At 48.1% G+C, this 144,179-nt stretch overlaps 1 protein-coding gene and 1 long non-coding RNA gene across 9 annotated transcripts in view; both read left to right on the top strand.

The window, feature by feature from the left end:
* The window catches only part of LOC140391693 (protocadherin Fat 3-like), a 1,133,162-nt gene extending 1,060,501 nt beyond the window's left edge, over positions 1–72,661 (top strand). For 5 of the 8 annotated variants that reach the window (XM_072476450.1, XM_072476451.1, XM_072476453.1 and 2 more), the window contains 7 exons: positions 13,357–13,819; positions 24,281–24,434; positions 25,120–25,772; positions 28,375–28,485; positions 63,198–63,257; positions 67,341–67,376; positions 68,889–72,661. In XM_072476450.1, the coding sequence (XP_072332551.1) occupies positions 13,357–13,819; positions 24,281–24,434; positions 25,120–25,772; positions 28,375–28,485; positions 63,198–63,257; positions 67,341–67,376; positions 68,889–69,508 (2,097 nt within the window). In that variant the 3' untranslated portion in view covers positions 69,509–72,661. The remainder of the gene's footprint in view (positions 1–13,356; positions 13,820–24,280; positions 24,435–25,119; positions 25,773–28,374; positions 28,486–63,197; positions 63,258–67,340; positions 67,377–68,888) is intronic. The other 3 variants (XM_072476455.1, XM_072476454.1, XM_072476452.1) reach the window with 2 other exon arrangements.
* A 4,213-nt stretch (positions 72,662–76,874) lies between these two features.
* LOC140391419 (uncharacterized) lies at positions 76,875–140,911 on the top strand. Its single transcript, XR_011935058.1, has 3 exons — positions 76,875–77,159; positions 133,210–133,341; positions 140,483–140,911. It is a non-coding gene; the product is annotated as an uncharacterized lncRNA (long non-coding RNA).
* Positions 140,912–144,179: the final 3,268 nt, after the last annotated feature.

Below are 144,179 nucleotides of genomic sequence, written 5' to 3'. Positions count from 1 at the left end.
ATGCCACTCTAGTTCATCTCACATGTTTTTATTCTTTCCTCCTTCATGCATTTATCTATTCCCCCAATGCACCAATGATATTCATCTCAGATACTCCATGAGGGAGTGAGTGCCAAATTTGCACCGTTGTCTGAGTAAATTGCAGATTTAGAGTCAGAGAAAAATCCTGAAATTCTTTCCCCTTGCTCATGGCCCAAACAACCATTCAGGATAAATCCCAAAAGCACCTGACCAACACCTCAGCCCTTGAGTAGATTCTCAAGCACTCAGGGAAACTGGTCAAAAGAAAACTAGCACCCTTCCCCCCACACTGTGAAGAGAAACAAACAGAAGGAAGGAGAATTAGGGGCGAGAGGGTTAGTTACAGGGAATATGAAACTGGACCAGAGAATTAGAATGATCCTCATCCCCTACCTCTTCTTCCTTCGAACTACCTTCTCTCCCCTGAAATGAAAGACAGACTTGAATTTATACGCTGCATTCATGACCTCAGAATGTCTTAATGCCAGCCAGTGAAGTACTGCTGAAGTGTAATCACACTTGAAATGTAGGAAATGCAAGAGTCAATTTATGCTTAGCAAACTCCGACAAGCAGCATTGCGATACTGACCATTTAATCTTTTATAGTAAGTGATAAATATATTATTTTGAGTGAGCGAAAAATATTGGCAAAGTCACTCGGGATAACTCATCTGCTGTCCTTTGAAATAGCGCAGTGGGAACTTTTACATCCACCTTAAAGAGTAGCTTGGACTTCAGTGTAGTGCTTTATCTGAAACAGCACCAACTCACAGTGCAGTACTCCTTCAGTACTGCACTGCAGTGTCAGCCGAAAACCCTATAATCAGATCCTGGAGCAGGACTTGAACTCTCAATATTCTGACTTCTATCTCTCCCTTTCCTTCTCTCTTTCCTTCTTGCCTCTTCCTCTTCTATTCCATTTCTCCTCTCCACCTTTGTTACCTTCCTCCATTTCCTTGCTTTTCTCTTCCACTCCTCCCTTTCCTCTTATTCCTCTGCTTCCTCTTCTTTCCATCATCTTTTTCCAGGGTTCTAAGGTAGGGGAGGAGGGTAAAATATCACGTTCAGAATTCCCTCCAGGACCACGTCCAGCCAAACCCAGACATGATTTTATGGTGGGGTGGACAGGGCCTCGGCAGGGAAGCCCATCCATGCACATCCAGTAGACTTTTTCCCACCCAACCTTAATTTGTAGGCTGGCGGATGCCTGATAACTGAGGGTGGGAAAATGAAAAGTTCTCACCCTTGATCTTGGGTGGGAAGGGAGGTGGGCCTCAGTCAGAAGGCCCTTTTCGATGGGGGGAGCTCCGGCCTTTCTTCCCCACCTGGCTTACCCCCTGACAGAGACCACCCCCCCCCCCCCCACTTCCCATCCCGATTCCCCAGGACAACCCCCACCCTGCTCTTACCAAAATTGTGTTTCCTTGGCTCAGGAAAAATGTTGTAGTCCCTCTTCCAACCACTGCAGCGCTGTGCCTTGATGGGTTGGAGCTGTCAGCTAATTTGTAACTAAACTGTAAGGTGAAAACCCACTTATTGTCATTGTGGTTTGGCAAATATCTTAATAAAATTCTAATGCTGGGCGACATGATGGCGCAGTGGTTAGCACTCACGTCGCCAAGGACCCGGGATCGATCCCGGCCCCGGGTAATTGTCCGTGTGGAGTTCGCACATTCACTCCATTCTGCGTGGGTCTCAGCCTCACAACCCAAAGATGTGCATGGTAGGTGAATTGGCCATGCTAAATTGTCCCTTAATTAGAAAAAAAAGAATTGGATACTCTAAATTTATCAAAAAAACATAAAAATCAAATTCTAATGCATAGTTTTTATCAATTTCCTATCAAATATGCTTTTTGGCAGAGTGCAGCCCAGTTAATTTTAACCATTTTTTTTGCAAATAAACCTTTCTGTTAGCCTTGTTAAAATTTTGCTTAGATCCACAGTGAAGCTTATAAGCTGAATCATTTTTGAAAAGAACTATTTGTCAATGATCTTAAACTGAAGTTGGACAGACATTTTTGTAGACCACACTGATTCTGCTAAATGCTAACTAACGTGAATTTGATGTTTAATCATTCACACCCTCCCAACTGCAAATGAAATACATGGGGCGAAATTCTCCCCCAACAGCGCGATGTCCGCCGACTGGCGCCAAAGCCGGCGCCAATCAGACGGGCATCGCGCCGGCCCAAAGGTGTGGAATGCTCCGCATCTTTGGCGGCCTAGCCCCAGCATTGAGGGGCTAGGCCAACGCCGGAGGGATTTCCGCACCGCCAGCTGGCGGAAATGGCGTTTGTTGCCCCGCCAGCTGGCGCGGAAATGCGGCGCATGCGCGGGAGCGTCAGCGGCCGCTGACAGTTTCCCGGCGCATGCGCGGGAGCGTCAGCGGCCGCTGAAAGTTTCCCGCGCATGCGCAGTGGGGAGAGTCTCTTCCGCCTCCGCCATGGTGGAGGCTGTAGCGGAGGCGGAAGGGAAAGAGTGCCCCCACGGCACAGGCCCGCCCGCGGATCGGTGGGCCCCGATCGCGGGCCAGGCCACCGTGGGGGCACCCCCCGGGGTCAGATCGCCCCACGCCCCCCCCCCAGGACCCCGGAGCCCGCCCACGCCGCCTGGTCCCGCCGGTAAATACCAGGTTTAATTTACGCCGGCGGGACAGGCAGTTTCTGGGCGGGACTTCGGCCCATCCGGGCCGGAGAATTGAACAGGGGGTCCCGCCAACCGGCGCGGCCCGATTCCTGCCCCCGCCCAATCTCCGGTACCGGAGACTTCGGCGGGGGCGGGATTCACGGCGGCCAACGGCCATTCTCCAACCCAGCGGGGGGTCGGAGAATGACGCCCCAGATCTGGGAAATAAAACTTCCATCTCATCCCAGTTTCTGTGTGACTTGCAACTCCACACTTACTTTTTTCATTCGATAGTGAAATCCTTTCTCTCTCTTGTTTCAGCTTGGCTTGCTGAATCGCGCCCATCGACATCTGGTGAATGCTTAAACATGATTTTAGCATAGAAATAAATATTTCATTTGAGAAATCTACACAGAACTATAATTTTGCAGACAAATACATACAAAGCTTTTAGCTTTGTCGGCTCCTTAATATGGAGGAGTGCATTTAGCACACTAAACAGCTGACAAATTTGATATGGAGTCTTGACATGCGGTTTTCACCCTGCTGAATGGCATTTCCATCGCATTATGTAAGCATGGTACTTTCTTATGACAGTGAAAAATTACACCTTTTTGCATTGGAGTTTGGCTCTTTGATCTTTATTTCTTTCCATGTTATATTAATCGTTCGGAACATTTCACTCATACGCAAGCAACTGCTTTTCTGCTGCCTCCCCCCACCCTCAACCTCCACCCAACCACAGATTATCAAGTGCTTCCAGGCATTTATTTTAGATTCCTGTGAAACTTGGGTGGCCGGCCAGCAATATGTTGATGTCATGCCTGCCATTCCTTGCATGCAGCGTCTCATGATGAGCCCTTCCTGCTAGGGACTCACTCCAATATCCAATCAAATTCTTTCATTACACTAATTTGTTCTTCACACCCCTAGCCTCCATGATAATCTCCCACTTCTGCCGCACAAATCTTCGGCTTCCACTGAATAATAGTTTCCAGGAATTAATCTACCATTAGCTTCAATTCGTTGAAGGGAATAATTTTTATGTAAATGAACAAGCTCAAATCAGTAGATCAGGAGGAAAAACATGTGTAGAAATATGGCTTATCGCTCATTAGAATGGGGAGAGAAAGATGCTGAATTGAATCTAGTGAGAATTGTGTTTTGGATTTGATAGTATCCCTGTGCAAACATCAGGAACTGAATTGTTAAGCATCCAGCTCCTTCCTAATAGTCATTTGCATTATTTGACTGTGGAGCTTGTGAATACAACTGTTTACATTTAGAAACATTAGCAGAAATAAAACCATTTTTCACATTTCTCAACGTTCAACAATATTGCATTTTGGTTCATATTCTTTGTTCTATTTTTTAGTTCCAGGACCATGAATTTAATTCCTGCTTGCATTATAGAAGATGTTTAGAGTTTCAGAACAGATCAGAAATTTCCACTCATTTGTTCAAGTGCAGGAGGATAATGTAAATGTTATATCCGATCTAAAGATGCCAAAAACACATTTTTGAAGCAGCTGTCATGCTCTCATGATGATTCCAGCAGCTTCTTTCATTTCATCTTAATTTTCCACAATCCTTCTATCGAAACCATGGACAGGATCCTGGCCTGAGCACCACAGTATCCTTGTGACCACAAAAGATAATGGCCGCGATTTAGCGGTCGAGTCCCGTCGGAATCACAATGGGACGTAGCCGATAGATCTTGCAAGAGGCCTCATCTGGGAGTCCCGATGGTCGTTAGCCTCCCTCCCTCCGAGATCGAACGAGATCTCGTGAGACGTCGCGATCTGGGATTGCATAGTTAAGTGAACTTAACAGCTCACTTAACCATGTCTACGCTTGATCTAACCGGCACCCGGATCTACCGATCTCGCTGAGGAGACCCCAACCAGGTGCGGTTAAGTACTGGTCCCAGGGGACCAGGCAGAAAGGCAGTTGGGGTGGGGGGGGTGGGGGGGGGGGTGTTGTCTCCCAAGCAATCGGAGGCCCCTGGGAGTTTGGCCTCTGGGCAGGGTGGCATCTTGCAAAGCTGATGCCACCTGGGCACCGTGGCACTGATAGGCTGGCAGGGGAACTGCCAGGCAGGAAATGCCAAGGGATCGGGCCCAGGGCTGCCCTGCTCGTATGAAGTGGGGAGCGAGGCGGCACATGGATCCACTCAATAAGTGAGTTGGGGGGTCTGGGAGTCGTATCACGGGGTCGGGAGATCGGGACATAATTTAAAATTGGTGTCCTGATCTCGTCCTGCACTGGCGAATGGAGCTCCTCAGTGCAGGAAGTGTGACTGACCTTGATGGATGCGAATGCTTACATATTTCAGTAAGCTCTTTTCGAGTCTATCATTTCGAGTCATTTTGAGTCTATCAAATCGATTTCTGTAGCAGACTAACATAACTTGCCAACTGCAGATATGATGTTATGACTGCCATTGGGCTTCAGCAACAAACTTACACATGCAGACAGAGTCCAATGTAGGGCGTGACCTAAAGAAAAAACAGCAAAGTCTCGTTCTGGGTGGGATTAGCAGGGTCGTTCCCACTGCTTCCCTGCTAATCCCGCCCAGAACGGGACTTTGTTACTTACGCCCTGGGAGGAAATAGTCACTACTCTGAACTTCATGGACTCATTACTGGTCACTGCACCGAGGATTCTGGAGTGGACCCAAATGGAGCTGGTTCTTTCTCAGGTTCAACATCTCGTGTTATATGGTGGACATCATCGACAGCTCCCAGATGAATTACGAGCTTACTCATCCAAGATGTCCGAATTTATTGTGGAGGATGGTGTCCTGCTTTGGAGTACACTTGTCGCCATCATGGAGAAGGGCCACAGTTTGATCCTGCAAATCCTCCACAAACAACATCCGGAGTGTCAGAAATGAAAATGTTAGCGTGCAGCTACGTCTGGTGGCTAGGCCTGGATGCTGGCATTGAGCAATTGACCCAACAATGTTCTGCCCGTCAAGAGCACCAGAAGCTGCCATCGACCATGCCCCTCCACCCCTGGGAATGGTCAGGGCGACCATGGGCGCACTTGCATTCCGATTTTGCCAGGCCGTTTCAGAGGCAGATATTCCTCCTTCTAATTGATGCCCTTTCCAAATGGCTGGAGGTCCACAAGGTGAGATGACTGCAATCGAAAAGCTGCGTTTGTCTTTTTGTAAATTAAATTAAGTTATTTTATTATATTTTTTCTTTTTAAAGCTGCAATTACTGTCTTTACAGAAAAGTAAAAATATCTTGCTTCTGGATCCTTCTGGTTGGTTGAAGGGACCTTCAGGCCCAACTTGACAATTTATCTTTTTAAACTCTGGTCTTCTTTAGATGTATTCGCTGGTGAGCTCGGTTGCTATGTCTTATCTTTCCCATGACCGAGCTGACTGTAAGCTGACTCTGCTTGCTTCTCTTGTTCCTCCTCTGCTTCTCTCCTCTCTCTGAGTTCTAGGAGTTCCTGCTCTGGTCTCTGGGTTTATATTCTCTTTCTAACAGTTATTAAGTTTTAATGACTTTATTGTGAAGTAACTTTTATTTCACTTTGATTGTAAAAGGTACCTTTAATCTGAACATTCTAATACAACTAAGTATTCATTTTGACATGACCTCACGTCTCAGGCCTCTGATTACATTGTTTCCTTCGTGATAGTCAAAGTTCCTTTGTGATATTCAAAAATGCTTTGGTTTCAATAGGGGTGTGAATTTTGGTTCCTGTCATTTCTATAGTTTTATTTTCCAATTGTGTCCTCAGCTCATAATTTTGACTTTGATTTTGGCTCTAAATTATGGGCGCGATTCTCCACTCCCACGCCGGTTGGGAGAATCGCCTGGGGCGCCAAGATTTCCGAGTACGCCGGTCCGACACTCTCCCGTGATTCTCCCAAGCGGCGGGAACGGCCCGGTCGAGTTTCGCGGGCCGCAGGCCGGAGAATTGCCGGAGATACCCAAAATGGCGATTCTCTGGCACCCCCGCGATTCTGAGGCCCGGATGGGCCGAGCGGCCAGGCCAAAACGGCAGGTTCCCCCCGGCGCCGTCCAGACCTGGTCGCTACAGTCGTGGGCGGTGCGTGAACGCTGGGGGGACGGCCTGTGGGGGGGCGAGGGGGGATCCTGCACCGGGGGGTACCTTAAATGTGGGGTGGCCCGCGACCGGTGCCCACCGATCGTCGCCCACCGATCGTCGGGCCGTCCTCTCTGAAGGAGCCGCCCCGCAAGATCCGTCTCCCATCTTCTTGCGGGGCGGATGTGGACAGGACGGCAACCACGCATGCGCGGGTGACGTCCGTTATGCGCCGCCGGCCGCGTCATCTAATCGGCGCCGCTTTTACGCGGGCGACAAGGCCTCGCGCGGGTAGATGACGCGGCCCCGATACTGGCCCATTGTCAGGGCCTGAATCGGTCGCGACCGGGGTCGTTCCGCGCCGCGTGAACCTCGACGGCGTTCACAACGGCGTGGCCACTTCGGCGTGGGGGTAGAGAATCGCACCCTATGTTTCTCGTAGACTGATAGTCTCCAATTTTCTTTAATTTACCTGGTATTAGCAAAATTTCACACCTAGAATTGTCACCAAAATCAACTGAACCTCATCCTTCCCTTTCCAGCTGCTTACTAAGATAGTTAATTTCAATGAAGGTGTGAAACATTGCTTTTAGCTGTATGCTAAAAATCCACTTGGTTATAACTTGAAAGGTTTACATTTATCACTTAACTCAACTGAAACCCTCATCCATGCGTTTCCAGATGCTTACTAAGGTAGTTAATTTCAATGAAGGTGTGAACCATTGTTTTTAGCTCCATACAAAAACCCTGTTTGGGAGAAGGAATCTGCATTTTATAATCCTTCTCTTTGCAGCTGCTGTTAACCCTTTGTGGGATCTTTCCCTACATTCAGTCATGTTTCTTAAATCAGGTATTGCCAGACTTCCATGTTTCAAATGACACATTGTTCCATATTTTCAATTACAAGCTTCGAATGGGCTAGTGGATAGGGAGGGCCAGACTGCCCTGGTTCCTTTTTATTCACAGATCCAACCCACACACCCTGACTGGGGTGGCCCCGGCTGAGATGCTGATGGGACGGAGACTTCGGACCTGCCTTCGCATGGTCTTCCATGACATCAGCAGGAAGGTGCGCCACAGCCAATACCTGCAAGGGCGTTGCCCCGATCGATGTCCGAAATTTTGCAGACCATGCCCAGTGGATCTCCGTGACTAGAATCTGCCAGACAGGTTTCCTACCAAGTACAAGTACAGAGGCAAGTAGTGCGTAAGCACGTGGATCACATTAGGTCCAGACTATCAATTCTTCGTAAACTTCCTCATGAGCAAAAAATTCTTGTCCAGCTGAACCTGATGCCTGCGGGGGCCAGGTCAGAATCCCAAGGAGGTCAAGACGCTGACATGAGAGCAGTCATCGACACAGATTCCGAGATGGAGGCCTAACCATAGATGGTCTCCGATGGAGAGTCCGCCATGCAGTAGCCGCCAGCAGTGATTCCGATTCGATGTTCCAATCGGAAGCCTTCCCGGTACACGTCACCCGACTCTACACCATGGGTGCATGTTACACAGCAGGAGACAAAGCAAGTCCATCGTCCTCCATCACCACAGTCATCAGAGGATTCTTTGAACTTTGGTGGGGGGGGGGGTCGGTTTATCATAACCCACACGGGACTTTGGTGGGTGGGGGGTCGGTTTATCATAACCCACACGGGACTTTGGTGGGTGGGGGGGGTTGGTTTATCATAACCCGCACGGGACTTACTAAGTGGAAATTATTAAACTCCCCGTGAGCCTCGCTGAAGACAAGCTCCCCCGTTAAAGGGGGCGGGGAACCCTAAGCCATGTATAGCTGAACTTCTAGAAAGTTTGGGTACAGACACAGATGAGAGACCTGGCTGGAATCTTTTGTGTCATGTAAATCATAGTTATTGTAACAAAAACTTTATTTCCTTCTGCAACTCAGTTTGGACTCCCTCCGTAGTTTACTAAAAAAACAAAACTGCAATGAGGTTTGGAGCCATGTTGTCGTTGCAGAACCGAAACTGAGTATTGCTGAGCAGGTTATTTCTGTGTAAGTGCCACTTGATGACACTGTCAATAATATCTTCATTATTTTGCTGCTGGACTGATTGGGTGGTAATTGGCCAGAGTGAATTTGTCATGTTCTGGTGGTCAGGACATACCTGGGAAATTTCCCATATTGTTAGTTGGATGTCAATGTTGTAATTGTATTGGAATAACTTGGCGAGGAATCAATGAATCCCTACAGTGCGGAAGGAGACCATTCAGCCCATCAAGTCTGCACTGACGCTCTCTGTACCTAGGCCCACTCCCCGCCCCATCCCCGTAACCCCACCCACCCTTTTGGACATTAAGGGGCAATTTAGCACGGCCAATCCACCTAAGCTGCACACCCGTAAGCACCTGGATGAAACTCACTCAGACACTGGGAGAACGTGCAAACTTCACACAGTTACCCAAGGCCGGAATTGAACACATATCCCTGGTGCTGTGAGGCAGCAGTGCTAACCTGCACTGGATAACGGCTATTTCTGGAGAAAGTGTGTTAAGCACTATAACCAGGATGTTTCGGTAGCCCATTGCTGTGCCCATGCACTCAACTGTTACCTGATAATCACCTTGAGTGAATGGAAACTGGCATCTGTGATGCTGGGACCTCAGGAGAAGGCTGAGATGAATCATCTGCTCGGCACTTCTGGATGAAGATTGTTACAAATGCTACAGCCTTGTCTTTTCACTGAGTTGCTGAGGTCTGCCATCATTTGGAATGTGGAATATCCTCCCCCGGTCAGATGTGATGGGTCCACCAATATTCACAACTGGATGTGGCAGGACTGCGGAGCTTCAATCTTATCTGGTCTGTTCGTTGTGAGATCGCATTGTTCCAACTAAAACACGTGGGCTCCGCTGTTTATCATGTGTGAAGTCTCATGTTATAGCTCCATCACATTGGCACTTCATTTTTAGGCATTCCACTGCTGCTCCTAGCATATTCGTCTATGCTACTCAGTGAAGCTGGGTTGATACATCAGCTTGACAATAATGGCTGAGTGAAGGATTTGCTGGGCTTTACGGTTACAAATTGTGGTGGAATACAGTTCTGTTACTGATGACACAGAGTCTCATGGATGACCAGTTTTTAGCTACTAAATTTGTTCCGAACCTACCTATTTAGCATGCTGATTGCCAAAAAACACCATTCAACAACGAGCCATATTGCAAGATTTCAAACTCGCCTTCCAAGATTCCCAAGTACGCACACAGACGTCAACTTAAAACCCAATTTCATCACTTTGGCTGAGCCAAACCGAATACTACTGCTCCAAAGGATTGTCCCAACAGCCCGCAGCATGGAGTCACCAACCTTTGATTGCCTTCTTAGATATTCGGGGATTCTCATGATTGAGACTCAGAAGGCATCAACAATGGCCCACCTCGTAGGATTCCAATCTCGTCTCCTGAGATCCCTATCCCCTGGATTCCCTATGTACCCAAACACCAAATTACAGGCACAACATCAGATCTTCAGCTGTGCAGAACCCGGCTTCCCCAAATGAGTATCTTTGACCTAATGGCCCGCTTAAGTTTAAGTCTGTTCCCTGCAACCCTTTCTCTAGCGGAGCAACTTTTCTGCTCCTCTCTTTCAACTGAACTTAGTGGGACCTGTTTCTGGCCCCTGTCTTTGTCTCTTATTTGGGATACCATGTTGGACCTCTCCCAGTCCCTCTTCCCTATTTGGAACCTCTTCTTATCCCCTTCCCTTGTCCCCCATCTGAGACACCTGCTGGCTACGGTGCACCATACCTGATCACCTGACCTGGGTTTCTGCCTTTTTACTTTTTTATGTGCTGGGCCTGTCCTGCACCTGAGAAATTTAAAGATGCAGAATTGCACATGTACAGCCCACATCCGCGGGAAGTCCGAAAACTGTCAGGACCTGGAGTTTCCGAGCTCAACACTAAGCAACTTTGGATTAATAATCACATTTTATTTTCTCAAGTCCCATTATCAGCCCTTCAGAATCAACTTTTCTCCAATCTATTAGCCTGATTTTCTATTATCATCATAAAGTGTATTATATTATGGTCATTATTCCCTAGATAGCTCCCTACATTTACTTTTCTTATCTACTCTGATTCTTTCCCTACTTCCAGGTTCAATTGCAAATCTTCTCGGTTTTTTTTACATATTGGGCTAGAAAGCAGATCTGTACACATAGTATGAACCCAATCCCCTCAGCCTCTTTGCCTATTTCCTCTGTCTAATTAAAGTGAGGTTGGTTGACATGCCCCATGATTATTCTGTTTTTTAACTAAATTCCACAATTTGCCTGTATATTCCTTCCTCCATCTCCCTTCCACTATTTGGTGACCTATAGACTAGACCAATGGTGTGATTGATCCTTATTTTTTAACTCTATTATTATGGATTATATTTTTGTCTTACTGATAGGTGCCTCCATCTTTCCTCCTACCTTAATTGTATTCTGTAAAAGTACAGCTATTCCACCTCCCCACTTTCTCTTTTCTAACTTTTCTAAATATGTTGGGCTGGATTCTCCGTTCCTGAGACTAAGTGTTGACGCTGGGACAGGATTTGTGGACTTTCGTGACAGCAAGACTGGTGCCAAACCTGGACCGATTCAGCAACCGTGGAGGGGCTAGCACCACGCCATCTGGAACACAATCGATTCCAATGAAAAAAGGTGTGGGATTCGCCGGGTCCCTGATTGATACACATTTCAATCCCCAAACACACTTATCCCAGCCAACAAGATGGTACTGGTTGCGCTGGAGCATGCCCATACAGCTGATGGGTCGGCTGGGGCCAGAGGACACCTAGGGGTGTGGCCTGGGGAGACACCCATATGACCCGTGGCCCTAAATTCACAGTGGGCTGGCAGCGGCGTGCGAAGTGCATGGCTGCCTTTCTGGCTGCGGCAATGGTGTTCCATGCCCGTCCACCCCCACCCCGTCCCTGGTAGAAGCCCCTGGCCAGCGGCACAACTGTCAGCACACTATGGCGATGTTGGACACTTTCCGTACCCCTCTCTCTCCCTCAGCAGCCACGCGCTGGTTTCCCGATTTTTAAAAGCAGAAGTGAACCGTGCCATCAGGAACCCGGCCCATCGTAGGCGGAGAAACGCGGAGGCCCCGGAGAATACCAGGTCAGGGCTGCTAATGGTATGCAAACGGTGTTTACTGTACATGTTCCAGACCACATTGACGCCACTGTTTAGTCACTGGAGAATTGTGATTAGCCGACAAATTTCTGCTTGCCGCGATTTTGATGGCGGAACCTATTCTCTGCCGAATCGCGTTTCCCAACTTCGGCGTCAGCCAATGAGAATCCAACCAATTATCTTCTCAAAAATTCAATTCCCACTCCTGAGTTTCTCTGTAGCCATGTCTCAGAAAACCCGACTGTGCCTGATCCTCCCTAATCCATATGTAACATCTTGCAAGTCAGGGACGCTGGAATAATTTAAGCTGTTGACAGTGGAGTTTAATTTTTAGAGAATGATTTAAATTTAAATACTTGCAGGTTTTGCACATCTCTTTGTGAATAACGAAGGGATAGTTGAACAGCATTCTTGCCTTCAAAATGTGCTCAGGTTTTAAGTCACAGGCATGACTGCCCTGAAACCTATATTAGGAAACTATCATTTGTAACACTAGTAAAAGACACAGGAAGTGCATGTAGCTCCATCTATAATTAATTAAAGGAAACAAATTGAGAAATGAAAAGATGATAAAACCCCATTAACAGCATCAAAGCTCATCGGCAGTACATTAAATCTTTTGTTGATTGCCGTTGAATGATTCTAATGTTTCTTTTTCTACGTTGCAGATTATTCTAAACATTCTGGATACAGATAATTTTCCTAATCCCCACATATATGTTTAAAAATGTCTTTTTCATTGTATGGTCTCTGATGCTACTGTTCCAGCTCAATTTGAAGAAATAAATCTGTCTTTATTTAATATTATATACACCCTCTCTGCGATCTCAATTGAGCCACCTCTCTGAGCCACCTCTCTACAACTGTAAAGCATGAGTTTCACTAATCTTTCCTCACAGCTTTGAAGAATGTAAACCTTTTAGCTGTTGCATTCGAGTTGTGTTAAATGAAATGCATAATGCAAATCCACAGAAATTACAACTCTGCTGAAGTGACTGCAATATGAGCAATGTCAGGAAGAATATTGGATTTGTTAAATAAGGCTATGGATATTTCACGCTTAACTGAATAGAGATTTGGGTTTATACCTTGTCTGGAAGGTAGCACCTTTAACACAGCAGTCGTCTCTAAAACAACACTGAAATGACAGCCTAAATTATGTGTTAAGTTTGTTGGGGGGATTGAACCTGCAACCTTCAGACTCATTGGGATTCTAGTGATTGAGCCAAGCTGACACGTAATATATTAAGGAGTTCTTTAAACTGTCTTGGTTTTTTTCTTCTCATTTTGTTTTATTTTACAATGTGTAATAAATCTTTACCACCATCGACAACAGATATTGATGTAATTTTATTATTTCACAATAGTCATACAGGAGATTAATTTTGAGTTATCTGACAAAGATAATGAATATTTTGATTTTTCAATGTTTTACTGACTTTTAATATCATCGCTAACACACTATCTTTCCCTCTTGTTTATTATTTTCATCAGATTGTGGATGGAAAACTCTGGTTTCAATTGGACTGTGGCAGTGGGCCTGGCATTGTGGGAATTTCTGGTAGAACAGTTAATGATGGGAACTGGCACACTGTCTTTCTGGATCTCAACAAGAATTTCACAAGCCTTGCGCTAGATGACAGCTACGTGGAGCGTCGATGGGCTCCTTTCAACTTCCATATCCTCAGCATTGACAGCTCCATCTATTTTGGTGCCCAGGTGCCAGCTGCGAGTGGCCTGTCAAGCCAAAAGAGTGCGCAAGTCCTTGGTGGGTTTCAAGGATGCCTGGACTCGGTTGTCCTTAACAACAATCAGTTGCCACTCCAAAACAAGCGCAGTCATTTTGCTGAAGTGGTTGGGCTGACAGAACTGAAACTCGGCTGTGTCTTGTATCCTGACACCTGTGCAAGAGAGCCATGCCAGAATGGAGGGAGTTGTATAAGCCAGCCATCTGGTGGTAAGTTATTGTAATTGCAGCTCTAGGTTCCACTCAAAGTTGCATGAAATAATAACAAATGTAAAAATCTGATGAATATCAACATTTTTGCAAGCATCCAGGTAAAATACTGAGTGCTGATTCTGTGTATGCTGCTAAACCTGCCTTTCTTTTGTTTCATGAGCCGAGACCACAAAAGCCATCTCTTATGTTCAGCACAATAGTATAGTACAGAAATAATCCGAATAATTTTAACACAGTAAATTGGTTTAGTGAAGTGCAAATTAAAATCATTGCATTTTTAAAAAGGTTTCAACTACCCCTCTTCAAATTTATTTTTAGTAAAACTGAAAATGTTGTTTTGTTGTCCATTTATGCTATGTGTATTATTCAGGTCTGAAAAACTATTAACAAAAAATGGAAAATTATATTTGTTAGATAGTGCTTGCATTATTGTAGCTTTAACCTTATAGTAATTGCACTTCTATGCATCTTCCCAACTTTGTTCTGATAAAACATAATCCAAATTAAGTTCTACCGTCCTAGCCACGCTGTATATTTATCTGGAAGGTCTTAAGCTCATTCCCAATTCACTCTAGATTATCTGACCTCAGAAGGATGATACAGGAGTGTTACATTTTGCCTCAATATCCCAGAACTCAAAGAATAAAAGAATCCAAGGATTTCTTTGCTCATTGCCAAGCGGTTCTCCTGCTGGAATATGTGTGTGTGCTTGTGTGCGATAAGAACGGGATCAGTCTCAGCTGTGATACTCCTCACAGTTGAAGAGTCAGCTGAAAGTCACTGTCAATACTCACACATGAATAAAGTTCGAAGCAAGGTAACAGGAAATGGTGAGGCTGAGTGAAAACATTGGATCCTTCAAGAAGGGAGAAAATAGGCAGAAAGCTAAACAAAAGGAAGAAAGGAACGTATTGGCTGATGTAGCAAAACCTAACTACTCATTTGAGACAGTCTTCACAAAGTGCATGTTGTGTTTTAAAGTATTGTAATATTTCAAGTGAAATCATTGTTTATGGATGCATCAATTCTGTTACATTTTCAGAGTTTCTGTTTATCTCTGGATATATAAATAGTATCCATTGTGAAAATGCCTATGTGCAGGAGTTGAGAGGAATCCACACAGAGCCTCCTTGTTCCCCTTAACTTGTTTTATTGGATATAGAATTCAAACATGTTGATTCCTAATATCCTCAGGAGTAGCCAATCATGCTGCTCAGTTGTAACAAACTGCTGTGAAGAATAAAACTGGAATGAGCTAGGCAATGGATTAGGACACAAATGAAGGTACATCTGACCCAGCCGACGCTGCAAATTCCTCCTCACCAACACCCAATAATAATTTTTATTAGTGTCACAAGTAGTCTTACATTAACACTGCAATGAAGTTACTGTGAAAATCTAGGGACTGATGTCAAGGTTGCAAGATCTGTCCCATAGATGAATCAGGTAACAGTCTCTGTAGACATGACCAGATTCTTCCATCATTATCCCTGGCAATGACCAGCAGATCAAACACACCAAGGATGGTGCCATGGCGATATAAATCAGAGGGATGGCCCAAAGCTTCTCCAACACTAATCCCTGGATGTCTATTGGTTGAGGGTCAAACACAGGCAAGAAAATCTCTGACTGATTACCATCTGCTACCTTTTCTATGTTGATGAATTAATATTCCTTAATGTTGAACATAAAGGACAGAAAGGACACTGAATCTACACTGGTTTGGGGACATTAATATCCATCATCAAGAGTGAGTCAATAGTGCTACCACTGACTGGGCAGGCTTAGTCCTAAAGAACATAGCTGTCAGACTAGGGTTGAAAAGATGGGACGGGATTCTCCGGTCTCCCAGCCGTATGTTTTTCGGCAGCGGGAGGCGGTGTGCCATTCCCTGATGGCAGAATTCTCTGTTTCCGCCGCTATCAATGGGAATTCCCATTGATGCCATCCCATGCCACCGGGAAGCCCATCGGCAGGGGTGCACTTTCAGCGGGACCAGACAATCCACCACCAGCAAGCGGCTGGAAAATTTCAGCCATAGTGAAAGAACTATCACAACTTAAGAACATTAGTGTCGATCTGTATTTGCTCACCACTAACCTGCATATAGAACCAGTTTGACATTTGCCAAAACAACTTGACATCAAACTTCTGACAGCCTTAATTGTGTGGATCAAGCTGAATTCCAGAGGAGATGTGAAAGTGACTCCCCTTAATATCAAGGCTGCATTTGGCCAAGTATGACACTGAAAGCTCAAAGTAAAACTCAAGGGGGTTCAGGAGGAAAATGTTCTGCTGCTTGGTGTTGTACATGGTGAAAGGAAAATGGCATTGGACGCCAATCATTTCCACCCCAGGGCATTTCTACCATGTTCCTCAGGGTAGTATCCTAAGATAAACTACCTTCAGCTGCTTCATGAAGGAAATTAGAGTGTGTGTTGATCATTGCCCAACTCCACCCTTGACTCCCCAGATTAAGTGAAGTTATACACTTCCGTGTGAAAAACAGCAAGGAAGAGTATTATTTAAATGGTGATAGATTGGGAAATGTGGATATATGTCCTTGTACACCAGTCAGTGAAAGTAGAGAAGCAGGTGCAGCAAGCAATTAGGAAGGTAAATGTTGGCCTTCATTGCAGGAGGATTTGAGTTCAGAACTAGGGATGCCTTATTACGCTTTTACAGCGTCTTTGTGAGACCTCATCCAGAGTATTGCATGCAGTTTTGGTCTTCCTACCTAAGAAGGGATACACTTGCCATAGAGGGAGTGCAACGGAGGTTCACTAGGCTGACCGGGATTGGTAAGACTGTTCAATAAAGAGAGATTAGTTCGAATGGGCCCATATTCATTGGGGTTCAGAAAGATGTGAGGAGATCTGGTTGAAACGTATAAAATTCTCACAGGGCTGGACAGACTAGATGCAAGGAGGATGTTTTCTCTGATTGGGGAATTTAGAACCAGAGGATGCAGTCTCAGGATATGGGGTAGACCATTTAGGACTGAGATGAGGAAAAACCTCTTCACTCGAAGGGTATTGAACCTCTGGAATTCTCTATCACAGAAGGCTGTATTCAAAAAAGAGATGAATAATTTTTACATTTTAATGGCATCAACGGGTATGGGGAAAAAGCAGGAATATGGCATTGAGATAGAGATTCAGCCATGATCTTATTGAATAGCGGAACAGTTTCAAAGGGCCGAATGACCCGACTCCTGCTTCTAATTTCTACGTTTCTACGAAGCAGTTTATGGCACACGCAGCAAGACCTAAACAATGGGCGCGATTCAGCTGACTCAAGTTAAAGTCCAGTTTCAGGTACGTGTGGTCACATTGGCGAGGTCACGTCCCATATTCAACAGCACCTAGTGCCAAAAATGAGTACCCAGGAGATTCTCGGCATTACTCGATGGGGAGGCAGTGGCGTAGTAGTATTGTCACTGGACTACTAATCCAGAGACTCGGGCTAATGCTCTGGGGACATGGGTTTAAATCCCACCAGGGCAGGTGGTGGAATTTGAATTCAATAAAAAAATTGGAAATTAAAAGTCTAATGACGATCATGAAGCCATTGCCAATTGTTGTAAAAACCCATCTGGTTCACTAATGTCTTTTAGGGAAGGAAATCTGTCATCCTTTCCTCATCTATGTCGGTACTAGGGAAGTAACGTCGGTAAATTGCTGAAATCCATTATCAAGGATGTCATAGCACAGCATTTGGAAAGCAGTGGTGTAATCAGACAAAGTCAGCATGGATTTACGGAAGGAAAATCATGCTTGGCAAATCTACTAGAATTCTTTGAAGATGTACCATATAGAGTTGACCAGGGTGAACCGGCGGACGTGGTTATTTAGACTTTCAGAAGGCTTTTGACAAGGTCTAACATAGCAGATTAATATGTAAAGTTAAAGCACATGGGATTAGGGGTACTGTTTTGAGATTGATAGAAAGCTAGTTAGCAGACAGGAAGCAAAAATTTGGAATAAATGGGTATTTTTCTGATTCACAGACAGTGACTAGTGGGGTACTGCAGGAATCTGTGTTAGGACCTCAACTGTTCACCATATATATATATATAGAAATAATTTGAACGAGGGAACTAAATGTATTATCTCCAAATTTTCAGATGATACAAAGTTGCGTGGGAGGGTGAGCTGTGAAGCGATTGCAGAGATGTTTCAGCAGGATTTGGACAGGCTGAGTGAGTGGGCACATGAATGACAGATGCAGTATAATGTGGATAAATGTGAGGATATCTGCTTCAGTAGCAAAAATATAAAAGCAGATTATTATTTGAATAAGTCTAAATTGAGACAGGTGGATACTCAGTGAGACCTTGATGTCCTTGTGCATCAGTCATTGAAAGTAAGCTCACAGGTACAGCAGGCATAAAGAAGGCAAATGGTATGCTGGCCTTCACAGCGATAGGATTTGAGTATATGAATAGCGGTGTTTTACTGCAATTGTATAGGGCATTGGTGAGGCCACACCTGGAGTATTGCGTCAAAGGCCACAGGGGCACAGAAAGCAGCAGGCTGCCTCCAACTCTGATGTAGCACTAGACCACAAATCTAGAGCACTAGATCAAGAAGAGTGAGGAGCACTGATGGTGGGAGGGTCACTATCTGTTTGTAGCTGGAATAGAAATCTGTCACAGTGAAATGTTCACTATTAAAATCTGTCACGCCTCATACATATGAAGCCTCTGTCATGTCAGACATCAGCAGAAACTGAGGGGCACCAGAGCTTTCCTCACATTATCATTACCCTCCTGCACTGTATGGTGACCTGCTGATAGAGACAACACAGGCCCTTCACCCTGGGATCATGTTACCCCTTGGAGGGGGGAACAGGGTGGCCAGGCAGGTGCGAGGTGGGAAAGGGAGTGTGAGGGAAATGGGCGTGATGGAGAATTGGGAGATTAGGATTTAGGCGAATGGGCGGGGGAGCGAAGTAAGTGGAGGAGCATGAGGAGTTTTAATTTTAAAATATTTTAATAATCTTTGTCACACGCAGGCTTACATTAACACTGCAATGAAGTTACTGTGGAAAAGCCCCTAGTCGCCACATTCCAGCGCCTGTTCGGGTACACAGAGGGAGAATTCAGAGTGTACAAAAGACTTTTCGGGACTTGTGGGAGGAAACCCACGCAGACACAGGGAGAATGTGCAGACTCCACACAGTCAGTGACCCAACCTGGGACTCTCGAGCTGTGAAGCAGCAGTGCTAACCACTGTGCTACCGTGCCATACCGAGTTGGGGGGGGTGGGAGGGAAATAGCGAAGGGTGGATTGTTCAGCTGACAGACACAGCCTTGTCTTAGGAGAATCTGGAGACAATATGGACCTGCCTGGTCCTCCTGGTATGTCGACTCTTGCCTCTGCCTGTCCTCCATCCTCCAACTCCTCCTCGGGCTCATCCTCCGGCCACTACTGGACTTCCTCCCCCTCCCCCTCAGACAAAGCCGCATGTTCTCCCCCTCCTCCTGCCTGCTTCTGCCCCTCCTCCTGCATGTCCCTCCCAGATTGTGGAGGGCACAGCAGAGTACCACAAAGCGGGAGACCCTCTGGAGGTGTACAGCAAGGCACCGCCAGAGCAATCAAGGCATAAGAACCGCACCTTGAGCAGCACGATGCACTGCTCAGTGATAACACGGGTGGCAAAGTGGGCCTCATTGTATCAAGTCTCCGCCTCTGTCCTAGGCCTTCACACAAGCGTCATCAGCCTTGACCTCAGTGATTATCCATCGTCCCCAACCTATCATCCTGAGGTGGTCCTCAAAGACACCGCAGATCTCCGAATGAATGTAGCTGTCATGCACGCCCCAGGGTAGCGGGCACACAGGTACATGATTCTGAAGCGGTGGTCACTCACGATCAGAACATCCAGGGAGTGGAATGCCTTCCTGTTAATATAGGCCACTCCTATATTAATGTCGCTGCTCACAGGGAAACATACGTGCCTTCGATCTCCCCCTGAACCTGTGGCATCCTGGCGATGGCAGCAAATCCTGGAGCTCGGGCATCTTAGCGGACCTGGTGCAGCTTGAAGGTGATATGGATGGATTTGTTTATTGTCACGTGTACCAAGGTACAGTGAAAAGTATTTTTCTGCGAGCAGCTCAACAGATCATTAAGTACATGAAAAGAAAAGGAAATAACGAAAATACATAATAGGGCAACACAAGGTGGTACACAATGTAACTAGATAACACCGGCATCAGGTGAAGCATACAGGGGTGTAGTGTTAATCAGGTCAGTCCATAAGAGGGTCATTTAGAAGTCCGTTAACAGTGGGGAATAAGCTGTTTTTGAGTCTTTGTGCGTGTTCTCAGACTTTTGTATCTCCTGCTCGATGGGAGAAGTTGGAAGAATGAGTAGGCTGGGTGGAAGGGGCCTTTGATTATACTGCCCGCTTTCCCCAGGCAGCGGGAGGGGTAGATGGAGTCAATGGATGGGAGGCAGGTTTGTGTGATGACTGGGCTGTGTTCACGACTCTCTGAGGTTTCTTGCAGTCTTGGGCCGAGCAGTTGCCATACCAGGTCGTGATGCAGCCAGATAGGATGCTTTCTACAGTGCATCTGTAAAAGTTGGTATGAGTTAATGTGGACATGCCGATTTTCCTTAGTTTCCTGAGGAAGTATAGGCACTGTTGCACTTTCTTGGTGGTAGCGTCGACGTGGGTGGACCAAGTCAGATTTTTGGAGATGTGTACCCCTAGGAATTTGAAACTGCTAACCATCTCACCACAGCCCTGTTGATGCTGACAGGTGCGGTGAGTACAGTACTTTGCTTTCTGAAGTCAATGACCAGTTCTTTAATTTTGCTGGCATTGAGGGATAAATTGTTGTCGCTGCACCACTGCACTAGGTTCTCAATCTCCCTCCTGTATTCTGACTCGTCGTTGTTCGAGATCCGGCCCACTATGGTCGTAGCGACAACAATCTTATAAATGGAGTTGGAACCAAATTTTGCCACGGAGTCGTGTGTGTATAATAAGGGGCTAAGTACGCAGCCTTGCGGGGCCCCAGTATTGAGTACTATTGTGGAGGAGGTGTTGTTGTTTATTTTTACTGATTGTGGTCTGTGGGTTAGAAAGTCGAGGATCCAGTTGCAGAGTGAGGAGCCAAGTCCTAAGTCTTGGAGCTTTGATATGAGCTTAGCTGGGATTGTGGTGTTGAAGGCGGAGCTGTAGTTAAGAATAATATAGACTGATACCTGGGTATACAGGGCATCCGTGACCTCCTAGATACACCTATGGACGTAAGATTGGTATATGCCATACAGGCCCCTGCTCGAGCCCTGGAATGACCCAGTGGCATAGAGTGTTAGGGCTGCAGTGACCTTCATGGCCACCGGAAACGGGTGTCGTCCTCCTCGGCACTCGATCACGGGACCCTCAAATCCCCCAAGACCCTTACTCTTACCATGGCTCCCCGCCTTCTTTCAGAAGGCCATCCAGAACACCAGTTGTGATGGCAAACCTTGCTCTGCATACTCATCCCAGGCCACATCAGGAGCCCCTAGACCCCAGACATCTGCCAGGAACATTGGGGAGGTTGTGCTCCACTACACTGCACTCATCCACACTTAACATTTGGCCACAAGAGGATCCTCAGTGGTGAAGCCCTGCTCTTTAGTTTTTGATTGTTGGCAGCTGCCTTTATGGTGCTGACACTCCTAGAGCTCAGACACGCAGTTCAGGCAGCAAAGGTTGCTGGACATGCAGTCTACTAATCATCCTCTGAGACATGGCTCGAGGAGGCATTTGAGAGTTGAGGAGCATGAGGTACTCTCACAACTAACCAGGCGAATTCCTCATTTGATATAGCCTTCAGCTGTGAAGCTAGATCTCATACTAAAAGAGAGTGAAATTGAATTTTTGGATTGAAATTGCAGCAGGGCTCTGTCCTGCGAGAGTTTGGTAGGACAGACAGGCTGCAGCTGTGATTGCTCCTGTATGGGTCTCCACAATATTTAAAGATGGTCTGAAGGCCTCACAGATGCAAAGCCCCTCACTCCCCTGGCCCAGCGGCGACCCCCAACCTCGAACACTTCAGCCCCCTGACCAAGCCCCAAGCCCCCTGAGGGGCTCTGCATGCCAGTAAATGGAAATGGCTACTCCCAACCTCATTTCCCCTGAGTAGTCATTGCGCCAAAGTCCCATTTTTGAAAAGGAGTACGAAACAACACACGCATGCCTTCCCGCTGGAGAGTCGGGTAATTCCTGCGAGGCCGCTGCATTCGACTTCAAACTCGTTAATGAGTTGAAATGAATGCAAATGAGAGTTAATGATATTGTCAGCATTATTGGGCGAGATCCGGAACTCGCCATCGGGAGCAGGCCGGGTGAGTCGCAAATCTTGAATTTGTCCTTTCCCGCTATTCACCCGACACGCCGCAATCCACACCAGACGCAACGCGATTGCTGAATCACACCCAATATCTAGGCTTGTGCTGATGAAATAGCTAGTAACATTTATGTCATACAAGTGGCAGGCAATTATGATCTCCAAAAAGAAAGAACATAACCGTTTCCTCTTGACGTTGATTGGCATTACTATTGCCAAGACCCCATAATCAATATCCTGGCCAAAAAGGGCAGCACGGTAGCACAGTGGGTAGCACTATGGCTTCACAGCTCCAGGATCCCAGGTTCGATTCCCGGCTTGAGTCACTGTCTATGCGGAATCTGCACGTTCTCCCCGTGTCTGCGTGGGTTTCGTCCGGGTGCTCCGGTTTCCTCCCACAGTCCAAAGATGTGCAGGTTAGGTGGATTGGCCATGATAAATTGCCCCTTAGTGTCCAAAAAGGTCAAGTGATGGTTACTGGGTTACAGGGATAGGGTAGAGATGTGGGCTTGAGAAGGGTGCTCTTTGTAAGGGCCGGTGCAGACTTGATGGGCCGAATGGCTTCCTTCTGCACTGTAAACTGTATGATTCTATGAAAAATTCAACTGGGCAAGCCACGCCAGAGTCAGTGACTGGGTATTCTGCAGCAAGTTATTTGCTGCATGATTTTCTCATTCCTCGCTTTTACCTACAAGATACAAATCACAAATATGATGAAATTCACTCCACTTGCTGGGATGGGTAATAAGGTAACAGTGTTAAAGCTAACAGTATTAAAGGAACATGACACCATCTAGAACAAATCAGTCCTCTTGATCAGCACCTCAGCCACTAGTCCAAATGCCCAACCCTTCTGCTCTGGCTGCAGACAGGACTGCCTATAGAATGCACAGCCACAATTCATCAGGGTTTATTCAGCAGCACCTCCAAAACCCATGACCTTCGCCGTCTAGAACGATAGAATCCCTATAGTGCTGAAGGAGGCCATTCGGCCCATCAAGTCTACACCGGCCCGAAGAAAGAGCACCCTACTTAGGCCCACTCCCCCGCCCTATCCTTGTAAACCTATCTGTCCTTTTGGATACTAAGGGGCAATTTAGCATAGCCAGTCCACCTAACCTGCACATCTTAGGACTGTGGGAGGAAATCCACGCAGACATGGGAGAAAGTGCAAACAGACAGTCATCCGAGGACAGAATTGAACCCGGGTCGCTGGCACTGTGAAGCAGCAGTGCCACTTTGCCACCCCAAGAAGGACAAGGGGGTGTATGGGGACACTATCACCTACAATTTCCTCACCAAGCTGCGTATCACCCTGATTTGGATATATATTGCTATTCCTTCACTGTTCAATGTGGTATGTTTCATTGAGATTAGATTGTTAGAAGCTTATTTGGTTTAATGTACATTTCAATGACATCCTGAGGTCTGCCCATTGTGGATTTTCTTTTTAATTCCTTCATGGGACATGGGCGTCGCAGGCTGTGCCAGCATTTATTACCCGTCCCTAATTGCCCTTGAGGGGCAGTTAAGAGTCAGCCACATTGCTGTGCGTCTGTAGTCACATATAGGCCAGACCAGGTAAGGATGGCAGATTTTCTTCCCTAAAGGATATTAGTGAGCCAGATGGGTTTTTATGACAATCCACAATGGTTTCATGGGCATCGTTAGACTTTTAATTCCAGATTTTTATTGAATTTAAATTTCACCAGCTGCAGTGGCGATATTCAAACCCGGGTTCCCAAAGCATTATGCTGGTTCTCTGGTTTACTCGACCAGAGATAATACCACTACACCATTGCCTCCCCTAATATTGGTGAATGGTTATGGAGGATTCATGGGGAGCCTGGAAGCGACATGGGAGGATATATAGAGGCATAAAAGGGTCATGGGGATATGAAGGGCAAGAAGGGGGCATATGGGATATAGGGGGCATTGGGGCATTTAGGATTGGTGAGGAGTGATGGTTTGAGGGTCTAACATTCATCGGTAACACTGGTCAATGTCCCAGTAAATAGGGGCAGGTGTACCACGTAAAGTTTTGTGTTGTCCCTGAAGTGAAATTTTAAGTCCAAAATACTGAAATCTATGCTGTTCTGCTTCAACAGGTTATCAGTGCAGCTGTCTGCCACAGTTTACAGGAAACCAGTGTGAAACTGAAGTTACATCCTGCTTCCCAAATCCCTGCCAGAATGGGGGCTCCTGCAATCCAGTGGGCAGTGATTTTACCTGTGACTGCAAAGAAGGATTTATGGGTTTGATGTGAGTTGGTATATAACCTTCTTTATGCACACAATTCTGTACCAATGTTGAGTTGCTTTAGCTCCCAGTTTGAGACATGTTTTGGTTTTCAAGTGTTTGGAATCAGCTGGAAGCTGTCAATTAATAGGTTGTTACAGCAAAATATATAAATACATAGTAAACATTTGAAAAAAAATTCACGGCAGCAAATTTGACTGACAAACATATTAAATTGGTGCCCACTGTTCATTCAGAATTGGGATTCCACAAGAACACTAAAGGCACAAAAAGTGTTGCAGTTACATGTTGGATTGTATTTTTACAGGAGTCGGGTGTCCTTAAAACTCCGCCAAGGAGTTATTTTGCCACTGGATCATTTTTGTTATCCATGGTATATGATGAAAAATATCACGGAAGGAATAAACAAAGATCAAACAGTGGAACATGATATGTTATCAGTCTTTAAATGATAAACAAAATTGAAGGAACATTCTGCAACGTGCTATGTATTATTAGTCCATTAGAATTGTTTGAAACAAGATTCCATTTGGTTTGCAGTTAATGCAACCAAAAATATAGACCTCTATATTAAAAATAAAACTAGGACAAACTTAAATGAGAGAATCACTCATAAACCTCACGACTAATAAAACAGAGAATAGTTTTGAGGTGCAAATAATTAAAAGCATATTTATTTTTCTTGTAGGTGTGAAGAAGACATTGATGAATGCAACATAGAAGAGTGTCAAAATGGAGGAACATGCTTAAATACTTTGGGCTCATTTCAGTGCAATTGTACTTCAGGATATATAGGACTGCACTGTGATCTTAGGCCTGTAGTTGTGCCTAATATACAACCTGGACATCCCTATATTGGAAAAGAGGAACTTATTGGAATAACTGTGGTTTTACTAGTTTTGATGATACTGGTGATACTTTTTGCAATTTTCCGAAAGAAGGTCTTCAAGAAGCATACACGTAACAATATGACTCTTGTGCAGGACCCTGCAACTGCCGCACTACTTAATAAGCCTAATGGCATTCAGTTCAAAGGTATTCGGAATAATGGTGATAGTCGAAAGATTTACAAAGAAACTGGAGGTCCTCCCCAAGTGCCAGTTAGACCAATGGCGTATACACCATGCTTCCATAGTGATTCAAGGAACAATTTAGACAAAATTGATGGAATGGGAGTAGAACACCAAGAAATGAGCACCTTCCACCCTGATTCTCCTCGACTACTGACTACACGTAGAGGTGTTGTTGTGTGCAGTGTGGCCCCAAATCTGCCGACAGTTACTCGATCTGTCTCCGACTGTGACTCGTTGAGAAAAAATACTTGGGATACAGACAGAGATGGTAATGAGTATTATCTTGTCCTTGTTTTGAGATGATGAGGATATCCTGTCTTTGTTGTAACTAGTTCTCCTGCTATGTCCTATCCTTTGTATCTATCCTACTCCTGCTAGCTCATTTCCAGGCATCCTCCTTCATTAGGGGAATATGCAAATTAATTCAAGGTAACTTTTGCTCTGACTCTGTTCTGTGACTCTGTCAGCTAGGGTCAGGTAAGAATGAAGGTGTCAGTTCTTTAACCAGAGGTGATGTACTAAATGAAAAAGAACTTTGGTAATTAATTGCTTACATTGTATCTTCAGTTTTTACAGAAAAATCGATCTGCCGACGTAAAATAAGGACTTTAAAACAACAAATGCGACCTGATACCTTTATTCATAAGAAGTCATAATTGTATGTCCAATCAATTTAGCAGATTTTGAATATGTGCACTGAAAATTTTAGAGAATGGTTCTTAATAATGCTCAGATGTATTATTTCTGAATTAATAAGATTCTGAAATCTTGAGTTCATCAGGTTATTAAGTATGCAATAAATGCAGTCATGCTTACGCTCACATTTCAATGATTGTACTTGCCCTCACACCAAATGACTGGCTTGGCGACGCAAATATGTTACAGATATGAGCTCAGTATCTTCAGCCTTTATGAATTCAAATACACATTAAAGTCTGGTGCTTTTATACAATTTTCTCACCCTTACTACATAACCATTCATTTTCAGAATTCACAATTCAAATTCTGCAATACATGATAATAAAATAATTTAAAAGAAACCTCATTAAGCAAAATTGAACCTATTCCATATCAATAAGTTATGATACTAAAATGGATTCCTTCTGTAATTAAACTTTTTAATTCAATTAACTAATGAGATTGGTACAGCTCCTTTACTCTGTTATCTTGTCCATAATTTTGCTCTTGTTACGTATAATTGCTGCTCCACCCAGTGATAACTTTAATTCTAAACATGTCTTTAATTCTGTACCATACAATGATCAAATCCTCCATTACAAGACCATATATATACTCGGATATATATTTTCTGCATTACTAACTTTTGCCCTTGCATCCATTATCAGTGATTGCAATTGTCTGAACATTAAGAAGCAGTATGCAATAACACATCTTTAATAATTGAGTTCCTTTATTGTTAAGTATAGTACATTAAGTGACTTACATCAGGTGTCTTTTACCTGCAGTTGTCATTATTTTCATAATGGTTATTGATGGTACTGTAAACAGAATGAGTCATTTATCCTGGGATTATGCCTAATTCTGGAGCCCTGTCAATTGGATGTGATGTCAATTCTATTTTCAGTTCTTTGGGTTTCCCAGTTCATTGGCATCCTAGGATCTTTTTCCATTGAGGGAGAGTTGTGCAGATTATTGGATCTGAAATGCTGAAAGTTATTGCACTATTGAGAGAAAGTTCCAAGTAGCAGGAATCCACTCGTGAACAAGTGAAGAGGAGAAACCAAGAAATTCTATCACGGGGAAGAAACTGTGTGTGCCTGTTGCTAGTATCTCTCCTGTGAGCCCCAGATCCTTTTCTGTTATTTATTTTCAGAAATTTATCCACATCCCATTCGTATCAAATATTAGTCTCTCCCAATAACTACATGTGATTCCCACCTGTGCCCCAATTAAATATGGAGCAGGAAGGATCATTGGCAGCATTACCACTCCAATGCCAATTGAGGTCCTCAAGTGGACAAATGTCCACTATGGACATTATCTGCAGTAGGGGACTTGCTATGTATGGAGCCTGAAAAGCAAAACCCTGTCATGTTTGTTTACGGGCAACTAGGGTGGTGGTGGGGGTGGTTTCCCTTGTTCAAAGGCTCAAAGACACTCAGTGCCTGAATCAAGAGAACCATTATCAGAAGGGAGAGGGACCATGTTTGCGTGGGTTTCGCCCACACAACCCAAAGATGTGCAGGCTAGGTGGATTGGCCACGCTAAATTGCCCCTTTATTGGAAAAAAAAGAATTGGGTACTCTTTAAAAAAAAATTTTTTTTAAAAGGAGGGAGGGAGAGGGAGATGCTGCTGAAAATGGGAAGGGGGAGGGGGGGGATGTGGAGGAGATTTCTACCCTAGAGTCCCCAATCCTGGAAAGGCCTTCTCCTGCCCAGCTGCCCATTTCAATGCCTGATTGGCACTTAATATGTTGGGTTTTCAGCAAAAGAGGTGCTCTCATCAGTTCCACTGCCAACAAGTGAGACCCCATCACCTGGATTAGCAAAACTGGTATGGGAGAATCCTGCTCTCATGTGTTCTTCAGTGGGTACCTTTCAGTACCAGAATTGCGGAGTAGAATTTCAATCGCTCTGTATGTTCTGGAACTGACTACCTAAAGCTCTCCAAATCTCCAACAGGCTTTCTTCTATAGGATCTTTCCTTTAGGATCCGCTATAAAACTCACCTCTTTGACCAAGTTTCTGGTCATCTGATTTAACATCATATTATGTAATTTAACATTATAGTTTATTTAATAATGCTCTGTGAAGCGCCTTGGGACATTTTATTATGTTTAAGGCACCATATAAATGCAAGTTGTTTTTAAAGAAAGCTTTACTGACTGGTTTGAATCATCTGTCTTTAGGAAAAGTGGACATTGTTGAGGATGCAGCAGGCTTTACAGGAAGTACAAAAGGCAGCAATTCTGAGGTCCAGTCACTCAATTCCTTCCAGTCTGACTCATGTGATGATAATGGTAAGGCAGCATTACAAACTATTTCAATCATTTTATTGTTTATTTCAAGCCTACTTTTCCCTCTATCAGGTCACGATGCTGAATAAAATGTTGTCTTTGCATTGTTATGCCTTGTGTAAAGGATACAGTGAGAAAATATGAAATCACTGCTGACCAAGCAAAAGCATTGATTGCATTGAGTGTTCACTTCATGCCAAGCGCATATTTATAAATGGATTTGTTATCAGTAAATATTTGGGCTATAACTTCCTCAGAATGGTAATCTCGGAGGATTGCCACTCTTTAAGGACTTACTCACACTGGGATTCCAGAGCGCCTGTCTCGTTTAACCTTCCTCACTTAGACTGGACAAGCAGGAACAGCAAGGTGTGCCCCCGGCTGCATCAGCATGAAGTACCTGGGACGCAGGGAGGTAGGAAACACCCAATTTCTACAGCAGTGTGTGATGGGGTAGGGTTGGACCAGAGGTGGGATCAGCCTAGGGAGGGTTGGGGATAAGGGATGGACCAGAAAGGGTTTGGTCAGTGCGGGGAGGGATTTGGACTGGAGGAGGAGTCCACCTGGAGGGGGGGTTCAGTCTGAGAGTGATGGGGGGGGGGGGGGGTTTGTACCGAAGCAGGGGAGGTGTTTGTAAAGGTTGGGGGGTCAGACCAGGAGGGGGAGGTCAGTTCGGGAGTGGGATGGTTGGGTTGGGTCAGGCCAGGAGGGTGGGGGCCTGGTTAGTAGGGAGGTCGCGTCATGCTGGGGGTGGTGGTCGGGTCGGAAAGCGGAGAAGACAGGTTGGGGAGGGGGGGGGGGGGGGTCGGGGCGGCGTGTGGCCCCCTGGGGGCCTTATGTACGAGGGGATGTCCTTTGCGAGGCTGACCTTGGGTTTCTTAATTAATTACTCTTGAGTTGGAAGTGATTTTTTTTCCTCGAGCTCTTTCAGAGTAACTATCAGGGTAAAGATGGCTGACATGGTAGCATAATGGTGAGCACATTCTCCCTCTGTCTGTGTAGATTTTTTCCGAGTGCTCCAGTTTCCTCCCACAAATCCCGAAATATGTGCTTGTTGGTGAATGTAACATTGCGAATTCTCCCTCAGTGTACTCAAACAGGTGCTGGAGTATGGTGACTCGGGGATTTTCACAGTAACTTCATTGCAGTGTTAATATAAGCTGACTTGAGACAATAATGAAGATTATAATTATAAGATGGCAAAACCATCAAAGTTGGCAATTTAAAGTGTTTCTGTTGGATTGTTTCCAGCCCAGCACAATTGCCCAGAGGAAATTTGCACTTCTGGGCAATTGCCAGGTTAACCCTTACGTAGGAACTTTCCAGGGAGATTCCCCAGTGCATCATTGGGGTGCACGCTAAATGCTGGGGGAACCAGGAAGTTATGGGCCATGAAGTTAATGCTGAGTAATGGAACACATTTCTGGCACCAATATAAGATGTGGCACAGGTTAGATGCAGACTATTTTGTTAAAAAATATACATGAAAAATTTAAAGATGCTGATTTTCCAGAAGGGAGCCTTGCCCCCAGAAGTGATGGAATCACTACAATTAAAGGACGTGATTTAACAGAAAAATTTCTAAGGGCACGATTTAATGGAAACATTTTGAAATGTCATTTTGGGTGTAATTGGCGGGGTATTTCCCAACAGCTACATTGGTGAGATTACGGCCCATATTTAGCGGCACTCAGTGCTGAAAATAAGCCCCCATTACTGGCTGACTTGCCGTCTGATTCACCAGACTTGCACCTCAGTGTCTTGCTGCTAACGAGGGTTAGCTGCTTTTAAAATCTCCCTAACCACTCACTATAGTCAGCACACAAGTATGGCAACGCGCAGACCTGTTCCTTGCTTTGGGAATGCCGACCTGGGCAGGCCTCTCAATGCTGTGGATGCGAGATGGGACATCCTGTTCTCCTGAGAGGGTCAGAGGACCAGCAGCAGGATCACCAATAGCGCCTGGGAGGCACTGGCAGCGGCTGTCAATGCGGGCAACATGACAAGGAGGACCAGCGTCCAATGCTGGAAGAAGACCAACGACCTCCATGGAGCTGCAAGGGTAACGTTACCACCTCTTTCCTGTCATCAGTTCCGTCTGCCACTTCGCAAATTCCCGACCTCCCCGCCCGACAAATCACTGGCTGACACATCGCACTCTCCCACATCCGACCTTTGTGCCTATTCTTCAACACCCCCTGGCACCCACCCACCTTCATGCCCAGTTTTGGTGCCCACACATGCCACCTGCTATAGACACGCCTGACTCAGCAAGCTTGCAGCTCACAAAGTCCTCCCTTTGTCCCCGCAGGAGAAGATAGCCCATAATAAGTGGGAAACGGCCAAGTCAGGGGGGTGGGGGAGATGAGTACCAGAGATCTGGGGCGAAATTCTCCGTTATCGGCGGAAAGTCCGCCGATCGGCGCAAAAAACGGCGCAAATCCGACTTGCGTCACGTCGGAAAAATGGGTCGAAAGTCTCCGGCCCGAAATGGGCTAGCAGCGACGTAACGGGATCCGCGCTTGCGCAGTGGTTTACACGCCGCACGGCGTGACGGCTCATAAAGCCACGCTGCTCCCCCCCACCCGACCGGAACAGCCGACCGCAACACCCGACTTGATGGCTGGCCGCCGCTCAGCCCCGAGGTTCGAGTCACGGGATGTGGAGGCCCTCCTGGACGCGGTGGAGCAGAGGAGTGACACCCTGTATCCCGGGCACGGCCGCAGAGTTGCCCCATGCCACAGCCGGCGTCTGTGGAGGGAAGTGGCAGAGGCCGTCACCGCTGCGGCCCTGACACCACGGACAGGCACCCAGTGCCACAAGAAGGTGAACGACCTCGTCAGAGCAGGCAGGGTGAGCCTCCCCATATCCCCCCTCCCCCAAATCCCCCCTCCCCCATATCCCCCCTCCCCCATATCCCTCCCTCCCCCATATCCCCCCTCCCCATATCCCCCCTCCCCCATATCCCCCATATCCCCAAGTGAATCCAGCCCTAACCTTAACCTCTGCAATGCATGCGCAACCGATGGCGTGCATTCATATACCTGCCTAACAGTGTTGCCTTTTACCCCTGCCACCGCCCCCCCCCCCCCCCCACAGGATAAGCGCGCACACAACAATAGGGAGCATGTGAGGACTGGAGGAGGCCCCGCTGATGAGAGGCCACTGACCGAACACGAGGAAAGGGCCTTGGAACTGGCTGGCGGACCTGACGACCGGGAGGTTGCTGATGCAGAGGTCGGGGGCATAGTAGCAAGTGAGCCACCGACAGCCCGCCCCCATATCCCCCCTCCCCTATATCCCCCTCCCCCATATCACCTGATCACTGCATGCATGCTTCATTGTGTATCGCAGGACCAAACGTCCAGGCACCCATCCCCGCAGATGCAGACCGCCCGCAGGATGCCCCTCGGAAGCCACGGGAGATGGAGAGACCCGGACCCTCCAGCATGCGACGCCCGCAGGATGCCCCTCGGAGGCCACGGGAGACGGAGAGACCCGCACCCTCCAGCATGCGACGCCCGCAGGATGCCCCTCACACACCATGGGAGACGGAGAGACCCGCACCCTCCAGCATGCGACACCCGCAGGATGCCCCTCGGAGGCCACGGGAGACGGAGAGACCTGGAGCAACAGGGAGACGACACCCCCGTCACGTGCGGGAGCGACCACCCAGCGACGAGGGGGGCAGCCACAGGCCCCCGTCACATCCGAGCCAGGACACCACTACCCAGGACACCACTACCCAGGACAGCACTGCCCAGGAAGACGAAATACCGGACAGTGACTCAGAGTGGATGGGTGGAGACGAACCCCCACCCCAAAGTGCCATGGACTCAGAGTGGGACGAAGAGCACGACACAACGCCACTGCTGTCACCAACACCCTCCACCATCGCAGAAACACTCACCACGGTTGGGCACTTTAGTGATGAGGCGTCTGGTACACTCACTGGTGCGCACAACACAGCCGTCCCGGTACAGCAGGTGGAGGTAGGAGCAGCAGAGGGACCGGGCGGTCGGAGGGCAGCCCAGGCCAAGCGAACATCTGCCGCCCAGATGGATCCCAGGTTCCTGGAGTTACCACACCCACACATAGATCCGATGCAACCACCGAGCCGGAGACGAGCGAAGAGGGTGACGGGCGGCTTGCGGCGGCTGCAGTCGCAGGTGGAGGAGTCCACCCGCGTCCAGGAGCTGGGAGTGGTGCCGGTCATGCATGCCACCCAAGCTGACACCGCACGGGTGGCGTTCCCCCCCCCCCCACCCCCCCCTTCCGTCCCAGGTGCATCGGGTGGGCAACGGGCAGGACAGGCTGGCAGCTCGCCATCCCAGTCGCCCGGGCCGCAGCCTGGCCCATCTCGGCCAGGACGCCCCAGGAAACGGCCGCCAAAGGGATCCAGTGTCAGAGGGCAGGAATCACAGGAGTCCACCTCCAGTTCTGCTGTACCGTCTGGGGAACCACGTAGACGTAGTCAAAGGGCCCGTAAGGCCAAACAATTAGACACTGAGTAAGTTGGCACGGGTGCAGGGCACAGATGAGTTTTAGGGGCTAGGGCACGTGCATGAACTCCTTTGGTTAGTAAAGTCAACGTTACACCTACAGAAGCTGCCTTTGTGCTCTGTCCAAGTGCGGGGGTGTCATGTACGTTGAGCGCAAGTGTGTGGTGTGAGGGGTGGTCTTACCTCAGCCCCAGGTGAGTCTGCCCCCTTCCCCCTGGGCCGCCATCAACATCCCCCGGGCAGAGGACGGGACCGTGCGCTGCAGTGTCACAGCCGCATGCAGGAATGGTCCCGGGTGGATGGTGGTACTGTGGCCATGGGTCAGACATAGTCCAACGATTGTAGAGCCAGGAGCTCACCGCAGGGCGGGTTGTCATCATCCTCCATGGTCTGCAATAGACACGCGTCCACCCGCAACTGTGTGAGCCCGGCCCGTTGTGCCGCAGGTGGATCGGCAATGGGGGGGGGTGGTGTTCATGCGGGTGGGGTGGGTGGGGTTGGGGGAGGGGGGTGAGGGTGCTGGGGTGGGTGAATGGGTGGGGGGGTTGGGGGTGGTCGGCTGTTGCCATGGTGGTGCGGTCTGTGGCCATACTACCCGATTCCCACGCCCATCTAGTCAGTGAAGCGGGCGTCTATCAGTCTGTCCCGTGCCCGCTGGGGCCAGCCGGTAACGGTGGACAGCCACCCGCCTGTGTCTACCCCGTCTGCCCTGACCATTACCCCCATCCCCCTCATCTGGGGAGGGACTGCGCCTCTTCCTGCTGCTCCTCCACTCCGCCCTCCTCTGCCTGCGGCACATCGCCCCTCTGCTGGGCTATGTTGTGCAGGACGCAGCACACCACAATGATGCGGCTGACCCTATCTGACCGACACTGGAGGGCGCCCCCAGAGAGGTCCAGGCACCTGAAACGCATCTTCAGCACGCCAAAGCACCTCTCTATCACTCCCCTTGTCGCTACATGGGCATCATTGTAGCGGTTCTCCGCCTCATTGCGTGGCCTCCGTATAGGCGTCATCAGCCACGATCGCAATGGGTAGCCCCTGTCGCCAGCCAAACCAGCCCCTCAGCTGGGGATGGCGTCCCTCGTACATGCCGGGATGGATGACCGCGACAACATGTATGAGTCTTGTACACTGCCTGGGTAAACGGGCGCAGACGTGCAGGATCATCATGCGGTGGTCGCAGACCACCTGTATGTTCATCGAATAGGTCCCCTTCCTATTGGTGAACACGGCCCTGTTATCTGCAGGTGGCCGCACGGCGACGTGCATCCCATCGATCGCGCCCTGGACCATGGGGAATCCGGCCACGGCAGAGAAGCCCACGGCCCGGGCATCTTGGCTGGCCCGGTCCACGGGGAAGTGGCTGTAGCGGTGCGCCATGGGCATATAGGGCATCTGTCACTGCCCGGATGCACCGATGCACCGATGTCTGCGATATGCCGGACAGGTCCCCCCTCGGTGCCTGGAATGGACCCCGTTGCATAAAAGTTCAGGGCCACCGTAACCTTGACGGACACGGGAGAGGGTGTCCCCCGCCAGTGCCACGCGGTGACAGGTGTGCCAGCAGGTGGCAGATGTGTGCCACGGTTTCCCGCCTCATCCGGAGTCTCCTCCTGCATTCCCGGTCCGTGAGGTCCTGGTATGACTGCCGGGGCCGGTACACACGGGGCGCCCTCGGGTGCCTCCATTGCCATGGGGCCGCGACGTCCTCCTCCCCCTCCTCGTCCTGTCGGTCAGGTGTCCCTCCAGCCTGGGCGGCTGCCGCCTGTCCCTCTGCGGCAGCCTGCGCCGCCTCTCTGGCACACTCCTCCTCCTCCTCCTCCTCCTCCTCCTCCTCCTCCTCCTCCTCATCCAGGGCAACATAGACATGAGCGGCTGCCGCCACGGCGGCCAACATCGCTGGATGATCGGAAAACATGACGGCCTGGTGGGGGGGAGGGGAACAACGACATGTCATCATTGCCCATATCCCCTCCTCCCCCCAGCCAGGTGGCATGGACCGCATGGGTCCAACTGTTGGAGACTGGCACTTGGCCAGGTGGACCAACTCACTTGCCCTCGCATCCCCCTCCCCGGCACGGACCCCCATCCCCTTCCCCGGCACGGACCCCCCATCCCCCTCCCCGGCACGGACCCACCCCCAACCTCCACCCCGGCACGGACCCCCCCCCCAACCTCCACCCCGGCACGGACCCCCCATCCCCCTCCCCGGCACGGACCCCCCCCAAACTCCACCCCGGCACGGACCACCCCCCCAACCTCCACCCCGGCACGGACCCCCCCCCAACCTCCACCCCGGCACGGACCCCCCCCCCCCCCCAACCTCCACCCCGGCACGGACCCCCCCCCCAACCTCCACCCCGGCACGGACCCCCCATCCCCCTCCCCGGCACGGACCCCACCCCCCCAACCTCCAACCCCGGCACGGACCCCACCCAACCTCCACCCCGGCACGGACCCCCCATCCCCCTCCCCGGCACGGACCCCCCCTCCCAACCTCCACCCCGGCACGGACCCCCCCCAACCTCCACCCCGGCACAGACCCCCCCCCCCATCCCCCTCCCTGGCACGGACCCCCTCCCGGCACTCCCCCGGAGCCCAGCCTATTCTAACCACCCCCCCCCCGCCGCACACACACACAACCCGAGACACACCTCTCCTCACGCATTCAGACTGTGGCCACGCCATCGCCTGCCCAGAGCCAACCCCCCAGGCCGTCACTCACCTCCACGCTGGTCGGCGTAAACCTGGAGCACAGGGTCACGCCGATGAAAAGGAGGTTTGATTCACGTCGACGTGAACGGTCATCACGTCGACGGGACTTCAGCCCATCCGGAAGGGAGAATATCGGCAGGCCGAAAATCGGCTGCCTTGCGCAGACCCGTGACATTCTCCGACTGCAGCGGCGACATTAATGCCCCGCCGACTTTTCTCCCTTCAGAGACTTCGGCAACCGGCGGGGGCGGGATTCACGGCGGCCAACGGCCATTCTCCGACCCTCTGGGGGGTCGGAGAATGACGCCCCTGAGTCCTCACCCCTATGAGAAACAGTCTCTGGAGATCGCAGGGTTGACCGAGAAGAGACCAGTCACCCACAGCGAGGTCGGCCTGCGCCAAAGAGGTGAGGACCATCTGCCCGGTCACCCAGATGACCTGTCTCAAATGGGTTCATGTCAGACAAAGTGATCCTTCCCTCTCACTGACCATATAAGAACATAAGAACTTAGGAGTAGGCCATCTGGCCCCTCGAGCCTGCTCTGCCATTCAATGAGATCATGGCTGATCTTTGTGGACTCAGCTCCACATTCCCGCCTAAACACCATAATCCTTTATTCCTTTATTCTTCAAAAAACTATCTATCTTTATCTTAAAAACATTTAATGAAGGAGCCTCAACTGCTTCACTGGGCAAGGAATTCCATAGAATCACAACCATTTGGGTGAAGAAGTTCGTCCGAAGCTCAGTCCTAAATCTACTTCCCCTTATTTTGAAGCTATGCCCCTTAGTTCTGCTTTCACCCGCCAGTGGAAACAACCTCCCCGCATCTATCCTATCTATTCCCTTCATAATTTTATATGTTTCTATAAGATCCCCCCTCATCCTTCTAAATTCCAACGCGTTCAGTCCCAGTCTACTCAACCTCTCCTCATAATCCAACCCCTTCAGCTCTGTGATTAACCGAGTGAATCTCCTCTGCACACCCTCCAGCGCCAGTACGTCCTTTCTCAAGTAAGGAGACCAAAACTGAACACAATACTCCAGGTGTGGCCTCACTAACACCTAATACAATTGCAGCATAACCTCCCGAGTCTTAAACTCCATCCCTCTAGCAATTCCATTTGCCTTCTTAATCACTTGTTGCACCTGTAAACCAACTTTTTGCGACTCATGCACGAGCACACCCAGGTCTCTCTGCACAGCAGCAAGTTTTAATATTTTATCATTTAAATAATAATCCCTTTTGCTGTTATTCCTACCAAAATGGATAACCTCACATTTGTCAACATGGTATTCCATCTGCCAGACCCTAGCCCATTCACTTAACCTATCCAATCCCTCTGCAGACTTCCAGTATCCTCTGCACTTTTTGCTTTACCACTCATCTTAGTGTCGTCTGCAAACTTGGACACATTGCACTTGGACCCCAACTGCAAATCATCTATGTAAATTGTGAACAAGTGTGGGCCCAGCACTGATCCCTGAGGGACACCACTAGCTACTGATTGCCAACCAGAGAAACACCCATTAATCCCCACTCTTTGCTTTCTATTAATTAACCAATCCTCTACTTTCCCCTTAATGCTATGCATCTTTATCTTATGTCCATTGCCTTGCAGTATCTCCATCTGATGGGGCTGGGCCATCCGGAGTCATTCTCCTCCATCAGGAGAGCTCCGAGAAGATCACCATCGAGGCGTCACAGCTATCAACCCTACCTTCCATCAGCGCAGAGACATACATCTCGGTGGGCAATGTTAGTGGACAGGCTTCTGGGACACAATCTTGTGAGCAGCACACAGTTGCTAATGCAGATCAGGTGGAGGCAGGGAGGTCTAAGGGAGTCAACAGTCAGAGGTCTACTCGTCCCAGGTCTACTGGTCCCAGGATTCTGCTAAGTCCCAGACAGATGCCGAGCCTCTAGAAAAGGTTATTCCAAAGCTGATGCAGATGCTAGAACACAGCCATGAGATTCAGGAGGGAATGTCAGCCGATTGAAGGAGTCCAAAAGGTTATGGGCACAGGAAATGATGCAGACAATGTGTGACACCGAGGCCAACACTGCTCGGGTGACATCCAGAGTGGAAAGCCTGCAGCATGATGTCAACATCTTCAGTGGTGGTGTCCAAATTACAGCTCAGTCTACGACGACCAAGGCTGAGGGTCTCGACATTAGTCCCCCAGTCGCTGAGGGATGAGTCCCATATGCAGGTGGATGTTGCTGGGCACTACAAAGCGTGGCCCACTGAGGAGCATCGTTGAGGGCATCGGCACCATGGTGCAGATAACAGGGAGGCACCTGGACTAGCAGAGCCAGATGACGGAGAGGCCTCTGGAGCTCACTCCGGCTGTCCTTCCATCCTATGGAGACCCCCAGGGCCATATAAACACCGTCAGGAAGAAGGAAGTGCAAGGGGACAACCCGTCGCCTGCCACCATGGAGATGACAGCGGTCTCCAGTTCTTTCGAATCCCCCCTCCTGACACTGGTACATCTCAAGGGCAGTGAGCAAAACAGGGTGGCACAGCGACGCCTGCAAGTCGGTCAGGCCCTCCTGCTCCAGGCCTTCCAGGGGACGCCCGCCAAGGGCATCAAAGGCCACAGGGCGCGGAAAGCAGCAGGCTGCCTCCACCTCAAATGTGCATCCTGGGGACACATTTAGATGTAGCAGTAGACCATGAAAGATCAGGATGCGAGAGGATCGCTGAATGAGCACGGGGGGGATGGGGGTCACAATTTGTGGCTGGTGGGAATGAGAATGTCCAATGTTCACTACTAAAACATGTTACACCTGATACAAATGAATCATTTGTCATGTTAATCTTCACAACTGGCCTGCCTGCACCCACACCCCCTGTTGTCCTCCGCTCCCGCCATGTCCATACCCCGGGCCCAGTGGTCCAAGGTCAAATGCCCCGATGCAGACCCGGTTCAGAGGATTGGCGCAAGTGCGCTGTCAGCCGGACAGCAGGAGTCAGACTTTGGCATAAACTGAGCTTACCTCACAGCGAGTTATCATCACTCTCCGGCCTTGTATATTGACCTGCTGACAGTGCCGACACAGACCCTTGAAGGGTGGAATAGGATAGTCGAGGGTGGTGGGTGGAAGGACCAGGGAAATTGTGGGGGGGGAAGGAGGGGAATGTTGATGGGGAAGAGTGTGAGCTGACGAACAAAGCCTCATCCTTTGAGAAGCGGGTGATGATGAGGGCCTCCCTGGTTCTACAGGCATGCTGGACCTTTGCCTGTTCTCCATCCTCTGACTCCTCCTGCGGCTCCTTGTCCACAATCCATTCCTGGTCTGTTTCCTCTGACAGGGCCATATGTTTCTCCTCCTCCTTCTCCTCCGGCAAGTCACCCCGCTACTGTGCCAGGTTGTGGAGTGTACAGCGGGCTACAAGAAAACGGGAGGCCTCCTGGGAGGTGGACTGCAGGGCACCACCAGTGCAGTCCAGGCATCAAAATCACATTTTGAGCAGTCCGATGCACCGCTCAGTGACCGCACGCATGGTAACATGGGCCTCGTTATATCGGGTCTCCGCCTCGATCACCAGCCTCCGTACTGGCACCATCAGCTAGGACCTCAGCAGGTAGCCCTTATCCCCCAAGAGGTAATCCGCCATCCTTGGGTAGTCCTTGAAGACACCAGAGACCACCGAGTGTCCCAGAATGTAACTGTCACGCATGCTCCCTGGGAAACATGCACACACGTGATCCGAAGGTGCTGGTTGCACATATGTTGAACCTTCAGGGAGTGGAACTTCTTCTGTTAATGAAGGGCACTCCTTCATGCATGTCATCAATTAGCCCCCTGGACCTGGCGCACCCCGGAAATGGCGGAGAATCCTGCAGCCTGGGCACCTTGTTGGGCCTGGTCCAGCACAAATTTGGTATAGTCAGCTGCCCAAGCACATAGGGCATCCATGATCTCTCGGATGCACTTGTGGGCTATTGTTTGTGATATGTCGCGCAAGTCCCCGCTCAAGCCCTGGAATGAACTAATTGCATAAAGGTTCAGGGCTGTGACAACCTTCACGGCCACCGGAAGCAGGTATCCTCCTCCTCCACGGGGTGATAAGTTCACAAGGACGTGGCACAGGTGCTGTACTGTCTTTGTTTTTTCTTTATAAATTTAGAGTACCCAATTGTTTTTTTCCCAATTAAGGGACAGTTTGGCATGGCCAATCCCCACCTACACTGCACATCTTTTGCGTTGTGGGGATGAGATCCACGCAGATATGGGGAGAATGTGCCAACTCCACACGGACACTGACCCACTTCCAAACCCGGCTGGTCCGATACCCCAAATATGGCCTCCCAAGGGCCCGGGTCCATTTTTACGTGCACCACTTTAGAGATTACCCGAAAAACCTCCTTCCAGTAATCCTCCAGCATTGGATAGGACCAAAACATATGGACGTGGTTTGCGGGCTCCCACCCCTCGCAACGTTCACACACATTCTACACCCTCAAAGAGCTGGCTCATCCTTGCCCTTGTGAGGTGCGCTCTATATACCACCTCCAGCTGCATCAGCCCCAACCTCGTGTGTGAAGTGGAGGCATTCATTCTCCGGAGCACCTCACAGCAGAACCCCTCCTCCATATCCTCTCTCAACTCTTCCTCCCACTTTGCTTTGATCCCTTCCAGTGGTGCCTTCTCCTCTCCCAAAATAGTCCTGTAAATCACCGACACTACCCCTTTCTCCAGTTCCCCTGTCGTCACCGGGAAGCTCTGTATTCCTTCTTGGCAAAGTCTCGAACCTGCATGTATCGAAACATTTCCCCCTGCTCCAGCCCAAACTTCGCTTCCAGCTCCTTCAATTCTATAAACCGACCCCCAAGAAACAAATCTTTTCGTGACTTAATTCCCTTCTCCAAAAATTTCCGTCCCACTTCCCTGGCTCAAATCTGTGGTTCCCCCGAATGGGCATTTCCCTTGACCCTGCCCCCAACCCGAAGTGCTGGCGAAACTGCCTCCAAATTCTCAACAAAACTATCACAACCGGACTTGCTGAGTATTTCCCCGGTGTCATCGGGAGTGGCGCTGTTGCTCGCGCCTTCAATCCCGACCCCCTACACAAACTTTCTTCCATTCTGACCCACTGGGAATCAACCCCTCTGACCCAGCTCCGCACCTTCTCCACGTTCGCCGCCCAGCAACAATACATCAGCTTTGGAAGCCCCAAACCCCCTACCTGCCTTCCCCTCTGTAGCAGCACCTTTCTAATCCTGGCCACCTTCCCTCCCCATATGAACGAGGTAATCATTCCTTCAATCTCTCTAAAAAATGCCTTTGCAAGGAAAATCGGCAGGCATGGAAAATAAACAAAAATAGCGGCAACACGTTCATTTTAACCGCCTGTACCTAACCCAACAGTAATAGAGTGAGACCATCCCACCTTGCTAGATCAACTTCACCCTCCCACCAAACCAGAAATGTTGTACCTATGGAGCCCTCCCAATCCCGAGCAACCTGCACCCCCAGGTATCTAAAGTGAGTGCCTGCCCTACGGAAAGACAGCGCCCCCCCCCCCATCCCTGTCCCCAGCCCCGGCCAAGACACCAACGAGAAGTCACTTGAGTGATATTTTATTGGTAAAAAAGGTCATCGGTAACAAAGGTTTGAAAATCAATTACGTAACATTCAAAATGTCACACTAAGCATGAAACAACAAGTAAACATCACTGTCGAATATTGGTACCAAAACAAAGTTATCTCAGCTCATTTTCACAAAAAAGCCAGAGAACGTGTTATTATTTCCAGAACTTTGTCATAGAAATGAACAGTTCAACAATGCACCACCTATTGGTTGTTCCACGTATCAGTGTCATTCTCTGTCCAGGAACCGCAGTTGTGCAGGCCCTCCAACACAGCCCAATCTCACCGGAACCAAATCTTGCCATCCACATATTCCACTGGCGCTCAAGATGCAGTTGAACATCCTCGACTTCCAGCGTGTTTAACCCTCAGTGACGTGCTGGTACATGCAGCACTCACCACACCCGCAACAAAAATATCAGTCATCTGCGAAAGCATTTCTTCAACATCTCCATCAGGTTGCTCATTTTGATCAATGTTACGCACCAGGTCCCACAACCGCAACTTGCTTCAAACCTGAGTGCAGTCTGGACTCATACCTACCCCTAAGCCCAGTGATCCAGGTATCTTAGAAAAAGTTGTCCTTTCAGGCTACAGAAAAACAAGGAAACAGTAGCAGCAGTCACCAGGCATTTGCAGCTACAAGCAGCAGCATGTAGCAAACATAACCTGCAGCACCACTTGAGAATATTTTGTTTATTAAACAGTTTACAGTTCAACTTTGTAACGTTCCACATATTACACTAACCATTAAACAACAAGGAAAAGTCACTGTTCCATATTGGTACCAATACAAAGAACAAGAACAATACAATACAAATAAAAATATAATACAATACAAAACAATACAGCACAGGAACAGGCCGTTCGGCCCTCCAAGCCTGCGCCGATCACGAGTCCTATCTAGACCAACCGCCTGTATCCTTCTGTACCCCGTCTATTCATGTGCCTATCCAGATAAGTCTTAAATGGAAATGGCTACTCACCTCCTCAGCAACTATTGTACAGCTTCAGGTTTTTAAAAAGGAATTCTAAACGACGCCCACGTGATTTCTCGCTGGGGAGATGGCTAATTCCTGGGACGCTGTTACTTTCAATGTCAATCTTGCTAATGACATGGAAGTTAATTCTAATTTAGGTTAATGATATGCTCACCATATTTGAGCGAGATCCGGAACTCGCCGTCGGGAGCGGGCTAATTAGACAGCAAACTGATTTGCGCTCAGCGCGAATCTCGATTTTGGCTTTTCCCACTATTTAAACAACACTCCCAGTTCTGCACAGAGCACAACATGATGGTTAAATCACAGCCAAAGTCAGAGGAGTTTGAGCTGCCAGGTGGGAATGGGTTCCGCTATCTGCAGGTGAAGGACTTTGCACGGAGGCAGGTTTCGACCTTTCCGCTTCTTCCGCCCCATGGGATACAGGACAAGGTAGTTTCGAAAACGGGAGTGGAGGAGGGGAAGGTCTTGGAAATTTTTAAAGAGCTCATGGAGTGGGAGGGAACCCCGATAGGGGAGGTAAAACGTAAATGGGAGGATGAGTTGGGCAAGGAATTAGAGGCAGGATTGTGGAAGCATGCTTTGAGTAGGGGTAACGCGTCCTCGTCCTGTGCCAGGCTCAGCCTGATACAATTCAAGGTGGTCCATAGGGCGCATATAACTATGGCCCGTATGAGCAGGTCCTTTGAAGGGGTGGAGGATAGGTGTGGACGATGTGCGGGAGGGCCCGCAAATCATGTCCACATGTTTTGGGCATGTGCGAAGCTTCGGGGATTCTGTCAAGGATTTGCCGATGTCATGTCCACGGTATTGAAGGGACGGGTGGTTCCGAGTCCAGAGGTGGCGATTTTTGATGTGTCGGAAGACCCAGGAGTCCAGGATTGAGAGAGGCTGGTGTTTTGGCCTTTGCCTCCCTGGTAGCCCGGAGACGGACCTTATTGGCGTGGACCTTATTGTAGCCCCCGAAATCGGGGATATGGGTTAGCGATATGACCGAGTTTCTCAGGCTTGAGAAGATCAAGTTCACCCTGAGAGGTTCGATGAGTTAGGGTTCACCTGGAGGTGGCAGCCGTTTATCGACTTCTTCGGGGAAAATTAAGCTGTCAACAGATATGATAAGGGGCGGGGGGGGGGGGGGGGGTAGGGGGAGTTAGTTGAGGCAGGATCAGTAACTGGAGGAGGGGGAACTAAGGAACTGTTTGTGTAAGCCATGTTGGCTGGGTGTGGATGTTGGGGGGTTAGGGGTGATATTTACTGTGCTATGTTTGCTTTTGAAATCGTTGTTAAAAATCACAAATGCCATAATAAAATGTTTTTTTTTAAAATCACAGCCAAAGTCTTGGAGGAACATTCCTTTACTGCATAAAAGTTTTTTTCTACATTCTTCACTCAATAACTTTACCCTCTGAATGAGATGCCAGCTCCTGATTGTTTTTGAACTGTTAACCTGCAGCACAAGGAACTGGTTGTTGTTGCTCGTTTTAGCCATAGTTTAATTGCTCTAATTCTGTCACCTTTGCTCTTGAGTCGCCAGGTATCTTTCTGATACCGCCACGTGGTTCAAGTCCGAGCAGTGATCAATAATCCAACACACCGCTTAGTAAGAGTTAAATCAACGCACATTTATTATATACACCAATCAATACTTATACATTAATTCTACTTCTAAGCTACTTCCTACAACTAACAGGCCAATACTTAACTTTGGAAAGGGCCCACCTGGTCAGGGAAACAAATGGCCTTTCGTATGGGTTCTGAGCCTGCGGGATTCAAAGCTGGTACAGGTCGACAGTCAGGAGTGCCTATCTCGTAGCGAGCGTTGGAGTAAGACTTGCGTTTCCAGCAGAAGGGTCTCCAAGGGTGCGAAGAGGAGACGAAGGGAAGAGGGCAAGCGGGCAAGAGAGAGAGATTTGACCTTGGACTCTATTCTTATAGTTCCCAGGGGCTTCCTGCCTTTCGGGGTGGACCTTGTACCTGGTTCCAAGTGATTGGACTTGGTCCCAATCACTTGGTTCGATATTCTCCAATGCTGGAGCGATTCCTTAATCGAGGGGTGGGCATTTACCTCTCTTTGTGTAAGCTCCTGCTGGCGCCGAAAAGTCTGGGTCGGCTTTGTATTACTAATTTGTAGCATATTGTTCCCGGGATTGCTACTTACTATGCAGATGGCTGGTGTGTTGTTGTATTGATGGCTGCAGGTATCGATTCCATCTGGCTTCCCCAGAGGCAAATACACTGTTTTACCTGCAGCTGTCTGTTTGAGTCCTGTTGGCTGATTTTCCCATCAGCCTCTTCCGTTCGCCATTTTAAATCGGGGTTTGGCCATTCTCATCGGGAGTTAGCCATTTTACATGGCTACATTGTGAATTGACCAAAATTATTTTTATATCAAGCCATGACAGCTGGGACAGAATTTACATTCATTCTGTTTCTGAGCTGGTTTCAACCCCAGACCCAGAAATGAAATATCAGTGTGTTAAACCACTTTACTGAATCCCCAGCATCCATGTTGTCCTGTAATATAGTTTGTGCAGTAATATAATATACACTTGTAGAAGTCTGACCATAATGAACCTGATGCCTTAAGAAATATACTAAAAACAAAATGCTGGAAAAAAAACTCAGCAGGTCAAGCAGCATCTCTGCTGAGTGAAGCAGAGTTAATGTTTTGAGACCATTATGTCTCTTTCAAATCCTCATAAGCCTTATGATGTTGGCCTTTCATGCCTTTCATGTTGGCTTTGATAATAACTCTGTCGTGTTGGGTGTTCCGACACACATACGAACCAACACAGTTGTAGATGGTACAACTCTGTTTATAAATTGTGTGCAACCTCGAGCTGGCAGGACCCCATGGCTGGGATAACATTACCGTTGTAATCGACCAACTGACAGTGGGATGACCGAATCGGTAGTTTGACCTTCAAGGTGTGGAAGGCTGACAATGCAATGAGATTGGGAGGCACCAGTGTCTAAGCGGAATGTGATTGGTGATTGGTTGACCATTAGGGTGGCACACCATTCATCGCCCGGATAACACTGTGAACTGGCATCGGCTGGTGGGTCCTACTTGGGGACTTCCGATTTCTGTCTATTACCGCAACGCGGAAGGGTTCCGGGTCGTCGGTATCACCGGTCTCTACGTCGTCAGGGTATGACTCGGTGTATGGAGGCTGAATGGCCCGCACGTCCCTGCAAGGCTGGCGGAATTGCAGAGCATTGGTAGGTTGAGCTGCACGACAGCAGGCAGCGTAGTGGCCCATCTTGCCACAGCGGAGGCATTGTCGAGTTTTGGCTGGACATTGCCGCTTTAAGTGTGCGAATCCAGTTGCCGCACGTCGTGATGTCATGGCATTCGTTGCACCACCGCGCATGCGCAGTGCGGTCCTGCGTAGAGCGCGCCTGCGCATCACGTCCTTCTGCGTCGACGTCCCCTCTTTTGGCGCGTACAAGCGCGGGAGGCCTCGGAAAGCGCGCAAAATGGCCGCCCTCGTCCGGGCCGTGAGGAACTCGATCGACTAGACCCGCTCGGCCTCGTAGGACCCCTGCCGTGCCGATTCGGCCGCCTGGAATTGGGAGTACTGGCTGGTCGCATTTTCGTGGAGGACGCAGGTTTCGATGACGGTGGCTAGGGTGAGGTGCTTTATTCTGAGGAGCTGCTGGCGTAGGGTGTCCGAGGTGACCCCAAAAACTATCTGATCCTGAATCATGTAATCGGAGGTGGCCTCATAGCCGCAGGACTGCGCGAGGATACGGAGGTGTGTCAAAACAGATTGAAAAGGCTCATCCTTACCCTGCAGGCACTGCTGGAAGAGGTACCTCTCAAAGCTCTCATTCACTTCGACGCTGAAGTGTTGCTCAAATTTCAGAAGGACCGTCTTGTACTTCGTCTTGTCCTCGCCTGCCGCGAATGCCAGGGAGTTGTAGATGTGGATGGCGTGTTGCCTCGGGAGGACCATCATTTTAATCGACTGTACCCTGCCCGCTAGCGAGAGTGGCAACACATCCCATCTTTTGAAGTCCTCCTCCATCTGCTCCACCAGCCGCGTCAAATTAAGTTTGTGCAGGGACCCCCAGGTCCTAGCTACCTGGATCCCCAAGTACTGAAAACTCCTTTCCGCCCGCCTCAACGGTAGGTCGTCTATCCCTCTTCACTGGTCCCCTGGATGCACCACAAAGAGCTCACTTTTCCCTACATTGACCTTATAACCTGAGAAGTCCCCAAACTCCCTTAGGATCCGCATGACCTCCACCATCCCCTCCACTGGATCTGCCACGTACAGCAACAGGTCGTCCGCATACAGCGACACCCGATGCTCCTCTCCCCCTCGGACCACCCCCCTCAATTTCCTGGACTGCCTTAATGCCATGGCCAAAGGCTCAATTGCTAATGCAAACAACAGGGGGGACAGGGGGCACCCCTGCCTCGTCCCTCGATACAGCCGGAAATACTCCGACCTCCGCCGATTCGTAGCCACACTCGCCACCGGGGCTCTATATAGGAGCTTAACCCACCTGATAAACCCCTCCCCAAACCCAAACCTCCGCAACACTTCCCAAAGATACTCCCACTCCACCCGGTCAAAGGCCTTCTCCGCGTCCATAGCTGCCACTATCTCCGCCTCTCCCTCCACCGAGGGCATCATAATCACATTGAGGAGCCTCCGCACAGTGGTGTTTAGCTGCCTGCCCTTTACAAATCCGGTCTGGTCCTCATGAATCACCCCCGGGACACAGTCCTCAATTCTCGTAGCCAGCACTTTTGCCAGCAACTTAGTATCCACATTGAGGAGCAAGATCGGTCTATACGACCCACATTGCAGTGGTCCCTTGTCCCGCTTCAGGATCAGAGCGATCAGCGCCCCAGACATTGTCAGGGGCAGGGTCCCCCCCCCTCCCTTGCCTCATTGAAAGTCCTCACTAGCAACGGGGCTAACAGGTCCGCATACTTCCTGTAAAACTCAACCGGGAACCCATCTGGCCCCGGGGCCTTCCCCGCCTGCATGTTCCCCAGTCCTTTAACCAGCTCCTCCAACCCACTTGGCGCCCCCAAACTAGCCACCTCCTGCTCCTCCACCCTCGGGAACCTCAGTTGATGGCGCAAATCATCGTGAATGACTATGATTTAGTGGCCATTACTGAAACATGGTTAAAGGATGGTCACGACTGGGAGTTAAATATCCGAGGGTATCAAACTATTCGGAAGGACAGAGTGGATGGTAAGGGAGGTGGTGTAGCTCTGTTATTTAAGGATGACATCCGGGCAGCAGTAAGGGATGACATCGGTGCTATGGAGGATAAGGTTGAATCCATTTGGGTGGAAATCAGGAATAGTAAGGCGAAAAAGTCACTGATAGGAGTAATCGATAGGCCACCAAATAGTAACATTATGGTGGGGCAGGCAATAAACAAAGAAATAACAGATGCATGTAGAAATGGTACAGCAGTTATCATGGGGGATTTTAATCTACATGTTGATTGGTTTAACCAGGTCGGTCAAGGCAGCGTTGAGGTGGAGTTTATAGAATGTATCCGCGATAGTTTCCTCGAACAGTATGTAACGGAACCTACGAGGGAACAAGCGGTCCTAGATCTGGTCCTGTGTAATGAGACAGGATTGATTCAGGATCTCATAGTTAGGGATCCTCTCGGAAGGAGCGATCACAATATGATGGAATTTAAAATACCGATGGAGGGCGAGAAGGTAAAATCAAGCATTGGTGTTTTGTGCTTAAACAAAGGAGATTACAATGGGATGAGAGAAGAACTAGCTAAGGTAGACTGGGAGCAAAGACTTTATGGTGAAACAGTTGAGGAACAGTGGAGAACCTTCCAAGTGATTTTTCACAGTGCCCAGCAAAGGTTTATACCAACAAAAAGGAAGGACGGTAAAAAGAGGGAAAATCGACCGTGGATATCTAAGGAAATAAGGGAGAGTATCAAATTGAAGGAAAAAACATACAAAGTAGCAAAGATCAGTGGGAGACTAGAGGACTGGGAAATCTTTAGGGGGCAACAGAAAGCTACTAAAAAAGCTATAAAGAAGAGTAAGATAGATTATGAGAGTAAACTTGCTCAGACTATAAAAACAGACAGTAAATGTTTCTACAAATACATAAAACAAAAAAGAGTGGCTAAGGTAAATATTGGTCCTTTAGAGGATGAGAAGGGAGATCTAATAATGGGAGATGAGGAAATGGCTGAGGAACTGAACAGGTTTTTTGGGTCGGTCTTCACAGCGGAAGACACAAATAACATGCCAGTGACTGATGGAAATGAGGCTATGACAGGTGAGGACCTTGAGAGGATTGATATCACCAAGGAGGTAGTGATGGGCAAGCTAATGGGGCTAAAGGTAGACAAGTCTCCTGGACCTGATGGAATGCATCCCAGAGTGCTAAAAGAGATGGCTAGGGAAATTGCAAATGCACTAGTGATAATTTACCAAAATTCACTAGACTCTGGGGTGGTCCCGGCGGATTGGAAATTAGCAAATGTGACACCACTGTTTAAAAAAGGAGGTAGACAGAATGCGGGTAATTATAGGCCAGTGAGCTTAACTTCGGTAGTAGGGAAGATGCTGGAATCTATCATCAAGGAAGAAATAGAGAGGCATCTGGATGGAAATTGTCCCATTTGACAGACGCAGCATGGGTTCATAAAGGGCAGGTCGTGCCTAACTAATTTAGTGGAATTTTTTGAGGACATTAACAGTGCGGTAGATAACGGGGAGCCAATGGATGTGGTATATCTGGATTTCCAGAAAGCCTTTGACAAGGTGCCACACAAAAGGTTGTTGCATAAGATAAAGATGCATGGCATGAAGGGGAAAGTAGTAGCATGGATAGAGGATTGGTTAATTAATAGAAAGCAAAAGAGTGGGGATTAATGGGTGTTTCTCTGGTTGGCAATCAGTAGCTAGTGGTGTCCCTCCGGGATCAGTGTTGGGCCCACAATAGTTCACAATTTACATAGATGATTTGCAGTTGGGGACCAAGGGAAATGTGTCCAAGTTTGCAGCCGACACTAAGATAAGTGGTAAAGCAAAAAGTGCAGAGGATACTGGAAGTCTGCAGAGGGATTTGGATAGGCTAAGTGAATGGGCTAGGGTCTGGCAGATGGAATACAATATGTTGACAAATATGAGGTTATCCATTTTGGTAGGAATAACAGCAAAAGGGATTATTATTTAAATGATAAAATATTAAAACATGCTGCTGTGCAGAGAGACCTGGGTGTGCTAGTGCATGAGTCGCAGAAAGTTGGTTTTCAGGTGCAACAGGTGATTAAGAAGGCAAATGGAATTTTGTCCTTCATTGCTAGAGGGATGGAGTTTAAGACTAGGGAGGTTCTGCTGCAATTGTATAAGGTGTTAGTGAGGCCACACCTGGAGTATTGTGTTCAGTTTTGGTCTCCTTACTTGAGAAAGGACGTACTGGCACTGGAAGGTGTGCAGAGGAGATTCACTAGGTTAATCCCAGAGCTGAAGGGGTTGGATTACGAGGAGAGGTTGAGTAGACTGGGACTGTACTCGTTGGAATTTAGAAGGATGAGGGGGGATCTTATAGAAACATATAAGATTATGAAGGGAATAGATAGGATAGATGCGGGCAGGCTGTTTCCACTGGTGGGTGAAAGCAGAACTAGGGGGCACAGCCTCAAAATAAGGGGAAGTAGATTTAGGACTGAGTTTAGGAGCAACTTCTTCACCCAAAGGGTTGTGAATCTATGGAATTCCTTGCCCAGTGAAGCAGTAGAGGCTCCTTCATTAAATGTTTTTAAGATAAAATAGATAGTTTTTTGAAGAATAAAGGGATTAAGGGTTATGGTGTTTGGGCCGGAAAGTGGAGCTGAGTCCACAAAAGATCAGCCATGATCTCATTGAATGGTAGAGCAGGCTCAAGGGGCCAGATGGCCTACTCCTGCTCCTAGTTCTTATGTTCTTATGTTCTTAAATCGTCGCATCCCCTCTTCCCCCGCTGGGGGCTGAGATCTGTACAGCTCCTCATAAAAGTCCTTAAATGCCTCATTTACTTTCACCGCACTCTGCACCGTAGTTCCCCTGCTCTCCACCTATCTCCCTCGCTGCCATCCTCTTACGGAGCTGATGTGCCAGCATCCGGCTCGCCTTCTCCCCATACTCGTACATCGCCCCCTGTGCTTTCCTCCACTGTGCCTTTGCCTTCCCTGTGGTCAACAGGTTGAATTCCGTCTGGAGACTTCGCCGCTCCCTAAGTAGTCCCTCCTCGGGGGCCTCTGCATATCTCCTGTCTACCCTTAGGATCTCCCCCACTAACCTCTCCCTTTCCCTGCCCTCTCTCTTCTCACTGTGAGCCCTGATGGAGATTAACTCTCCCCTGACCACCGCTTTCAGCGCCTCCCATACTATCCCCACCTGCACCTCCCCGTTGTCATTGGCCTCCAAATACCTTTCAATGCACTCCCGCACACCTCCTCATCCGCCAGTAATCCCACATCCAGACGCCACAGCGGGCGTTGGTCCCTCTCCTCTCCTAACTCCAGCTCCACCCAGTGCGGGGTGTGGTCTGATATAGCCATGGCCAAGTACTCCGTTCCCTCCACTTTCGGGATCAGCGCCCTACTCAAAACAAAAAAATCTATCCGGGAGTAGGCTCTGTGTACGTGAGAAAAAAAAGAACATTCCCTGGCCAGGGGCCTAGCAAATCTCCACAGATCTACTCCCCCCATCTGGTCCATAAACCCCCGAAGCACCTTGGCCTCAGCCGGCCTCTTCCCCATCCTAGATCTGGAGCGATCTAATGCTGGTTCCAACACCGTGTTGAAATCCCCCCCCCATTATCAAGCTTCCTGCCTCCAGATCCGGAATCTGCCCCAACATGCGCTTCTTAAATCCAGCATCATCCCAGTTCGGGGCGTATACGTTTACCAATACCACCCATGCCCCCTGCAACCTACCGCTCACCATCACGTATCGACCTCCACTGTCCACTACAATATCCTTGGCCTCAAACGACACCCGCTTCCCCACCAGTATTGCCACCCCTCTGTTCTTCGCAACCAGCCCCGAATGGAATACCTGTCCTACCCATCCCTTTCTTAACCTGACCTGGTCTGCCACCTTCAAATGTGTCTCCTGAAGCATGACCACGTCTGCCTTCAGTCCCTTTAAGTGCGCGAACACTCGGGCCCTCTTAATCGGCCCATTCAGGCCTCTCACATTCCAAGTTATCAGCCAGACTGGGGGGCTTCCCGCCCCCGCCCCCCCGCCGACTAGCCATATCCTTTTCTAGGCCAGTCCCGTGCCCGCGCCTCCCGCATTCTCCAGTCCCCCAGACGGGGGCCCCCCGCCCCGACCACCTCTTCAGTTTCCAGTTCCCCATTGGCCAATGCAGCAGCAACCCTATTTCCCCCCCCTCTCCCCTCCCCCCCCCCCCCCCCCCCGCTAGATCCGTATCTAGCTCTTTTGCTCCCCCCATAACACTCCCGTACGTCAGCTGACTCCTGCTGACCCCGGCCTCCCCCACCATCCCATTGACCCCCCCCATGTGGGAATCCCCCCTCCCCAGCAATCAGTGTGCGCTCCTCCAACCCCCCCCCCCCCCTCCGTCCTTCCCTAACGCGGGAAAAAGCCCGCGCTTTCCTGAGCCAGCCCCGCCCCCTCTGGCGCCGCTCCTGTTGCGGCCTTATCCCAATTCCCCCATCCCCGGGCCTCCCCTCCCTCCAGCACCGGCGCCCACACTCTCTCACAGTCTCCCCATCAGATCTCTTCCCCCATCCGCATCCATCACCCAAGCCGTGGAACATTCCCTACGCATAGTTAAAACCCTGTATACAACCGACATCCCCCCCACAACCACAAACCCTCAGTTTGAGTCCAACTTTTCAGTTTGTATAAAGGTCCAAGCCTCCTCAGGCGTTTCGAAGTAGTGGTGTCTATCCTGAAATGTGAGCCACAATCGCGCTGGCTGCAGCATTCCGAACCTCACCCCCTTCCGATGGAGCACCGCCTTGGCCCGATTAAATCCAGCTCTCTTCTTTGCCACCTCTGCACTCCAGTCCTGATAGATTCGGATCTCCGCATTCTCCCACCTGCTGCTCCGCTCTTTCTTGGCCCATCTCAAGACACACTCTCTATCCACGAAACGGTGAAACCTCACCACTACCGCCCTTGGCGGCTCGTTGGCCTTGGGTCTCCTCGCCAGAACCCGATGAGCCCCTTCTAGCTCCAGGGGACTTGGAGAGGCCCCCGCACCCATCAGCGAGTTGAGCATCATGCTCACATATGCCCCGGCAACGGCCCCCTCCACTCCTTCAGGGAGACCCAGAATCCGAAGATTCTTCCTCCTCGACCTGTTCTCCAGGTCCTTGAATCTTTCCACCCACCTCTTGTGCAGCGCCTCGTGTGCCTCCATCTTCACCGCCAGGCCCAAGATCTCATCCTCGTTCTCCGTGGCTTTTTCCCGCACCTCCCGGATCGCCGCCCCTTGGGCCTTCTGGGTCTCCACTAACCCCTCGATCGCCGTCAGCATTGGCACCAGCACCTCTTTCTTCAGCTCCTCAAAGCAGCGCTTGAGAAACTCCTGCTGCTCCTGCACCCATGCCGCTTGATCTCCGCCCGCCGCCATCTTGTTTTTTCTCCCTCACACTTTTCGCTGCTCCAAAAACGCTTTTTTGACCGCTCCGCTCCTGGCCCAATCCATATACTATGGGGGGTGGACCTCGCTATCATCTTCCCACACTGGAAGTCGTCGAAAAACTGCCGTTGGGGCTCCTCTGGAGAGCCCAAAAGTCCGTTTTAGCGGGAGCCGCCGAATGTGCGGCTTAGCTCCGCATAGCTGCAACCGGAAGTCATGCCACCCGCTTGTTAATTAGAATCGCAACCCCTCTCGTCTTTGTATCCTGCCCCGAGTGGAAAACTTGACTAATCCAGCCTTTCCTCAATCTGACCTGATCCACTACTTTAAGGTGTGTCTCCTGCAGCATTACTACGTCTGCCTTCAATCCCCTCAGGTTCACAAACACACGTGCCTTCTTTATTGGCCCATTTACCCCCCGGACATTCCAGGTGACCAGCCTAGTTGGGGGGCAAAGTAACCCCCAACCTCCGGTCAGCCATCCCCCTTCTTGGGCCCGCCTCCAGCCCATGCGCCACACCTCCACCCCCGACCCCCTCAGTGACCTTCCATCGAAGTCCCTCCCACGTCAGCAGAACCCGCCCCCCTCCCGCCCCCGGGATCCCTGGACCTGCACCTGAAGTGCAGTTCCTAGACATAGGGCTCAGGCATGGTACTGTAGTACCTCCTTTGGCCACTGCAGCCTGGTGGGGTTGGAGGTTGGCTGACTGCTTTCCAAGGCGGGACGCTCGTCCAAATGCGAACTGAAGTCCCACCTGCTGCCAATCAAAGCTCAATTGAGTGTAAAATGGCATCGGGGCCTGTCGAGACGGTGGGTTTGTGAAAATCCAGGCCTTTATTTCCATATTTTTTAAAGTATTGAATTTAAATACTCAAGTTGGCATGGTTGTATTTGAACTCATGTTCTCTGGAGTAACCCAGTATAATCATCGCTGCTTATTTGCAATTTGCCACAAGGTGGCACTTTATGACCAATGTGATGCACATCTTTCTGCTGCTTCTTGGTATCACAGTATTGCTTATAGCCTAGTCTGGAGAGATTGCTGTTATAATTACTGATTAATATATACAAGGTATCAAATAAATACTGAAAATGGTTCTGAAGTGCTAACATTATTTTATGTTACACTGGTCCAAAAACTTCAAGAAATGTAAATATATTTTCAGAATTTATTCAATGCATTTATTTTTACAAGAGAGTAAATTTAACTTGAGTCAGAGTACAATAAATATTTTAGCTACGATTGCTGTACAACCAGAATGTCATCCTAAGAGATGATTCTACATTGCTTGCAGAGATCCAAAAGATGCGTTGGTTAGGTGGATTGGCCATGATCAATAAGCGGTTAAAGGGATAGGAAGGGGGAGTGAGCCTAGGTAGACTGCTCTTTTGGAAGGTTGGTGTAAACGCGATGGGCCGAATGTCCTCCTTCTGCACTGGAGGGATTCTGTGGATCACAGGGATTTGCTCATGACCTTTTGTTTTCTACCTCCTTTAGTTCACGTACACCAGCCCTTTCCGGAAAGTGATCAGTTCCATATAGTCCTCACCGGTGAGGCCTTGACCAGTCACTGGGTGTTATATTGTTGTGCCTCAATGATGATTCTCTGTCTTCTCTTTTCCCTTGGATTTAACACCTGACTTCAGAATGGTTTACAAACACTTCACATGCAATGAATTATTTTTAATTGCAGTGATTGTAATTGTGTACATTAAGAATGAAGGGGAGACAAGATAAGTAGAGACTCGGGGTGCGATCGAGTGGACAAAAGTCAAAGTCCGCTTTTGGGCTCGTTTAACAGGGTGTTTCTCCGCGGCTGCAACGCCGAGATTCAGCCTGCTTCGCCGGCACTTTACACAGAACATACAGTGCAGAAGGAGGCCATTCGGCCCATCGAGTCTGCACCGACCTACTTAAGTCCTCACTTCCACCCTATCCCCGTAACCCAGCAACCCCTCCTAACCTTTTGGACACGAAGGGCAATTTAGCATGGCCAATCCACCTAACCTGCACGTCTTTGGACTGTGGGAGGAAACCAGAGCACCCGGAGGAAACCCACGCAGACATGGGGCGAACGTGCAGACTCCGCACAGACAGTGACCCAGCGGGGAATCACTTGTGCTACCGTGCTTTGCTGTTTTATGGGGCCCTGGGGAGTTTCTCCGTGCCAAGACTACACTTTTGTCGGTTTCCTGCTGTCAAGCAGAGCTCCTCGCTGAACGGCACATGTTGAATGGCAGCTCCGATCGCTACTCGCTCCACCCATTCAGGCCCCCCCCACCACATTTTCTGAACCCATCCTTTCATCCCCCAACCGTGTCAAGGCCCCTGGAAACCCCTCCTACCCCCTCTCCAATGGGCAAGGCCCCACCCTGGCCCGAACACTGGCAGTGCCAACCTGGCACCCGGGCACCTAGCCAATGGGCCCGACCACCTGGAGATCTCTAATGGCTTGTAAGATCATCCCTGAGGTACATTTACACTGGGTCCACAGCATGGCCAGGTCTTGAAGGCTTGGCCGTTGACTCCCAGGCACCAGATTTGCGCGGCGTCCGGGTATTGAAATGAGCCGAATGAGGGCGAGCGCCATATTGCACCAGACTAGAGTGTCAGGTGTAGCACAACAGGCCTGACACCTGGCGTTTAGCCCAATTTGGGTCTTTCACGCGATTCACCTGTTGCACCCGGATTTGGGTCGGGCGCAACGTGGTCTCTGGGGGGAAGGTATGCATTATTGTTCCAGGAAAAGGAGGGAGAAGGTATGCATTACTGTTCTAGGGAATTAAGTGTTCAGGGGACTATCCTTTGCATGCAAGATCAAGCGTCCCACATCATTGTTGGTTCTTTGGTGCCAGGGCATCTCAAAGCAGTGTGGACGGATACTGGAGAGGGAGGTGGCGGATCATGTAGTTATGATCCATGTTGGAATCAGCAACAGAGAAAAGTGTAGGCAAATGGTCCTGTTTGGAATATACCAGGAACTAGGAGATAAATTGAAGGACAAGACCCCAAGTCTATAATGTCTGAGCTACTAACCGAGCCAAGTGCAAATTTGCATTGGGATAAACAGATTAGGGAGGTGAAGGTATGATTGAAAGAGTAGTGTTGGAAGAGAAAGTTCCAACACTCGCAACAGTACTGGGTCAAGAAGGAACTGTGCCATTTCGATAGGCTGTACCTGAAGTGGAAAAGATGATTAGTACAGTCACATGGACTTGAAACTCGTAAGTGGGGTGAGGGAGGGAGTTCATATGGAAATGTCAATATTATAGATCATAGAATTTACAGTGCAGAAGGAGGCCATTCGGCCCATCGAGTCTGCACCGACTCTTGGAAAGAGCACCCTACCCAAGGACAACACCTCCGCCCTATCCCCATAACCCAGCAACCCCACCCTAAGGGCAATTTTGGACACTAAGGGTAATTTATCACGGCCAATCCACCTAACCTGCACATCTTTGGACTGTGGGAGGAAACCGGAGCACCCGGAGAAACCCACGCACACATGGGGAGGATGTGCAGACTCCGCACAGACAGTGACCCAGCGGGGAATCGAACCTGGGGCCCTGGAGCTGTGAAGCAATTGTGCTATCCACAATGGGGCAGCACGGTATTGATAATTATATTATTGATAATTTTGATAATATTGATAATTTAAAAGCAAATTTAAGGAAAGAAAGTGGAGCAACTGTCAGAAATTGTGCTTTAAGCACTGCAGCTAAAAGATGTAAAGTAAATAAACTCGGAGGGAGAAATAGGAATAATGTGGGAAAAATATTGGAATAGAAGGACTGATTAGAATGCGTGGTCTAAATAAGCATTCTTCCTCCGAACACAAGAGTAGAAGGAGCAAATTAAATTAATGGTAGGTGGGTATGGCAGGTTAGCCATTAGAGCGAATTAGCCTGCAAGATGGTCAAAACTGGAATCCAAATATACCAGGTTAGATGGTCCAAAGGAAAGATAGGGAAGATAGTAGAGTGGGAGGAATAATTATAATAATCTTTTTATTGTCACAAGTAGGCTTACATTAACACTGCAATGAAGTTACTGTGAAACGCCCCTAGTCACCACACTACGGCGCCTGTTCAGGTACACGGGGGGAGAATTCAGAATATCCAAATTACCTAACATCACATCTTTCGGGGCTTGTGGGAGGAAACCGGAGCACCCGGAGGAAGCCCACGCAGACACGGGGAGAACGTGTAGACTCCACACAGACAGTGACCCAAGCCGGAACCGAACCTGGGACCCTGGAGCTGTGAAGCAACAGTGCTAACCACTCTGCTACCTTGCTGCCCAGTAGCCTTAGTGATTAAGGACAAAATCATTTCAATGATGCAAGGATATTATGAGAGACAAGCAAGTAGTGGAGACTTCACATCGAATTAAGAACAAGAAATGGATTTAATCCTGCAGTGGCAGCTGTGTATAAACCCACCCATTGGTAGTAGCTGTGAAGTGATGGCTTGTACAAAACCTGAGAATAGGCAAGCATGTAACAAAAACAGAATGGTTTTAATGGGGCATTTTAACTTTCATATAGATAGGGCTGAGCAAATTGGCTGAAGTCAGAAAGGTAGTAAATTGCTTGAGTGTGCCTGGGATAATTTTCTGCAACAATACGAGACATAAAATCTAGCCCAGGGACTTAACAGAAGTAACATCAGCAAGATGGTAATAATGGAGAAATGAATGGCGCAAAGGAGCCGACAGGTCCTCATAATAAATGTTTTCCGTGTAAGGATTTTAAAAGAAATAAGTGACAACATTGCAAATACCCCAACTGGAATCTTCCAAATCTTCTATTGATTTGGTAATTTTTCCTTTAGATTGGAAAACTATGCGTGTCTGTCTGATTTTTAAGAAAAGTAAAAGGGAATTCAGGAAATGACAAACCATTCGGGCTAACATCCTGTTGTCAATAAACTGCTCGAGTCTGTAATTAAGGAGGAATGACTGAATAACTTGATTTGGTAATTTTTCCTTTAGATTGGAAAACTATGCGTGTCTGTCTGATTTTTAAGAAAAGTAAAAGGGAATTCAGGAAATGACAAACCATTCGGGCTAACATCCTGTTGTCAATAAACTGCTCGAGTCTGTAATTAAGGAGGAATGACTGAATAATTTGAGGACACTAACCAGATTTGTGAAGGATAGTTTACTGCTGACGCACCTGATGGAATGTTTTTGAAGATGTGACTAAAGTAGTGGACAAAGAATGATTATGGATGTTATTGGGAGGGGCTTTTAGAAGGCTTTTGATAAATTTCCTCATAAGAGACTTTGAGCTGAAGATGAAAATCGTGAAACTGAAGGCAAATTAGAAAATTGGCTCAACACGAGACAGAGTGGGGATAATGGACAGATACCCCAATTTGTGGAGTCCTGCAAAACCCTGAACTATCACTGTATTCATTAAACACTTTGATGGGACAAAAAGCCATATGTCAAATTTGACAATGACAAACGAATGACAGCAATTTATTGATAGATTAAATGAATGAGTAAAACCGCAGCAAATGGATTTCAGTGTTGGCAAATGTGGGGTCATCCACACTGGATCTAAAAAGGGTAGAACAGGATACTTTCTAAATTGTGAAAAACTGGGAATGGTGAAGGTCCCCAGAGCCTTGGCAGTCTAGCTACTCGGGCGACTAAATGTCACGATATCCAGAAAATCTACTTGAAGAAGATTGGCTTTGACCTCAACAACTGGTGAGAAGCGAGTGTACCAGGTCATACACTATGGCAAGCCCTGCTTCACCAAGGTGTCGCTGATGTTGAAACAGGGTGTATGATGAAGGCTGAAGATGTGAGAACAAGAAGTAAGCTCAAGAGGCCTGTACCCCACATCGATGACGGACAGATCAAGGGCAAAATTCTCTCTTTGGGCGACTATGTTATCCCACCGGAGCTGAATTGCATGTAATTTGCATAGCAAAGGATTGCGAGAGATTCTCGAGGGAATCCAGCTATCAGACCACCACTTTGTGGGTGGTCCAATAGCCAGGTCCCGGGGGTGCCCCCCCCCCCCCCCCCCCCCCCCCCGCATCGCAATCCCTGCATTGCAATTCAGCTCCCAACCCACCAGATTTTCTGGGTTTACCCCGCCCCGTCAGCACGGGGTGTTCCGACCCTCCTCCCTCCCACCCCCCCACAGACCCCTAAATAAGAGACCCCTCCCCACCGACCCCTTAATAATAAAATCCCCTCACAGACCCCCTAATAAAAGAGATGCCACAAAGACCGCTAAATAAGAAGACTGCCAATGGCAGCAAATGCACAGACATTACAGCCAATTAAGTACTTCTGAAATGTCATCACTGCTGTAATCTTCTGCAGCCCCACTCATCTAAAACTGGCCTCTTGAACTTCCTCGATTTTGATTGTTCCACCATTGTGCCTTCAGCTGTTAAAGCCCTTGGCGCTGAAATTCCCTCCCAAACCTCTCTACCTCTTTTTTTATCTTTTAAGAATCTCCAGAAAATCTACTTCTTTATCCAAGTTCTTGCTAACTTTTAAAAATTATTTCATGTGAGGCAGATGTCGCTGGCAAGGCCAGCATCTGTTGCCCATATCCCTAATGGCACTTGAGAATGTGGTGGTGAGCTGCCCTCTTGAACTGATGCAGTCCGCTGGTGCCCTAATATCACATTGTATGACTGGGTGCCTAATTTACATCACTCCTGTGATGTTTTAATTCCGTTAAAAGTGTCATATAAATATTATTGTTGTGTAATAGGAAGAGTGAGGCATTTTCTTTTACTTTTGTCCATGAGCAACACACAAAACAGAAGTGGTTGAAGAAAAGTAACTACATTGACTTCAAGCTGAAGGTTATTGAATTGTGTGTCAACCATGAATACTCAGTTTCTTTTTTGTAATATATGTCATTAATAATGAGCCAGAGTAAAATACGTGGTAACCCAGAATGCAGTCTTTAAAACTGGAAATATATTTAAATAATATACTTATGCACAAATGTGTCAGTAATTTCATCCCACAGATGAATCATCTTCAAAAATATTAGTGGGACAGATTCATTTCAACTCAATGAGGGCGATTTAGCGCACTCAATTGAAAGTCCGCTGAACGGTGCATTTAGCAGGGTGTTTCTTGGCAGCTAGAGCACCGAGAAAGACCTTGTTATCCAATGGCACTTTACTGCTTTCTTTGACCTCGATGAGCTTCTCCCAGCCAAGGCTGCACTCAGAGGGCTTTCCTGCTGGCGAGCTTCACAGATCGGGGGGCCATTTTGGCCGGCAGTTCCGATCATTCCCCCCCTTTCAGACACTGCCCTGCCCCTCATACCCCCCCACCCCCAACCTTGGGGAGGCCCTTGGGACACCCCCCACACCCCTACCAGAAAAGGCCCCCCTCCTTCCGGGCCCAACCTCGGTACTGCCAGCCTGGCACCCTGACAGTGCCCCAGCAGTGCCACCTGGAGCCCCTGGCAGTGCCCAGATGCCAGGGGGAGTGCCAGGACGTCACCCAGTCCTGACCCAACCACCCAGGGTTCTCCAACTCCCTGGGATAACAGCCCAGGTGCCGTTACAACACGTTCATGTTTGTGTGGATCAGTACTAAACAACACTCTGGCGAGGTTTCTCAGGCATGGCCGTTGAGTACCAGGCGTGGCTCAATTAATATCCGAGATTGCACCGGGTGGAGCGATTCAGGGACTGGGGCGAGGTTTAGCGCCCGGCATGGAGCCTGATTTTGGTGTCATGTATGATTCACCCGTTGCGCCCAGATCTGCACCGGGTGCGAGGGGGTCACTGAATCACGCCCAAAATATCCATTTGTGCTTTTGTTCTTCAGCGTGTTAATATAGAGACACTCATGCAATACAGATAATGGGCGTGATCTACCGTCTGCGTCACGCTTGACCGGGAGCGCAGCATGGCCGTTAGATGCCGGGTGAAGCCTCTTCCAGGCTTCTCAGCAACGCGTACGCCTCGCCAGATCTACCCAGATCTCACAAGGCATCGAGATGAGGATCCCACCCACAATGGGCGTGACCAAGCCATGCTCGCTTTAGTAGGTTTTAAACCTACTTAAGCGAGCTCACCTGGGATCTACTGGCATCACGGGATCTACCAACCTCCCCAGGGAGGCCCCAGTCGGGTGCCGTTTCGGTACTGGTCCACACAAAACATGGACAGGGCAGAGTGGCACCCGGGGGTCCCCCAAGGCATTGGAGCCCATGGGTGGCCAGGAGCAGGACAGGATGGCCCCCTGGTCATCTACCTGGAATACAGGCACCTTGGCAGTGCCACTCTGGCACTGCCAAGGTGCCTGGGTGGCACTGCAATGCCAGTAGGAGCACTGTCAGGGTGGCACCACCAGGGGTCAGGGTCTGAGGGGGCTATGCCCATGAAAGGAGGGTGGAGGGGGTGTCTGAATGGTGGGATGTGGGTGGTAGGGAGGGTAAGAAGGGGCATCTGGGAGGTTGGGGGGAGTTGAAGTGTGGGAGTCCTGGAAGGGGGCATGAGGGGCCTGAAGAGGGGGGGGGCACATGGATCCCATAGCAGGGTGTCATCACTTGGGATGGTGTGGGTAATGCCCATATATGGGGGACATTGCCCATGGCTGGGAATGTGGGGGACCCACAAGCTCATTTAGAGACCAGGACACCCTTTCAAACTGATGGCCTGATCTTTGAGGAGCCGGTCTTCCAGCAAGTTCAGCTCTCCAGTGATGAAAATAATTCTCAGTGTGGGCTAAACTGGTGTTAAACTCCCTGGGCCCCAGAAAAAGTTACTAAGTGTGTTTGAATAGCGGGACTAACTTGCCCGCCGAGCCACCAGGAAACTCCCAGCAAAACCCAGCAAAACCCGCCACAAATGTCACTTAGGGGGGATTTTCTGCACAACCCGCCACATGATTTTTGGCCAGTTTGATCTTCTCGTCCCGCCATTGTCAACGGGATTTCCCATCGAATGCACCCCTCATCGCTGGAAAACCCGAGGCGGGTTGCGCCATTGGTGGGACCGAAGGATCCCGCCGGTGTGAACAGCCGGTATATTCCGTCCATAGAAACGTTTCTGTTAGATTGCACCCCATAACTTTGAAACCCTTCTCAGTTGAAAAATAAGTCCTAGGGTGGCAACATATATATTTAAGTCAATGGTGTGTAATATCCTGTGATTTTCAATGCATGTTTATGATTGATATTGCTTATGGAACATCTTTGAGGTTGTACAGCTGCTCTCAACAAAGGTTAACAAAATGAAGTCAGCACATCTGATTGTTGCTTCCCTACGTTTCTCAGCTGAGAAGCTCCATTTGTAAAACCAACCCTACTATGCAACAGTAAGAAAAATACTGGGCGGGATTCTCCGACCCCCCGCCCGGTCGGAGAATCGCCGGGGGTCAGCGTAAATCCCGCCCCCACCGTCCTCCGAATTCTCTGGCCCCCCAAAAATAGCCCCAGCGTGAATCGCGTCGCCCGCCTCGGAGAATGGCGGGGACCGGCGCAACCCAATGGGCCCCGGGGCCGCCCAAATTCTCCGGGTCGCGATGGGCCGAAGTCCCGCCCGTTTTACGCCGGCGTAAATCAAGGTTGGTCCCTATTGGCGGGATCCAGCTCCATGGGCGACATCCAGGGTTCTCGGAGGGGCGCGGGGAGATCTGGCCCCAGGAGGTGCCCCCATGGTGGCCTGGCCCATGATCGGAGCCCACCGATCTGCGGGCGGGCCTGTGCCATTGGGGCACTCTATTCTTCCGCATCAGCCGCTGTGGTCCTCCGCGATGGCCGATGCGGAGACGAACCCTCCCGCGCATTCGCCGGGATGACGCCAGCACACGCTAGTGCTCCCGCGCATGCGTCAACCCACGTCGGCCGCCGAAGGCTCTTCGGTGCCGGTTGGCGTGGCGCCAAGCCCCTTCCCCACGGGCCGGCGGGGCGCAAACCATTCCGGGGCAGGCCTAGCCCCTGAAGGTGCAGAGGATTCCGCACCTTTGAGGTGGCCCGACGCCGGAGTGGTTCACGCCACTCCTTCCCGCCAGAGTTGCCCACCCCGCCGATTATGGCAGAATCCCGCCCACTTGTGTTTTTATTTCACAGTGGCCTTTATTACAGTTATGCAATAGAAGTTGTCAAAATACAGATTGTTTATTCAGCTGCTGTTCTGCAAGATTCTTACAATTGGCTTTTCAGTTCTTGGAGTTTTGCACCAAATAAATGTCAACAAATTGATATAAAACAGCTAACTAACTTTGCACTGCTTTCTGCTGCTCCTTTCCCTACCTTGTCCTTTTCTTACAAGCTTCAATAGTGACTGTTATACGGCTGGTTAATGATGCAGTTGACACAATTGAGAATGAAGGTATTTAACTTGCTATTTGATCTTCTCTTCTTAAGAGACTATGACGTTTGGCATGATACTGTCAAACCGTTTAATTCATGTTGAAAAACATTCCATGTTTCTTTATGTAAATCATAATCTAAACCCTAGAAAAACGAACTTTCGTTGAAATACTAACTGCAATATAAGTTCATTTTGAGTATTTTGTTGATCTGAAGTAATCTAAAATTTATCATCGAATCCCTACAGTGCAGAAGGAGGCCATTCAGCCCATCTAGTCTGCACCGACCCTTTGAATGTGCACTCCACCCACGTCCACCTCTCTCTATTCCCATAACCCCGTAACCTAACCTGCACATCCTTGAACCTTAAGGGGCAATTTGGCATGGCTAATCCACCTAACCTGAACATCTTTGGATGTGGTAGGAAACCAGAGCACCCGGAGGAAATCCACGCAGACGCGGGGAGAACATACAAACTCCATACAGACAGTGACCCAAGGCTGGAATTGAATCCGGGTCCCTGGCACTGTGAGACAGTAGTGTTAACCACTGAGCCACTGTGCAGCCCCCATTCTATTCTAAAGAATTAACAGAAGTTTCTTGAATTTTTGTGGTCTCAAAATTATAATGTGTAGTGTGAGCATAAGTATTGAGAAGATCGAGGCCATTCATTGGGAAGATCAGTCCCAGCCACAAACTCTATTCATTAGCATTTGGTCTCCATCTCCCTCCCTCCCAACGAACTGAGACTGAACCTGTCTGTTCGTAGTCTTGAACTGAGCTACCAACCCCATATCCTCAACATCACTAAAACTGTTTACTTTCATGTCCATGTCATTGCCCACATTTCCATCCCTGCCGAAACCCATCCACTGTTGAAACCCTAATCCATGACTTTGTTTTCTCCAAATGCAACATTTTCCAGTGCTTTCCTGGCTGTTGTCCCACCTTCTTCCTTCGATAAACTTTACCTCATCTAAAACTGTGCTGTCCATATGGAAATGTGCAGCAAGTCCCATTCACCCATTACCCGTGCATTTGTTGACTTTGCTATTTAGTAGTGTCCCGATTTTAAAATTTCCATCCCTGCTTTAAAGTCTGTCCTTGGCCTTTTCTCTCCTAATCTCTGGAACCTTTTTGAGCCCCACAACCCTCTGTAAGAGTTTGAGCTCTTTCAAATAAGCCCTCTCTTGAACATCCCAGTTTTATTAGCTTCAGCATTCATAGAATTTACAGTGCAGAAGGAGGCCATTCGGCCCATCGAGTCTGCACCGGCTCTTGGAAAGAGCACCCTACCCAAGGTCAACACCGCCACCCTATCCCCATAACCCAGTAACCCCACCCAACACTAAGGGCAATTTTGGACACTAAGGGCAATTTATCATGGCCAAACCACCTAACCTGCACATCTTTGGACTGTGGGATGAAACTGGAGCACTTGGAGGAAACCCACGCACACACGGGGAGGATGTGCAGACTCCGCACAGACAGTGACCCAAGCTGGAATCGATCCTGGGACCCTGGAGCTGTGAAGCAATTGTGCTATCCACAATGTAACCGTGCTGCCCTCAATGCATTGGCAGCCGCCTTTCCATTGCTTTGACATCAAGCCCTTGTGTTCTCTCAGTAAATCTCTCCACCTCTCTGTTTCTCAACCCTCCTTTATGACACTCTTAAAAACAATCACTTTGACCAAGTTTTGGGATACCTGTTCCAACACCTCCTTGTGTGGCTTAATGGCAAATTTTGTTTGCAAGCAATCTTGTAAAGTACTTTGGAATGGTTTACAATTATGTTATATAAATGCAAGTTTTTGTTGATGATTTCATGTGAGATTGTTTTGGCCACTATTTCTCTGGCCCATTTATTATTCCCTCTATAATTGTATATGAAAAAATCTGGTGTTTATATTCTAATTACAGTTGTTTCAGGGCTTTTCATAGAATGCATAGTACAAATGGTGGAGACCATTCAGCTCATCAGCTATCCAATTAGTTATATTTCCCTGCTCTTTCCTTTATATTTTTATTTTACTGTTGTAGTATTATTGAACATTACTGATTTCATCATTAAAGAAACTTAAAAAAGAATCTGGTGATAGGCAATTATATTTTTTCCTAATTTATGCATATTGATCATAAATATTGCCTTAAATTAGCAGCAATAATTTCAGATAATTTAACTGCATTGAGGATTTAAAACAATTGCTTTTGAAAAATCTTCTTTGGGCTGGATTCTTCAGTTTCCCAGCCATGTGTTTCTTGGCAGTGTGTCGTTTGCTGATGGTGAAATTCACTGCCCCAGCGCTTGTCAATGGGCATTTTCATTTCCGCCATCCCATGCTGCTGGGAAACCCGCTGGCGGGGATGCGCTGCCGGTGGGAAGAGAGACTACCGGAGAATTCTAGCCAAATGTTTCTTTGCTTATATGCATCTTTAAAGCGTTTCAAAAATGTTTCACTTAGTTTGAACATTAGAGATATCTGGCATAATTGTCAGATATATCTCCCCAAACATTTCATTTTTCTACATCCATCATGCTAAAGACACATCTGAGGCACCTGACATTGAGGCAAATTAGGAAGTCTGGCATTGCGGTCTGGGTAGGGAAGATTGGTAGTCAGGGATCCCTCCCTCAGAAACAAAGTTCAGCTATCCCTTTTTAAGGAACCTGTTTTTTTTAATGATCCTGACTCCACATCAGCAAGTTAGCTGATGCACCTCGTCTCATTGGGAATTCTTGTACTGACCATACACAGAGTCCTAATGACGGCCTGGGAATCGGAATAACAATGGGAATCCACATTCTTCATCCCCGATACATCAAATGCCATGTTTGAGGTGGGCCAAGGCACAGCTCTGAAAGACAATTCCACTCGGTACTTGACCAGGACCTGATCAATCCGGATCTCGGCCTAGTTTTCAGTCATTTCAGCATATTCTTTCTAAAGTCCCAGCAGGACTTCACTGTTATAGGCTCAAGTTTTCATGATCATGGTATTAAAATGAAAAATCCCAGGAAAGGTTTTATGAGACAATTTTTTAACCTGATAAATATTCTTAGATGAGAAAAGTAATCAAAGGAAATTAAGAAAAACTACAGCAAGCTTTAAGGCATTAGAATTCTGTTTCTATGAAAGAGAATGACAGATTTAATCGGATGTAGTCTGCGTGTCATTACAGAGAGATAACTGAAGGGATACTTGTTACATGATACATTTTTAAGACGTACAAAAGAGGTTAACCTACAGTGGTCAAACTTGAGTGAAATAAAATATTGTATAATATTCCTGACAGTTTAAGCTCTTTCGAAATGAAGTTTTAAGCTGATACCCAGAACAATTTAGTGACATCCTTCCTTCATTCTAACAAACCGATGTGGAAATCTGTCTGTTTAATAGTTTAAGGTGATCAGTGGTGTTTAAGCTAAATCATTCTCCAAACAAATTATGCACCTGAAAATCATGGTGTGGCATCACTGTTAAAAACTGAAGACAAAAAAAATCATTTCTGATTCCTTTAATCCATCAAATTTGATTAAACAAAGTCAAAGCAAATTCCAGTTTAACCTTGAAGAGAAAGAAGCATCAATCAAATAAGATACTCAAAAATGAGAAATCATAATGTATTTTAGAAAGCATTTGTGATGAAATTCATGTTAGTCTGTTAGTGCAGATACAGCAAGATAGTGTCCTTCATTTGTTCAAAATCCTATCAATTGATCAATTGGAATACTGGTTTGTGATGATGCACAGTTCATTATTGCTTCATCTGGTGAAAATATTATTGACTTATTGATATGAATCAATAAATTTTGTACTTGTATTAAATATTTTTATACTTCGGCAGACTTAGATTAAAAAATGACAATTGCAGACCAAATGTGTAATGGATTCGCGATTTAACTTTTAATTTAAAAAAAAGATTCTTAAGTCCAGGTAGCAAGAGGAATACGGACACTGTACATTTTGCTGCTAAATGTATGATTAATGTTTATATTGTGCTGTGTTGTAAAGCTACTGCTGTATACATTCTATTTAACTTGTATACTTGAGGTATGGTTTTAACCGATCATTCACTTTGTTTCGCTTTCCACTTGACAGTGTCCCTTATGGAGGAGGGGCAGAACTACAACAGAGGTGACTCCCAGACATTTCCGATCTGCTTGTTAATGCTACCGCAAGATCTTTTATTTTAAAGTAGCAATTTGCCTCACTTGTTTTTGGGACTCCATTCCACATTGTGTATGCATGCAGCAAGAACTATGAAGGTTATGATCATTTCTAGCAAAGCAGAATATAAAGTAATCCGCAAGGGCATGGATTTACTTTTGAATACAATGTTGCTTACGTTGATTCTGAGGCTGAACTCATTTTGTTAGAATAATGATTTTCAAACTTAATAATTCATTTAAATCGGTGGGAAGCTGTTTAAACACAAAGTGGTGACCTTAATATTAACAGACTTTAAAAAAATTATGTAGTTAACCATCAGTTATCACAGTGCTCATTAGAAAAGAATAACTGCATTGTTTAACTGAAAGGCATCATTCAACAATTTGCTTGTTCAGCTTTATTTTATCAATATGCAACTTTTACAACAAGAAGTGACTGGCTTTCAAAATGCATGCTGATTTTTGTTTGGCCTTTGCATGGATTTGACATCCTACATCATTCTAAGCATGCTATTCTGTGTTTGGTCAGTGAATGTCATTTATAAAGCCACAAATCTTTGCGTGGTTCTGAAGTAAAAAAAAAAAACATCTCATACATTCATTATTTGATAGACACAATAAATCATGTTCCACTGCAAGTCAAGCACCCTTTTTTAATCATTCATTTGTGTACTTTTTAAAATATAAATCCCTTACCATGTATTCAATGGCTACAGGGCTTGTATTCATTGACAATATTTCAATTGAAATTTTACTTGAAAAAAAAACAGAAATGTTGTGATGCAGAAGCATCCTTTTTAATACCAAAAGGTAAAACTAGCTGGTCATTCAAAAACATTATACGTGCCAGGAAAATCATTTGGGATAATTAGATCTCTGATTAATAATATGCATAGTTTAATTGAACTTACAAATGTTCCAGTTTAAGTACAAGATCTATATATAAAAATATTCAAAGGGAACAATCAAATAGATCAATCAAATTCCATCAGATGCATTTCATTGTCGAAACACTACTCATTAGCAACTGTGACACACAATGTTTAAACATCTTTGAATGGCAGAACAAAGGAGTCATTCCATTGTTAGCCTATATCGCCTAAAGGGCAGCACGGTAGCACAAGTGGATAGCACTGTGGCTTCACAGCACCAGGGTCCCAGGTTCGATTCCCCGATGGGTCACTGTCTGTGCGGAGTCTGCACGTTCTCACTGTGTCTGCATGGGTTTCCTCCGAGTGCTCTGGTTTCTTCCCACAGTCCAAAGACATGCAAGTTAGGTGGATTGGCCATGATAAATTGCCCTTAGTGACCAAAAAGGTTAGGAGGGGTTATTGGGTTACGGGGATAGGGTGGAAGTGAGGGCTTAAGTGGGTCGGTGCAGGCACGATGGGCCGAATGGCCTCCTTTACACTGTATGTTCTATGTTCTATTCTCAAGCGTAATAACAAATATGTTACTGTAGCTTGTTTTTTTGCAGCATATCATTGGGATACCTCGGACTGGATGCCAAGCACTCGACTACCGAACATTGAAGAAGTGCCACATTATGAAGCAGCTGATACTGCCCCTGCACATCATGAGAATACAAGATCACTAGATGCTGACTACTACCTCGGAGGATATGACATAGACAATGACTTCCCACCCCCTCAAGATGAGGAATTTCTGGGCCAGGATCAACTTCCTCCTCCCCTGCCAGAGGATTACCAGGATCAATATGAGATTATCCAACCACCCCCGACAACATCTGCTTTGAACAATTTAAACTCCAGTGGCCGAAGAAGACCACACTTCCATCCCAGCCAATACCTTCCACCTCACCAGTTGCCAACAGAAGGAGAGGCTGTTGATGTCCAGGGTGCGACAGACTATGGTGTATTTCCTGCAGGTTCAAACCAAGACTTGGAGAAAGTGGTTAATGATAATATATCAACGCCAATGCTCACATCAACAAATGCATCGTCTTCAGATATGTCAATGAGCTGTGGTTTTGATGACTCTGAAGTAGTGATGAGTGACTATGAGAGTGGCGATGAGCTTAATTTTGATAATATTCATATCTCTTTTGTAGAATCTCAATACCAGACACAAGTGTGATTACTGCTATATGGGCCACTTCCGAACTAACAATGCAGAGGCACTGGGAATAAAGTGATGAGTGACAAGAAGTTGAAGCACTTTCCACTGTGTGTTTACATCCACAAGGACTGATGGACAAAGTAAATTAGAATGACTTATTTTCTGCTAATTGGGTACTAATTTCATGACATAATACCCACAATTGACTCCTTCTAATATGTCTACAAGTACGAGATTCTTTTTAATAAATGAAGCCAATTCATGATAATCATGATATGGTTCTGAGCAGAGTCACCATTGGAGCTGAAAGCGCAGAAAAATATTAAATTTGTTATTACTGATGAAATTCTAAAGTGCTGTTCCTGTGGAAACTCATTTGATACTGTAGGATTAAGTGTTCTTCTGATTCTATTAAATACTAATCAAACAGTCACAGTCTATGTAGGTGATTCCTAAATGTAATGCCTAAAAGATAAAATAACTAATGGCACTTTCTTGAAATAACATGAATTGAATCACTGGACAGCCAACTGTCTGTATATTGCTATAGTCCAGGAACAGACTGATAAGGCATTAGTTGTCACTGTAGACAGTTCTTGAGGAGAAAGGCAGGCAGTACTTATTTAGGAATCCACCTCTCATTGTTTAATTTTGTCTGTTTACTTTCTTATCGGTTACAGTATCAATCATGGAATGTATATTTGTGCACTTCTGAAGTAATTAACTGACTGCAATGAAGTGCAGTCGAAGCTACCACTAAAAAAAGAATTACCTAAAATACCTAAGAAAAATGAAACTTCCGCCTCTTCTCCACTTTAACAAATGATCTAATTGCCATAGCATTTTTATCATGTCTTATTCCTATATCAAAGCACATAGAATTTAATGTGAGATAACAATCTGCTGCAGAACACTTGTAAGTACAGTGGGGCTAGCTTATTTCAATGTTAAAACAGGTTTGAAGGAGCATGGGAACTTTTACCCCAAACTCGTATGCGAAGTCGAGGGAAACGGTGGCAGAGTGGTAGTGTCATCGGACTAGTCATCCAGGCTAATGCTCTGGGGCACAGGTTGAAATGATGCCATAGCAACTGGTAGAGATTAAATTCAATTAATAAAATCTGGAATTCAAAGCGGTAATAGCGACCATGAAACCACCATGGAATGTTGCAAAAGCCCATTTCAGCCATGATAGAATGACAGAGCAGACTCGATGGGCCGAATAGCTTAATTTTGCTCCTATATCTTATTTGATTCTCCATTGTCCTTTAGGGAAGGAAGTCTGTTATCCTTACCTCATTATTATCTGATCTGAAATGGCATGCCAAGCCATTAAGTTCTAGGGCAGTTAGGGTAACAGATGCCAGCCTTGCCAACGACGCCCGCACCCCATGAAATAAATATATATTAAAAATAAATAAAAATTGCACTGCAGACTGGAACTGAATATATTTGGAATAAATATGCATTTTTATTGATCTAAGGTGCCATTTGGCAAGCTCATGTGTTTTGACAATGAAGAAGGTACAGTATGAGGTGCATTTGTTTACTGAGAAAAACTTGTAAGAAATCCTTTGTAATTAAATGTAAGTCACTTTCATCCCTTGAACTTTTGCATGATTGCAGGTTAATACAAGATTCCATCCTCACAGATAAAATCTGCTGTATTTTGTTGGCAGATGTAGCCACACAATTGTGAGTTTTCCTGAAAATTCAGTTGGCTACAAAGCTACACTTTCAAAGTCTTGTAATTGGAAATAAAAGTTTCAGATCGTATAACATTTCAAACCTAGACTTTGTTCCGCCAGAATACAGGCAGTTCAATGTGAAAATCATTTTTTTGAAATTTCTCAACAGTTCGCAATTGAAATACATATTCAAAAGAATTCCATTTCTTTTGTGAATTATTTTAATTAGGCAACAGCAAAGCTTGTTTTTCTATTTAATAATTGATTCAGTTATGCTTTTGGCCTGGCATGGTGGAAGATAATTCCCCATAAAGTATTGTCTATGGTAATACAGTGTTACTAGTTTAATTAAAGTATACTTATAAATGCAGTGAAAATAATTTTCACATAGATTCACAGCTGGACTTGGATTCTGATCTAGCTGAAGTCATATAGGCTGAAGTCATCTCTTGCTGTTGAATGTTGGGAGGTATTGAGTGAAATAAGTTTGGTCTGATTCAATGTCTACAAAATAAATTTTCAACATAAACCTGCTATATCACAATTCATAACTTAATAAAATGAAAAAATTATATTTTTTCATGCATCTTTAAAGTTTTTCCAAGTCTTCAAAAAGTTAGTGTCACTGGTATTCCAATAACATTACATCTGGACTGTTATTTGTTCATTTGAATGTAAATTATCTTAAACAGCTGTGGGTCTATGGCACTACGTTTTAGAAAATTGTGAAATTTGATATGCCTATAGATTTCTAAGCTTTTTGTAGTATCGTATTAAACTGTCGTCCTGTTGTGTATTATTTTTACCTGCTATTAACAGGCTTTGTAAAGATGTAAGTTTGTGTGTTTAAGAGGTTTGTACAAAGTGTACATAGATATAGAATGAGTTGTTTAAATTTTGCAAGCATTTGTAGATATTTACTGTGTTCTGGGATGCCTTGAATTTCTCTGCTGATAAAGATGAAATATCAATCCAAAAGAGAGGTTGATTAGTATTGATGGACTATTTCTAAAGAAGAAAAATGTTAAATGGTTCAACAATATCCATTCTGTTCATTTTGATAACCCAAATACTACTTTTATTGTTGCTGAAGTTTTATCAGTATGGTGAAGTCCGAATGCCTCATTATCTAATGAGTGAATTCAGCAAGCCTAGCTTTTCATGAATTTTGTGGTCACACAGGGCAATATGATGAAAGGTTGTGTTTTTGAATAGTTACTGTGAATGTGCCAAGTCATTGACAAAAGATGGCTAAATAGTGCAAAAAGATAAGATTGTTTTTTAAGTGTTAATAAAGGGAAACCAGATGTCAACATAACTTGATCTGTTTCAATGATCAACTGTGTAATTGGTGTTGTTGGCAGTGTTAAAAACTGTAGGATTTTATGATGACTCAATTGTTGCCCATTGTACAAATTGATTTTTAACTGCCACCACATTTCTTAAGTTGATGTAACAATAAAGTATGTTTTTAATTAGTTAATTTGGAGTCTTCCACAAAATATGTGCCCTTATCTGGAACTCATCTTGCATAACATGTACAACACAAACTTTTCATTGAACATGCCTTTGCATTGTTTAACTTCTAGATTTTTTTGGGTGAGGGGGGGGGGAAGGACAGGTGGGAGGGTAACCTTCAGTCCACATCACAAGAAGCCTTTTACTCAGACTGTCACAATGAGAAGTCAAGCATGAGGAAGGCACACTTTTCTACTTCGGAACAAAGTATAATCTTGAACTTAACCTCAGGTGAGTACACTTAGAAATTGTGAATCTTCTAACTGGTGGGATTAGCAGTAGAAGAAGAAGCTAAGTGCCCTATGTCCTGTTCTTGCATTGAGACTAGTGTACCAAATGTACTGGGATGCAAGCCATCTGACACAGGTGACATCCACTCTATTTCCAGTGCCTCCTGCCAATCAATTTTCACCCCATCCGTCACCTTTACAATCTCCATTGCTGCAGATATTTTGCCAGATTCCTCTTAATAAACATCAATACAACGGAGTAATTGGCCACAATGTTACGCACCTCCTCCGCACCTCCTCCGCACCCCCCCCCCCCCTCCCCCCCCCGTCCTCATCCCCTGAGGGTTCCATGGCAGGAGGAGTGTAAAATTGCAAGAACGGAATTTACAACAGGATCCCGCCTGTCCTCTAATCATCACAATTTTATGCTGGGGTGAACAGGGCCTCAGAGGGAAAGTCCGCCCTTTGCCCAATGCCTGTCAAATGCTCCTTACCCTTGGGTTGCCTGGTTCCAAACTGACTTAAGTGCTTCTGCTTTTCTGTGTGGGTTCCTGATTGATAAGAAACAACCTAGTTTGTTTTTATTCCCTGTGTTTGTTTTAATGTTGTAAAACTTCATTACGATACAGGCATCTAAATTAACCTACAGACTTACAACCATCTTTTTTCATTAAGCTAAAACTAAAGTTTTAACTCTTTGCATACAAATACAGAAACACTAATTAAGCTTAAACTTAAAGCTATACCTTATTTGTACTACCCACAATGCAAATATAAATTACTTAAACTATCTCTATTTCCTAACACTAGTGCTGGATAAACCAAATGTTCCTCCCTTTAATATTGGGAAAACCAAAGCTACTGGGTCAGGTTGTTCTCAAGGGGATCATCTCATGGTTTGCCTTCTTAGTTTGACTTTTTTGCCTTTCCTTCATCTCACATGTTTTTCCCTGTATCTTTCTGTGAGAGCCAGCTGATGACAGTGCAGCAAGGGTAGCAGGGCATATAGGACCTTGGTGAACAGCGAAACAAACAACCAATCTTAACCAAAGAGGCTTAAGGATTTATAAACAAACAGGAGGCATGGCAAATAAAATAGGGCAAATTGAGCAAACTTAGGTACATAAAGAATAATAAAGAGAGGGAAAGATTGGATGGAGACAGGAAAAAATAAAGGAATGGCAGGATAAAATTAATAATTTTAAAATCTCCAACAATGATTTACCAATTAGCAAGCCAAGCCTGAAAGTCATCCAGGTCTTGCTGCGTTTAGAAATGGGCTGCTTCAGTATCTAGAAGAGTTGCGAATGTTACTGAACATTGTGTAATTATCAGCAAACATCGCCACTCCCCACTCAACATCAGAAAATCAGATTATCTGGTCAAAATTCATTACTGTTTGTGGGAATTTATTATGTGATATTGGCTGCCTTGTTACCTACATTACAACACAAATTAAATGTCAAAAGTTCTTTATTGACTGTAAAATGTTTTGAAATATCCAATGGCCATAAAAATCATTATAGAATTGTGAGTCTTCTATTTTTGCCTCCGTCTATCTGCTTCTGAAACCCTCACCTTTTGTTACATCGGACAAGACTTTTCCAAATCTCTTCTGGTCTTTCTTACAACTCCCACATGCAATTAACTTCAGCTGATCCAGAACCAAGAACCATTCACCAGTCACTCCTTTATTCACTGTGCTGTACTTAAAATTTTCATCTTTTGTGTTCAAATTCCTCCCTGGCTTTGCCTTTCCTTATCTCTGTAACCTCCTCTAACCTTCCAGGATTTTGGTTTTGCTCCAAACCTGATCTCTTGCCTATCCCTCATATACTTCACCACACAATTGGTGGCCATGTCATCTGCTTCCTCATTCCTAAACTCTGTAGTTTCATTCCAAAACTTCTCTCTGTCCGGGCGCGATTCAGGGGCAGTGCTCAGGTGCCAGGTTGGCCCTGCCTGGGTCAGGCCCAGGGGGTGGGAGCCTAACCAATTGGAGTGGAGAGTGAGTTCCCAGGGGCCTCGATAACGTTTGGGAGGGGGAGGGGGTGGTCGATAAGACGGGTGGGACCTGAAAGGGAGGGGCCAGGAAGATCAGGGCTACTGGCCAAAATGGCACACCGATCCGCAAACAGCTGTTCCTGCTGGCAAAATCAACTCGCCAACAGGAAATCCACTAAAGTATGATCTCAGAGGGAGAGAAACTACCCAAGGCCAATAAAGAGGCAGAGTGCCATTGAATAGTGGGGCGATTCTAGGTGCTGCAGTGTTGAGAAGCACCCCTCAAAATGTGCCCAAAAGCAGACTTTAACATTTGTCCATTGAATCATGCCCTCCATCTCCTTCTTTAAGACTCTCCTTAAAACCTGTTTTGGGCCTTCGGTTTTGCAACCTTCTTGTTTGTTACATTGTTAACTTTGATCTGATTATATTCCTGCAAACTGCCTTTGGACATTTTGCTATGTTAAAGGTTCTATACGAAATTGCAACTTGTATTAACTTTCCACCTTTAATTACTTGCGCTCTTAAATGGTGAATATTATTATTGTGTCCCTTCCCCATCCTGAGGTCCACCTAACACTGAGTAAATATTTGGCTGCTATCCCTTGGACACTCTTACCGATCAAGTATTCACTCATTCCCAATTCCTCCGACACCACCCAGCACAAACCGATGTTAGATTTCACTTCATTGACACTTTTGTGTAATTGATAAGGCTTAAGTTATTAACTGGTGTTGTACATAAGCTGAATGATGAAAAGCATAATTTGCATGTATTATTAGGACATTGTTAAGAAGTCTTTACGTTGGCACCTCCAAAATGCTGTAGTGATTGTTACAAAGAGGTGTTACATAAAATGTTAATTTATAACATCATTGGCTGAACTTATATAGGTTTATAATGTTTATTATAATGGCTGTACATACATACGTATTGAACTTTTTTTGAAAAGGACACTTTTTGCTCAGCTTAGGACACTGGCTTACAACGACTACTAAGTTGCATTTGTGAAAGATAGAAGCTGCTTTTTCAGAGACAGAGGGTGTGTGATCCAACTTTTAGATGTAAAAATGGTGTTGGATTTTGGTATACTCACAAAGAGATTGTCACAGGGGCAACAGCCTTACCTCATCGCTCTTTCTTCTGAAATCTCACCAAAGCTGGGCTATTTGTGATTTGAAAAACCCACAAGAAGACTTCATTGCTGCAAACCAAGAATTCTCAAAGGAGGATCTTGAATCAGCCCCACTGTCTCTAATGAGAACCTCAAGAACCAGCAGCTCCTGTCGACCAAGACCCTTCAATTGTGAACAAACAACTGAACACTCTGTTAATCTCTCTTTCTTCTGAAATCCCTCTCACCAAAGCTGAGCTATTTGTGATTTGAAAATCCCACAAGAAAACTTCATTGCTGCAAACCAAGAGTTCTTAAAGGAGGATCTTGAATCAATCAGACCCACTCTCTCTGATAAGTAACCCCAAGAACAAGCAAGTCCTGTGGACCAAGACCCTTCAGCTGTGAACAGGCAACTGAACACTCTATTAATTTTATTTTCTTGATGTCACTTGTTACCAAGCCAAGTTTTTAATATCTGATACTCTGCAGTGTTTTACTTTTTTGCATGCTTGGGGGGTTGCGTGTATGTTGTTTTTGCATGACTGGGTAGTTGGACATATTTGTGCACTTTAAACCCTTTGTTAATAATTTCAGCATATTTACCTGAGTGAGTTGTAGTATTAAAACTAACTCCTATTGACTTAAGGAATCTGGCTGGTGTATTTCCTGAACCAAACTATGCACAGTAAAATATTAAATTTAACATTCGCTATTATTAAATTCCAAGAGGCACTGAATTAAGGGTCGAAAGCTTGGAGGACTTCATCATCAGAGGTTGAATTCTCATAGACCACCTCGCCTTGCTTTCATTCAAGAGATCCTCCTGCATAATGTAGTACTGATCTGCTCTTGTTGATCTTTGTTGTGTAATCCTGAAACAGTTCTGCACCTTGCGATTCTTGCTCCAGTTTTCGTAATTCTGGGCCTGTTGCAAGCCTTCTGCACTGTGAAATGGTTCTGGGAGTGATGGTGTGGATTCAATGCTTCTGCTGATCCATGGAATTGTGCCTGCTTCTATGCTGCTGCTTGCTACTTTGGGTCTGTGCTCAATGCTCCCTGGTCCCTGCCTCACAGCGTGCATGTGTTGTTCCCGCAATGTTACGAAGCTTTGGTGAGTCTTAATTTTTGTTCTTCTTTTGTCCTTCGTTCAAGCAGCTCTTTCTTTGCCAGTCCTGTACCTTCTGTTGAAAGTTTGTTGGGTCTCTTTCTCACTGCTTTCGTGTTTCATTGTGTAATTGGAGCAGTAGTACTGCTGCCTCACAGCACCAGAAACCCAGGTTCAATTCCGACGTTGGGTGACTGTGTGGAGTTGGCACATTCTTCCCTTGTCTGCGTGGGTTTCCTCCGGGTGCTCCGATTTCCTCCCACAGTCCAAAGATGTGCAGGTTGGGTGGATTGGCTACGCTAAATTGCCCCAGGGTGGGGAATTGGACCAAGGTAGGGTGCTCTTTCAGAGGATCCATGTAGACTCGATGGGCTGAATGGCCTCCTTCTGCACTGTCGGAATTCTATGATTCCGAGATGGAGGTTTTGGGGATTGTTTATTCTCCCAAATGCTTTCTCCTCCTTCCAGACCCCTCTCCCTTCTCAGCACATGATTTGCCATCATTGTTACATCAGCATCATGTATGCTTCTGATGTTAACCCTTAATTCTACAGCTCTCCAAACTTTTTATCACTATCATATTTACATGTCCCTAACATATAGAGTGCAAATTCCTATACTGAGGAAACAGTTGGGAAAAATGCATACTTCAGAATGGCTAAATGATAAAGAGGCCAAATAATCTGCAATAATAGTAGAGAAAAATTCCCATCTGATACTTCCACCTCCCTCATGACGTAGGCCCTCTTAGCTGAGCTGGAATCATGGAACCTCCAACTTTATACAATGAATAGAAAATTGTGAATTAAATATCAAGCCCATCCTCATCCCTGCTGATTCAAATTTCTCTTCCTCATCACTCCAACCCACCCAGATTGGCTTAACTTTTAAATCATTGGCACTGAGTGCAGTCCTTGCTCACAAGATGATTTTCCAGAACAAAGTACCCTCTCTTGAAACACTCATCTTCCTCACCAAATTGCTTTTAATCCTCTTCCCTCCTTCCTACTCTCTTTCTCTTCCTACTCTTCCACTCCTGTCTTCCTTCATCTTCCACCATCTCCCTCTTCATTCTCTCTTTAATCATCCCCCCTTGGGCTTGCATAAACTATCCTCTGCTTTCCACCTCCCTTTCTCCACCCCTTCCTCACCATTCTAGGCACAAAGTTAATCACTTATCCTTTATCATCGAACCTTGCTTGATTTGGAAAACAAAAAATGTGTCCTATATACCCACATTCAAGGCCACAGGTCACAAACTAATTGATCTGCAAGATATCACCATCCCCTAGGTGCCCCACCAGCACCACAAACCCACCATAGGTCAAAGAACAGTGGTATACAGTCAAGACAAAGTGGCCCTGGAAGCCTTCAATACAGGCCCCAAACCCTCTGAAGTTTCATGATTCCAGGCCAGTCATGGACATTGTCACCCACTGCCCTCCCTCAGCTGATGAATCAATACTTCCTTACTTTTAACATCACTTAGAAGAAGCACTGAGGGTAGCAGGGACACAAATGTATTCTGGGTTGGTGACTTCAATGTCTATCACCAGGACTGGCTCAATATCACTATTACTGCCAGAGCTGGCAGAATCCTGAAGGGCATATCCGCCAGCGTGTCAACACTACCACAGGGGGAAAAGCTGCATGACCTCATCCTCATCTGTCTCTGCTGTCGCAGATGCATATATCCATGGCAGTATTGGTAAGAGTAACTAAAAGATAGTCCTTGTAGAGACAAGAGGAGCAATTCACCCTAAACATTTCCATGTCCAGTTTCAGGCGGGTTTGGCAGAGTTTTACTCGGTGGCTGCAGTGCCAAAATTGACACCGCTATTCAAAGGTACTTAGTTGTTTCTTTGGGCCTCAGGAGTTTCTCCCTGTCAAGGCCATACTTAACAGATTTCCTGCACTGGGGAGATGAGCTCTCCAGCAGGAGTGACTCCTCACAGATCAGGGTGCCATTTTGAATGGCTGCTCCGATCTCTACACCGCCCACGTTTCAGGACCCACCACTTTCAGGAACCCCCCCCCCCCACCCTTCATTCCCCCAACCTTTCTTTGGCCCCCTCAAATCCAACCTTTCATGGGCATGGCCCCACAGACCCTGACCTCTGGCAGTGCCAACCTGGCACATGGGTACCCTGGCACTGGCAGCCCAGCAGTGTCCCTGGCAATGGTTGGCACTTCTAAGGTTGCCAGTGGTGGCACAGCCCTGCCCTGACCCCGACCACCTGGAGGGCTCTTAATGGCCTGCAATATCCCCGAAATGCCATCACGCCGGGTCCACGATTGTGGAAACCAGTGCTACATGGCACCCGGTTGAGGCCTCGTAGGTGCGCTGGGTGAAAATGGCTTCCGGATATTTAAATGAGCCAAATGGCAGGGTGTGATCCAGATCATGCCGGGCGTAGCGAGTAGAGTGACTCGCGATCGGCCTGGTGCAAAGCGAGATTTGGCCGTTGCGCCCAGCTATGTGCTGGGTGTAACGTGTTTGCTGAAGATTGCCCAAAGTCTTGGCTTCTCACTTAAGAAACCCTCTGGCCTGTTACATGGCACTGCCACTGTGCTAAATGGGATAGATTCAGAACAGATCTCTCAGCTCAAAAGTAGGCATCAGTGAGGTGCAATGAGCCACCATCAGTGGGAGAATTGTATTCCACCATGGAATACATGTAACCTCATGGTTGTGTTGTAATTCACTGACTGACCACTAGGAGTCTCACTAGTATATATGTGAATGTTAAAGTTAGTTGACCTCAGACTGGCTCAAGGAAGCTGAAGAGATTGCTTGTGCATGCTTTTACTATTATTCATCTGTTGTCTTGTATCTAGTTTACCCACGGTTACTGTTAATAAATCATTTATAGCTTTAGCTACAAGTGTTCTTGTAATAAATCAGGCCATCTGACAAGAACATAACAGGGCCTAGATAAAGCTAAACAATCCCCCAACCAGTCAAGCAGATTAAAGCTGAGCAACATCCAGTTGTGAGTTGTATGAGCAATTCAACAACTATTGGGATAAGGTCCTATAACGATCCCCACGCTCAAAGATGGCAGGATCCAGCAGATAAATGCCTAAGACAAGGTTGAAGCATTTACAACCTCTTCTGCCAGAAGTGCCGAATGAATAATCCTTGTTCATGTCTCACTGAGCCCTCCTCATGATATCAAGGAATGGCTGAGCACACTGTACACAACAAAGTATGTATACCTGACCTTGACAACATCTTGGCTGTACTGCAAACGACTTGTGCTCCAGAACCAGCTGCGCATCAAACCAAGCTGTTCCATTACAGTACAACACTGGCATCTACCCAACAAAGCAAAATATTGCCAGATGCATTCAGTTCACAAAAAGCAGGACAAATTCAAATCAGTAAATTAACACCCCATCAGCCTACGCTCAAACAGCGGTACAATAATGGAAGTTGTCAGTGACAGTGCTATAAAGCAGCACTTACTCAGTAACAAGTTGCTCATTGATTCTCAGTTTGTGTTCCTCCTGGACCGCTCAGCTCAGCTGAATTTCATGAGTGCGGTTGGAGTGGTGAGAGTGACTGCTCTCTATATCAAGGCAGCAATTGACCAAGTGTGGCAACGAGGAGCCCTAGTAAAATTGAAGTGAGTGGGTGTCGGGAGAAAATTGTTCACTGGCTGGAGTTATACGTAAGACAAAGCAAGTTGATTGTAGAGGTCAATCATCCCAATCCCAGGACATTTCTGCAGGACTTCCTCAGGATAGTGCTCTAACAATGACCTTCCCTCCATCCTAAGGTTAGAATTGGGGATTTTGTTGATGTTTTTCCAGCGTTCAGTTGCATTCACAAACTTTCAGATAGTAAAGCAATCCAGGATAGTATGGAACAAAAGTCAGAAAATTATACGTCTTGAGCTCATTTGGGCGGAATTCTCCTATTTTGAGACTAAACACGGTGGCAGCGGCTCTGGATGTGCCTGTCCCACTGACCAGAATAGCGGGATCCCATGTAAGATTCAGTGCCTGGAAGCTTATTAATTATGCACAAATGAAGACAAGGGGGCAGTGTAGAAGGAGGGCTGTGCAAGGGCTGGGAGGGTGAGGGCTCATGATGGGAGGCAAATGGGCAAAGCGGTGAATGAAGAAGATGATCAATGGAAAGCAGAGGGAAGATTGACAAGGCTGCATGAAAAGCTCACAAACAAGGGGTTCAAAGGGATCATTTGGTGGAAGGGGTGAATAAGGACTCCAGATGCAATGGGTAGAGGTCCAAGTGGAGCATGGACATCTCACAGGTGATGGGCTTAGGGGGGCCAATTGTTGAATAAATTAACAGGCATCCTCTTGAGACTCTACCTTGGTGGGCTGGCATCTTATTCATCTGCCTCCCCTCAGCTGACAGGTTTGAAGGTCCCAACGTAAGCACATTCATATCTCTCTCTTCTGCCTACCTATCTTTACCAGACCATGCAGGAAGTCACCAACCCAGAGGGAAAAGGCTTGCACCCTCAAGCAGAAGTTGGTTCCTTGACTCAGTCTTGTTTTCTGACTTTCCCAATGTTTTGGACCCGCGTCGCTGTTTACACTCACAGCTAACGAGGGCTCAAAATTGCCTTGATTATCTTTAACTTAACTGTTTCTATTTTATTCAAGGGATTATTGATCTGAATTGAATTGCCAGTTTGAAGAGTGATCTATAGAAATTAGGTATTATACCCATTTATTTAGTATAAGACAATAATGCAAGAGCAACATATGGGCGCGATTCAGCGACCAAATTATGCCTGTGCAGATCAGGGTGCGCTGGGTGATTAACGGAAGAAGGCAAAATCAAGATTCACGCTGGTTGTGAACCATTTTGCGATTCAATCAGTCCACTAGCGGTGGCAACTTCCAGATCTCACCCCAAAACGGCAAGAATATCATTAACCTTAATTTTCATTCATTTCAATTTCATCAACGAGATTGAAGTTGAATGCAGCAATCTCCCAGGAATTACCTGACTCCTGAATGGGAAGTCACGCGGGCATAGTTTAGTTTTCAAAATCGTGAAGCTGGTGCAAAGGTGACTGAGGGAGGGGGGGGGGCACCCTTCAAGTGGGTTGGGCTTGGTCAGGGGGCTGGAGCATTCCAGCCTGGGGGTTGCCCCTGGGCCGGGGCAAGTGAGGGGTTTTGTGTCTGTGGGGCCTTCAAACCATATTTAAATATTGTGGAGACCATAACAGGGGTAATCACAGCTGCAGCTTGTCTGTCCTACCAAACTCTCCCAGGACTGAGCCAGACTGCAGCTTCTCTCTTGAAAGTCAATTTCACCCCTTTGACTGTGAGCAGGTTCTAGCTTCACAAATGAAGGCTATTTCAAATGAGTAATTAAACGTGTTAGTTGTGAGAGAACTTCAAGCCCTTCAACTCTCAAGTGCCATCTCGAAGTCTCAGATGCTCATGTCTCAGAGGTTGATTAGTGAACTGCATGTCCAGAAAATCTTGATGCCTGAACAGTGTCCCTGTACTCTCGGGGCATCAGCACCGTAGAGGCAGCTGCCAACCATCGAACAGTATAGAGCAGGGTTTCACCACTGTGGATCTTCTTGTGACCAAAGGGTAAATGTGTGGAAGAGCGGCGGGCAGCTGATCAGGTCCTCCCTAATAGTCCCGCAGAAGTCTGTGGTCTAGGGGCTCCTGATGTGACCGGGGGTGAGTGTGCAAAGCAAGGTTTCCCAGCACAACTGGCTCACTAGTTGGCACTCTGAGAGAAGGCAGGACAGTCATGGTAAGGGTGGGGAGTCTTGGGGGAATTTGAGGATCCCGGGATGGAAGCCCTAATGCACTGTCGGTCTCTCTCCTCCTGTTCCTTGATAAAACTTGGCAGGGTTGAAGAATGCCAATACCGGGGCCTTGGTGAGTTTCGCCCGAGTTCACGCCACTCTTGCTCATGGGCGGGGAGCCATTGGAATTCGGTTGTCTTCTTCACCAGATTGCGGGGAGCCGTGATGTGGGATGCGAGGTTGGGGATGAACTTCCCCAGGAAGTTGACCATGCCCAGGAAGCGGAGGACCGCCTTCTTGTCCTCCGGTGTCTTCATGGCATTGATTGCTGACACCTTGTCTGCATCCGGCTGCACACCAAACTGTGATAGGTGGTCACCGAGGAATTTTAGTTCTGTTTGACCAAAGGACCATTTGGCTCTGCTGAGGCGGAGGCCATGCTCATGGATTCTCCGGAAGACGCGTTGGAGGCGATCAATGTGTTCCTGCGGGGTGGTAGACCAGACGATGATGTTGTCTACATATACCCGCACTCCTTCGATGCCCTCTATCATCTGCTCCATTACTTGGTGGAACACCTTTGAGGCTGAGATGATGCCAAACGGCATCCGGTTGTAACAAAACCGGCCAAATGGGGTGTTAAAGGTGCAGAGCTTCAGACTGGATGCATCAAGTTCTATCTGCCAGAACCCCTTGGATGCATCCAGCTTTGTGAAAAATTTGGCCGAGCCATCTCGGAGGTGAGTTCTTCGCGCTTTGGGACAGGGTAGTGTTCCCTCATGATGTTACGGTTCAGATCTTTGGGGTCGATGCAGATGTGTAGTTCTCCGGATGGTTTCTTAACACACACCATGGAGCTGACCCAGTCTGTTGGTTCTGTTACTTTAGATATGATGCCCTGGTCCCGGAGGCCCTGCAGCTGCTGCTTGAGGCGGTCCTTGAGGGGTGCCGGTACCCGGCGAGGTGCATGAACCACAGGCGTGGCATTTGGTTTTAAAAGAATTTTGTATGTGTATGGGAGTGTGCCCATGCCCTCAAAAACGCTGTGGTATCGAGTGATGATGTTCTTCAGTTGTATTTGAAAGTCGGCGTCTGGTGATGCTGAAGCCTCAGCGGATGACATGGAGTGAACCCTTTGGACGAGGTTTAGGATCTTGCACACCTGAGCACCGAGCAGGGAAGCTTTAGTGGCCCCTACAATCTCAAAGGGCAGGGTGGCCTTTAAGGAACGATGCAACACCACAAGCTGGCATGAGCCGCTGGCAGCAATTGCATTGCCATTGTAGCCGAGAAGCTGGCAGGCAGATGGAAGGATGGTCGGCTTAACGTGGAGGCTGTCCAGGTCAGACCGCACAATGAGGTTGGCTGAAGCGCCGGTGTCCAGCCTGAATCGGATGCGAGATTTGTTGACCGCGAGGGTGGCACACCACTCACTCATCGTCCGGATCAATGCTCATCACTGGGAAGCACTTGGCCTTTTTCTTTTGAATCACCTTGTGCTTGGTAATGATGCCCACCTGGAATGGGGATTTGAGATCCTCGGTGTCAGGGTCTGGAACCATGTCGGAATCGGTGACTGGTTGTTGTACGGTTCGGACTTCCCTGCGCTGCTGGTGGGAACGACGGGAGGCAGGTGCTTGAGCAGACCTGCACAGGGCTGCATAGTGGCCAAGCTTGCCATACTGGAGACAGCGTCGAGATTTCACGGGACATTGCTGCTTTAAGTGGGAGGAGCCACAGTTGTCGTACGTCGTGACTACAGAACGCTCAGTGCACCACCGTGCGTGCGCGGTGTGGTCGTACGAAGTGCGCGCCTGCGCAGTTCGGTCTTCGGCCTCGCCGTCCCCTCGGTCGTTGCGCGCATGTGTGGGAGCCCGAGAAAAGCGCGCGAAGTGGCCGCCCTCATCCAGGCTTAGGCCCTGGAGCTGTTTTCCAGCCTGCACCCGCTCTGCTTCATGGGGGCCTTGCCGCACCGCCTCTGCCGCTTGAATGTGCGAGTATCGGTTAGTGGCGTGCTCATGCAGAACGCAGGTTTCAATGGCTATAGCGAGGGTGAGCTGTTTAATTTTGAGGAGCTGCTGGCGTAGGGGGTCCGAGTGCACACCAAAAACGATCTGGTTGCAGATCATTGAATCGGAGGTGGAGCCGTAATTGCAGGATTGCACGAGGATGCGAAGTTGGGTGAGGAAATATTGAAAATGTTAATCCTTACCCTGCAGACGCTGTTGAAAGATGAAGCGTTCAAAACTTTCGTTGACTTTGATGTCACAGTGGCTGTCGAATTTGAGCAGGACTGTCTTGAACTTGGACTTGTCCTCACCTTCAGCGAATGTGAGGGAGTTGAAAATACGGATGGCGTGGTCCTCGGCCGTGGAAAGAGAGCAATCGTTCTGGCGTCTGAGGCAGCTTCCAGGTCGGTAGCTTCGAGGTACAGTTGAATCTTTTGTTTAAAAATCTTCCAGTTCGCACCGAGGTTGCCGGTGATGCGGAGGGGCAGACGAGGGCAGACGCTATCCATTCTACCAGATGGCTGATCGCTGGTCGAAGGCAGATTATTTCAGGGTAGGTCCATCAAACTCTAACATCACGTACTGGTACCATGATGTGTTGGATAGGCTGGGTCTGCGAGGACTGCGTTTACCAGAACAGTGAGAGAGACAGGCTACCAACACTTGTAGAAGTACAACTCTATTTTATTTAGCTATGAGCTGTTAAACATACTTGCACTGTGGGTTGACGCAATGTTAGGTTGACTGGAGACCTGAGGCTAACCTGACCAGACTATACTGCTAGCACATGGTAGATGTTCGTGTTACTGATCACAGGTTCTGGCTGTCTGAGAGGCTGCATCCCGAATGAGGGAGAAAACTAGTGCCCTCTGGCTATATAGTGGCCGTGTCCTGGTGATTGGCTGCTGTGTTCTGTGTGTTGATTGGTCTTTCAGTCAGTGTCTGTCTCTGCACCATCATATACTTGTGTGTATATTATGACACCCTTTTTTGTAGAACAAGGTGGCACCCAATAGATGGGACCAGAGCAAAGCTAGTGGTGAACAAGGAAACCTGCATCTCCTGAGTCCGACAGAGGTGATAGCACTCAGCATCTTACATATGACTGTGACCGGGGTCCCTCAGCATCTGATATCACATTGAGGATGATGGTCTCTTCCTGACTTTTGCTGTCTGGCATGATGAGCAAAGTGAAGATGGTGTGACCGTTGACCTTGCTTCTTTCCCCACATGCCCCTCCATACCTCACAACAAAATCCCTCCTCTTGAGTTCCAATTCTTTCAGAGGCCCAAGAACTACGAGCTGCCCAGCCACAGGGGCCTAAGGAGAAAGAAAGGAAGCAACAGCACAGCGCCGATGAAGAGCTCCCATCACTTGAATTGAGAATCACAGTCATCAACGTAGTTACTGGCACTGCACTTACACTGAAGGCTAATACAGAGTTTGGATCAGATGATGAGTCACCAGGTAAAAGTGGACTGAAACCAGGGTGAAAGGGCGGGTTATTCGCCAGCTCACCAGATGGTGAGGCAACAGATAGGTTGCAAGGTCTTAGATTAGCACCTCATTAGGGCAACATATGAAGAGCACTGAATAGACATGTACACCAAGGTACCTGGGAAGCGTCTGTCAAGGAGCATAGAGGATTTCAGCCCCAATTTGGCAAAGGGCATGGCATGGAACATGTGCTCTTTGCAGTCTCTGCTCCAACTCCTGTCTTGTTACAGGCCAGAAGCATTGGTATTGCTGCCCGCATACCTTTTGCAGACTTTGTGTGCATTGGTCACCCAATTCCCTGCCATCCTTGTGAGGATGTGGTAACATTGTCTGCCAAATACACCAAAACACCTCTAAAACACTTGACGGTATTTTCAAACCCTTTACATTTTATGATGGGGGACATGCCGTGGGGATGGGAACATGGTGGACTTGCCACCTATTGAAATTTACATGTCCCCTCTCTCATCAAATACATCTACATGTCCCCTCTCTGAATCAAAACCAACATTATTAAAGTACCCAATTTGCTATTTCATGCTTCTTTTCACAAATGTAGACAATTAAGCATTTTCAGGACCTGTGCCATCCAAATTTTGTATCCTTGTGTCACATCCACCAGTTGTGGGACATCAGGGGCGGGATTCTCCGACCCCACGCCGGGTCGGAGAATCGCCAGGGGCTGGCGAGAATCCTGCCCCCGCCGTGTCACAAAGTCCCCGCCACCAGAGATTCGGCAGGGGCGGGAATCGCGCCGCGCCGGTCGGTGGGGGCGGAAATCGCGCCGCGCCAGTCGGCGGGCCCACCGATTCTCTGGCCTGCGATGGGCAGAAGTCCCGCTGCTGGAATGCCTGTCCCGCCAGCGTTGATTAAACCACCTTTTGAACGGTGGGACAAGGCGGCGCGGGCAGGCTCTGGGGTCCTGGGGGGGGGGGGGGCGCGGGGCAATCTGGCGCCGGGGGGTGCCCCCACGGTGGCCTGGCCCGCGATCGGGGCCCACTGATCCGCGGGCGGGCCGGTGCCGTGGGGGCACTCTTTTTCTTCCGCCTGGCCCCTAAAGGTGTGGAGACCTCCGCACCTTTGGGGCGGCCCAACGCCGGAGTGGTTCCCGCCACTCCATTATGCCGGAACCCCCCGCCGGGTAGGAGGGAATCCCGCCCCAGGATACCACCAGCTCCATATGTTTGGGGTATGCACAGGCAACATTGTGTGTTTCCATATCTCTGGAATACATAGTTTGGGCTGCACATGAGTGGCCAATGGAGCAGCATGCCCACTTTCTCTCTTTCCTCTCTTCTCCCCCCCCCTCTCTCCCCTTCTGGAAAGCAAGATGAGCAAGAGGAAGGCAGAAAAAGCAAGGGCGAAAAACAAATGGGGCCAGAATGCAAATCAAAGCTAATATGGTTAACCAGGCTTAAGGCCAGTCTAAAGGCTTTACGTCTTAACACACTAAGCATTCACAATAGGATAGATGAATTAACAACGCAAATAGATATAAATGGTCATGATATAGTTGCAGTTACAGAGACATGACTGCAAGGTTACCAAGTGTGGGAACTGAACATCCAGGGGTATTCATTATTTAGGAAGGACAGATAAAAAGGGAAAGGAGGTGGGATAGTACTGCTGGAAAAGAAGGAAAGCAACGCAATAGTGAGAATAGATATTGGTTCAGAAAAATTACGATGTGGAATCTCTATATGTCAGGAACACCAAGAGGCAGAAGCTGTCTATATACCCCCAAACAGTAGTGGAGATTCAAGGGAACGTATTAAACAAGAAATCAGAGATGCATGCAATAAGAGTACAACTATTATGGATGACTTAAATTTACACACAGATTGTACAAACCAAACTAGCAATGGTATGGTGGACGATGAGTTCCTGATGTATGTACGTGATGGATTTTTCGACCAATATTATCACAACACGGTAGCATTGTAGATAACACAATTGCTTCACAGCTCCAGGGTCCCAGGTTCGATTCCGGCTTGGGTCACTGTCTGTGCGGAGTCTGCACATCCTCCCCGTGTGTGCGTGGGTTTCCTCCGGGTGCTCCGGTTTCCTCCCACAGTCCAAACGTGTGCAGGTTAGGTGGATTGGCCATGATAAATTGCCCTTAGTGTCCAAAATTGCACTTCGTGTTGGGTGGGGTTACTGGGATAGGGTGTAAGTGTTGACCTTGGGTAGGGTGCTCTTTCCAAGAGCCGGTGCAGACTCGATGGGCCGAATGGCCTCCTTCTGCACTGTAAATTCTATGATAATCTATGACAACAGCCTGGGCTAGTGCGCGGTCAATTCCAGATCCACTTGACTTGGAGTTGCAACACAAGTGAAATTAGATGTTATTTTAAAATACCTGAGGTCTTTGGCTGAGCCCAAGTAAACTGCAGTCACCAGGTTTGTAACACAAGTCACCTTATATTATGTACAGTGTTATAATTAAGCTGACAGAAAAAGGTAACTGACTATCTAATACCCCTTTCCCAACTCCCCCCCCCCCCCCCCCCCAGTTTCTAACTCCCCCACTCTTCGTACACACACACAGAAAAACAATACAGAGGTAAAGAAAATGTAAATTGAACTAAAAGGATAGAAAACATTTGATGCACTAGGATGGCTTCCAGTTAATGTCTTTCTGGAGATGGAGCTTTCATTCCGGTAATACTTCCTTCTAGGCTTGAGATGTTTTTTTTTCTGGCATGATTGTCTACTTTCTCTGTAGATTCAAGATTAGTTCATTACAACAAAGATGTGCCAGGCATTCACTGGTTTTAGAACAATAAAGCAGTTCTTTACTTCAGCAGCGAGAGAGAGATCGTGACCCTTTCACTTCCATAATAAAAACACTTCTGCCAAGCTCTTTCAGAAAGCATCACACAGGAACCAATCACTGACTGTTGGCAGGCAGAACACTGTGCCTGGCTTACCCACAGGTTTCCAGCCAAACAATTGAACCAACTTCCTCCAAAGCTAGTTCCTAAGATTCACTTGGTACTGGTGAGTCTGTTTCTCCTCTCCAAAATACAAAACCTAGGAATACAATATCCTGACAAGCAGGCTGCTTCAGTTTGAGTCCTCTGTTTAAAGGTACATTCTGAATATGGGTGCACAGACCAAAAATAATAAAAGAAAAGAACAAGGGAGCAAAGGAAATAAACAGAAAGCACTCTTGCAATACATTGAGGAACCAACCAGAGAACAGGCTATTCCAGACTGGTGCTGTGCAACACGAAAGGATTATTTGGCAATCTTGTTGTGCAGGGTCCCTTGGGAAAAAGCAACCATAATATTATAGAATTCTTCATTAAGATGGAAAGTAAAGTAGTCAAATCCAAAATGAGGGGTCTGAATCTAAAGAAAGGGAACAATGAGGGTATGAGGTGCGAATTGGCAAGGATAGTTTGGGGAACCTTACAAAAGGGGTTGACTGTGGATAGGCAATGTTTGATATTTAAAGAACGCGTGCATGAATTACAACAAATATTTATTCCTGTCTGGCAATAAAATAAAAGAGGAAAGGTGGCTCAACCATGGCTTACAAAAGAAAGTGAAGATAATATTAAATCCAAAGAGGAGACATATAAAATTGCCAGAAAAAGCAGCAAGCTTGAGGATTGGTTACAGTTAGAATTCAGCAAAAGATGACAAAAAATTGTTCAAGGGGGGAAATTAGAGTAAAATTGCTGCAAACTTAGAAAGTGACCATAAAAGGGGAAAAGGTTAGTAACGATAAATGTAGGTCACTTATTGTCAGAAACATTGGAAATTATAATGTAGAACTAAGAAATGGCAGAAGAATTGAACATATACTTTGGTTGTGTCTTCACAAAAGAGGGCACAAATAACCTCCCAGAAATAAAAGGGAACCAAGGGTTTAGTGAAAGGGTGGAAATCAGTATTCATAAGAAAATGGTGCTGGGGAAATTAATGGAATTCAAGGCTGACATATCACCAGGGCCTGATAATCTACACCCCAGAAAATTAAAGAAAGTGACCCTGGAAATATTGGATGTATTGTTGGTTTCTTCCAAAATTCTATAGACTCTTGAGCAGTTCCTACAGATTTGAGGGTGACAAATGTAATCCCACTATTTAAAAAGAGAGGGAGATAAAAAGAAAAGGGTAGAATTACAGACCAGTTATTCTGACATCAATAGTGGGGAAAATCTAGAATTTATTATAAAGACATGATAACAGAACATCTAGACAGCATTAATGGGATTAGACAAAGCCAGCATGGGTTTATAAAAGGCAAATCATGCTTAACTGGAGTTTTCTGAGGATGTAACTCGTAGAATAGATAAGGGAGAACCAGTGGATGTGGTATATTTAGACTTTCAGAAAGCTTTTGATAAGGTCCCTCAGAAGAGCTTAATGGACAAAATTAAAGCACGTGGGGTAGGGGGTAATATATTGGTATGGATCGAGGTTGGTTGAGAGACAAGAAACAAAGTGGGAATAAATGGACCTTTTACCGAATGTCAGGCAGTGACTAGTGGGGAACCGCAGGGAACAGTGCTTAGACCCCCATTGATCATGATATTGGCCTTCATTGCAAGATGATTTGAGTTCAGAAGTAGAGGCGTCTTACTACACTTATACAGGGTCTTGGCAAGACCTCACCTCGAGTATTGAATGAAGTTTCGGTCTCCCTATCGAAGAAAGGATATATTTGCCATAGAGGGAGTGCAGCAGAGATTCACAAGATTGATACCAGGGTTAGCGGAACTGACGAATGTGATATAAAATAGTTACTTTAGAGATATTAGTTAATGTAATGTAGAGATAGGCCAGTCTAATCCTGGTGAGTTCACAGACAAAGGATTTCAGATCGCATGGCAAAGCAAAGGAAGAGGTGTGTCCACCAAAGGAGGAGAAAAGGATGCTGGGTAATAGGGGCCAGAGGAAGGGATTGGAAGTGAGCCAATTAGAGTGTATGGATAGGTCACGAGGGGTATAGGATGACCTATGGGAATCGTGTATGTGAAACTTGATGCCATTTGAATGTATCAGTAGAGACTTCTTTGTTCTACAGACTCACTTGATTCCAGAAGTGTACGAAGCAAGATGTGCTTTGTGCTACTGTGAACTGAGTAAAGCTTGCAAGCTAAATAAAATAACTAATGCAGTACCTGCAAATCCATCTCGACTTTTATTGAGGCCAGACTGACGGGTAAAGAAATTTGGGATTTGTCAGAACCACCAGACAGTACCCCCACACTCTTAGTCATACATTTGGTCTTCCACAATCTTGAAAATGTGGCTCATTATTATCCATATTTCGATTGTCCTACTTATGATTGCAGGTAAGAATGAATATGCAGTAATGGAGGTACTTGTTTAATGTATTTTGTTGACAAATTAAATATGATGTAAGGTCTGAAGTTAACAGTAGATGGCCTCGTGACACTATTTGATCTGAGTGGTTTTCAGGTTAGAAGAGGCTTTCACAGTGATACCATTGGTTTTGATAATTCTGCTACCTTGATATATTAGAAATAATTTAAGATTAGTTCTGGTTAATTTGAGTTATAATTATGCTGGCCATTTTTCTTTGTTTATCCAATTTATAATACTGCTTTTGGTGAAGAATGAAGAAGTTACATTGTGAGCACATCACAGGTGCTTTTTTGATGAAAAATTAATTCATCTAATACATTAGGTGACAGGTGTATTTTAAATTATTTCATATGGAATTTAGCATTAATAGTTGCATTCACTGTGTCAATCCCGATAATATGGAATGAATTTTAGTGTTAAAATATGATTATCGCAATGTAATATTGTTAACAGTTAACTTTTTCGAGCTGTGTTATCTTTAGCCCCCAGAAAGGGTCAATCTGCCTTTTGAACTTATTGTTAGATTAAAGCCTCAACTAAAAAGAAATTCTAAAATATCAGCTATGCTAGTTAGCAATTGGATCTTAAGATAGATAGTCTTTAATTTAGAAGTTTTCAAACTAAATAAAAGGATCACAGGAAGAACATGTGCCATATATTATAACAGAGCCATCTCTCCTAGGGTTTCCCCCATCAGTACTTAAAATCTTAAAATTAAGAATTCTACAAAATTTATAGGATTCATGAGGTTTATAGAATGAGACCACACCATGTTTAATGATTCCTCTAATCCTTTATTTATTTCAAGTATATATCTTGGATTATATTGCATTATTGCTTTGAATACTGCAAAGTGTAAATACAAGATATACTAATTCATCTAAAAATGCTAACTTCAAACCTTGATTACACTTAAGAATAAAAATGGTTAAGATATTATGAGGGACTAAGATCTCACACTGGATATTTTTATAAAATATATATAGAGATATCCTCATGGCTATTAATGAAATTTTACAAGACTTTTAAAATGGCTGAAGCTATGCCTGCCTGTGAACCTCAAACATCAAGAGCTACCATGGCAATATCGTAGAATCTTGCACCTCATTAACTCTGAAAAGACTCAAATGACTCTCTGTGGTTTGCAGAGACCAAATTCAAAGAAAACTATACAAGAGTCATCTGCATTTTATAACCAATGCTGGCCAAGTGGGTGTCATAATATCCACTCATGTATATAATGAGATACAGATAGGCAGTGACTGATGCACAGAATAACCAATAAACACACAGGACACAGAACAACCAATCACCAGACAGGACACTGCAGGGGACACCATCACTATGAAACACACGAGGCATCAAGACTCTACCACTTCTCACTGGATACAGCTACAGAGATAGTCAGGGTGCACAGTGCAGTGAGCACTGTCTCCATGTGACAGAGAGCCAGTCTGGTCAAGCCAGACAGAGGTTATCAGTTTAGATTAATAGAGTGTCGACCCACAGCAGATTATGTACAGCAACCAGCAGGTTCAATAAAACCGTGTTGAACCATCTCCTGTGTCGGAAGCCTGTTTCCCGTCTTACTGCATCCAGTTGCAGTCAGTGTTCAACCAACTCATATAACACATCATGGTACCAGGAAACTATTAATTCTAACAAACCTACCTCGAGTGAATCTGCAACGACCAGCAAGCAACCATCCAGTGGCATGGAAAAGATCCAGCCCCCTCCGGATCTCCGGTAACCTCGGCGCCAACTGGAAGGTCTTCAAACAGAAGTTCCTCCTGTAAATCGAAGCCTCCGACCTCGAGGCAGCATCAGATGCTAAGAAGATCACGCTGTTCCTGTCAACTGCAGGGGATCACTCCATTCACATCTTTAACTCGCTCACGTTTGCCGATGGCGAAGACAAGACGAAGTTCAAGACAGTTCTGCTGAAATTCGACAGCCACTGCGAAGTCGAGGTGAATGAGAGCTTTGAATGGTACATCTTCCAACAGAGGCTTCAGGGTAAGGATGAACCTTTTCAGTCCTTTTTGACCCATCTCATCCTAGCGCAGTCATGTAATTATGCCTCGACTGCTGATTCCATGATCTGGGATCCGATCGTTTTTGGGGTCCATTCAAACGGATGACTCTCTCCATTGCCATCGAAACGTGCATTGTCCATGAACTTGCCAGCAATCGATACTCCCGCATCATGGCGGCAGAAAATGCAAAACTGGCCTCCCACGAGGCAGAAAGGGTGCAGGCCGTCGCAAGAATGCAAGGCCTGAGCATCGCGGAGAGTGGCCGTTTGGCGCGCTTTTCCCGGGTTCCTATGCATGCACACCAACCGGGAGGATGATGAGGCCAAAAATGCTACTGCGCATATGCGAGCGTCGGTCGACCGCACTGCATATGCACGAAGGCGCACGGAACGCGCTGATGTCAGCGTCATGACGTGTCAAAATTGTGGCTCTGCCCATTTAAAGCGGCAATGTCCAGCCAAAGGAAGGTGATGTCTACAATGTGGAAAGCCTGGGTATTATGCGGCCTTATGCAGGTCCGCTCCACTGATCAATAGCCAACAATCCCAGCTGCAGCGCAGACGTGTCCGCTGCGTACAACAAGGCATGCAGGATTCTGATCCCGAAAGCCCAACGGACCCCGTGCTGACTGCCTCGAGTCTCCATATCGAGTGGGCATCATCACCACACTCGAGCTGGTCTCCTCCGCTCCTGCAAAACACCTTTCAATCCTAAGTGTGGATCCTGACGACGAATAGTGTGCTGTCATCACGGTCAACCAGTGTCGCATCCGGTTCAAATTGGACACTGGCGCGTCTGCGAATCTCATATCCCAGTCAGACCTCGACAGCATCCGAGACCAACCTAGAATTCTTCCACCAGCCTGCCAGCTCCTTGACTACAATGGTAATGCCATAGCTGCTAGTGGATCGTGTCAGTTAAGTGTCTCTCACAAGGCAATCAAGGTGACGTTAAGATTCAAGATTGTCCAGCCTGACAAGGCATCCCTGCTCTGGTCCAGAGAGTCCATGCCATGTCCTCTGCACCTGCGACTGCCTCGCCCAATGCAAATCTACAGGCTGAGATAGATGACATCCTCACACAATATCACAATGCGTTTGATGGGATGGGCACGCTCCCATATCGCTACAAGATACTACTCAAACCTAATTCCACCCCAGTCATCCATGCACCATGCCGGGTGCCGGCTGCTCTCAAGGATCGTCTAAAAATGCAGCTGCGAGAGCTCCAAGACCAGGGCATCATTTCAAAGGACATGGAACCAACAGACTGCATCAGCTCCATGGTCTGCGTCGATCCCAAAGACCTGAATCACAACATAATGCGAGAGCACTACCCGATCCCGAAGCGGGAAGAATTAACCTGTGAGATGGCTCATGCCAAATTCTTCACCAAGCTGGACGCCTCACGTGGCTTCTGGCAGATACACCTGGACAAGTCCAGTAGAAAGCTATGCACATTTAACACTCCGTTCGGCAGGTATTGTTACAACTGCAAGCCTTTCAGTATCATTTCAGCTTCTGAAGTCTTTCATCGAATAATGGAGCAAATAATGGAGGGCATCGAGGGGGGTGCGAGTCTATGTGGATGACGTGGTCATCTGGTCCGTGATGCCCGAGGATCATATAGCTCGGCTCAGACAGGTTTTTCAGAGGGTCCACGAGAATGGCCTCCAGCTAAACAGGGCCAAATGCTCATTTGGTCGGTCCGCTATCAAGTTTCTGGGTGACCACATTTCACAGCAGGGTGTGCAACCTGATGCTGACAAGGTGCTGGCAATCAATGCCATGAAGACACCAGAGGGCAAAAAGGCGGTCCTACCTGGGATGGAAAATTTTCTAGGAAAATTCATTCCTAACATGGCATCCCTCACCACAGCCCTCCAGCATCTCGTAAAAAAAGTCCAGTGTTCCAATGGCTTCCCGCGCATCAAGCGGAGTGGCTTGAGCTGAAATCGAAGCTCACCACAGCCCCAGTACTGGCATTCTTTGATGCGACCAAGGATACCAAAATATCCATAGATGCAAGACAGGACGGCATTGATGCGGTGCTCCTCCAGAAAGACGACTCCTCGTCCTGGGCTCCAGTGGCATATGCATCCAGGGCCATGACTCCGACCGAACAACGGTATGCCCAGAAAATGAGTGCTTGGGTCTCCTGACTGGAATAGTCAAGTTTCATGACTACGTATACGGTCTGCCAAAGTTCATGGTGGAAACAGACCACAGGCCCTTAGTCCACATAATCCAGAAGGATTTAAATGATATGATTCCTCGGCTTCAGCAAATTCTTCTTCGTCTCCGCCGCTATGACTTCGAACTCGTCTACACATCGGGTAAGGAGCTGGTAATCGCGGATGCCCTATCCCGATCCATCACCACGCCGTGTGAACAGGGCGTCTTCATTCACCACATTGAGGCACAGGTACAGTTGTGTGCCAGCAACCTCCCAGCCACTGACGAACAAGTTGTCCAAATACGCGAAGAAACGGCCAAAGATCCTCTACTGCAGCGCATGATGCAACACCTCGCACATGGCTGGCAAAAGGAGCAATGCTCCCACTTCTTCAATGTTAAGGACGAGTTAACGGTTGTTGAGGGGATCCTACTTAAACTGGATAGAATCGCCATTCCCCAAAGCATGCAAGCCATAGTGCTCAGACAGATCCATGAGGGTCATCTTGGGGTTGAGAAATGTCGACGCAGAGCTCGGCAGGCAGTTTACTGGCCTGGCATCAGCCAGGACATTGCCAACATGGTCCTCAACTGCACCACATGCCAGAAATTCCAACCATCCCTGCCCAAGGAAACACTGCAACAGTATGAGATCATGACCTCTCCATGGTCTAAGGTGGGGATAGACCCCTTTCACACAAATGGGCGTGATTACATGCTTTTAATCGACTACTTCTCCAGCTACCCAGAAGTGGTGAAACTGTCGGACCTCACGTCAAAGTCAGTCATCAAGGCCTGCAAGGAGACGTTTGCCAGGCACGGTATACTACTCACAGTGATGAGTGACAATGGTCCATGTTTCTACAACCAAGAGTGGTCCAACTTTGCACAATTCTACCGCTTCAGGCATGTCACATCCAGTCCCCATTACCAGCAATCAAACGGGAAGGCCGAGAAAGGGGTCCACATTGTCAAGCGGCTGCTTTGCAAGGCTGCAGACTCAGCATCTGATTTTCACCTGGCGCTGTTGGCATACAGGGCAACCCCGCTGTTGACTGGTTTGTCTCCGGCTCAGCTACTCTTGAACCGCAACCTGCGGCCCACTGTTCCAGCCATCCATGTTCAGACCTTGACCACGTCACGGTGCTGCAGAAAGTGCAGCGATCTAGGGACCAGCAGAAAATCATGTTTGATGCTCATGCCACTGATTTGCCTGCGCTGGCTCCAGAATATGTTGTTTGCATCCAGTTGCCTGGGGGAGGCTGGTCAGCCCCAGCTGTTGTCGTAAGACAGGCTGCCCCCAGGTCTTTCATTGTTCAAATGGCTGATGGCTCCATTCTACGGCGCAACAGGAGGGCACTGCGCAAAGTTGCCTGCCCACCACCTGACCGCACCTTTCCGCATGTCATCATGCCTCCTCCGGACATCTCACACCACGAGGCCACCGATCTGGCAGCGATTCCGCATGTCCAGGCGTCGGCGTCCCCCCCTCCACCTCTGAGGTGGTCGACAAGAATCCGTCGCCAACCACAAAGACTAAACCTATAGACTTGAATCCTGTAAATTTTGTTCAGTTTGCTCTGTATCTGCACGCGAGACACCTTCCCATGTATATATGTTCATTCACTCACCATTTGTACATTGTCAGACATGTATATACAGCCACATAAAAAAAAAATGTATTTCAAAAAGGCAAGATGTCATAATATCCATTCATGTATATGAGATACAGATAGGCAGTGACTGACACACAGAATAACCAATGAACACACAGGACACAGAACAACCAATCACTAGACAGGACACTGCAGGGGACACCACCACTATAAAACACACGAGGCATCAAGACTCTGCCTCTTCTCACTGGATACAGCTACAGAGATAGTCAGGGTGCACAGTGCAGTGAGCACCGTCTCCATGTGACAGAGAGCCAGTCTGGTTGAGCCAGACAGAGGTTATCAGTATAGATTAATACAGTGTCAACCCACAGCAGATTATGTACAGCAATCAGCAGGTTCAATAAAACAGTGTTGAACCATCTCCTGTGTCGGAAGACTGTTTCTCGTCTTACTGCATCCAGTTGCAGTCAGCATTAAACCAACTCATATAACACATCAGTGGGTACATTCATCTGCTGGGACAAAGGACCCTGCAACCTTCCTTTTAAGAGTTAATGGGTGGAACCATCTTGCGAACCCAGACAGGCAAAGACACTGTGGCGATGTGCATGTCAGGTGATGTGAATCTCTAGCTGGTAGAACCAGTTACATTGCCTTGCTGTTCTGCAATGCCAATCTGCCATTTTACCACATACAAGCAGCCTCACAGAAAAGTGACTCTGCCCAGTTTGAATTCTTGATCCCATCTGTTCCTGCTGGAACTTCTGTACCATTGATCTATAACAATGGTTGCCAACCTTTGTTCTGTCAGACACACCTCTATGCCATAAAAGGTTTTGAGGCACACCACCTATTTTCTCCAATTGAGCTGCCTGAAGCAAAAGCCTCAACCACCATTGAATACAACTCTCATTAGTTTTGGAATTTTAGAATGAAAGCATCATCACTATTTGCATGTAAAATACAATATTTTTTATTGAAAATATACACAATTTTAAAAAAGTTTCCTATTTAAGATTTCAATTGTTCTCAGTTTTTTTTAAAGTTTGCATAGTTTAAAAGATTTTTACCCTGCATTTCTCAATCTGCAAGTTCATAAATGAAGGAAATACTGTGAGCAGCATCTTACTGACAATGTTAATGTCTCACCTAGATGTGCCTCTGTGAGCAGAGTCTGTTGAGGCAGGTAGGAACTGATGATAAAACAACTCGCAGGTTTTGCTCCACTGACAGATGCTCCTTTTGTTTTTTTCGTAAGCCAGTGTTGAGAACATAACTCAGGTAGGTTGTGGGAAACGTTAAGAGCGGCAGATTATATTGTTCTACATCTATTTCTTTGTCAACCTGTGAAAAAGGTCCGCCACAGTTAGATGTGGCAGTACCTGTAGATATGATGAATGGAATCTTGGCACATGCACCCTGGCTAGCCTACTCTGGATGATATGAAGTATTACATGCTATAACTGAGGCAGGCTTTGGAAAAGATCATTCAACTGGAATGATTAGTCACGCATCAGTTTTCACATTCACATGTGCCATCTGGCTCTATCTCCCAGTATTGCTCACTCTTAGAGATATTTCAATGTCCTCACCACACTGTGGACAACTTAAAATATGAAAAACTTCATTGTGCATACTATTATTTCATAATTAGATTGGGAGCTGCACTGATTATTAGAATTGAAAGACATGAAAACAGAAGGGATTTACAAGAATCACAGTTTGTGAACTGAGATCTCTGATAACTCCTCCCTCCTCCCTATGGTACTCCAATGTCATTCCAGCAACTCTGAGGCTTCAAAGGGACCAAAGAATTGTTCCAGCACAGGAGGAGGCCATTTGACCCATCGTGCCTGCACCTGCTTCCTGAAGGAACTATTTCCGAATACCATTCTCTGACCTCCCCAGAGTCTGCACATTCCCCCTTTCAGATGATAATCCAATTCCCTCTTAAAAGACCCAATTGAACCTTCCTCCAGCACACACTCAGGCAGCGTATTCCAGATCCTAATTACTCACTGCGTGAAACATCCACTCAGGATTCACCCCGTCAAGCCCCTATCAGCATCTTCTATATTTCTATCGGCCAAAGCTGTTAAAATAAAAAGAAGAAAAACTATCTTCGCACTTATCTACATTTAGTGTCCAAAAGGTTAGGTGAGGGTCTGGGCTAGGGCAGGGGTGTGGGCCTAGATGGGGTGCTCTTTTGGAATATCTGTGCAGACTTGATGAACCAAATAGCCTCTCTCTGCACTGTAGGGTTTCTATGAGCTTCCATTCCCTAATGAGAAGGGGGCAGGATGCACTGATACACAACAGTGACCTCAGACGATGTGCTGGGAGACCCCTCCCCCCCCCCCCCCAAACACCCCCCCCCCCAACCCCCACACCCCCGCTATATGTCCCAAGCAAGGATTTCATGGGAATTACCTGTGAAGTTTAAACATCTGATAGGCAATAACCCTGCACTGGGAACCAACTGATATACTGATTTAAATTGGATGGTTACAACTCTCTAAGCAGAGTGGTTACCCGAAAAAGTTGGAAGTGAAAACCACTTCTAGCTCCTTGATAAATATGGTACTGACCCCAACAATTGATGCGACCATCAATTCACACGAAACAAGGAGTAGAAGTAAACTGTGGCTTTAATCGACTAGAACAGTGCGTGCCTGCGACTGCTCTGCTACTGGGAGCCGCCTACAGGGCTACTGCTCTTTATATACTTCCCCTCAAGGGGAGGAACCAGGGGCGGAGCCCATAAAGGCACCAATATGATACATCACAGGTAATACCTTACAATGGTCCATAGGTGGAGCCCTCATGGGCAACAGCGTGATACAGTAACATACATGGTGAATGGTTAATGCAATACATTCACCCCCTGTTAAAAAATGAAGTCCGGCGGGAGTGAGGGGTTCACAAGTTCAGCCTGTCCGGCGCCCGTGATCACCGGAGCACTGGTATCACAGCTGGCCCGGGTGTCGAGCTCATTCATGCGGGCGTGGGTAATGACATACAGACGTGGTCTCCGGGAGCGTATCTTCCGGAGCTTCGTTCCTGTGGGTCGGTGAAGAGGGAATGGGGGTGGGAGGGTGTGTGTGTGCCATGTAGGGGCGGGGGCGCTGGTCAGGAAGGTTGGGTAGGATAAGTTGGTGTGGCGGTGGTACTGGAGCCTGCAGGCACCAGGTCCTGGAGGGAAACCGTATCCTGTCGGCCGTCGGGATGTTCTACGTATGCGTACTGGGGGTTGGTGTGTAGGAGCTGGACCTTCTCAACCAGGGGGTCGGACTTATGGCTCCTGACGTGTTTGCGGAGTAGGACGGGACCCGGTGTCTTCAGCCAGGATGGAAGCGAGGCCCCAGAGGTGGATTTCCTCGGGAAAACAAACAGGCGGTCATGAGGGGTCTCGTTTGTGGCCGTGCAAAGGAGGGACCTAATGGAGTGGAGCGCGTCGGGGAGGACCTCCTGCCAGTGGGAAACTGGGAGATTCCTCGACCGTAGGGCCAGGAGGACGGTCTTCCAGACCGTCGCATTCTCCCTCTCCACCTGCCCATTTCCCCGGGGGTTATAACTGGTAGTCCTGCTCGAGGCGATGCCCTTACTGAGCAGGTACTGACGCAATTCGTCGCTCATGAACGACGAGCCCCGGTCACTGTGAACATGCGTGGGGAAACTAAACAGGATGAAGACACTATGTAGGGCTTTAATGACGGTGGACGCGGTCATGTCGGGGCAGGGGATTGCAAAGAGGAAGCGAGAGAATTCATCAATGACGTTGAGGAAGTATGTGTTGCGGTTGGTGGAGGGGAGGGACCCTTTGAAGTCGATACTGAGGCGCTCAAAGGACCGGGATGCCTTTACCAGGTGGGCCTTATCCAGACGATAGAGGTGCAGCTTGCACTCCGCGCAGATCGAGCAGTCCCTGGTCATGGCTCTGACCTCCTCAGTGGAGTAGGGCAGGTTGCGGGCCTTGGTGTAGTGGAGAAGCCGGGTGATCCCTGGGTGGCAGAGATCAGCGTCGATAGCCCGGAGTCGGTCCTCTTGCGCGCTGGCGCATGTGCTGCGGGACAGGGCATCTGAGGGCTCATTGAGCTTCCCAGGGCGATATACTATATCGTAATTATAGGTGGAGAGTTCAATCCTCCACCTCAAGATCTTATCGTTCTTCATTTTGCCCCGCTGCGTATTATCGAACATGAAGGCGACCGATCGTTGGTCGGTGACGAGGGTAAACCTACCAGGGAGGTAGTGCCTCCAGTGCCACATGGCTTCCACGATGGCTTGGGCTTCTTTTTTGACCTAGGAGTGTCGAATTTCAGAGGCGGTGAGGATGCGTGAAAAAAATGCTACTGGCCTGCCTGCCTGATTGAGGGTAGCGGTGAGGGCGACCTCTGACGCGTTGCGCTCCACCTGGAAGGGGACGGACCCGTCCACGACGCGCATTGCGGCTTTGGCGATGTCCGCCTTGATGCAGCTGAAGGTCCTGAAGGTGGTGGCCTTGATTAGTGGGCGGGCTTTGTTCGCATAGTTGGGGACCCACTGGGCATAATAGGAAAAGAACCCAAGGCATCTTTTCAGGGCCTTGGGGCAGTGGGGAAGGTGGAGTTGCAGGAGGGGGCGCATACGGTCAGGGTCGGGCCCAGAACCCCGTTTTCCACGACGTAGCCGAGGATGGCTAGCCTGGTTGTGCGGAAAACGCATTTCTCCTTGTAAGTAAGGTTAAGGGTTTGGGCGGTCTGGAGAAATCGCTGGAGGTTGGCATTGTGGTCCTGCTGATCATGGTCGCAGGTGGTGACGTTGTCCAAGTATGGAAACGTGGCCCGCAGCCCATACTGGTCCACCATTCGGTCCATGGTTCTTTGAAAGACTGAGATCCCGTTTGTGACGCCGAAGGGGACCCGGAGGAAGTGGAAGAGGCGGCCGTCTGCCTCAAAGGCCGTGTAGTGGCGGTCCCCCGGGTGGATTGGGAGCTGGTGGTACGCAGACTTCAGATCCACCGTGGAGAACACCCGGTAGTGTGCGATCTGGTTAACCATGTCTGCGATCCGGGGAAGGGGGTACGCATCGAGGTGCGTGTACCAGTTTATGGTTTGGCTGTAATCTACAACCATCCGGTTCTTTTCCCCGGTCCTGACGACCACCACCTGAGCTCTCCAGGGGCTATTGCTGGCCGCAATGATCCCCTCCCGCAAGAGTCATTGTACCTTGGACCTGATAAAAGTCCTGTCCTGAATGCTATACCGCCTGCTTCTGGTGGCGACTGGCTTACAGTCGGCGGTGAGGTTTGCGAAGAGCGGGGGGGGGGGGGGGGTCGACCTTTAGTGTCGCGAGGCTACATACGGTGAGTGGGGGTAGGGGCCCACCGAATTTCAGGGTCAGTCTCTAACCCTAACCCTAACTCAGGTCCCAACAGGAGAGGAGCGCAGAGGTCAGGGAGTACATATAGTTTAAAATCAGCATACTCGGCGCCCTGTATTGCTAGGGTTGCGGTAGTGCACCCCTGGATCTGCACCGAGTGCGACCCACAAGTGAGGGCGATGGTTTGGTGTGCTGGGAAGATTGGGAGCGAGCAGCGTCTTACCATGTCTGGGTGAATAAAGCTCTCCGTGCTCCCGGAGTCGAACAGGCAAGGTGTTTCGTGTCCATTTACCCGGCCGGTCATCATGGAGCTCCGGAGGTGTTTGGGTCGCGACTGGTCCAGGGTGACCGCGCTGAGTTGCGGGTAGCCGGTGTGGTCGGAGGTGCTGGGGTGGTCCCAAGATGGCTGCCCCCGTCGGTCGCACGTGTCGGGCGGCGTTGCAGATGGCGGCCCCCATCGGTCGCATGTGTCGGGCGGCAGGGAAGATGGCGGCTCCACGAGTCGCACGTGGCGGGCCACGTGGGCGAGGATGGCCAAGATGGCGGCACACGTGAGTCGCACACGTTGTGCGGGCTTGAAGAGGGCTGCCCCCATGGACAGCACGAGGCCGATGACGTGTCCGGGGGCGAAGCCGGCAGGCAAGCTGCTACACTGCGGGCCTGTGAGTCTGAGTGTCGGGCCTGCGTTTTTGAGGGTTTGGACCTGGCCAGGCAAACCTTAGTAAAATGTCCTTTTCTCCAGCAGTTGCTGCAGTTTGCGTTCCAGGCCGGGCAGCGCTGCCTGGGGTGCTGATGCTGGCCGCAGAAATAGCAGGGTAGCCCCCCCCCCGTGTTGGGCGGGCAGCTGCCCGGAACAGGCCTGGGGTACTCTTTGGTCGGGGTCCACGAGGGGGTCGCATGATCAGACGGGAACGCGTTGAGGCTATGGAACACTACTTCAAGGGAGGAGGCTAGCTTTACCATCTCTTCCAGGTCTAGGGCACCCTTCTTGAGTAGGCGCTGTCTCATATAGTTGGACCGGACTCCAGCCACGTAGGCGTCCCGGACTGCGTGGTCCATATGTTGACTGGTCGTAACGGCCTTGTAGCACCCTCAATAACGACACGAGTGTGGAATGGTAAATGAAGACTTTAATAAGCAGAGAACTAGCCAGCTACAGAGATGTGTGCTTACTGAGTGCCTGAACCTTATATACGGCTCACTGGTGGGCGGAGCCAGAGTTCCCCAGGGATGCTGTGCAGTGCTTTTATTACGGTGGCCGAGGACATGTCGGGACAGGGAATGGCGAATGGGAAGTGGGAGAACTCGTCGATGCCCGTTAGGAAGTAGATATTGCGGTTGCTGGACGGGAGGGGACCTTTGAAATCCATGTTTAGTCGCTCAAAGGGCCCCGAGGCCTTTACAAGGCGAGCCTTGTCTGGCCGGTAGAAGTGCGGTTTGCATTCCGCGCAGATCTGGCAAGCCCTGGTCATGGCCTTGACCTCCTGGGTGGAGCAACGTAGGTTGCGGGACTTGATAAAGTGGGCGAGCCGGGTAACCCCCGGGTTACAGAGGCCATTATGGATGGCCCACAGGTGATCCTCCTGCGCGTTTGCGCATGTGCCGCGGGACAGGGCATCTGGGGGCTCGTTGAGCTCCCCTGGACGATACTTTATATTGTACGCGTAGGTGGAGAGTTCGATCCTCCACCTCAAGATTTTATCATTTTAAATTTTGCCCCGTTGTGCGTTATCAAACATGAAGGCTACCGACTGTTGGTCGGTAACAAGGGTGCACCTCCTATTAGCTAGGTAGTGCCTCCAGTGCCGCACAGCCTCCACAATGGCTTGTGCCTTCCTTTTGACTGCAGAGTGCCGAATCTCGGAGGCGGTGAGGGTCCGGGAGAAGAATGCTACTAGCCTGCCTGCCTGGTTGAGGGTAGCAGCCAGGGCGATGTCTGACGCATCGCTCTCTACCTGGAAAGGGATGGTTTCGTCCACCGCGTGCACAGCGGCTGTCTTGTTCTGCTCTAGGCGTAGCATAAGCGACTTCCTTGTGATGCACTTGACAAAGGAAGGTTCAGACGTGGAGATAACTTCAACACGTTTATTAAACTATTTACACTTTTACTACTCGTGTTCACCACTACTGTTAATCCTTCTATAGCTACTCTGACTGACTAACCAGTCTGCTATAATCCATGTGGTGGGTGTAATAAAGAATCAACCCTGTGTTTCTACTCACTGACTGTCTCCATTGGAAAGAGGAAGACAGCCGGGTGGTGTGGAAAACGCATTTTTCCTTGTTGTAGATCAGGTTGAGGGCCCGGGCGGTCTGGAGGAACTTTTCGAGGTTCGCGTCATGGTCTGCTGATCATGGCCGCAGATGGTGACATTGTCCAAGTACGGGTAGGTAGCCCGCAGGCTGTACTGGTCCACCATTTGGTCCATCGCCCTCTGGAAGACGGAGACCCCATTTGTGACGCCGAAGGGGACCCTGAGGAAGTGGAAAAGCCGGCCGGCTGCTTCGAAAGCAGTATAGAGGCGGTCTTTTGGTCAGATAGGGAGCTGGTGGTAGGCGGATTTTAGGCCGACAGTGGAGAATACACGTTATTGAGCAATCTGATTGACCATCTCTGCTATGCGGGGAAGGGGGTACGCATCGAGCTGCGTGAAGCGGTTTATGGTCTGGCTGTAGTCCATGACCATCCGTTTCTTTTCCCCGGACCGTACTACCCCCACTTCTGCTCTCCAGGGGCTGTTGCTGGCCTCGATGATCCCCTCTCCCAGTGAACGCTGGACCTCTGACTTGATAAAAGTCTTATCCTGGGCACTGTACCGCCAGCTCCTGGTGGTGACGGGCTTACAGTCGGGGGTGAGGTTCGCGAATAGTGAGCGGGGTGCAACTTTCAGTGTTGCAAGGCTGCATACCGTGAGGGGGGCAAGGGTCCGCCGAACTTCAGTGTCAGGGTTCGGTGGCTGGATTGGAAATCCAGACCAAGCAGCAGGGGGCGCAGAGGTGAGGGAGGATATAGAGCTTGAAACGAGCGTATTCGGCACCCTGGATCGCGAGATTCACAATACAATACCCCTTGATTTGGACCGAGTGGGACCCGGAGGTGATGGTTTGGGAAGTGGGATAGGTGCGCAAGGAGCAGCGCCTTATCGTTTCTGGGGAGACAAAGCTCTCCGTGCTCCCGGAGTTGAAGAGGCAGGGAGTGTCATGCCTGTTGATCTGGACCTGCATCATGGAGTTCGCCAGGTGCTTTGGCCGTGATTGGTCGAGGGGGATCGCTCCCAGTTGCGGGTAGTCCGAGTCCTCAGCCGAGTCGGATTCACAAAATGGCCGCCGAATTCGGTCGCACGTGTCGGGTCTAGAAGATGGCCGACGCCAAGATGGCCACCCCCATGACTCGCACAAGGTCGGTGACGCATCAAAAAGGGGCATGTCCGGCCGGTGCGCAGCCGCGTTGTGGGGCCTGCGGTCCTGTGAGCTCGATTTTCGGGCGTGGTGAGCTTTTTGTTTCTGGGCCTTGGGCCTGGCCAGGAAGACCCTCGCGAAATGCCCCTTCTTTCCGCAGTCGCTGCAGATGGCGGAGCGGGCTGGGCAGCGTTGACGTGGATGCTGGCCCTGCCCACAGAAATAGCACAGTGTTCCCCTGGTCTGGGCGGGTCGCCGCGCGGCGCAGGCCCGTAGCGTGGCCAAGTCTGGGGAAGTCCGAGGGGGGCTCGCAGGATCCGCGGGGTACGTGCCTAGGTTGTGGCGGGACACTTCCAGTGAGGTGGCGAGCGGTACCTTGTCCTGAAGGTCTTTAGCTCCATTTTCAAGGAGTCTCTGCCTGATATAGGTCGAACGGATGCCGGACACAAAGGTGTCTTGGATGTACAGGTTCATGTGGACTTCCCCCGTCACATCCTGATGGTTGCAGTTAATGGCGAGTGCGGTGAGCTTTTCCACATACTCGTCCAGCGTTTCCCCTGAACGCTGCCAGCAGGTAGAGAGCAGGTCCCATGCATGTACCTCATTTTTGAGTTTGAGGAAACGCTTTTGCAGGATCCCGATCGCCTCGTCGTAAGTGGTCACCTTCTCGATCATGGCGGAGATTCTATGGCTCACCCGGGCGTGGAGTAGGCGCAGCTTACCAGGCCCTAGGACAGGAGCTTCCGAGGATTTCAGGTAGGCCTCGAAGCAGCTGAGCCAGTACTTAAAAATGTCTTTGGCCTCCGGTGTCCGTGCTTCCAGGTTCAGCTTTTCTGGCTTGGGACCGGCGTCCATCCTAACATAGCCTGCTTATTAAATTGTAGTACCCTCAACAACGACACAAGAGTGTGGAATGGTAAATGAAGGCTTTAATAACTGAGAACTAGCCAGCTACATAGACGTGTGCTTATTGAGTGCCGCCTACAGGGCGTCACCGTATATAGGGCTCCCTGGTGGGGAGAGTCAGAGGCAGAGTCCCCCAGGTTCCAAACCCGGTCGTAAAGGGGCATCACCTACATGGTGTTAAGGGTACAGTAACCATTCATCACAGGCCTGGTAGTTGCAACTTCACGCAAGGATTTTGAGGTCGCGTAGGTTCTCCTCCAGCGATTCCCCAGGGCATTGGCGTTGCGTAGTGAGGAGATGCCGCGCGTACACCTCTTTCACAGGCCTCACATATATGTGCTTCAACATCGCGAGCGCGTCTGCGTAGGTGGAAGCTTCCTCGAGTTGAACAGTGATTTGATGGCTCACCCAGGCATGGAGGAGGCTCAGCTTCAGATCGTCGGAGACGGAAGGCGAGGAGGAGGCTCGAAACAGTGCGAAAAAATCCCTTTTGTCTCCGCGGCTTGCGGGTCGAGTTCCAGCCGGTCAGGTTTGAGGGCCGATTCCATTGTGGTGTTGGCGTCGATTAAATTGATGCACACAAAACAAGGCGTAGAAGTAAACTGTGGCTTTAATCGACTAGAACAGTGCCTGCCTGCGACTGCTCTGCTACTGGGAGCCGCCTACAGGGCTACTGCTCTTTATACCTCCCCTCAAGGGGAGGAGCCGGGACGGAGCCCACAAAGGCTCCACCATGATACATCACAAGTAATAGAACATAGAATATTACAGCGCAGTACAGGCCCTTCGGCCCTCAATGTTGCGCCGACCTGTGAAACCACTCTAAAGCCCATCTACTATATTCCCTTATCGTCCATATGTCTATCCAATGACCATTTGAATGCCCTTAGTGTTGGCGAGTCCACTACTGTTGCAGGCAGGGCATTCCACGCCCTTACTACTCTCTGAGTAAAGAACCTACCTTTGACATCTGTCCTATATCTATCTCCCCTCAATTTAAAGCTATGTCCCCTCGTGCTAGACATCACCATCCGAGGAAAAAGGCTCTCACTGTCCACCCTATCTAATCCTCTGATCATCTTGAATGCCTCAATTAAGTCACCTCTTAATCTTCTTCTCTCTAACAAAAACAGCCTCAAGGCCCTCAGCCTTCCCTCATAAGATCTTCCCTCTATGCCAGGCAACATTCTGGTAAATATCCTCTGCACCCTTTCCAATGCTTCCACATCCTTCCTATAATGCGGCGACCAGAATTGCAACATGGCCTCATGGCTGCGAAACTCAATCCCTCTACCAAGAAAAGCTAACACACCGTACGCCTTCTTAACAACCCTCTCAACCTGGGTGGCAACTTTCAGGGATCTATGTACATGGACACCGAGATCTCTCTGCTCATCCACACTGCCAAGAATCTTACCATTAGCCCAGTACTCTGTCTTCCTGTTATTCCTTCCAAAATGAATCACCTCACTTTTCTGCATTAAACTCCATTTGCCACCTTTCAGCCCAGCGCTGCAGCTTACCTATGTCCCTCTGTAACTTGTAACATCCTTCCGCACTGTCCACAACTCCACCGACTTTAGTGTCATCTGCAAATTTACTCACCCATCCTTCTGTGCCCTCCTCCAGGTCATTTATAAAAATGACAAAAAGTGGCCCCAAAACAGATCCTTGTGGTACACCACTAGTAACTGGACTCCAGTCTGAACATTTCCCATCTACCACCACTCTTTGTCTTCTTCCAAACTGATCCAAACTGCTAAATCACCCTGAATCCCATGCCTCCGTATTTTCTGCAGTAGCCTACCGTGGGGAACCTTACAATGGTCTATAGTTGGAGCCCTCATGGGCAATAGCGTGATACAGTTACATACATGGTGAATGGTTAATGCAATACATTCACCACACTCCCACTGGTCTCCTTCTACACACCTGATCAACCAACACCACCCCCATGACCAATACCCACATCCAGCAACCCCCCCCAGCTACTACCCCAATCCACTAACAATCCCTCACACCCCCACCTGCCCTCCTAAACCCTCAAATACCCACCACCAAATGATTACTCTGCCAAACCCCAAACTTTATCCCCTTCTCCCCGAAAATCTCACAAACAATCCCCCATACCAATTATTATCCCTTAACCCCCAAGTGCCCTCCCAACTAACTGACCACCCCGCAAATACCCCCCATGCTTGATTACCCCTGAACTCATGTCTACCCCCAATACGTCGACTATCTCATACACCCTCCAACTACTCTCTCCCCCCCCTTCAGACTTCCCTCTTGACTCACCCAACTACTGACCCAACCACCTGTCTACCCCTACACCCTTCAACCCCCCCACTGATTACCCTCTTGACCACACTAACCCCTCACCCACGTAACGTAGACACTTACCTTCTCCCTGGTTCTCAAATTGGCTGGGACCTTTGAACCTACCTGCTTTACAGCAGCAAGAATTGTAAAAAGAGGGCTTGGCTTCATTTTCCCTGAAAATAATGCCCTTCATTGGAAGAAGTCCGGAGCAGCTGCACATTTCTATCTGGGCCAGGGTTGGAAAATCGGGTGATAAATGTGCATCTCCTGACCTGTTTTCGTGAAAAAGACTGGCATGCCAATGATGATTGCCACTCCACGGAATTTCTGGGCTATGGTTTCACTACAAATTAAAGTGTGTCTGGATACTCTTTGCTGCACCAAATTTTAGGCTGAATAATGAGTACAGCCACCTGGCTTTCAATAGTTACCTTATTAATATTGGCTGATTTTTTTCCTTTAACTACAATTACAGACAATTGTCTTGTCTGATTTATCGTATATTTATTTGGACATTTGTTTTCCCAACTATTGACAATGGTTGTCCAAAATAACTTTACCATAAAATGTTTATTTTGTAAAGTAATATTCTTAAACCTTTCCCGACCCATGCAGGTTTAAATGTTTCCACTGTTTTTATAGAAACGTAACATAAATTCTGGCCTTTGATTCTTCACCAATGAAAACAAGTCCAGTTCTAAAAAAATTTATTTACAACTTAAAATCTTTCTTGTCATTACTTACTGAAACCATTTCATTGCATTACTGTTGAACTTGGTTAGAATAAATCATTGTAATTCTTGGATTAATTATTGATTTAATGTCTCTTCTGTTTTGCTAGATTCTAACACCAAATCATGATAGCAGTTTAATGTATTCCAGGTTAAATCCCAAATCTTGCAAAGTTAGCAAATTTCGCAACTTTGACCACAGTCAAATCAGCTATGATTCCCATTCTTAATTAGTATCCAATGTTTTCTGTTGTGAAGTGCATGTTTGTGGACTTTGCACTGGGGCGATCAGTCTTAGATATAATTCTTCATGCAATAAAGTAACCTACTGACGACCTCACAGTCCAAGAGTATGCATTAAGAATGGATTAACTTGATTGAATACCAGCAGACTACTGATGCTGATGCTATTGGAATGGAGAATCTTTAGAGAGGAGCATTAAAGAGAAAAAGTTAGTATAAAAACGTGTTTTAACTTGTAATTACGAGCCTCAAGATGCATCCAATTAATCAATAACGTGTAATGAAAAAGATTAGCTGGACTTAATGCTTTGGCTGAATGATTAATGATCTTAATAAAATTCTTTTCCTTTCTGCCTTAGTTGACGTACATCCTTCAGTTTGCAGATATGGTGCTGGATTCTCCGTTTCAGGGACTATGTCCCCACACCATTGTGTAAACTGTGGTCTTTTACGCCAGAAATACTGGCGCCGAAAGGCCACAGATTCACAGCCTTGCAGGGGGCTAGCAGGCAGCTGTCGTGGAGCTCGCAGCTCCAGCTGTCAATATAGTCCCCGCACCTCTGGGTCAGAGGCCGCGCATGCCCACGCTGGTGGCCTCCAGCGGCCGGGTCGTGCTCCATGGAGGACTCAGATCGCGGAGCTGGACAGTGGAAATAGTGCTCCGCATCGGCCGCTTGTCCGACCCGGACCACCCGCACAAAAAAAGCCCAGTCCCGAATGAGGCCCCCCTGCCCTCCGATCGACCGTCCCCCGACTGTGGCAGCCCCGGACTGAGTCTTCAGCCGCCACACGCGTACCACGGATGGTGGGTCCGTGATACCTGCCGCCGGGAATTCGGCCGGTCGGGGGCGGAGAATAGCTGGTGGATAATCGCTGCGGCGTACTCCCCGAGTATGCCGCTTTTTGGGGGGCGGAAAATCACTGAACCGGCACCGGTCCCGATTTCATGTGGGAAACTGCATTCCCGCCCCATCGCCGAATGCAATTTCGGCATCGGGGTGCAGAGAATCCAGCCCATGTTTCCTGTTGTATTATGCAAGATGTTACAGTAATCCACAGTTAAATCTATGTACACTTCGGGGGATTGTTTTAGTGCATTGGTGTACCCTCCAACCATGGTGCCTTATATCCATCTCTTGCCAGCTCTTTCTCTCCATTGTCCATGATAAAGCTGGGTAACATCATAGGATTATAGAATGGTGACAGCCCAGAAAGAGTTCATTCAGCCCATCATATCCATGCTATCTCTCTGAAAGACCAACTCAGCTAGTTCCACTTCCCTGCCTTTAACATGTTTACAATATTTTTTCTCTTCAGTTAATTATCCAAATCTCTTCCGAAAGCCACGATTGAATTTGCATTCGCCACACGCTCAGACCGTGTATTCCAGTTTATAACCATTTACTGCATTAAAAAGCTGTTCCTCATGTTCCCACTGTTTTTATTGCAATTCACCTTAATTCTGTGTTCCCTTAATCTCAACCCTTCTGCCAATGGGAACAACTTCTACCTATCTACTCTGTCTAGAACCCCTCATGATTTTGAGCACCGCATTAGAATCACAGAATCATAGAATTTAAAAAGGAGGCCATTCGGCCCATCAAGTCTGCACCGGCCCTTGGAAAGAGCACCACTTAAGCCCACGCCCCCACCTCATCCCCATTACCCAGTAAACCCACCTAACCTTTTGGACACTAAGTGGGAATTTAGCATGGCCAATCCACCTAATGTGCACATCTTTGGACTGTGGGAGGAAACCGGAGCACCCGGTGGAAACCCACGCAGACACGGGGAGAAAGTGCAAACTCCACACAGTCACCTGAGATTGGAATTGAACCCGAGACCCAGGAGCTGTGAGGCAGAAGTGCTAACTACTGTGCCACTGAGCTATTCCTGGACAACCCCATTATATAAATTCCTCAAATCCAGAAAAAGCAATAATTCACTGCCACTCTCTGTCATTCCACCAACTTTGTATCCATGTTTCCACTGTCCCTTTGATTCCATGAGCTTTTACTTTGTTGTCAAGATTAAGTGAGTTTATCAAAGGCCATTTGAAAGTCCCACATCAACCATATTACCCTCATCAATTCTCTGTTCCGTCATTAAATAACTTAACCAAGTTAGTTTAAGATGATTTGGCTCAAATCCATGCTGGCTTTTCTTAGTTAATGCATGCATGTCCAATTGACTGTTCATTTAGCCCTAGATTATCAATTCTAAAAGATTTCCTACCATAGAGATGAAGCGGACTGGCCTGTAGTTGCTGGATTTTATTGGTAGACCATTTTTTGAACAAGACGGTAGCATTTGCAATTCTCCAGGCATTTGGCACCACCCTGCATCTAATGCGTATTGGAAGATTATGGCCAGTGTCAATGCCCAGTAGTTAACTCTCTGAACATGTTGAGAAGGTTTGGGGGTCCTGAAAATACTTATTCCTTTTAGTGGCAAGATGAAAGCATAATGTTTAAAAGGACATCTGAAAGCCTCCTGAAAGGTGATGTAACGACGAGTCAGAATACAGGAGGGAGATAAAGAACCTAGTGGAGTGGTACAGCGACAACAATCTCTCCCTCAATGCCAGCAAAACTAAAGAGCTGATCATTGACTTCAGGAAGCAAAGTACTGTACACACCCCTGTCAGCATCAACGGGGCCGAGGTGGAGATGGTTAGCAGTTTCAAATTCCTAGGGGAGCAGATCTCCAAAAATCTGTCCTGGCCCACCCATGTCGACCCTCCCACAAGAAAGCACAACAGCGCCTATACTTCCTCAGGAAACTAAGGAAATTCGGCATGTCCACATTAACTCTTACCAACTTTTACAGATGCACCATAGAAAGCATCCTATCTGGCTGCATCACAGCCTGGTATGGCAACCGCAAGAAACTTCAGAGAGTCATGAACACAGCCCAGTCCATCACACAAACCTGCCTCCCATCCACTGACTCCATTTGCACCTCCCGCTGCCTGGGGAAAGCGGGCAGCATGATCAAAGACCCCTCCCACCTGGCTTACTCACTCTTCCAACTTCTTCCGTCGGGCAGGAGATACTGAAGTCTGAGAACACGCACAAACAGACTCAAAAACAGCTTCTTCTCCGCTGTTACCAGACTCCTAAATGACCCTCTTATGGACTGACCTCATTAACACTGCAACCTGTATGCTTCATCCGATGCCGGTGCTTATGTAGTTACATTGTATACCTTGTGTTGCCGTATTATGTATTTTCTTTTCTTCCCTTTTCTTCCCATGTACTTAATGATCTGTTGAGCTGCTCACAGAAAAATACTTTTCACTGTACCTCGGTACACGTGACAATAAACAAATCCAATCTAATCCAATGTGAACTAACTCGCTGATGGGTATTCTCTGGTGCAGATTGCAAACTTGATCTCTGGTCATGTTCAACCCCTGGTACATCCCAATTTCTGCTTTGCTTATTGGAACCACTGTACTTATGTTGAGGGCTCAACGTCAGTGCAGGGACCATGAGAGGGAACCAAGCAACATGATGTCAGAGAAGCTGTGATCAAAGAGACTACACTTAGAACCAGAGAATCTTGACAGTGCTGAAGGAGGTCATTCACCCAAGTCTGCACTGACTGTCTGAAAGAGCATTCTACCTAGGCCCACTCCCCTGCCCTATCCCCGTAATCCCACCTCACCCTGCACACCTTTGAGCAATAAGTAGAATTTTTTTTTTTTTGCACAGCTAATCAACCTAACTTGCACATCTTTGGAATGTGGGAGGTAACCGGAGCACCTGGAGAAAACCCATGCAGACACTGGGAGAACGTACAAACTTCAGCATGGAAACTATGAGACGCCTCTGTGAAATGTTGAACGAAGACCTGAAGTCAATCTGAAAATGCCGCACTACCTTAACAGCGGGGAAGTAAACTCATGACAGCACTGAATTTCTTTGTGTCTGGGTTTTTTCAACATGGCATTTAGTGTAACATTTCAGAGAATGTTGCGAGGGCCTGCGGTCAGGTAACTATAGCCAGGTAACTATAGCAATTTTCGTTAGGGCTTGAATTTTTTCTTGACATACCCTCTGTTAGGATGAGGAAGAGGTCCCTCGCATTCAACATGATTACTGGTTTCCTGAACGTTATTGGAGCTGTTGATGAAATGCATATTCCATTGAAGGCGCCTTTGGATGAGGCTGTTTCTTTTCATCAACGTGAAGGATTTCCATTCTTTAAATGTGATGATAGTGTGTGATGTCTAAACAAGGATCCTCAATGTAAATTCAAATAAGCGGGGAAGTGCCCATGACTCATTGGTTTGACCAATGTTACATTGGACCATGTCAACACCACCAAGAATTACAGGGTGGCTACCGAGTGATAAGCGATATCCACTGAGGGCGTGGTTTATTACATCATATTTTGAGGACCACCAATAAAGCACAGGAATGATACGACCATGCACATGTAGCCACATGATGGGGAACCTCGCGATGATAGAAACGCGAATCATGATCAGGCGAAGAATCGGGCGTTCCTCCAAAATTGAAGTCCGTGCCCGTTGCTGATTTGGGCACCATACTCCAGTCCCTCGCTGGTGACGATAATGAGGTTTGAACCCCGTGGCAGTGGGGCACGCAAAACCAGCATTTGCATTTATTTAAATGTATTTAGCGTGTTGGACCCAATATGCTCCGTGTCTCCAAGATGCTCTGCCTTTCTCAGGCAGAAGTCACGTGGCCGCGATTCACTACAGGGATTTACGAATGGGGATTGACCGCAGAGGCTTCTGAGGGGGAAAGAGAAGGTAAGCAAAGTTTTTAAAGCTGTTAAGAATTGTAGCGCTTGCTGGGAGGTGGCTGCCAAGGCGGGACAGACAGCTCTGTGGATTCGGGGTGTCCCCCTCGGGATTGGGGTGGCCTGGTTCAGACCGCCTTTGCTGCAGTATTTGTTTTAAATGCACCCATTTTGTATAAGTTACAGGCCCCTGGCTGTTCACTCTGCTGACTGCTCACTGTGTCCTGTAAATGTTCACAGAGCTTCTGGTCATTTGGGAGCTCACCTAGGCCGCCCCCTGCAAACCTTCAGAGCGCACCTGACCCATCAATGGGATGGATGTGGCCAAGCTCAATCAGTGGCACACCAGGTGCTGGCACTCCTCAGTGCACTCATCAGAAGTGCCGCTCCACTGCAAGGGAAGCAGGGGAATTTCAGAGCTCACCCCAAACAAAGGCCACATGCACCGTGGCATCAGGGCAGAGACCTCACCAGTCACATTAACAGCCAGCCCACTCCTCAAGAACACCAGTAGTCTCCAAACCCTGTTGGGCGCTGCGCCAACCTGCGCATGCGCAATTGGGCCAACTGAACCATGCGCATGCGCAGTTGGGCCGCGCCATCCTGCGCATGCACGGCGAACTTCTTACGCGTGCCGGCCCCGACCCAACATGGGGTTGGTGTTCAGGGGCCGGCCGCGCCGGAATGTAGGCCCAGGGGGCGGGAGAGGCCCCCTGGTGGGCCCCGATCGCGGGCCAGACACCATCGGAGGCACCCCCCCAGTGAGGGAGCCCCCCTCCCCCCCCCCCCCCCCCACAGGCCGCACCCCGAGCATTCCCGCAGAGTTCTCGCTGACAGCGACCAGGGGTGAACAGCGCCGGCGGGACTCTGTCGTGTTGGAGTGGCTGCTCGGCATGGAGAATCGGCGATCCCGCCGATTCCAGTGGCCCACGACCAGCGCCAGCGCAAATGGCGCTGATTCTCCGCACCTCGGAGAATCGCGCGCCAGCGTCGGGGCGCCGTGGCATGGTTGATCCGATTCTCCGGCTCGGCACGGGGCTTGGAGAATCGCCCTCCTTTTTTTCCTACAAAGACAATAGGTTTGCATTCCTTACAGAAACAGGTATTACTTTGAAATTATCAAGTGATCTGGAGACATTCTTTAGCATGCAGAGAGAGAGACCAAAATACACCTTCTTGGTTTGGATGCAGCTCCCCAACTGAAAACCGAAAGTAAAACTCAGAGCCACAAAGCTTCCAGCTCAAAACGAAAGTAAAAACCAGAGCCAGAGCCCAACTCCACCCACACAATAACATCACTGCAGCCACTTGAGAAGACAAACATTTCTTAAAATGACATTCCCATGACAAAATAAACTAAATTAACCTCATGGTCTCCCTTCTCTCGCTCATCATTTGATTCTTCACTTTCCTCATCATTTTCATCATCATCGTAATCATCATCATCATAATCATCATCACCGTAATCATCATCACCGTAATCATCATCATCATCATCATCAGCAATAGCTTCTCCTGTGAAGTATTACACGGCTCATGGAATTGTGTGATCCTGCAAGAAATGACCAATTTCAAAGTCAGCAGTGAGTCTTGCTGCAGAACCTGCATCCAGTTTCCCATTCTCCCGAATGTCAGGACTAAAAAAATTGAATAAAGAGTTATTTGGTATAGTTTCTGTAACTGTTCTACCAGTGTGCCGACCCTTATAGAATCATAGAATTTATAGTGCAGAAGGAGGCCATTTGGCCCATCGAGTCTGCAACTTCGAAAGAGCACCCTACCCAAGCCCACACCTCCACCCTATACCAGTAACCCCACCCTTATGCCTCTGCTTCATTTGAATGGTCTTCATGGTAATATGTAGCGTTGTTTCCTTTCCTCCAGTTGATTTGGCACCCTGTTCTGGTCCACCAAAGAAGAATAACTCTGACTCATCAGGCTGTGACTTCATTGTGTATGTCTTGATCATTGCTTCATTTGTGAAGTATTCATTTGGCTCAAACTTAAAATCCAGAGTAAAACTCATTGGCTACCCTGGACCTGAAAATGTCACCCCGAAGTCTTGTAAATGCTGTAGGATGGGCTCATGGTGCTCGTGGATCATGTCACTGAGCAAATCCATATTCTTGAACCAGAATTCTGGAATTCCTGTTGGCTCCTCCATCTCTTCGTCTGGTTTATCTTCCTCCACCTTTACTTTTGCTTTTATCTCATCGGATAACTGCTCCACTTCATCTCATTGCCAGCTGCAATGATCCCCTGTCGCAGCGCTGTCTGGAATGTACAGCCGCTCAACTAGGCTTAGTGCCTAACACGCTTCCGCTCCTATGATGGAACCCCGTTCCATGTCCACAATGGAAAATGTTGTGGTGTGACTTCTGTTATGTGCCCATGCTTCAAGCTCACATGCGCCTAATGTCACAATTTCTTTCCCATTGTAGTCTCTCAGCACTCTTGTTTGATTGACGACTGTCGGTTTGACTCCCAGCCTGTTCAAATCTGACAAACTGATAAGGTTGGCTTTCGCTCCCGTGTCAAGCTTGCATTTGATCAATGTGCCATTAAGCATCAATGGAATTGTCCATCTGTCTTCCATGGGATCAGCATCACCCTCACTATTGCTGCAATTGGCAAGGAAGACCTCTTCACTGTGAATATTCAGTTTATTTGTTTAAGTTACTCAATAAATTATTTGGCTTCATTGGACGACTATGAGTGTTAATCAACATCGAGTTTAAGAGCATCTTAATAAGTAGCAAATGAATAACATATATTACAGTAAGTAATATAACAGAAACGTTGGTGTCTTCCCCGGACTGACGCTCCAGGGTGTGCTGGAGATCTGGCTGGGGGTGAGGTGCCCAAGACAGGACGGCATCTCTGATGGTGATCCTGCAAGTCAAAAGACTTAGGGCTGGATTTACTGATTTTTGAGCCAAAGTGCAGAGGATGGCTCCAGAACACAGCTCCTGCCGAACTGTGGTGGCGCTGGACACAGTCCGCAGCTGCCACGCCGGGTTCCCAATCACTGAGACCACACGTCAACTGTGCGGTCGGGAACTCGGCTCATCAGGCGAGGGCCTTCAGATGACGTGCTAAGGCTGTCCAAAAGGTGTGTGGCCGACGACACCAGGACACCATTTCGGACGGAGTTGGGCATACAAACCCTGTGTCAAACAGGCGCCGCCCAGATTGTGGCATCAAGAGGGATTCTCTGCCCGATCGCCAATTATGAAATCGGCATCGGAGAACAGTGAATCCCACCCAAGAGACTTGGTGAGATCTAGGTAAGGAGTGGTCTGTGGGAGAGGAGTGACTCACTTGCTAACGGGATATCATTTTGCACTGGGAGCTCACTTCATTGTTGAATGCTGACCTCCGCATCTGAGATCGCCCTCTCCTGCACCTCCCCAGATAGCTCCAGCACTCACTACTCAGAGAGCTCAGAGGTCAGGGTTGCCCCCTCCAGTCTGCTCCCACTCTCCCATATTATGGGCTGCTTTTTCCTAGGGAACGCATAAATGGCACGGTGAGACACATGAAGGCGAGTTACATAGGGGGTCTGTAGCTGGTGGCATGTGTGTGCAAGGCATAAAGAGGACAATGCAGGGTGGGATGTGAGGGAGATGCAGGCAGGGAGGTTTTGATTGGCTTCTAGGGAAGGGGGTGGGGGGTGATGTTAGGATTGAGGGACAGGAGTGGTGCCAGGGGAACAGAGGTGCTGACTCACCTGAGCTGCCATAAGGAGGTAATTTATCTTCTTCCTGCATTGCATGCCAATCCACCTGGTGAGGCTAGTAGCACTCACTGCCTTGGCCACCTCCTCCCAGGCCCGGTTACAGTGGCAGGCTGGAGCCACCTGCCCACCATTAGGAAGAAGGTGTCCGCCTCTACTCCACTGCATCCAGCACCCTGTCAAGGTCTGGGTCCAGGACCCTCTGGGCAGGCCTTCGTGGAGCCGTCGTCTTGGCTGGAATGAGAGTGTGTGGAGAGTGGAGTGCTTATCAGCAGCTCCAGCTTGTCAAGCTCGCCAGCACCAATTCCGGCCCCAGCAAATCAGACGGCAGTGGGAATGAGAATTGTTCTGGATTCACGTGGGCAGGTGCTGGCGCATTAACCATGTCCTGAATTGCTCCACAAATAATATCCCCAAAGGGGAATGCAATTCAGTCCTGGCATCAACACTTAGTCTCCCAAATGGAGAAACCCGACCAGTATCATAGATTGTTGTAATATGCTGCACATTGCACAAATTTGTCCTCCAGCAAAGACTAAACCTTCACTGTGAAGACGACTTGGCACCAGAACTGGAGAAGGAGGAGGGCATTGCAGAGGCAGATGCGGAGATGCCTCTTGGAGCATATAGCGCACAAAGACTCTGAGAGACGAATAGAGTGAAGTCGATGAGGCTTTATTAAGCGTGACTGTTTCCCCCGCAGTTCAGTAGTAGACTGCCTGCGGGGGAGGACTCCAGGTACTTATACTCCGCCTTCAGGGCGGAGCTAGAGGTCAACGTCCAACCAGGACCCGGGATCTGTCAGCCAATGACATCATGGCTTCACAGTCCCACATGACCCCTAATACATACTACCACATTCACCCCTTGTTAAAAATGAACCCGGCGGGGTGATGCTTCGCATGGTGGTAAGGGTTTACAAGGCTGGTCCTGGGAGGAAAACTTCCACATGTTATAACAGTATGTACACGGTTTTTTTTTGTTTCAAACTATTTACAGTAATCGTCAGGAAAAGACAAAATGTTCTCGTTTAAAGTCCACATTGTACTGTTAGATCGACGCCACGAGTCGGTCGGGCGGTCTGGTCGTCCGTGTCGATCGCCTCGGCCCCGGTGGTGGTGGTGGTGCTTGTTCCGGTGTTGTCTTCGCCGGGAGCCTTACGGTTTCAGCTTGGGCTTTATTCCTGGTCGGGCCTGGGAGGAGGACTGATCCTCCTGGGAAGGGGGCGGTCGCGGGGTGCGGCGGTGGCAGGAAGGGGGGGGGGTTGGGTGATTGCTGTCGGGGGGGTGTGTGTGTTGCCGGCGGGTGCCAGATCTCGCAGAGAGACCGTGTCCTGTCGGCCGTCGGGGTACTCCACTGTACTGCGGGTTTGCGTGAAGGAGGAGAACCCTTTCGACCAACGGGTCCGACTTGTGCGCCCGCACGTGCTTTCGGAGCAAGATGGGTCCTGGGGCCGCCAGCCAGGTCGGCAGCGACGTTCCAGAGGAGGACTTCCTGGGGAAGACAAGGAGGCGCTCATGAGGCGTTTGGTTAGTGCTAGTACACAGTAGTGACCGGATGGAGTGGAGGGCGTCCGGAAGGACCTCCTGCCACCGTGAAACTGGGAGGTCCCTGGACCGTAGGGCCAGTAGGACGGTCTACCAGACCGTGCCGTTCTCCCTCTCTACTTGCCCGTTCCCCCGGGGGTTGTAGCTGGTCGTCCTGCTTGAAGCTATGCCCTTGCTGAGCAGGAACTGGCGCAACTCGTCACTCATGAAGGAGGACCCCCTGTCGCTGTGGACGTATGCGGGGCAACCGAACAGTGTGAATATGGTGTTCAGGGCTTTAATGACTGTGGCCGCGGTCATGTCAGAACAGGGGATGGCGAATGGGAAGCGGGAGTACTCGTCCACCACATTAAGGAAGTATATGTTGCGGTCGGTGGAGGGGAGGGGTCCTTTGAAATCCAGACTAAGGCGTTCAAAGGGGCGGGAAGCCTTAATCAGGTGCGCACCATCCGGCCTGAAAAAATGCGGTTTGCACTCTGCGCAGATGTGGCAGTTCCTTGTGACTGTACGGACCTCCTCTAAGGAGTATGGGAGGTTGCGGGACTTGATAAAGTGGTAAAACCGAGTGACCCCCGGGTGGCAGAGGTCCTCGTGGAGGGTTTGGAGGCGGTTAATTTGTGCGTTGGCACATGTGCCGCGGGATAGGGCATCGGACGGCTCGTTCAGCTTTCCAGGACGATACAAGATCTCGTAGTTGAAGGTGGAGAGCTCGATTCTCCACCTTAAGATCTTGTTGTTTTTGATTTTGCCCCGCAGTGCATTATCGAACATGAAGGCTACCGACCGTTGGTCCGTGAGGAGAGTGAATCTCCTGCCGGCCAGGTAATGCCTCCAATGTCGCACAGCTTCCACTATGGCTTGGGCTTCCTTTTCCACTGAGGAGTGGCGGATTTCTGAAGCGTGGAGGGTTCGGGAGAAAAAGGCCACGGGTCTGCCCGCTTGGTTAAGGGTGGCCACTAGAGCTACGTCGGAGGCGTCGCTCTCGACCTGGAAGGGGAGGGACTCGTCGATGGCGCGCATCGTGGCCTTTGCGATATCCGCTTTGATGCGGCTGAAGGCCTGGCAAGCCTCTGTCGACAGAGGGAAGGTCGTGGTCTGTATTAGGGGGCGGGCCTTGTCTGCGTACTGGGGGACCCACTGGGCGTAGTATAAAAAAACCCCAGGCAGCGTTTCAGGGCTTTTGAGCAGTGCGGGAGGGGAAATTCCATGAGGGCGCGCATACGTTCGGGGTCGGGGCCTATTATCCCATTGCGCACTACGTAGCCCAGGATGGCTAGCCGGTTGGTGCTAAAAACGCACTTGTCCTCGTTGTACGTGAGGTTCAAGGCTTTAACGGTCTGGAGGAATTTTTGGAGGTTGGCGTCGTGGTCCTGCTGATCGTGGCCGCAGATGGTTACATTGTCGAGAAACGGGAACGTGGCCCGCAACCCGTGTTGATCAACCATTCGGTCCATCTCTCGTTGGAAGACCGAGACCCCGTTTGTGACGCCAAATGGGACCCTTAGGAAATGGTATAATCGCCCGTCTGCCTCGAAGGCTGTGTACTTGCGGTCACTTGGGCGGATGGGGAGCTGATGGTAGGCGGACTTGAGGTCCACGGTAGAGAAGACTTTATATTGGGCAATCCGATTGACCATGTCGGATATGCGGGGGAGAGGGTACGTGTCTAGTTGTGTGTACCTGTTGATGGTCTGGCTATAGTCTATGACCATCCTTTGCTTCTCCCCTGTCTTTACTACTACCACCTGTGCTCTCCAGGGACTATTGCTGGCCTGGATTATGCCTTCCTTTAGTGGCCGCTGGACTTCGGACCGAATGAAGGTCCGGTCCTGGGCGCTGTACCGTCTGCTCCTAGTGGCGACGGGTTTGCAATCCGGGGTGAGGTTTGCAAACAAGGACGGGGGTTGCACCTTGAGGGTTGCGAGGCCGCAGATAGTGAGTGGCGGTATTGGGCCGCCGAATTTGAAGGTAAGGCTCTGTAGATTGCACTGGAAGTCTAATCCCAGTAATGTGGGGGCGCAGAGTTGGGGAAGGACGTAGAGCCTGTAGTTTTTGAACTCCCTCCCCTGCACCGTTAGGGTAACTATGCAGAAGCCTTTGATCTGTACGGAGTGGGATCCTGCAGCTAGGGAAATCTTTTGTGCGCTGGGATGGGTGGTCAAAGAACAGCGTCTTACCGTGTCGGGGTGGATGAAGCTCTCCGTGCTCCCGGAGTCGACTAGGCATGGTGTCTCGTGCCCGTTTATCAGCACCATTGTCGTCGTCGTCTGGAGTGTCCGGGGCCGAGCTTGGTCCAGCGTTATTGAAGCGAGACGTGGTTGTAGTAGTTGAGCGTCTTCTTCGAACCCCGTGGAGCCGTCGACACTGGGGTCCATTGTTGCCGTCCAAGATGGCGTCGGGGGTGAACAAAATGGCTGCCCCCATGCATCGCACATGGCTGGGGGGTCACAAGATGGCGGTGGGGGTGGACAAAATGGCCGCCCCCATGCGTCGTACATGTCTGGGGTGGTCCAAGATGGCGGCACCTTTCCTCCCCTCGTGGTGGCCGGGACCCAAAATGGCTGCGCCTGCGGGTCGCACATGGGGCGCTGGGGGGGTTGGGGAGCATTAGGAACGCACGGGGCTCCCTCATCTCTGGGGACAGCGGTGGTCGGGACCCAAATTGGTAGTGCCGGCGGGTCATACGTGGGGCGCGGGGGGGGGGTTTGGGGGGCGTTAGAGCCGCGCAGAACTCCCTCTTCTCCGGGGAGAGCGGTGGTCGGGACCCAAAGTGGTAGCGCCGGCGGGTCATACATGGGGCGCGGGGGGGGGGGTTGGGGAGCGTAAGCGGCGTGCAGGGCTCCCTGTTCTCCCGGGACCGCGGTGGTCGGGACCCAGAGTGGCTGCGCCTGCGGGTCGCACATGGGGCGCAGGGGGGGTTGGGGTGCGTAAGCGGCGTGCAGGGCTCCCTGTTCTCCCGGGACAGCAGCGACCTCGCGGGACCGGCACACAACCGCGAAATGGCCCTTTTTCCCGCAGCTCTTGCAGATAGCTACGCGGGCCGGGCAGCGCTGCCGGTGGTGTTTCGCCTGGCCGCAGAAATAGCAGCGGGCGCCCCCGGTGCGACTTGGCGTTTGGACCGCGCAAGCTTGTGGGGTGTCCGGGGGAGGGGGGTGGGTTTGTCGCGACGGGTACGTACGGAGCCCAATGGGCTGCCGCGCGGTCGGGGCCTTAGGCGTGGGTATTTCACGCGGCCACGTCTAGGGAGGCTGCTAGGGCCCGTGCCTCTGAGAGTCCTAGCGACTCTTTTTCTAGAAGTCTTTGGCGGATTTGGTAGGAGTTCATACCTGCCACAAAAGCATCGCGCATTAACATGTCCGTGTGTTCATTTGCGTTCACCGACGGGCAGCTGCAGGCTCGTCCCAAAATTAGTAGCGCGGCGTAGAATTCATCTATCGATTCTCCGGGACTTTGCCGTCTCGTTGAGAGTTGATAGCGAGCGTAGATCTGGTTTACTGGGCGGACATAGAGACTTTTTAGTGCTGCGATCGCCGTCTGGAAATCCTCTGCGTCTTCGATGAAAGAGAAAATCTCCGTGCTTAACCTCGAGTGCAGGACCTGTAGTTTTTGGTCTTCTGTGACCCGGCCGGTGGCCGTTCTGAAGTAGGCCTCAAAACGAGTCTGCCAGTGCTTGAAAGCTGCTGCCGCGTTCACTGCGTGGGGGCTGATCCTCAGGCATTCCGGGATGATCCTGAGCTCCATAGTCCTTTTTAGTCACGCTTAATAAATTGTAGCGCACAAAGACTCCGAGAGACGAATAGAGTGAAGTCGATGAGGCTTTATTCAGCGTGACTGTTTCCCCCGCAGTTCAGTAGTAGACTGCCTGCGGGGGAGGACTCCAGGTACTTATACTCCGCCTTCAGGGCGGAGCTAGAGGTCAACGTCCAACCAGGACCCGGGATCTGTCAGCCAATGACATCATGGCTTCACAGTCCCACATGACCCCTAATACATACTACCACAGAGCACAAGGAGGCCCAGGCTCCAGTTGCTGCAAAGACAGTTTTGGATTACCTGGTAGCCTCTCGTTTAGGACACTGAGCTTTTAAAATTAACAATATTAACAAATTAACAACTTCCCTCCTACCATTCCTTGCTCTCTCCTTTCCTTTTTACCTGTGGTAAAGGGTTTTAGAAATTCATTTAATTTCTATAAATTTGAAAATGTTGAAGCAGTTCTTATTAAAAATGTCCGAGCTTAAGTTAAACATTACTGTGTCATCAAAAATTCAAGATTTTGTATCTCTTACGTTATTTTTGCACATTATTTTTGCACAGAAAAGTTTTTCATAATACTTTACAGACTGCTATAAATGTGTGATTACAACATCAAATCGCGGCACTTTAATAGAAGATAACTGAATAATATAACTCAAACAATTAATTTGTGCAGTATAATTTTTAAATGAAGGCGTAAATATATAATAATAATAATTTGTATTGTCACAAGTAGGCTTACATTAACACTGCAATAATGTTACTGTGAAAATCCCCTAGTCGCCACGTTCCGGCGCCTGTTCGGGTACACGGAGGGAGAATTCAGAATGTCCAATTCACTTAACAGCATGTCTTTCGGGACTTGTGGGAGGAAACCGGAGTACCCGGAGGAAACCCACGCAGATACAGGGAGAACTTGCAAACTCCGCATAGACAGTGACCCACGCCAGGAATCGAACCTGGGACATTGGCGCTGTGAAGCCATAGTGCTAACCACTATGCTACCGTGCTGCCCACAGCAGCATGCAAACCAAAAATAAGTCAAATGTAAAAAACGTTTACAGTCAAGTTGGTGACCGGGGCGGTATCCCCCCAGCTGCGATTTCCCAATGGGATCTCCCATTGAAACTAACCCACGCCTCCTCAAAACCTGCTGGGGGGGGGGGGGGGGTGCTGCCAGCAGGAAAACTGAATCCCGACAGAAGAATATTGGCCCAGATGCGCAATAAGTAAGAAACACAGAGCAATGAAAAAAACAAAATATACATCACGGAAAAAAGGGGTGGATGAGGTAGAGTAGGCAGTATTGGAGAGAGAGGGGAGGGACCCTAACTTCTTCCATTTCACCCCTGGTCTCTTCCCCGTCCATGTGACTTTGCCTTTTGTGTCCAAGGAGGGACAGCAGTGGGTTTCTCTAAACTGGGCGGCTGATGGACAGAAGATGCAAACTCAGTGGTTTGCTCAGCAGCAACTGTCTCTGAACTGGACTGCTCCTGGCCAGAAAGTGCAGCAGCACAGCAGGTGTCAACATTTCAGTAAGAGGACTTCAAGTGGCGGCTACATGGTCAGTGGTCGCACATGCAGTGGCTCCCGCCAGGGTATTTGATTTTTGGCTCTTTCTGCCTTGTTTATGGGAAATATTTTGGAGAAAATTGTGCAGTTTGATGGAATTAGAACCCTCGTTCATATAATATCTGAGAAAAATAGCACAAAGCAGAAGTCGGGTAAGGGATCGTCATCAGACTCAAAGGTTTCCTGAGCCTCAGCAGTGGGGTACGTCGTGGCAACTTCTGCTGCATCAGTGGCTCCTCAGTGGTTGATTGAGGTGTTGGTCAGTTTCTTGACCGATTAATTTAAGAAGCAGTGGCAGCCAGCCACTGAGGATCTGGAGAAGGCAATGGAGGGGCATTGGCCCCAATTCGGACGGCTATGGACAAGTGCAGGGGAGAATCCCGGCCATGTTTCTGGAGGGTAGGTTTGGCAGTCTCGACGTGTTGTTAGAGAAGTTCCAGTTCCTGAGAGAGAATGTATTCAGGTACTTTCAGGTGCGTGATTCTTTTACGTAAGGAGCTTCCTTCATTTCCCCAGGTACCTGTTCCTTTGCTTAGGGACAGGGTCCTATCCTTTGCCGGGTTGGGGGTGGGTAACATTTCAGATTTCTATGGGCGACGGAGCAGGCATCATTGGAGGAACTAAAGAGGAAGTGGGAGTGAGAGCTGGATTTGGTCTTTAAGGAGGAAGTGTGGAATGAGATTCTTTACAGGGTCAACTTCACCTCCTCATGTCTGAGGTTTCAGCCTGATCCAGTTCAAGGTAGTGCACAGGCCGGGTATGAGTGGGTTCCTCTCGTGGATGAAGAATTGGTGTGAGCAGTGCTCTAGGGGGCTAGAAAATCACATGCACATGTTTTGGTCTTACCCCAAGCTTGTTAGTTTCTGGGTCTCCGTTTTTGATGCAATGTCAGGGAATTTGGGCATTTAACTGGAGCATTGCCTGTTGGTGGCCACCTTTTGAGTATCAGGCTTACCGGTGCTGCAGACAGGGACGAGTGTAGATGTCCTTGCCTTTGCCTCACTAATAGCCTAGAGGTGAGTTCTGCTTGGGTGGCATTGCCCGGTGCTGCCTAGGGTCTCTGCCTGGTTGGGAGACCTGATGGAGTTTTGCATCTTGAGAAGATCAAGTATACCATGAGGGGGTCAGCGGAAGGATTCTACTCGAGGTGGCAGCCCTTCATCTGCTTTTTCAGGGAACTGGTTACCATCGGCTACGGGACGGGGGGGGGGGGGGGGGGGGGGAAGAGAGGAGGGTTGTCCTTTTTTAAAGTTTTATTAAAGTTTTGTTTTCTTTGTTGGGGGGGGGGGGCTTGGGAGGACTGGGTGAGTGTACGGGAATAATATGGGATTGGGATTGTTGCATTGTTGTTGTGTTTGCAACAATGAAAATTTTGTTTGAATAAAAATACATTTCAGTAAGAATCTCAGAACTTGGGGTGACAGGGTAGCACAGTGGTTAACACTGCTGCCTCACAGCGCCAGGGACCTGGGTTCGATTCCGACCTTGAGTGACTCTGTGTGGAGTTTTCACTTTCTCTCCGTGTCTGCGTGGATTACCTCCTGGTACTCCGGTTTCCTCCCACTGTCCAAAGATTGACTGATTGATTGATTGATATTTATTGTCACATATGCCGAAGTACAGGGAAAACTATTTTTCTGCGGCCAAGGGAACGTACACAGTACGTACATAGTAGACAAAAGTATAATCAACAGAGTACATTGACAGTGGTGCATCAACAAATAGTGATTGGTTACAGTGGGGAACAAGGCCAAACAAAGCAGCATAGGGCGTCGTGAATAGTGTTCTTATAGGGAACAGATCAGTCCAAGGGAGAGTCGTTGAGGAGTCTAGTAACTGTGGGGAAGAAGCTGTTCCTATGTCTGGATGTGCGGGTCTTCAGACTTCTGCATCTTCTGCCTGATGGAAGAGTCTGGAAGAGGGCTAAGCCTGGGTGTGAGGGGTCTCTGACAAAGCTGTCTGCCTTTCTGAGGCAGCTGGAGGTGTGTACAGAATCAATGGAAGGATGGCAAGCTTGTGTAATGCTTTGGGCTGAGTTCACCACACTCTGCAGTTTCTTGTGATCTTGGACTGAGCAGTTGCCATACTAAGCTGTGATGCAGCCGGATAGGATGCTCTCTATCGCACATCTGTAGACGTTTCTGAGAGTCGATGCAGACATGCTGAATTTCTTCAGCTTCCGTAGGAAGTAGAGACGTTGTTGGGCTTTCTTGACTGTTGCATCAACGTTGAGTGGACCAGGACAGACTGTTGGTGATGGTGACTCCCCCCCCCCCCCCCAAGAACTTAAAGCTATCGACCATCTCTACTTCGGAGCCATTGATGTAGACGGGGGTGTATGTCGTGCTGCGCTTCCTGAGGTCGATGCTCAGTTCCTTGGTCTTTCCAGCATTTAGAGAGAGGTTGTTTTCGGGTACACCATGCAACCAAATGATCTATCTCCCTTCTGTAGTCTGATTCATCGTTGTTTGAGATACGACCAACCACAGTCGTATCATCTGCAAACTTATAGATTGAATTGGAGTTGAATTTCGCCACACAGTCGTGTGTGTACAGGGAGTACAGATGTGCAGGTTAGGTGGATTGGCCATGCTAAATTGTACCTTAGTGTCCAAAGATGTGCGGTTTGGGTTGAGGGATTATTGGGATAGGGTGGGAGAGAGGGCTTGGGTGGAGTGCTCTTTCAAAAGGTTGGTACAGACTCAGTGACCCAAATAGCCTTTTTCTGCACTGCAGAGATTCTATGATTCTTTGAAAGAGACCTTCTCCTCCTGAGAAATCTGCACATGCTGAGTATTGACCCCAGTTAAACTTTGCAGCTGCTGTGAAACACCTTTTCAGGATTGGTATTACAACTGTGCATTGGTCTCACAACTTTCACCCCTCTGCGATAGATCCCGATACAGGTGGTCAAGGATAAACTCATCATCTTCATCATCACCTGTATGGTCTGCACATTGCCTCCAAGATTGTGAAGATGTGGGAGCTTCTCCTGCCAATAGGCAGCATGGTAGCACAAGTGGATAGCATTGTGGCTTCACAGTGCCAGGGTCCCAGGTTCGATTCCCCGCTGGGTCGCTGTCTGTGAGGAGTTTGCACGTTCTCCCAGTGTCTGTGTGGGTTTCCTCCGGGTGCTCCGGTTTCCTCCCACAGTCCAAAGACGTGCAGGTTAGGTGGATTGGCCATGATAAATTGCCCTTCGTGACTAAAAAAAGGTGAGGGGTTATTGGGTCACTGGGATAGGGTGGAAGTGAGAGCTTAAATGGGTCGGTGCAGACCCGATGGGCTGAATGGCCTCCTTCTGCACTGTATGTTCTATGTCTATGTCAATGCTGCAGACTCCCCACCTCTTGAAGGTTCTGAGTGTCCCCTCATCACATAGCCATTTCACCAGCAGCCTCCCCTTCCCCAATCACCATTAAATTTAATGTTCCACTGGATCACCATCAAAGTCAGAATTCTCACCCTCCTGCAAGGCCTCTCCCGTCTCGGCTGCCTCTACAATGCTCCACTGCTGCAACATCCTAGCCTCCATACATCCCTTTCAGATATCTCTGCTGCTGCAACAGACTCACCTACATTGGGCTCTGATGTGACTGTGACATCTGTTAGAGCGAAAAGAGCTATTATTTTTGTAATAGATTAACTTTCATTTTGTTGGTGTTAGCATATAACTTTTTTTTAGCCTTTGACTCAGCCTCACATCTTAATCACTGTTGTTCATCGTGGGGTTGGAGATACCCATAGGCCTTCATATGTGCTGCTTCTGTTCAGAAAGGACTTTAATGTATGCCCCACCCCCTCCCCCTCCAGGCAGTGAGCACTGCGGGTATTATGGACCAATTTTACAGCTTCACCTACAGAGTGAAATAGAAATTTGTTTTAAAATTCTGACCATCCTGCCCTGTGACACATTTCACGAATTTTGGAGACAGCTGAAAGCTTGCATCTAGGGGGACATTTTGTTCTATTAAAACACTTATGACAAAGTCAAGAGCCATTTTCAAGGTGACTGCATTTTACAACACCTCAGGAAGTTAGCAAAGAAACTATACTGTCCTCTGAAGATTGGCAGGGACTAGTTACCTGCATATCCAAGGCGAAGATGTTTTATGATACTTCAGAAAGTTAACAAAGAAACTGAATTGTCCGATGAAGATTGGATAGAACTAATTTGTTGCATATCCAAAGCATCTTCATTTTCGACACCTCCAAAAGTCAGCAAGATTAGATGGAGCTATTTCACAGCATCTCCAAGGCAACCACATTTTATGTCACCTCCAAAAGTTAACAAATAAACTGTGTTGTGTTCTATCAAGATTGGATTTGATCTTTCAGGAACTTAATAAACAACATAGCCATTTCTGCCCTTTCTTAATTTTTAAAGCCAGAAACTACAACTTTAAGTTTCAGAAATTCCTTTCTGTATTCCGATATATACATACCCTGGATGAACGCAGTAAATCATTTCGTTTCTCGCAGCACTGATCCACTATCCCAGTATATAGCTGCCCAAGCAGTTGGCTGTTGTAACCTGTCCTAACCTGCCCGGATCCTATTGGCTGGGGACAATTATTTACCCCATGAACTCTTTTGCGGTCAATCGACTAATTAGACTAAAAGAAACAAACTCAGGGACAAATTAAAAGGGGCTGCTCCTAACAGGGGCACTACCAAAACAAAACAAAGTTCAACGGAAACTTGAGAAACATCAAATCAAAGTGTAGTTAAGAGGGTTAATAAAGCACTCCAGCCACTGCGGAGATCCCACCGGGCACGGAAAGCCTCAATGGTGCCCATGGACACTGCATGCTCCCTTTCCAGGAACACCCGGCCACAATCATAGCCGCGGAAGAGGGGCAGACAGTCCAGCTGGACAACTCACTCAGTCACCCGCTGTCTGATCCTGTTAATGGCAAGTTTCACCTGGCCCAGGTGTAGGTTCATGAGGTGGTCCTCCTTCCTCCCTGCCCCCTCCGCACCGGGTGCCCATAGATTAGGAACTTGGGACTAAAGTGCAAACAAAACTTCAACACAAGGTTAGTTAAGAAACTAAAGAGGGAGTGCAGCCTAAAACCTCAAAGTAGCCGTGATGCAGGAATTCCACTTAGCCACAAAAATGTCAGGGTTCTTGGGAGTCCGTGAACCTGTGCAATCAGTGATTGCACGGTACTGCTGCATGCATCACTCTTCACCAAGGTCTCTAAGATTGAGGGAGAGGCCAACTCCAGTGGGGATCTCTGTCGCCAGATGGTAACAAGGCATGCCAAGCATGTCCGGATGACGGGCGAGGGCAAGGAGGTGAAGGATGAGCAGCAGCAGGCCATGCAGGAAACACCTCCGTGCAGTGCGAGAAGGCACGGAGGGCATTTCCACGAGGCGGCTAGGATTGTGGGGAAGTGGCTCCTGAGGGGGAGTGCAGGGCCTACGTCCAATGTGGAATTCTGACAAAGCAGAGGTCACCTCAGATGGGGTGCACCACATACCTGCGCTGGCTCAAGACCGTGAGTGCCATCGGGTCCGAGCACGACCATTTTGAGGCTTCGGATGGCATCGGCTGTGAGCTGGACGTCCACTGCCACGCACTGAGCCAACTCATGGTGTGTCATCGAGCCCACTCCTCTGCCACCCAGTACGTCCCTGATCCTGGTCACCCCAGCAGCCACAGCCCTCTGCTGTGGGGAGGAAAAATCACTGCAAAAGAAAAGAAGCATGGACGGCCTGGCTCCTTCCAAACCTGCAATATTATCACAGGGCAGCAACGGCCTAGGGAGTGAACGGATGGGTGAAGGAACTAAAAATGGAATGGGTAATGATGGAGGAGTCCTCCTGCACAGGATTGATCCTCCAAGCCCTCACCATGACAGCAATCCCATCCCCGCCAGCAAAACACTCAACCAGTGGTAGTAGCAAACCTGGAACCAGATGAGGCAGCACTTCAGTCTGACCGAGGTGTCCATCTCTGGCCCCATCTGCAACAACCACAGGTTTCCACCAGCAATGCTAGACGGCATCTTTAAGAGGTGGAGACAGGATGGGAGGACACTAGTGGTTCAGGATGTCTACACAGGGGACAGACGTACGACCCTAGAAGAGCTGATGGAGAAAATGGAACTACCGAATGGACAGGGACTCCGACATTTGCAAATGAAAAACTTGTTTCCGCAAGGAAATGACAAGTAACTCTAATGCGCTGAGAGACACAATGTTGGAGGAGTTACTGGACGCGGACAGTCTGAAAAAGGGAAACTGAGGGGACATATATGGACGATTCGTAGAAAGGACACGCTCCCCACTGGACGGAACAAGGTAGAAATGAAAGGAAGAGTTGGGACGGAAGTAGGGTGGGGACACTGGAGCGTAGCACTGAACAGGGCTAACTCCACCTCCTCCTACCTCATGCAGCTTAAAGTGGTGCACAGAGCACACCTGACAAGAAACCAAAATGGCAGGTTCTTCACAGAGGTGGAGGACAAATGTGAATGGTGCCAGCGACGCCCAGACAACCACACCCACATGTACAGGGCATGCCGCAGACTTGGCAGCTTTTGGACAGCCTTCTTTGAAGCAATTTCCAAGGTTGTGGGGGTGAGGGTGGAGATGTGCCCAACAGTGGCAGTCTTCAGGATATCGGACCCGCCAGAACATCATATGGGGAAGAGGATTGACGCCCTTGCCTTTGCTTCCCCAATCCTATCACGGAGCATCCTGCTCGGCTGGAGATCAGCAGCACCACCCACAGCTGCAGACTGTCTGGCAGACCTATTGGAATTTCTCCATCTAGAGAAGATCAAGTACACCATCGAAGGGTCGGAAGATGGCTTCCACAAGATGTGGGGACCATTCATCAGCCTGTTCCGAGACCTGTTCGAAGCCAACAACGGGGGAGGACAGGGACGCACGAGAGCCACCAGGGCCACAGAAAGCAAACAGGAAATGGGGGTGAGACAACGGGGAAGAGATCCAAGGAAATGCCAAAGGGGAGCCTAGGAAGAGACCGACACAGGGTCCAGAGGGCCAGTCACAATGCCATAAGAATAAGACCAACACCAAACAGGTCATCTACTGTGAGGTAGGATAGGATCCGGAGACAGCAGAAAGGGGGCCGGGGTGGGGGGGCGGGGGGGGAGAATCAGGGGGCCGGGGTGGGGTGTGCAGTGTAAAAATGCAAACTTTAATAAAATATTTTAAAAAGAAATCAGCCAAACTGATATTACAACAATGAGCATCTGTTATTCTGGAAAGAATGAGTAACTTAAATGTCCCCTTTGCCCTTCTTAGTACCCGACTTGCGTTATTGGACAACTCTTAATCCGGGAGTCACTGTCTACATGATCAAGTTAAAATGTTTGAAAGACCACAGCACAGTTAATTCACTGTGCTCACTGGTGCCTATATAGAAACACAGCTAATGTAAGTATTGGACTGAACCTTGCTGTAACACTCTGTCCTAATCCGAGGCTGTTGATTCATTCTCCTGAATCTTCTAACTCCACCAGCTTTTGTATTCCTTTCTCGGTTTAGGCTGGGTGGTTTAGGTTTGGACCCCACTGCAGTCTGCAAGCTTCCCACCCTAACTGGTGTACTGAGCCATTCTGCGCTCTCTGGAGTTCTTGTTTACCTTATTGGATCAGGTAAAACTGTGTTGCTAACTCATAATAACTGCTAAATAGCTTCAGTAGCCTTTAGAGTCAAAATTTATATTGTGAAATTTCAAAGTCCCGCCCCCCCGCAAAAGTAACAAATTTCATATATTTTTAAATAACATTTTAAACGTTTAATTAGCCTCTATCCTAATGCAATGATAATTTATTTCACTATCTGAAAAGTTAAATTAGAGTTGAAGGACATTTAAGTGTTTTTAAGCTCTTGGCTTGCTGTCTGTAAGAATTTGAATCTGTTTGGTTCCTTGGCTGCTTGCTGGAATCACTGCTGCTGCTGCATGCCAAGACTTCCCTTTGTCTCGCTGCCAGAATTAAACTGTCATCAGTAAAGGTGATTGCTGGATCTTTGTGGGCAGCTTTCTTCAGATCAACAGCAAGTGTCATTGCTTCATCACTGACGGCAAAATACAGGCTGAAATTTCACTTCCTCTTTGTTTTATACCCTCTCTCTCCCTGAATTCAATCTTTCTTTTCCTTCCTTTCATTTTGCTTTTCACATCCAATTTGACTACAGCACGGATTCTGTGGCTGTAATGAGAGCATTCATCTGAATTACTCTGTGAAACTGATGGAAGCATCTGCTGGTGACTGCACATGCACAATTAAACATGTAAATCTGGAAGTTCCCACCACAGATACCTGGCTCCTCAGAAGATGCAGTATTGCATTTTTTGTCAATGCAATCAGCACCAAAATCAGTGATTTGAAGTGAAATTTAACCTTAAGCACACACTTCTCAATGTAAAAACCATTCAAAATGTCACACCTTGTTGAATGAGTTCTAACTGAGTCTTTAATGGTGTCCTGAGTCCTATTTACTGCGCAACAACTTTATGGCCGTGAATAATTAATTTTAAAAGTCTGAAGTGTCGTTCCCTCCATTCAATGGTAAAAATTTCAAAGATTTTAAAATAATAAAAAAATTATTTTGCTGAAGTTTTTTTTTTTAAATATTTTTTATTCTCCTCCTTTTTCACATTTTCTCCCAAATTTACATCCACCAACAATAAACAATAATCAGTAACAAATATGTCAATCCCCATATCAATAACAACGATCCCATCCTCCCACCAAACCCCAAACATTAGCCCGCATGTTCACATAAAAAAATGACAAAAGAAATTAGGGATCACCCATAGTCGCCATTAACACACAGAGCCCCCCTGCCCCCCAACCCTTCCACCCACCCGCCCCAACTAATGTTCGATGTTATCCAGTTCTTGAAAGTGCATGATGAATAATGCCCATGAATTGTAGAACCGCTCCATCCTTCCCCCTCAGTTCAAACTTAAGCTTCTCAAGAGTCAAGAATTCCAACATGTCCCCCCCGCCATGCCAGGGCGCAGGGTGGAGCGGTTGCTCTCCATCTCATCAGGATCCGCCTTCGGGCGATCAACGAGGGGAAGGCTACAACATCTGCCTCCACACCCGTTGCCAACGCTGGCTGGTCCGACACCCTGAATATGGCCTCCCAGGGGCCTGGGTCCAGTTTCACATGCACCACTTTAGAAATTACCCTAAAAACCTCCTTACAGTAATCCTCTAGCTTTGGACAGGACCAAAACATATGAACGTGATTAGCCTCCCCCCCCCCCCCCCCCCCCCCCCCGCAACGTTCACACACATCTTCTATCCCTTCAAAGAATTGGCTCATCCTCGCCCTCGTGAGGTGTGCTCTATACACCACCTTCAGCTGTATCAGCTCCAACCTCGCGCACGAGGTGGAGGCATTCACTCTCCGGAGCACCTCACACCAGAACCCCTCCTCCATATCCTCTCCCAACTCTTCCTCCTACTTTGCTTTGATCCCTTCCAGAGGTGCCTTCTCCTCCTCCAAAATAGCTCCGTAAACCGCCGACACTACCCCCTTCTCCAGTCCCCCTGTCGTCAGTACCTCCTCCAGCAATGTGGAGTCCGGCTCCACCGGGAAGCTCTGTATCTCCTTTCTGGCAAAATCTCGAACCTGCATGTATCTAAACATTTCCCCCTGCTCCAGCCCATACTTCGCTTCCAGCTCCTTCAATCCTGCAAACCGATCCCTAAGAAACAAATCTTTTAGTGTCTTAATCCCCTTCTCCTCTCATTTCCATCCCATTTCCCTGTCTCAAATCTGTGGTTCCCCCAAATCAGCATTTCCCTTGACCCTGCCCCCAACCCGAAGTGTTGGCAAAACTGGCTCCAAATTCTCAATGAAGCTATTATTACTGGACTCCCTGCATATTTCCCCAGGAATCAACCCCTCTGACCCAGCTCCGCACCTTCTCCACATTCGCCGCCCAGAGTAATACATCAGGTTCGGAAGACCCAAACCCCCTGCCTGCCTTCCCCTCTGTAGCAGCACCTTTCTAACTCTGGCCACCTTCCCTCCCAATATGAATGAAGTAATCCTTCTCTTAATCTCTCTGAAAAAAGCCTTTGGCAGGAAAATAAATAGAAATCGCGACAACACGTTCATTTTAACCGCCTGTACCCGACCCGCCAGTGACAGAGGGAGACCATCCCACCTTGCCAGATCAGCTTTCACTCTCCCCACTGAACTAGAAATGTTGTACCTGCTGTCATAATATACACCAGTATATTATGGTGCAGACACACACACACACACTGATGGAAATGCAATGGGACCAATCAGCTTACACAACACCGCAGCCAATCACCAGTGAGAGCACACGCACTATAAAGACAGGGGACAGGAGAGTTCCCGCTCATTCTAGTAGCAGCCAGCTCGGAGCACAGAGCTCACAGCCTGCAACACAGACATTCACCATGTGCTGAGTGCATCACCTGGTTAGGATTGGCAAAGGTCAACAGTTAAAGGTGGTATTGCATTTACCCACAGTTCAAGTATATTAATATAGTTAACCTTATAATAAAATAGAGTTGCACCACTTCCAGTGTTGGTGACCTGTTTGTGATCCAGAACACCCAACACATCACTTGCGGAGCCCCCCCACCCCCCACTTCCGGGCAACCTGCACCCCAGGTACCTAAAGTGAGTCCCTGCCCTATGGAATGGCAGTACCCCCACCCCTGCCCCCACCCCCAGCCAAGACACCACAAAATACTCACTCTTGTCTAGATTTAGTTTGTATCCCGAGAAAGACCCAAACACTCAAAGCAGCTCCAATATTCCCCCTATCGACACACTCGGTTCAGACACGTATCGGCAAGTCATTGGCATACAAGGACACCCTATGCTCTATCCCCCCCCCCCCCCGCACTATTCCTTTCCATACCCCCAAACTTCTTAATGCGATGGCCAACGGCTCAATCGCGAGTGCAAACAGCAGTGGGGACATAGGAAATCCCTGCCTGGTCCCATGGTGGAGAGAAAAGTATCTCAAGCTGATGTTGTTTTTGCGGACACTCGCCCTCGGCTCCTTATATAGTAGCTTCACCCAGTTCACAAATCTTGGTCCAATCCCAAACCGCTCCAGAACTGCCATCAAGTACCCCCATTCTACCCGATCAAACGCCTTCTCAGCGTCCAGTGCCACAACCACCTCTGTTTCCTTCCCCTCCGCCGGTGCCATAAAGACGTTCAATACCCGTCTAACATTTGAAAAGAGCTGCCTCCCTATCACGAACCCCGTCGGATCTTCACCTATCACCTTCGCAGGGCACCCCTCCAGCCTACCCGCCAGTACCTTCACCAATACTATTCCCGAAGGTGATAGGTGAAGATCAGACATTCAGAAGTGATATGGGCCTATACGACCCACACTCCGTCAGATTCTTATCTTTTTTTAGCAACAGGAAAATCGATGCCTGTCCCAAAGTTTGTGGATACACCACCTTCCCTATCGCCTCCTCAAACATCCCCATCATCAGGGGTGCCAGCTTATCCTTGAATTTTTTATAATATTCCGCCGGAAACCCATCTGGCCCTGTCACCTTCCCCGACTGCATCCTCCCAATCGCATCCTTTATCTCCTGCTCCACTATCGCCCCTTCTAATGTAGCCCTGTCCCACTCCCCTAGCCTCGGGTACTCCAACCCATCTAGAAATTCCTGTGTCTCCCCCCGGTGGCTCTGACCTGTCCAACCTCTCATAAAATTCCTCAAAAACCTTGTTAATCAGATCCGGAGCCACCACCAACTTCCCTGCGCAGTCCCTCACCTGAACAATTTCCCTTACCGCTGCCTCCCTCCAGAGCTGGCTGTAACATATGCCTTATCTCCATGTTCGTAAACTGCACCCCTTGCTCGTCTCAGTTGGCGCACCGCCTTCCTGGTAGATAGTCGGTCAAAGCTCGCCTGGAGTTCCTTCCTCTTTTCCAACTTCGCTGGGTCCCCATCTTCTGCATAACTCCTACCTACCTCCAACATCTCATCTATTACCCTCTGCCACTCCAACCTCTCCTCTTTGTCCACCCTGGCCTGAAACAAAATCACCTCACCCCTCACCACCGCCTTTAGAGTCTCCCAGACAACTGCCTACGACACCTCACCCATACAGTTGAAACTTACATATTCTTCAATTACCTTTTCAATTTTGTCACAGAACCCTTTGTCCCCCAAAAGTCCCACATCTAATTTCCACCCCGGCCTCTGCGCTACCCCCTTCTCCAGTACCATATCCACTCAATGCGGAGCATGATCTGACACTGCAATTGCCGAGTATTCCGAACCCTTTAACCCCAGCCAGCAAAGCCTTCCCCACCACGAAAAAAATCGATCCACGATTATACCTTATGGACTGCTGAGAAAAATGAGTACTCATGTTCCCTCGGGTGCAGAAACCTCCAAGGGTCCACCCCTCCCATTTCCACCATCAGCCCAGCCAACGCCTTTGCCCCCCCTGATGGGACCAGCGAGCGCGGCCGTGACCTGTCCAACCGTAGCTCCTGCACCAAGTTCCAGTCCCCCCCCACTATCAGTTTGTATGTGGCCAAGTCGGGGATGGCCCCAAGCACCTTCTTTGCGAATCCCACATCGTCCCAATTGGGACCGTATACACTTAACAGCACCACGAACCTCCCCTCCAGTGCCCCTGCACAATCACATATCTACCCCCCTGATCTGCCACCACCTTCTCCGTCTGGAAGGGTACTCTTTTGCTGACCGTTACTGCTACCCCTCGAGCCCTTCCGTCAAATCCAGAGTGAAACACCTGACTAACCAGGCCTTTTTAAGTCTCACCTGGTCCTTCACCCTCAAATGAGTCACCTGCGGCATTGCTCCATTGGCTTTCAAACTTTTAAGATGTGCAAGCACCCTTGACCACTTGACCAGACCTCCTAACACCCTCACGTTCCACGTGACTATCCTAACTGGGGGTCTCTCACCCCCCCCCACCCTTCTTATCCACCATCATCATACCACCGGGCCCTGCCCCATGAGCCTGACCCGCCCCTATCCATTATTAACATCGAACCCCTTCCCCCCTCCCAACCCCCCCCCCCTACATTTCCTCTCGAAAAAACATCTCCCAGCATCAATCCCTTCTCTCCCCCCCCCTCGCTCGCCTCGTAGGCCCATCGAAACCTGCTAACCAGGCTCCAATGTCCGCAGTCCTCCTCTCACCTCATCCCCGTTCTCTATCCGACTTTAGTTAGCTAGCGCGGGTGGCTCCCCCCGCCAAGGTGTACCGTCCCCTCCCACCCAGTCCCAGAGAAAGAAAAAACAAAAACAACACTCCAACCCATACCATTCACTAAAATAAGATATAACCGTCACAACACAGAATGCCAATCAACCCAACCAATAACTTGAACTCTGTAACAATGTGAAGTGAAGTAAATTACAATACACGTCTGTAAAAAGAAAGTTATAGCATTTATACATTTTCCAGCTCCCCAATCAGTCCACAGTCTCTCTTCCAGCTCTGCTCCTCACGTCTGTCCCAAGCCTTCTGCCCTCACGAACGCCCCAGCCGCCTCCACTGCCTTGAAATAAAAGTCTTTGGCATCAAACGTCACCCTCAGCTTCGCCGGGTATACCATACCAAATCGCACCCCCTTTTTGTACAGTGCCGCCTTCACTCGCCTGAACGCCGCTCGTCTTTTTGCCAACTCCACGGTCAAGTCCTGGTAGATCCAAACTCCAGCACCATCCCACTGCACCTCGCACTTCTGCTTCACCCAGCTTAACACCTTCTCCTTCATGCAGTACTTATGGAAGCAGCTAATTACTGCTCTTGGTGGCTCATTCACTTTGGGCTTCGGCCTTAATGACCGATGAGCTCGGTCCAGCTCATACCGGGAGGGGTTTTCACTCTCCCCCATCAACTCTGCCAACTTCTTAGCGAAGTACTCTGTTGGCCTTGGGCCCTCTGTCCCTTCGGACAAGCCCACAATTCTCAGATTGTGCCGCCTCGAGCGATTCTCCAAGTCCTCGAGCTTTGCTCGGAGTCCTCTGTTGACCTCCACCACCCTCCACAGCTCGTCCCCCATCGAGGTGAGCTGGTCGTTGTGCTGCGACATGGCCTCCTCCACTTCCTTCATCTTCTCGCCCTGCTCTCTCACCTCGGCCGATGTCTTTGCCACAGCTACACTCACCGGGGCGATTGCCTCCTCCACCAATGACTTCAATGCGACCGCCATCTCCTTCCTCAAAGCCTCCATGTGCCTCGCATAGTGCTTTTCCAGCTCCACCGCCATCACCTCGGTCATCTTCTCCACCGTAAGTAGTGTGGCCCCACCATGCTGTCCAGCATCCGCCATCTTGTCAGCGCTTTTGCTGGTCCTCTCATTCAACGGCGAGCCCGCGTTGCCTCCCTTCTTCGATGCTGCTTTTCGCATCCTTTAACGACTTATTATTTTTCCTTTTTTTTTCTTCAATCTATTTTATTTATAGAAAAACAAAAAATTCTTCCTTCAAAACAAGAAAAAAAAACTTTCACCAAGTTTCTTTAAAACTTTTTTCTCTTCTTTTTTGTATTCCTCCAGAATTCCCCTGGGACCGGACTTCAGTCTTCTTACAACATTCTAGGCGGGAGCCACCCGATGTGGGACATCTCACCTACATCACGCCCTGGCTTCGGGCCTGCCGCCTCGACCTCCGTTTGGCTCAGTCCCCGCTGCTCTGGCCTCCACGCGCTGGGCCTGACGCCTCAGCAGCAGCCGCCAGACACCAGCACGGGGTTCCTCGCCGGTTTTCAAACCGGCCCTGCTTGATGCCCGGGATGGCCCCAAAGGCCGACAATAATCCGGGGGGGGAGAGCGAAGAATCGGGGAAACCCCCAAAAGCGCCGCAAATAGTTGCCACCAGCGGGAGCTCCTCTCGATGCGGCTGACCCGCTCGCAAATGCCACCGGAAGCCCTTTCTCACGTTTGTTTATGATGTTTCAACTTCAACATTAATTTCATGTGTATGTCCCAATCTTTATTTAATTGCTTATAAAACAACTTTAAAATAAATGATAATCAATGTCTTTTACTTGCTGGTTTAATGTTCTGTGATAATTCTTCAATCAGATTGGTTAGTCCGCCTGCATTATTCTTTGGCACCAGACATTGTAACTGGGAAACTCAATGCCACAGAGCTTACTAGATCTCTGTGGCAGCTTTCCTTGAGTGTAACAGCAAACACCGTCCCTGCTCCACCTTGAGTATAACAGCAAACACCGTCCCTGCTCCACTGACTGCAAGACCCAGGCCATTGAACTCCCTTCCTGGTTCAGACTCTGAGTTGTTTATTAACAATATAGGTACTTCAATCTGATTAACTAAGGAGACACACAGGCCCGGATCTTCTGGTTGGCATTGATGCTGCACATTCTGACGCTGCGCTTGAAGGTTTCTGCAACCTAATTCCCCTTTGCGCATTTTCAGCCAGGACGTCCAATCTGAAGCATTGAAGGGTCAGCACAGAGATGCACAAAGAAAACCACCAGGTGGGAGGAAATGCGGACGAAAGCAGGACACATCCCCTTTTCACAACAGTAGCCGTTGTGTATTCAGATACATTTCTAAATGTCCATGCCTTTCAGTAAGTGAGTGGGTTAATGAATGGATAAGTGGGTTATTGGGTGATTGGATGAATAGGCGAGGTGGGAGAGATGGTGTGCGGGTGAGGATGACGAAATTTGGGTTCTTTCTGTCCAGTCTGGTCTCAATCAAAAGGCTGAGTTCGGATTATAGATATTATTTTATTTTAGCACATCCTTTTCCAATCACTCTGTCGTCAGCTTGGTTTTCTCTGCAGTAATTACAATTCATCATTATCATTATTATCCCATGGTCAAAAGCTATCATGTGGTCACAAACTTCGATCATTAGTGTTGCCTGATGTTTCACAAAACAATCATGACAAACTGAATTCCCCAAATTTCCCTGGGAGCTGAAGCATTTCCCCATTTCTGTCGTTCTAAATGCAATATCAACTCATCTGAATGCTCTATCTCTGGCATTCTCCTTGGTCTCATATGATTACTCCCTGTCCAAACTACTGGGCTACAAAATGTGCCACATCCTTGACATGATGTTTCATTATGTTGACAATGAAGTATTTTAAACTGGGGTCCATTAATAACAGCCTGTGATCTATCATCCCATATTCTCAACTCCTTACTGATTATATTTCTTTATTTGCTGCCGATAGGTTGCCTATGGATTATAATAATCCCTCTGTTATTATTTAATTGTGTTGGATGTTTTAGTTCTGATACAATTCCTTTGCTCCAGATGCCACTGATTCTCTAATTCAACTTCCCCCGTGCTGCTATCAGCTTTGATTAAAAAGTACAAATTACTTTTGCTGCTCCTAGGAAAAAGAGGGCCTGCATACTCTAGTGACCATTCTTCCATCGGTGTCTCAGTTTTTTGTTATGCTACTCCCTGTTTCTTTACTCCCTGTTTCTCCACCATTTTCTTTCCCGAATTAAAAAAAAAATGGATGCCCATCTGGCTTGTTCTTCGTCCTCCATAACTTTATTATCATCCGTATATACCACCCAAGCATTTCCCAACTCTGTTCTGCTAACTGATTTATCAAGTTTCTGTCCCTTTTTAATGTTATGAATAAACATTAAGGCAGGGTTCAAAAGAATGATTTCCCATCTTTCCTATCGAGCTGTATTCACGCCTTACGGACAACCCTGTCTCTTGGTCAACTCTGTCAATTCTAAAAATTCAGTTGTGACATAAATTTCCTTCCCGGCTGATAATTTTCAGTCTCTGCTATCCTTTTTGTTATGGCTGCCAGACATTTTGCGAAGTCCAAAAACTTTTGTTCCGCCCTTGACCAATTCCCTGTCAATGTTTGATAGGTGTCTGAGTACTATGATTAACAAGCACCATACCATATCCATTTGCATACAGATCAAATTTAATGCTCAAATCGTCCTCTTCATGTCTCTCCTCTAATGGCCCGGATGTTGCTACAGCTGTTTTTAACTGGTTCAAACTCCTCTGTGCTTCACTGGTCCACCTAAAATCCCCTTTCAAAGTTTCATAAATGGGTCTAGCATAAAGACTAAAGTCTTCTACTACTGATCTCAAATACCCCAAACTTCCCATGATTTGCTAAACCCCGTTTCGTGAAACGGGCACTGCGATTCTAACAGCTTTCTCTCTCAGCCCAACACTGGCTTCCCCACCTGCCCTTGACACTGAATACCCTAGATAGTCGACTTCGCTCCTGCCAATCTGGCATTTCTTTAACCTTATCTTAAATCCTGCTTCATTAAGTGTTTTAATAATTTTGGTCACTCTTCCAACATGTGTCCCCCTGATCATCATCTCTAGTTAACACCTCATCAATATATACTAAAGCCAAATCATCTTTAATCAGCTCATATGCTAATGCGTGAAAGTGGTTTGGGGAATTAACATATCCTTGTGGCAATTTACAGTATACTTAATGTTTAGTGCCAAAGGTAAATGCTGTCTTTTCCCTGCTGTTCTAACTCTTTGATCATTATCTCCAGCTCGCATTTGGCACCTCGGGTCAAGGGCTATTTCTTTTACGGCCTGTATCGGTCTCCCTGGATTGTGTACTGGAATTGTGTGCTGATTAACCCTGTGTCATTCTTTCCATTGCTAGGTTTGCTTTACTTATTTCCTTTACGTTATCAATTGGTTTTAATATCTTAATTTTTTTTCTGCATCTATTTTTATTAATCTTTCCCTGCCATCAGATTCTCATTTCCTGACACTGCAAGTAATACTCCGAATCTAAGCTCCGGTCCCATATCTTTATTCCCTAAAACTCCGTCTCAGTGTAGTTTACATTCTAAACTTCATTTCTTCTGCTAGTGACTTTTCTTGCAACTCAGCAGGCACTAGGACCCAGTGGAGCAGTGCCATATCACTTCCACCGACTACCTCCTAATACTGGTCTCATTGGTCCCCGTGTTTCTAGCCCCTTACTGCCACAATGCCCCTCTTACGGTTTGGGGTTTGGGCATCTCTAAAATGGCCTTCTTCCTTTCTACTGGGACCTTCCTTTCCCCTGTGTAATCTTAAAATAAAGTTAAAAATTCATAATCTTTGCAGTATGAAAAATCCCCGAATCTTAAATTTGAGTTTACAGAGAAAATACTGAAATCTCTACAAATTTTGGAGAACAAAACAAAAAATGTTTAGGTGTAGGTACATCATGGCTGCCTCTAAAAAGGAGCCCATGCACCCCGCCCACACCGAA

This window comes from Scyliorhinus torazame, chromosome 15 (assembly GCF_047496885.1).
Source record: "Scyliorhinus torazame isolate Kashiwa2021f chromosome 15, sScyTor2.1, whole genome shotgun sequence".
Taxonomy (NCBI): domain Eukaryota; kingdom Metazoa; phylum Chordata; class Chondrichthyes; order Carcharhiniformes; family Scyliorhinidae; genus Scyliorhinus; species Scyliorhinus torazame.
This window is presented reverse-complemented; position numbering and strand designations above follow the sequence as displayed.